General features: G+C 31.2%; 7 protein-coding genes across 15 annotated transcripts; 6 read left to right on the top strand and 1 right to left on the bottom strand.

Moving 5' to 3' along the window:
• The first annotated feature begins 397 nt into the window (after nucleotides 1-397).
• LOC113860899 (ABC transporter G family member 39-like) lies at nucleotides 398-11,283 on the top strand. The gene is made up of 20 exons (XM_027493450.1): nucleotides 398-759; nucleotides 868-988; nucleotides 1,507-1,595; nucleotides 1,984-2,068; nucleotides 4,443-4,736; nucleotides 4,835-4,925; nucleotides 5,022-5,922; nucleotides 6,394-6,554; nucleotides 6,758-6,861; nucleotides 6,996-7,161; nucleotides 7,249-7,332; nucleotides 7,622-7,728; nucleotides 8,252-8,584; nucleotides 8,696-8,986; nucleotides 9,369-9,452; nucleotides 9,592-9,725; nucleotides 9,826-10,053; nucleotides 10,209-10,380; nucleotides 10,653-10,907; nucleotides 11,014-11,283. Exons 1-20 carry the CDS (start codon nucleotides 398-400, stop codon nucleotides 11,281-11,283), a joined length of 4,332 nt encoding a protein of 1,443 aa, XP_027349251.1.
• A 3,908-nt stretch (nucleotides 11,284-15,191) lies between these two features.
• On the top strand, nucleotides 15,192-23,495 carry LOC113860898 (ABC transporter G family member 34-like). The gene is made up of 20 exons (XM_027493449.1): nucleotides 15,192-15,565; nucleotides 15,836-15,956; nucleotides 16,161-16,249; nucleotides 16,673-16,757; nucleotides 16,887-17,177; nucleotides 17,358-17,448; nucleotides 18,204-19,104; nucleotides 19,265-19,425; nucleotides 19,549-19,652; nucleotides 19,788-19,953; nucleotides 20,041-20,127; nucleotides 20,327-20,469; nucleotides 20,554-20,886; nucleotides 20,985-21,275; nucleotides 21,391-21,474; nucleotides 21,576-21,709; nucleotides 21,802-22,029; nucleotides 22,207-22,378; nucleotides 22,593-22,847; nucleotides 23,226-23,495. The coding sequence occupies exons 1-20, from the start codon at nucleotides 15,192-15,194 to the stop codon at nucleotides 23,493-23,495; spliced, it is 4,380 nt and encodes a 1,459-aa protein (XP_027349250.1).
• A 3,371-nt stretch (nucleotides 23,496-26,866) lies between these two features.
• LOC113860894 (ABC transporter G family member 39-like) lies at nucleotides 26,867-35,779 on the top strand. Its single transcript, XM_027493444.1, has 20 exons — nucleotides 26,867-27,207; nucleotides 27,298-27,418; nucleotides 27,547-27,635; nucleotides 27,789-27,873; nucleotides 27,999-28,289; nucleotides 28,384-28,474; nucleotides 29,310-30,210; nucleotides 30,451-30,611; nucleotides 30,775-30,878; nucleotides 31,019-31,184; nucleotides 31,282-31,362; nucleotides 31,643-31,788; nucleotides 32,714-33,046; nucleotides 33,162-33,452; nucleotides 33,724-33,807; nucleotides 33,922-34,055; nucleotides 34,173-34,400; nucleotides 34,557-34,728; nucleotides 35,149-35,403; nucleotides 35,510-35,779. The coding sequence occupies exons 1-20, from the start codon at nucleotides 26,867-26,869 to the stop codon at nucleotides 35,777-35,779; spliced, it is 4,344 nt and encodes a 1,447-aa protein (XP_027349245.1).
• A 2,980-nt stretch (nucleotides 35,780-38,759) lies between these two features.
• On the top strand, nucleotides 38,760-46,510 carry LOC113860893 (ABC transporter G family member 34-like). Its single transcript, XM_027493443.1, has 20 exons — nucleotides 38,760-39,124; nucleotides 39,367-39,487; nucleotides 39,674-39,762; nucleotides 40,101-40,185; nucleotides 40,304-40,594; nucleotides 41,087-41,177; nucleotides 41,274-42,174; nucleotides 42,339-42,499; nucleotides 42,637-42,740; nucleotides 42,876-43,041; nucleotides 43,129-43,212; nucleotides 43,314-43,480; nucleotides 43,820-44,152; nucleotides 44,276-44,566; nucleotides 44,681-44,764; nucleotides 44,912-45,045; nucleotides 45,161-45,388; nucleotides 45,494-45,665; nucleotides 45,878-46,132; nucleotides 46,241-46,510. The coding sequence occupies exons 1-20, from the start codon at nucleotides 38,760-38,762 to the stop codon at nucleotides 46,508-46,510; spliced, it is 4,392 nt and encodes a 1,463-aa protein (XP_027349244.1).
• Nucleotides 46,511-54,176: 7,666 nt separating this feature from the next.
• LOC113863975 (1,4-alpha-glucan-branching enzyme 1, chloroplastic/amyloplastic) lies at nucleotides 54,177-85,171 on the top strand. 7 transcript variants are annotated; one of them, XM_027497790.1, is made up of 23 exons: nucleotides 54,200-54,426; nucleotides 54,512-54,745; nucleotides 55,656-55,810; nucleotides 64,342-64,601; nucleotides 65,635-65,733; nucleotides 66,781-66,823; nucleotides 67,701-67,760; nucleotides 73,423-73,503; nucleotides 74,864-74,980; nucleotides 75,538-75,621; nucleotides 77,911-78,032; nucleotides 78,205-78,324; nucleotides 78,499-78,628; nucleotides 78,707-78,817; nucleotides 79,091-79,219; nucleotides 79,432-79,535; nucleotides 80,600-80,744; nucleotides 81,055-81,202; nucleotides 81,314-81,414; nucleotides 82,194-82,271; nucleotides 82,547-82,702; nucleotides 83,468-83,542; nucleotides 83,726-85,171. In XM_027497790.1, exons 2-23 carry the CDS (start codon nucleotides 54,625-54,627, stop codon nucleotides 83,837-83,839), a joined length of 2,553 nt encoding a protein of 850 aa, XP_027353591.1. In that variant the 5' UTR covers nucleotides 54,200-54,426; nucleotides 54,512-54,624; the 3' UTR covers nucleotides 83,840-85,171. The 7 variants fall into 7 exon arrangements, 5 of the variants coding, with proteins under 5 accessions (XP_027353593.1, XP_027353591.1, XP_027353590.1 ...); XM_027497792.1 differs by lacking the exon at nucleotides 54,512-54,745 and having other exon boundaries at nucleotides 54,177-54,426; XM_027497789.1 differs by having other exon boundaries at nucleotides 54,371-54,745.
• Nucleotides 85,172-85,374: 203 nt separating this feature from the next.
• Nucleotides 85,375-87,751, bottom strand: LOC113863978 (growth-regulating factor 3). Its single transcript, XM_027497794.1, has 4 exons — nucleotides 87,553-87,751; nucleotides 87,167-87,346; nucleotides 86,596-86,890; nucleotides 85,375-85,837 (listed from the first exon to the last, which is right to left on the bottom strand). Exons 1-4 carry the CDS (start codon nucleotides 87,749-87,751, stop codon nucleotides 85,375-85,377), a joined length of 1,137 nt encoding a protein of 378 aa, XP_027353595.1.
• Nucleotides 87,752-107,695: 19,944 nt separating this feature from the next.
• Nucleotides 107,696-110,965, top strand: LOC113861186 (structural maintenance of chromosomes protein 1A-like). 3 transcript variants are annotated; one of them, XM_027493839.1, is made up of 4 exons: nucleotides 107,696-108,190; nucleotides 109,042-109,152; nucleotides 109,268-109,348; nucleotides 109,436-110,965. In XM_027493839.1, exons 1-4 carry the CDS (start codon nucleotides 107,957-107,959, stop codon nucleotides 109,508-109,510), a joined length of 501 nt encoding a protein of 166 aa, XP_027349640.1. In that variant the 5' UTR covers nucleotides 107,696-107,956; the 3' UTR covers nucleotides 109,511-110,965. The 3 variants fall into 3 exon arrangements, with proteins under 3 accessions (XP_027349640.1, XP_027349642.1, XP_027349641.1); XM_027493841.1 differs by having other exon boundaries at nucleotides 107,709-108,190; nucleotides 109,033-109,152; nucleotides 109,436-109,928; XM_027493840.1 differs by having other exon boundaries at nucleotides 107,709-108,190; nucleotides 109,268-109,352; nucleotides 109,431-109,926.
• The last annotated feature ends 10,931 nt before the right edge of the window (nucleotides 110,966-121,896 follow it).

The following is a 121,896-nucleotide window of genomic DNA, read 5'->3' as shown; positions in this document are numbered from 1 at the left end:
AAAACTCTTAAAAACTATAAGAATTACCAAAGATTACACGTACAGAAAATTCTTATAAATTAATATTTTTTTAACTTACGTAATATTATTAAAATAAATAAAAATTTACGGTATACAACTTTTTATCATATTTATTATAAAATACATTTTTTATTTATATTGCACGAGTGTAAGAAAAATAGTTTATAAATTAATAGCTGTCTTAGCCAAATATCAGGTTTTAGTCTCACATCTCCTTTACTCCTTCCTCCAACACCGACTTTCCTGCCCCTTCTCTGCAACGACAGAAGAGTGTGGTGAGTGTGAAAGAGCTTGAGTAAGACAAAAACATAACTAATATCCATTGTTACTTCATCTAATTACAGTAGTTAATTATTTGAGAATATAAATAAACCCAATGGAATCGTCATTAGTGGAAAATGCTCCACCCATTTCCACAAGCAGTGGTGACCGGAGCTTGAGTTTCAGGGAGACGTTTATGGCTGCGGCACTGGGCGTGTTCAGCGCGAGTAGTCGCCACTCGCACAACGATGACGAAGACGAACTCAAATGGGCTGCTATTGAGCGTTTGCCAACTTATGACCGCATAAGAAAAGGGTTGCTGAAGCAAGTCCTTGATGATGGAAAAGTTGTGTCTCATGAAATTGATGTTACCAAGCTTGGTTTCCATGACAAGAAGACTCTAATGGATACCGTGTTCAAGGTTGTGGAGGAAGACAACGAGAAGTTCTTACGTAGAGTCAGAGACAGAGTTGATAGGTCTTTAATATTAATCTGTTTTAATTTTTACTGTCTCTTTTCTTTTTAAAATTATTTTTTATATCTATTTTTCCTGTGACGGTTTGGTTTGGTACGAACACAACACAGTGTGGGGATTGATGTTCCAAAGATTGAAGTGCGGTACGAGAATTTGACGGTGGAGGGAAATGTGCATGTTGGGAGCCGAGCCCTTCCTACCCTCCGTAATACTGCTCTCAACTTTTTGGAGGTCCGTAACCAGAGACATGTTTTTTTGTCATGGTTTTTATATTTTTAAATCAATTAGTCTTAATGAAATCAATAGAGATTCAAGAACCTTATTTTCTGATGTAAAATAAGAATGCTTTCACACCGGATTTATGTTGGTCGTTATGGAGATAACTGCCTCCATAATAGTCGATTATTATTATAAGATTTCATGCATGACATTTTTATTATGTATATTTATATTTTTAACGTTGACGTTACATGTTTATGTGTATGTATTACTCTCGTAATTAAAAAAAAAAAGGGGTTTGTTGCTACTTTCACAACATAGTGTTTTATATGTTGAGGGTGTTGATCCCGTGCGTGGGGTTTTGGGATTTGTCATAGATTTGGAACCGCGTAAAATGACCTAAAAACGTAAGTTTACTTGGATGCTATATAGCTTTCGTGTTACGTGATTATTTGACGGAGAATTAAACACGCTGTTGCAGATTTAGATATTTGTTTCTGAATCTCTGATTCATGTGTTGTGCACTACAGAGTATTATGGGAATGTTTCACTTTGCACCCTCCAAGAAGAAAGAAATTCAGATTCTTAGAAACATCAGTGGAATCATCAAACCCTCAAGGTACGTAGCTTATCAAACTGCACGAAAAATCACAATAGAATATCTTAATAGAAAGAAAAATGCTGAAGAGCGTAATTTGTTTTCCATTTTTCCAAACAGAAATCAGAATAACTTAAAGGACTTGAAAGATGGATGAATAGGACAGGTGTTTCCTGACGTGTAATTTCTGACAGCTTATAATTTTAATAGCGAAAGGAAAAATAACTTAGGTTGATAATGGACAATCATTTTATTTATTTTGCACGTAACTTCAAAGTTGGCAGCACTCATGCATCCCATGAGATCCTCCAGAAAAATTTTCAAATCCACTGAATTGGTGGGTTCTCTCTTTTCAAACAAAAAATTATGAACTTTTTAACTAAAATTTAATGTGACGTGAACATTTCAGGATGACATTACTTTTGGGTCCTCCAGGGGCAGGAAAAACAACGTTGCTTTTGGCACTTGCAGAAAAACTTGACCAGGAGTTGAAGGTTTCTTTCTGTTTTTTCAATTTGTTTTGCTAATTTTTTGGGTAACGTGACTAATGTCTATTAATTTCTCAATTAATTATTTATTTGTTGTCTTTCTTATTTGGAAGATAGTAGTAGTTAATTTGATAAGACCCAGCAGGAAATTAACTGAGTACAATAATTAGACGACAAACAAAAAAAAAGGTGTGCAACTTAGTTATCCACTTTTTCAAAAAAGTTACAGAAAGGATTCTCTCGTTACATGAGGGTTATGTTAGAATATTTTTACACTTTCGTTTAAGCGAATAAAATTTTACTTAAGCAAAAATATTAAAATATATTAACATAATCCTCGTATTTGTGCCTAAACATGAAAGAATTCGAATCCAAACAGTTATATCATGATTTAGACTGTGATACTCAGCCCATAAATGAGAGAAGTAAAGCTAGCTAGGTATGCTTATTCTGCTTTGTTGATAATCCTTTCTTTCGTGCCATTTGCAATCTCTTTTTCATTTTTTAAATAAATTATCTTCTTAAAAATTGAGACTTTTAATAATAAAATTATGAAAAATATATGTAATATAGTTAGTTATTATTCAATTTTTTAAAATAATTTGTTTATATATAATTATTACAAAAAATGTATTGCTCAAATAAACCTTTACTTCCTTGAAAATTCATATTTTTTATTTGATCTTTTATTTGATTATTTTTTAGACCATTCTCTCAAAAAGTATTTTCCTTTATAACATAGTATGATTCGTTACTTTTTTCTAATATCTGCTAATGTAATATTTATTTTAACTAATATAATTAGACATAAAATTAATATAGATAAGGATTTGACATCAGCATTTTTATTATTTGTAAATCTTAATTTAAAAATATTTAACTGTACAATTTAAAATTTCAATTGAAAATACCAAAGACATCCCCTTGCAGTGAAATATCTTGTTAATTTATTTCTTAATCAAGTTATATGAACCAATTTAAATGTTATGTAAATATATTAATAACAAAATAAGTGAGTAAATTACTAATAAAGAGATAAAATGAAAAAATTATATAAAAATTATATTATATAAAATTTTAAAAAAATTATAAAATTTTAAAAGACTAAAATTTTATTTAAATAAAAAATTAATTTTACATATAATTATCATGATAAAATTTTCCTTTTATTTATAAAAGTGAAGCAATTTTATCTTTACTTATTTATACATTCATATGAAAGTTAACTTCTACCTATGTTTGCTAGTACGACTTGGCATCGTAATTTAATTTTATTAGTTTATTTTTAACCTTTTATACAATTAGAGCAACTATTGTTTCGTAGTGTTCTTACACCATGTAGTATTTATTTGTGATTTTTTTTAACTTTAGCTCTCTATTAAATTTTTTTTTTATCTTTACTTATTTATAAATAAATATTTTAAGAATATTTTATGTCTAATTTTTTCTTAAAATTTTCTTATTACTATTTTAAACGCTATCAATTTAAAAATTTATATATTATAAATATAAATTTTATATTAAATATTGCAAAAGTAAATAACTTTGTTAATTGAAAAAGTGAATAATTTTTCCCATTAAAACTAGACATCTGTAAGAAAAATCTTTATAATCTCAATATAATTTAATTAAATTATTGTGAAAAAACATAAAATATTCCTTACACCAAACGTCGCTTAAAATAATATTTTCTTCGGAACAGTAGCTATTTCTTTCTCAAATCATATAAAACAGAGTTCTACTGGAACGACTATATTTAGTTAATAGTCTTTCCCTGCATTTATCAATCGAATAGCCAATCGTTCACAACAAAAATATATATATCCATAATTTAGGTACCAGCTATGGAATTTTAGCATAAAGCCTTTTTGAAAAAAAAAAATACAAACATATAAAAAATCATCATTTCACTTTTTAAAGTTATTTTATAACTAAATATTATTCAACATATTCAAAATAATAAAATCATCTCAAATCATAGACATAATATATTATTGTATAAAAAATCATAACACGATACTCTTGAAACAATCATATTTGTATGAAAAGTTTTTTTTTTCTCATTGTCGTAGTAGTAGTAATAATAATAATAATATGAATATGAATATGTCCTAAAATACCTTTTTTTTTTATATCCTCAAAGTACCTAATTTGATTCCTTGATCCAAAAAAAATTATAAATGACGTGTAAATTTTTGTATTCAAATTAATAAAAAAAATATTCAAAATATTCAAATGAAACCAGGTAAAAAATTATGTTCCCTGATTCTTGTTTTTGGATAACGAATTTACATGAAAGAGTGAAACATACAAATTTTAGAAAATAGGTAATTAACGTTCTCTTTCCTTTACAACAAAATGAACTTAATATTATGAGCAGGTTTCTGGGAGAATTACATATTGTGGGCATGAACTAGATGAATTTGTTCCTCAAAAAACAAGTGCCTACATTAGCCAAGAAGACCTTCATCAAGGACAAATGACGGTTAGAGAGACATTAGATTTTTCAAGACGTTGTTTAGGTGTTGGATCAAGGTATCAAATGTTGGCAGAAATTTCAAAAAGAGAAAAAGAAGCAGGAATTATGCCAGATCCTGAGATTGATGTGTTCATGAAGGCTATAACATTAGCTGCAGGCAACAAAACTAGTTTGATCACAGAATATGTTCTCAAGGTTTTTATTTAATTTGTTTTCGTAATCTTTGTTAAGTGAATACTGTTTGATAGATGATTTCAATGTATATATATAAACTTTTTATCATATTCTAACAGATACTTGGATTGGATATTTGCGCTGATGTTGTGGTTGGCTGTGAAATGACAAGGGGCGTTTCTGGTGGACAAAAGAAGCGCGTCACCACAGGTTGACTTCTTTGTTAGAAACTAATAATTTATATATATATATATATATATATATATGGATTTACGCTAATTGGTTTTGTGGGAACTTGCAATGTAGGGGAGCTGTTGGTAGGACCAGCAAATGTACTCTTAATGGATGAAATATCAACAGGATTGGACAGTTCCACCACTTTTCAGATATGCAAGTTCCTGAGGCAAATGGTTCATATCATGGATATAACCACCGCCATTTCTCTTCTACAGCCAGCACCAGAGACATTTGAACTGTTCGATGACATTATCCTACTTTCAGAAGGTCAAATTGTGTACCAAGGTCCACGTGAGAATGTGCTCGAGTTCTTCGAATGCATGGGTTTCAAGTGTCCTGAAAGAAAAGGAGTAGCTGATTTTTTACAAGAAGTAACATCAAAGAAAGACCAAGAACAATATTGGTATAGAAAAGATGAACCATACAGCTATATTCCAGTTGCTGAGTTTGTGCAATCCTTTAACTCGTTTCCCACAGGAGAGCAACTTAAGAGAGAACTTGGGGTACCCTATGATAAGAGTAGAACACATCCTGCAGCCATAGTGAAACAAAAATATGGTGTACCAAACTGGGAACTATTGAAGGCATGTTTTTCAAGAGAATGGTTGCTTATGAAGCGTAATTCTTTTGTTTACATATTTAAGACAACACAGATAACAATCATGTCTATTTTGGCTTTCACTGTGTTCTTTAGAACAAAAATGCCAGTGGGCAACGTTGAAGATGGGAGAAAATTCTATGGAGCACTATTTTATGGCCTATTTAATATGATGTTTAATGGGATGCCAGAACTAGCCATGACTGTTTTCAGGCTTCCTGTCTTTTTCAAACAGAGAGATCTCATGTTCTATCCTGCATGGGCATTTGGGTTGCCTATGTCGATTCTTCGGATCCCTCTCTCCTTGATGGAATCAGCCATATGGACTATCCTTACATACTATACAATTGGATTTGCCCCTGCAGCTCACAGGTACCTATTATGAGTTTACCTTATCTGTTTGGTAGTCTTAAGTAACTAAAATCATTTTTTTTTTTCACTTAAATATATATTTACTTCATAGATTTTTACCATTTTTTTTTATAGTTTCTCTAATTATTTTTGGAACTCTGGTTTTTTTAAACGTAGGACTTTGATTTCTCGTGATTGTTAAATAAAGATGTGACTAATTAAAAAATTGTTGTCAATTTCTTGTGATGTCACATTAATGGGAGGGACAAAATCAAAAGTTAAAAAATGTATGAATCAAAACAAAAAGTTTGTAAGGGACACAAAATTAAAACATGTAAAATTATAAGGATAAAAAATGTCTAATTTTTTTTTTTTTTATCATTGAGATGTTAGTTTTTGTTCTATCTTTAAAGGTTGTGATATATTTTTTATACTGTATTGATTGAAAAGAATATTAATTCTTGCTTCACATGTGTCACTATATTTCGTTAGATTCTTTAGACAATTCTTGGCATTCTTCGCTGTTCATCAGATGGGTATCTCTCTTTTTCGGTTCATGGCTGCAGTTGGTAGAACACAAGTTATGGCTAATATACTAGCATACTTAACCTTGCAACTGGTATTCGTGCTAGGAGGCTATGTTATTGCTAAAGGTAATTTCACTGAACACTTAATTTTGTAGGAGCAATGTAATTTAAGAAATTCTTTTTATGCAAATCAGCATTTTTTTCATTTTGAAGTTTAAGAAAAAAATAATTTTAATATTTTCTTAAGTATTTTATTTTCAGCAAAATTCTCTAGTTTGAGGTTTTGAACATAGTTAGTTCGACTTTTTTTTTTTTTTTTGTGCTTACAGATGATATTGAGTCATGGATAAGATGGGCTTATTACGTTTCTCCTATGACTTATGGTCAGAATGCCATAGTAATAAATGAATTTTTAGATGGAAGATGGAGTAAGGTAAGAACTCAATTTTCTCATTCTTGTTTCCTAATGTCTACGCTATGTATAAACACAAAAACAAATTAGCGTTGAGCTTAATTATATTGCTCCCATTAACTCCAAGTATTGTCAAATGCTTAAACATTTTGCAGCCAAATACAGACCCTAGACATGATGCACCTACAGTTGGAAAATTACTTCTCAAGTCTAGAAGCTTTTACTCAGAAGATTATTGGTTTTGGATATGCATTGGAGCATTGTTTGGGTTTGCTCTTGTTTTCAATCTTATGTTCATTGCTGCGTTGACTTATTTGAATCGTAGGTTACATCTATTTTCTAAATAGTCATTAATTTAATGAGTTTTCAGTATTGGTAAACCTTTTTAAAATCAAACTAAAATTTCAGCTCTCGAAAACGCAAAAGCATTCATCATGGATGAAGGTGACAAGAATGATAAAAAGTCAACCTCTATTCCGCAAACTGTAGCAGGTTTTAATATCTTATTCCTTTACCCTTGTTTCTTACTGATTTGAAGAACATTTCATTGCTATTTATAGAATTATATGGTATAACTAACCAATAACTTCAATTTTGGTTTTAAAAAACAACTTTTAAGTTATTTAATTGCACCAACTGTACTGAATGAATTTGAGTTTTTGTAAGTACAAATTTTATTCATGTTGTTGCAACCTTTTTAGTGAAGTATAGTTGCAAAATGTTCTTATGGAATTCAATGAGGCTATTTCACTCAATACTCCACCTTTCCAACCAATTACAGATGAAGGAGAATCATCTAATCAGAAACCAAGAACAGGAATGGTTTTGCCATTTCGACCTCTTTCGCTTTCATTCAATCACATGAACTACTATGTAGATATGCCTGCTGTAAGTCAATCAATTATGAAAAGCTCATATCTCAGTGTTTATTTACCTTACATTGTTTATGATTGAGAAATATCTAGCTTCGTGTGAATGTCCCTACCCTGTTTTCTGTAACATCACTTTCACACAAGCAACTATCTACTGTATTTACTAGATTCTTTTGATGCATTGAATATACCAAAATCTTGTTATATGTTTCCCACATTTTCAGTTTTCTTCTGTTTTTTTCCTGCTTAATTTCCAAAACAAGCGACATAAAATGCCCTTCACGCTTTTGTTCTGGACAGTACTTTTTGCTTGTTATTCCTAAGTTTTCAACTTACGTGGATAGATTTGCCTTCATTATACTTCATATTGACTAGAAAATCAGCCACCTTTGTTGCATGACATTATATACCATTTTCAACTTACGTGGAGTCATAAGTTCTTACAGAAATAATGTCTTTGTATGTTTATCACACCATTGGAGTTTAGTAGAAAAATTTAACTTCAAAATCTCTGATGCTTAGATATTTTATTACATCAGGAAATGAAAAAGCAAGGAATCCCTGAAGATCGACTTCAACTACTACATAATGTTAGCGGTTCTTTTAGACCAGGCATATTGACAGCACTTGTGGGTGTTAGTGGTGCTGGGAAGACAACCCTCATGGATGTATTGGCTGGAAGGAAAACAGGAGGGTACATTGAAGGAAGTATTAGCATCTCTGGTTACCCAAAGAAACAAGAAACATTTGCTCGTGTTAGCGGTTATTGCGAACAGAATGACATTCATTCTCCTTATGTTACTGTATATGAATCGCTATTATTTTCAGCATGGCTTCGACTTCCTTCAGATGTAAATATCCAAACACGAAAGGTGTGTAAGAATAGTCTTTATCATCTTAGTCATTTAACAACTAATTAAGTTTTTAATGCAGCTATTTTCAACATAATTTTAATGTAGTTCTATTTGTGTTTGGTGATGTAGGTGTTTGTTGAGGAAGTTATGGAGTTGGTTGAGCTTAAATCGATTAGAGGTGCTATAGTAGGCCTTCCAGGCATAGATGGTCTTTCAACTGAACAAAGGAAAAGGCTTACTATTGCTGTAGAATTGGTTGCTAACCCTTCAATTATCTTCATGGATGAACCAACATCTGGGCTTGATGCTAGAGCTGCTGCAATTGTTATGCGAACTGTAAGAAACACAGTAGACACTGGGAGGACAGTTGTGTGCACAATTCACCAGCCAAGCATAGATATCTTTGAAGCTTTTGATGAGGCAAGTTTTAATTCCAAAGATCTTAAGTTCATGTGTAATGTGTCATTTCATCTTTTGTTTTTATTTTTATTTTTCCGAATATTACATATTGTTATATATAAAATCATTCATATGACTTCAACAAACATCTTAGTGTGTGTTTTTGTGCTTGCTCTCAAGCACTCAAAGGTCATTTTCCCCACATTAGCACATCGTTTCTTCTCTGAAAGCATTGCAATATGTGCTAATGTCAAAACAGGCACATGCTAAAGCTTTTGGAACAGTAATTGGTTCATAACATATAAAACCATTGGTGTAGTTTCACCTAATCGCTTAAGATTTTGAGAGAGTTAGTATGAGAAAAGTATCATGAAATTTAGTTTGTTTGATATTTTCTTTACAGCTATTGTTGATGAAAAGAGGAGGACGAGTCATCTATGCTGGACCTCTTGGTCATCAATCAAAAAAGCTGGTAGAATATTTTGAAGTAAGTATTGAAGCTTTCTTTAATTTTGCTATCATCTAAAGTGTTCATAACTTTCTTCATGTTGAGCACTGCAGACTTGTTATAATTAATTCCAACGGTGAAAATTTCATTAAGTTCTAATACACATACTTTGCTTCAGGCTATTGCAGGGGTTCCAAAAATTAAGGATGGTTATAATCCTGCAACATGGATGCTTGAGATCAGCGCTTCTACAATGGAGGCTCAACTTAATGTAGATTTTGCTGAGGTTTATGCTAACTCCACCCTTTACCAGTAAGTCATTTCCTTGTGCTTTGTGCTACCACTACGTGAGATCTATGTTGCACGAATAATATTAGCTTTTAAATCATCATTTTCTGTGTAATATCTATAGGAGGAACCAGGAAATTATCGAAGAGCTCAGTATTCCAGCACCAGGTTCCGAAGACTTGTTCTTCCCAACAAAATATTCTCAACCGTTTCTTGTACAGTGCAAAGCTTGTTTCTGGAAACAAAACTGGTCCTACTGGAGAAATCCTCAGTATAATGGCACACGATTCTTCATGACATCAATCATGGGAGTAATGTTTGGTTTAATATTTTGGCATGAAGCCAAAAAGACGTAAGTCATTATTAACACTTGACTCGTATATTCTTGAAAATACATAAATCCACTATTGTGTCTTGTTAATCGTATTTGGTATTCTTATATTATAACCACGCCGGCACATTTAAGCTTGCATTTGAATTTAGTATTGACTATTATTAAATTGACAGCCACACACAACAAGATTTAATGAATATTTTGGGAGCCATATACGCTTCTGTGATTTTCCTTGGAAACATGAACGCTTCCGGAGTGCAACCAGTTGTTGACATAGAAAGAACTGTCTTGTATCGTGAAAAAGCAGCAGGGATGTATTCTCCATTGTCCTATACATTTGGCCAGGTATACTTTTAAACATTGTAGAGATATATGAAGTTAATTTGTCTTATGTATAAGGGTATGTACTACTTTACGATGTTTCCATAATATTTATATTTATTAAAAATACTTCGTTTCAATTATAGATGCATAGACCCAGTTTGAATAAACTTTTATAAAAATATAAAAAATGAATAAAATATTTCTTTAAGTTGAAAACTACCCAAATTTGGAGATTATGACAAATGGAAAAGAAAGCATGCTTAAAACTAAATGTGGTTCACTGATTATACCAGGTTGCAATAGAGGCAATTTACAACGTAATTCAAGCGGCTATTTACTCTCTTGTCCTTTTTTCTATGATTGGGTTTGAATGGAAGGCAGGGAAATTCTTTTGGTTCTACTACTATGTAGCAATGTGTTTTATCTACTTCACGTTGTATGGGATGATGGTTGTTGCACTAACCCCAAGCCACCAAATTGCGGCCATTTGTATGTCCTTCTTCATTAGTTTGTGGAACTTGTTCTCTGGCTTCATCATTCCAAGAACGGTAAGTGACTATATAAATCATATTTTGAGTGTGGGATTAGGCTCTTTCTTTGCTTTTGGATATCTAAACTTTTGTGTGTGTATTTGGTTTTCACTAAATGTTTCAGCAAATTCCTATTTGGTGGAGATGGTACTATTGGGCTTCTCCAATTGCATGGACTGTGTATGGCCTTGTTACCTCTCAATTGGGTAACAAAGATGGAGAACTGGTGATCCCAGGAGCACCAAATATGGGCCTTAAGGAATATCTTAAACAGAGCTTGGGTTATCACCATGACTTCCTTCCTGCGGTTGCTGCTGCTCATGTGGGCTGGGCGCTCCTCTTCATGTTCATTTTTGCTTATAGCATCAAATTCTTGAACTTCCAAAAACGATGATAACTACGTACTCAGACTTTTACTATAAAAGATAAATTTGGTTCGTCTATGAAAATAATTGTCTGTAAAACATATATTTTTAAGAAAAGTTGTGTTGGAATAAGATAATTTATTTGATGGAGATATCAAGAAGACTGAACAGTTCTTGGAATGAATCATGACATGATTAAAGTGAAGAGCGGTTAACTCATTAGGGAGGAGCTACTCCTAGGGGAGATAAGCAAGCCTTCAAGTTTGTTTCTGTTATGCATGACTCGTGTAATATTAAAATTCCTGTATTTATAATATTTTAACAGATTTTTATTTAATTTTATTACTTGGATATTTTATTATAATAGTTCTGGATTGAAAAAAAAATCATAATACGAAAAATCTTTGACTTAATTTATATTTAAACTTTTTTGAAATGTAAGTAAAACTAATAATTTTTATGGAATTAACATGTTATAATTAAGTTATATAAATAGATTCATCTGTGCATTTATTTTTTATTCATTATGCATATTATATTCTCGCAATGTCCATAAAAAAGGGGATAAAAAAAGAGAAAATCGTAAAAAGATGAATGCTTATAATCTTGAAAAGAATATAAAAAAACAATGCTTATTCAACGTTGATGTAAGAATAGTTGTGCAGTTACTCATCTAGTCCACAGGATTGTAGAGATGGGCAATGGAGTAATTGTCAGCATGGGAAACAGTGGTAGCACTTTGGATTGTAATTTAAATTATTTTTAGCTCTACCCATATGGAACTAACGCTGTCTTTTATTTTCGATTTTCATCCATGATCTTTTGATATGTAAAATTAAAATTACTAAGTTAATCTTATTTTGGGCAAGAAAAAAAATAATCCTAAACTACCTTAATTTTAATTATAAGATGTGCATGCCTTTATCTTAAAATCATATATAAAAAAGATTAATAGATTTTTTATTACAAGGATTTGTAGAAATTAAATGTTAGGGAATCTAGACTTATTCCATTTTTATTTATTATTTATAAATTTAAGGTAATATCCATTATTTTTTTAAAAATAAAATATTAATACTAATCCTGAAGAATCTTTGACCATTCAAAAGCGGTTAAGAATTTATTACATAAAAAATATTAGTATAATACTTTATTTCTTTTAATAAAAAATTTATTACATTTTTTACGTAATATAAAGACTATTCTTCAAAAATTGACAGATGGAATTCTTTTAAAATTTTTATTTGCTATAATTTATTGAATTTATCACTTCCATAAACTTGTAATTTTTTATAACATGAAAAAAGTAAAAGATAATATAATTTACAAATAAATGACAAGCAATATTTAAATGATCTTTTATGATATACTTTTTTTCTATATTTAGTATTAATATATGATAAAATAATAATTTGAATAATTTAATAAACCTAATGTATTATTAATTGTTATTTATTTAAAAAATAGAAACAAATATATAAATGGAAATTTAATAGGTTGAAAACATAAAAAGTCATGCAAAATAAATTAAAAACTAAATTTAATTTAAATGAAGTAATTAATTTAGAATAATTTCAAATATATAAATTTAGAAAATGATCATGTGGCAACTCAGTAAAATATTTTTCATTATATGGAAAAGAAGAAAACAAAAAATTGAATGATTAAAAACATAAAAAGTCAAATAATATATACACATATACATACATATACATGCATATATATATATATATATATATATATATATATATAACACAATAAATGAAGAATTTAATAATTTAATAAATTAATTGAATAAAAAATTTTAAAAAAATATCATGTGAAAATTTATTTTTAAGATATGAAAATGAAATGAAAATAACTTAAAATAAAAATATTGAAAACGTGAAAATTCAAAAAAAAAATACTTCATATAAATAAAAAATTAATGAATTAAATACTTTGAAATAATTTAATAAAATATAAATGAAATAATTTAATAAAATATAAATTAAAAAATTAAATTGTTAACCTTGATAAAAAAAAATAATATATAGATTTTTGAAACAAATCCATTATAATAATTTTTGCGTACAACATTGAACATTTATTTATGTTGATATTTTGATTTCCAATTAGTCAACCTTTCATGAATGAAACGTCCTTTTTTCATTTTCAGTTAGTCAAACTCAAATTGGTCTCCGAAGAGGTGTAATTATTCAATTTTCTCTTTAAAACATATTTTTAAATCTATAATTTGTTATCCAAATTTATTTTTTATTATAATTTATTAGTTAATGACATGTTAAATGTAATATAGCATTTTAACCTCGATCTAACTATGCTAATTAATAATGTTATAAGCGATTAAATTTTTTTGTGCATATTTTTAATGATAAAATGAAAAACAAAATATGTTTTTAACAACATTATTTTGTAAATTTTTTAATTGACATTGTTAAAAAATATTAAATGTCACAAATCACTAAGACATTACATCATCGATGAGAGATAATTAATAAATTTTAATTAAGAGATTAAAATAATAACAAATTACACGTTAAAAACTTTTATATTAAAAAAATCAATCATATTTTTTATATTTTAAAAATCAATTTAAAATTTTAGTCTACGTAAATATTTTGATCTCCATTTTCTCAAACATTCAAACTGAGTGAAATGAAACAATTTTTCTTCACACACATACATAAATAATACTTTTGAAAGTGAACTTATTTATTAAACCCTGAACACTAAGCTTATTAAATAAAAAAACATCTACTATTGTCTAATTTAAAATTTATATTAACTTTAACTTACTAAATTTTTTTAATGTTTTTTCTTATAATTAATTTTTGTATCCATACGATGCACATAAAATATATGGTATAAATTATGTTTTTAATTTAATATTTTAAATTTATGTTTTATTTTTATAAATTATCAGAACTCTCTTACTAAAGTTTCATATAAGTTTGTTTAGAATTTTTTTTGTTTAAAATTTTTTCTAATTTATGAATTTTTATGACGTAGAAAAGTTTAAAAAAGGAATTTAATTATTATATGTAAAAAATTAAAAGATAATAAAAGGTAAGAATAAGTGACAAGGAATATTTAAAGAGTATTATATAGATATTTTTTTTCTCCATTTAAGATTATTGTATATAATATTAAGAATTTTTATAATAAATTAAATTGATTATTTTTCAATACGACTTATTTGAAAATTTAGGAAAATAACTATAAAAAATTTAAAATTTGAAAAATTAAAAGCATGAAATGTCAAGAAACATATACATGAAAGAAATTAAAATTTAACAAACAAATAAATAAATGAAGTACTTAAAATATAAATTTGTAAAAATGCCATGTCGCTATTTATTATAACCTTAAAGTAAAAAAAAATTGAAAAATCAGAGGCATGAATAGTCAACAAAAAAAAAAAAAAAAAAAAAAAAATATATATATATATATATATATATATATATATATATATATATAATAAAGGAAAAGTTAATACAATCAAACCTAATAAAGAAATCAAATTTAAAGTTGTTTTAAAAGCCTACTAATTTAGAAAAAAAAATATTCCATGCAATAACTTTAGAGAAAGACTTTAATATTACATATAAACGGATTTAGAAATAAAATAATTAGTGATTTATTTTTATACCAAATGCACATACATATTTATATTGGTATTTTTTTTGGCCTTAATTTAGTCAAACTTTCAACCTGAGTTGAATGAAACCGCCTTTCTTCATAACTATCTCTTAGACACTTATATATGACACACACATGCCAACAAATGTTCATTCACATTTCTACATTCGTATCCCTTTCCTTCCAAACTTATGCAAAGTGTCTACTATATTAATTTGAGAAATATATACATCACCATGCTATTCAATTGAAATTATCAATTCACAGATCTGAGGTTTGTTTAGTTAGAAATTAAATGGCGTTGACAATCACAGAGAATGATCTTGTAAGAAGAACAAGAAATCACCGAAGCTGGCCGTCTACGAGTTTCAGATCGGCATGGACAGAATCTCCAACTTCAGATGTGTTCAACTTCCGGCGGGGTGAACACACACACGAGGATAATGAAGAAGATCTCAAATGGGCTGCCATTGAGCGCTTGCCCACATTTGATCGCATGAGAAAAGGGATGCTGAGGGTAATGCTTGATAATGGGAAGGTTGTGCATTGCCCAGTTGATGTCACCAATCTTGGGTTGCAAGATAAGAAGTTGTTACTTGAGAGTGTGCTAAAGTTTGTGGAAGATGATAATGAAAATTTCCTACGCAGACTCAGAGATAGGATTAATCGGTATCTATCTGTCTGTAAAATTGATTATTTGGATTCAGGGTGTTAAATAGGTGGAAGAAAGAAAGAGAAAAAGAAATGATAAGTGATTTGATAGAAAAAGAAGAGATCGATTAAAAAAAGAGAGAAAGGATAGAAAATGGATATAAGAAAAAATGAGTGTGAAAATTTTATTTATTTATTATTATTATTATTATTATTATTATTATTATCATCAAGAATCAATATTTTTTGTCACTAATATTGACTGTGTGTAAATTTATAATAATACAGGGTGGGGATTGAAATTCCAAAAATTGAAATCCGATACGAGAACTTATCGGTGGAAGGAGATGTGTACGTTGGAAAAAGAGCACTCCCTTCTTTACTTAACGTTGCTCTCAACACTTTTGAGGTCAATTTTTATTTTGTTTTTCTATAATATGAACCCGTGATCGAGGAAATTTTTTCTTTTGATATAAAGCAAGAACTTCCTACGTAAACTTTAACTGCATGCTTTATACTTCATTGATAACGTCTTTATGATCTTCGTTAAATTTGAAACTATTGATGTTATTTCAAATAACTCTTTCTAATTCATCTATTGTGTGCTTGATAGAGTATTATGGGATTGTTTCACCTTGTACCTTCCAAGAAGAGAAATATTCAAATTCTCAAAGATGTCAGTGGAATCGTAAGACCATCAAGGTAACTTTTGAAAAAAGGGGAGAACAATACACGCTTGTAACTTAAGATTCGAGTCATACAACTTCGTTTTTAAATCTTGACGTTTGAATTATGTGTGATTTAAAATTTACTCGAAATTTAGGGCTAAATGACACATGATTTTCATAGATGTATTAATTTGTATATATACATTAAAAACCTTAAGAGTTAAATTATACTTTTTAAAAGTTTAGAGATTAAGGAGCATGAGTAATAATAATAAAAATTATTAACAGTTTCAAAGATGGTCGAATTTTTCGTGTCTTGTATTACAATAGTTTCTAGAAGAAAATTACAATAGTTAATTGAGAAATTAGTTGCTGATTTATATTTAATCATTCTATTATTTACTTAATGGTATTTAAGAATTAACCTTATTTGAATTATTTAACATTGTAATCTCAGGATGACCCTACTCTTAGGTCCTCCAGGTGCAGGAAAAACAACATTGCTTCTAACACTTGCAGGGAAGCTTGACCGGGACTTAAAGGTTCAATCACAATTCTTTTCATATTTTTCTTTGCTTAGAGCAAATCAAAATACTTAAACAACATGTAATTAATTTATATAATCTTATGCGTAATTCTAAATAACTGATGAAAATTGATGTTATGACCAGGCTTCTGGGAGAATCACTTACTGTGGCCATAAATTAAATGAATTTGTTGCTAGAAAAACTTGTGCCTATATTAGTCAGCATGATCTTCACAGTGGACAAATGACAGTGAGAGAGACATTAGATTTTTCAGGACGTTGTTTAGGTGTAGGCACAAGGTATGCAATGTTGGAAGAACTTTCAAGAAGGGAAAGAGAAGCAGGAATTAAGCCTCACCCTGAAATTGATGCATTCATGAAGGCTATAGCCATATCTGGCCAAAAAACTAGTTTGGCAACTGATTATGTTCTCAAGGTTAGTAACCACACCGACATAAATTCTCTCTCTTTTATATAGCTTTTATCATCACTCATGTTTTCTTTTCTTTGCACAGAAATTCATTGCTACTAAAAAGACATTGATGTATTATAAGTATTACCTCTCCATACTTCTATATAATTTACGTTTTATTTACATTGTCTTGAATTCTTATAGATACTTGGATTGGATATTTGCGCTGACATTATGGTTGGTGATAACATGGCAAGGGGTATATCTGGCGGACAAAAGAAACGTGTCACAACAGGTTAATTACTGCTCTTTTTAATGCTTAACTAACAAACTTAATGAGTTATTAAATAATGAAAATTATTAATTTTAATTCTTAAAATTAAATTTAGACAAGTAATTATAGTAAAATTTTATTAGGAAAAATATTGATTATATTTTATATTTTATATTTTTAATATAATAAATATTGTAAATGTTTAAACTAAAAGACTGAGAGATTAACAACAAATTTAAATAATTAATCCATACATATTGAATTAACCATGTTAAAATTCAAATCTATGGTAAGCTAATTATTCGCAATCAAAATCCTAGTATTAAACTCTAGTGGTAAAGAAGGCAAGAAGGCAACAATTTTATTTTTTATTTTTTTACATTTTAATTTTTCTTTATTATCAGGTGATCTAATTTCATCCTACTTGTAACCTATATTTACTATCTTTAATGACACTAACGTGGAGATTTGTCAGATAACAAAAAAGTTTTGAAATGAAAGTGTCGCGATAGAAGTAATTTTCTTTCTTCTTTTACAATTTTACCTTAATTTTTGGGTTAAGTTTAACAATTAATAATAAAAAACTTTTATTAAAAAAGAAAATATTTATTATAATAGAGATAAAAAAATGTAAAAATATTTCCTTTTTCAATAAAATCTTGCTATTATTACTTATTTAAACTAGCATTTCAAGTTGACCGTTTTTCTTATCATCTGGAAAGATTTATAGTTATCTATTAATCTCTACTAACTGCTTCAATTGTAACTATATGTAGGGGAAATGCTTGTAGGACCGGCAAAGGCACTTTTTATGGATGAAATATCAACAGGATTAGATAGTTCCACCACTTTTCAAATATGCAAGTTCATGAAGCAAATGGTTCATATAATGGATGAAACCATGGTGATATCTCTTCTACAACCAGCACCAGAGACATTTGAACTATTTGATGACATTATCCTACTTTCAGAAGGTCAAATTGTGTACCAAGGTCCACGTGAGAATGTGCTTGAGTTCTTTGAAAACATGGGTTTCAAATGTCCTCCAAGAAAAGGAGTTGCTGACTTTTTACAAGAAGTAACCTCCAAGAAAGATCAAGAACAATATTGGTTTAGAAGAGATGAACCTTATAGATATATTGCAGCACTTGAATTTGCTGAGTCTTTCAATTCATTTCACATAGGAGAGAAACTTGCACAAGAGTTAAAGGTTCCATATGATAAGAGCAGAACCCACCGAGCTGCATTAGTGAAAGAAAAGTACGGTATATCAAACTGGGAACTATTGAAGGCATGCTTCGCAAGAGAATGGTTGCTTATGAAACGTGACATGTTTGTTTACATATTTAGGATGACACAGATTACGGTATTATCTATTTTAGTCTTCACTGTATTTCTTAGAACTGAAATGCCAGTGGGTACTGTACAAGATGGACAAAAATTCTTAGGGGCATTATTTTTTTCTCTAATGAATATGATGTTTAATGGGTCATCAGAACGAGCCATAATTGTTTCTAGGCTTCCTGTCTTTTACAAACAAAGGGACTTCATGTTCTTCCCTGCATGGGCATTTGGATTACCTGTATCAGTTCTTAAGATTCCTATATCCCTTGTGGAATCAGGGTTATGGATTGTCCTCACATACTATACCATTGGATTTGCTCCTTCAGCTTACAGGTATTATGACTTTGCTTTATCTATATGTAGTTCTTAATTTTCTATGTTCAACTTGTTGTAGTAGGCAACTAAAATTACTTTTCAAATTATTTTACTATTTTGGATTTGGTAAGGATTATATGTTTAATAGAAATTAACATTTATGCTTTTGTTTCTTCAGATTTTTTCGACAATTCTTGGTATATTTTAGTGTTCATCAGATGTCTATGTCTCTATATCGGCTCATTGGTGCAGTTGGTAGAACGCAAGTTGTTGCTGGTATAGTGAATGGCTTAGTTTATCATCTAGTATTTGCTTTAGGAGGATTTATTGTCGATAGAAGTAAGACATTAATCTCTTCTCAATCTTTTGATATTAAAATTGAATTTTTTATGTTTGTAACTCTTCTTTTATAGTGGTTATAACAAGTACTTATTTCAACAAATTTTATTTTTATGCTTGCAGATGATATTAAGCCATGGATGATGTGGGGCTATTACATTTCTCCTATGATGTATGGTCAGAATGCCATTGTTATAAATGAATTTTTAGACGAAAGGTGGAGAAAAGTAAGAAATTTTTTTTTTCATTTTTTTTTCTCTGCCTATGCTATGTACATTCAAATACAAAGACAACTTTACATTGAGCCTAAACTACATTTGAAAACTCTAAACATTATAAAATATTTTTTTATAATTTTACAGCCAAATACAGACCCTAGAATAGATGCACCTACAGTTGGAAAAGTAATTCTCAAGTCTAGAGGCTTTTTCACAGAAGAGTATTGGTTTTGGATATGCATTGGAGCCTTGCTTGGCTTTGCTTTTCTTTTCAACCTTCTCTTTATTGCTGCATTGACTTATTTGAATCGTAAGTTATTATTTTTTAAGTCCATAATTGAATTGAATTTGCACCATTAGCAAACCGTATTTTTTTAATATCAAACCAAAATTTCAGCTTTCAGTGATTCAAAGGCATTCATCGTGGATGAAGATGACAAGGAGAATGAAAGGTCAAACTCTAGACAGCATATCATTAGTAGAGGTAACTCTTGTTTGATTTCAAGCGTATTTCATTGTTTCTTTTTTATGGAAATGTAGGGTATAAATAATCAGCTACATTAAATTTGGTTAATGAATAATTTTTAAGATATTCTTCACGGTTTTCTAACATTTCTAGAGAAGTTTAGTTAAACATTATTCTCAATGAATTCAAATTATTTAAACTTTTTGATGAATTGGAGTTCCAGGTAGAGACGTGGAAACGAAAAATTCATCAGAAATAGCTAGTTCTTCTCATCAAGAACAAAGAACAAGAATAGCCCTGCCATTTCAACCTCTTTCACTTGCATTCGATCATATGAACTACTATGTTGATATGCCAGCCGTAAGTCACTAAATTTAACATTATTCACTAGGACCTAGCCATATTTCACACGCTAAAGCTTTTGGTTTTGTTTCGATATATTAGGAAATGAAGAGCCAAGGAATCAATGAAGATAAACTTCAACTCCTACATGATGTTAGTGGTGCTTTTAGACCAGGCATATTGACAGCACTTATGGGTGTTAGTGGGGCTGGGAAGACAACCCTTATGGATGTTTTAGCTGGAAGAAAAACAGGTGGATACATTGAAGGAAGTATTACCATCTCTGGTTACCCAAAGAACCAAGCAACATTTGCTCGTGTTAGCGGTTACTGCGAACAGAATGACATTCATTCTCCATATGTTACTGTGTATGAATCACTATTATTTTCAGCATGGCTTCGACTTCCTTCAGATGTAAATACCCAAACACGAAAGGTGTGTTAGAATTAGAATAGTCTTTCTCATCTTCGCCGAGTAACAATTGAGTTTTCAATGCAAATATTTTCAATTTAACTCTGTGTTTGGTGATGTAGATGTTTGTTGAGGAAGTTATGGAGTTGGTTGAGCTTAAATCGATTAAAGATGCTATAGTGGGTCTTCCAGGCATAAATGGTTTATCAACAGAACAAAGGAAAAGGCTTACTATTGCTGTAGAATTGGTTGCCAACCCTTCAATTATCTTCATGGATGAACCAACATCTGGGCTTGATGCTAGAGCTGCTGCTATTGTTATGAGAACTGTGAGAAATACTGTAGACACTGGGAGAACCGTTGTGTGCACAATTCACCAACCAAGCATAGACATTTTTGAAGCTTTTGATGAAGTATGTTTAGAATCGAAAATATCTAGAGTACTGTGTGTAATCTGTTATTTCTTTTTGTAGATTATTAGATATTGAATAATTTATCTTAGAATTTTGTTTTCATTGATTTTTGTAGCTATTGTTGATGAAAAGAGGAGGACAAATTATCTATGCTGGATCTCTTGGTTATCATTCACATAAGCTCATAGAATATTTTGAGGTGAATAGGGGACGTTTTCTTCATTTATCACCTTCTCAACCTCATTTTTTATCATTTTGGTAGAAATTTCTTTTAGATTTGACATACATGCTCTGCTTCAGGTCATTGCAGGCGTTCCAAAGATCAAAGATGGCTATAATCCGGCAACATGGATGCTTGATATCAGCACTCCTTCAATGGAGGCGCAACTTGGCATAGATTTTGCAGAGATCTACACTGACTCTACACTTTACCAGTAATGTGATTTGTGTCACTACTATGCATAGTTATATGATGCCAGAATTCTAGCTTTATGACTTAACTATATTTTCTTTGTCCTTTCTTCAGAAGGAATCAAGAGCTTATCAAAGAGCTCAGTACTCCACAACCAGGTTCCCAAGACCTATGCTTCCCAACTGAATATTCTCAATCATTCTTTGTGCAGTGGAAAGCTTGTTTTTGGAAACAATATTGGTCATATTGGAGAAATCCTGCCTATAATGGCGTTCGACTCCTCTTCACATTAGCCATTGGAATATTGTTTGGTCTAATCTTCTTGAATAAAGCCAAGAAAATGTAAGTCAATGAATAATTTATATATTTGATCCAACTTGTCTATAATCTTGAAATTAGAAGATAGCTTTGCTCTTAAGTCTTATCAATGTATTTGGTGCTCTTACAATCCTACACATTTAAATTGCATTTGAAGTTACTAATAAATATTGATGTTTGATGAACTAAACTTGTTGGCAGCCAAACACAACAAGATTTATCAAATGTTTTGGGAGCCATGTTCGCTGCTGTGATGTTTCTTGGAAGCTTGAATGCAATGGGAGTGCAGCCAATTGTTGACATAGAAAGAACTATTTTGTATCGTGAAAGAGCTGCAGGGATGTATTCAGCAATTCCCTATGCACTTGGCCAGGTATAAATGTATAACACAAGAAATCTTAATCAATTTGTCCTATTTATAGTTATGCACAAGGTTATGTACCACAGAATTAAAGAAAAAAACTGACAAATTCAATTATTTCTTCAATGAAACTGATCATATATAACTTTATTAGATAGATTTCCTTGTTAGATTAATATAATAATATATGATTGTCTAACTAAAACGCACTTCTTTGATTTTGCAGGTGGCAATAGAGGCAGTTTATAATTTAATTCAAACAGTCATTTACACTGTTGTCGTTTACTCTATGATTGGATTTGAATGGAAGGCTAGGAAATTGTTTTCATTCTATTACTTCAATGTGATGTGTTTTATCTGCTTCACGCTGTATGGGATGATGGTCGTTGCATTAACCCCAAGTTACCAAATTGCTACCATTTGTAGTACCTTCTTCTTGGGCTTATGGAATTTGTTCTCTGGCTTTGTCATTCCAAGAACGGTATGTTATTTGCATTTTGACATATGTATTGTTCACTGTAAAAGTTACATAATTTAAGCATAGTTCTGTTAAGATATAGTTCTTATTTTTTATAAATTATTGTTTTTAGTCCATGTAGTCAAACCAAAAATTGATATTTAACAATATTTTAATAAATCATGTCATTTATATGAACTAAAAATAATAATATGTAAAAAATATAAAAATTATATCTTAATAAAAAAATTTATAGAGACTAAGTATAAATTGTGTATATTATTTGTAGAGACCAAAATACTTAATTAAGTCTTCTGATATATAATTCATGTTTGATGTTAGAAATTAAATAAAGCTCTTTATTTTAAAAATTGGAACTTATAATTCTCCTAAATGTTACAGCAAATTCCTAAATGGTGGAGATGGTACTATTGGGCTTCTCCTAATGCTTGGACAATCTATGGGCTTGTTACCTCTCAACTTGGAGATGAAGTTGCACAAATAGAAATTCCAGGAGCTGAAAGCATGAGTCTGAAGGAACTCCTCAAGAAAGGCTTGGGTTTTGACTATGATTTCCTACCGGTGGTTGCTGTTGTCCATGTAGTGTGGGTTCTCATTTTCATGTTTGTTTATGCCTATGGCATTAAATTCCTCAACTTCCAAAAAAGATAGCTAGGGCCCTCTTGTTTATTTTTCCATTTTGTTTCAAAAGCATCTTTTCATTTGTCTTCTAAACAATGGCAAGCCCATGAAATTTTTGGATGATTTTCAAATGACATGTTTTCATTTCTCTTTTAAACAAGAACAAACCCATTATATGCACATGTTTTTAGAAATACCACCACTGAATCAGAATTTGACAGCAGACGTGACAAGATATTACCACAAATAAAACTAAATTGGAATGACTAGCCTCTATATTTTTGTGTTTATAACACATAATATCAAAATAGTAAATATATTAACTTAAAAAAAACTATTAAATAACTTTTGAGTTTAAATCTTAAATATATGGTTGTATTAAATATTTCAAGAGAGATTTTCTTTTTATAATAATTTTATTTGATTTGAAGGAAATTATTTTTTATAAAAATATATAATTTCAAACATAAATATATTTTATTTTATTTTTATATGACTTACACACATCTATACCAATCTTATTCCCCCCCCCCCCCCTCTCTCTCTGAATAATAAGATAATGATCGATTCAAAGGCCGATTAAATTTATGATATATTTTGCTAAATTTAAATTTGACTTAACGTTTGAATTAGTAATTAAAATTTTGGTCTTTAAATGTGTCTCATTCATTGATGATTAAATTACTGATTTTTTAAAAAATGATTATTAATAATTTAGTTGCTAATGATACCTAAATGATAGATAATTAAATTAAAAATAAAATAAAAATACTATAGAATTAGTTTTTTTAGTGACTAATTCAATGATTGATTCTCTAAAAAAAAGTTACTGACTAATATTGATTGATAATTAAAAGAATATAAAAAATTAAAATAATATTTATAATGTTGATTAACATATAATGTTAAATTTTAGAAATTAAATTTAAATTAATATTAATTAAAATTATAACATTTTTTAAAAATCATTTTATCTAAAAAGTATCTTTAATTTTATATAATATATCAAGATTTAAAATTTTATTATTTAAAACTTTTTTATTAAAAATAAAAATATTAATAAGTATTTTTAAGGCATTTATTAAAGAATTCAAAATATTTTTTATTAAAAATATAAAATTTATTATATATTTTTTAAAAATTATTATTTTTTGATCGGTGTAAAAAAAAAAACAATCTCCTGAGCACATCAATTAAAAAGACCTAAAAAATTATTTATTATATAAAAATATAACGAATACTTTTTAATTAATAAATTTGTATTATTGTAAATTATTTAAACTAAATTTTTAAAAATAAAGTTCGCAATTTTGTTATTATTATAACAGCTAACATTTAGTTGAAGCGGTGAAATTATTACAAAAGTTAGCACATCGATCATAAAAGTTTCGGAAATATATATATATATATATATATATATATATACACTGAATTTATTGTATATTTAATTGATGAATTGCAGTAATGAAAAAATAAAAGTCCATTTATTGAATAGATTTAAAAACCCTGAAACTGAACCTGAAAACCAGAGAAGGTAAACGTTACATATTTGCAACCTTAATTGTTGTTTTGACTGCAAGCATAGTCAATGTACCAACCACACTGACAACCTTTACACTTAAACACACACACTCTATATAATAATAATTTTTATTAAAAATACAATTTATTAATCTAACGATTAATTCTTATAATATTATTATAAAAATTAGGTATTTAAAACTTTATATATTATTATAGATATAAAATTGACAAAGAATTTTTTAAATTTCAAATAATATATTATATATTAAAATATAGTGAAATAATAAACTTATTAATACTTATATAAATATTATTATTAAATATATCATTTTTTATTTAATCTTGATTTGATATAAAGGGGGTGAAAGAAAGTATTATAGTAGTGACTGACTTATCGATCCAGCGAGCAATGTTAAACTAATGTTATTTAATAACATTTAGAGATAATTTTTTTTATCAATTCAAATATTAAATTAAGAAATTAAGTTTGTAAAGTATTATATAATGTAAAAATTAATTAATACTTAATTAATAAAATTTATTTTATAAAAATTATATTTTTAATATATAAAAATATTAATTATAAAATAATATATTTGAAAATAATTAATTTATTAAAAATTTAATAAACACCTTTAAAATAATATTATATAATTCAATTATCAATTTTTATTTAAAAATAATTAAATAAAATAAATATATTTCAAAAACGTCCACACACCGACAGCACGTCTCTTATTTTTTTTTTTTTTTTTTTTTTGGGAAGTAAGACAGACGTCAATAACTTTGAAGTATGATAAACTATAAAACAAGACAGAATTTTACTATAGCATATAAATTTAATATAAAAAACATTTTTTAAATAAAAAAATTAATGCTTTAAAAGTTAGCATTAATATTCATTACAAATATAATAAAATACTGTCTTCATAAATATAATAAGTGTTTTTATTGGATGAATGTAAAAAGAGTTTTAGTAACTTTTTTTTTTGTTTTATCATTGAACGACCTTTGTATTAGTTTTCTGTGGGTATATTATTTGGTGAGTCTTATATAAAATATATTAATAATAAAAATAATGTTGAAAAGGGAGTACTTGTAATTTCCTTTTATTTAATTATTATGATATTCGTATATGCATGCATTAGTATACAAGTAAAAGAAAATGTGAAATATAGTTAAAGAATCCAAAATATTTGTTATTATATTTGATAAGGGTATCACGTCTGTGACTATTATCAAGTGTTTGTGTTCCCTTAAATGTATCTATTGATTTAATTAAAAAAATGTATCGCAATAAAAACTTACTAAAATCTGAATATTTTTATTTACTCCCTTTAGAAATGTCTCAATGAGACTTTTTAAAAAATATATTAATGACATATTTTTAGTATAATTTTTTAAACACACTCTTATTATTAGTTAAAGTTAATTAAAAATTACAAGAATTATATAGATCTCACTATTAATTTAATAATTTTTATTTATGTTTTGTAATTTTTAATCAATAACTAAAAATATAATAAAGAAGTATGAAAAATTGTTCTTAATAATTTTTTCTTTTAATTAATACAAGATATACATGTAGATGGAGATATAGATATATATGTACTTTGACCAAGATGTAGTCAAATTATCTGTGTCAAATGGTTGAATGAAAGGAAGGTTCTATAGAATTACCTATGAGACACATGCATATATACTACACAGAGTCACACCCTCCTACACAATTTCATCATCTTCTCCTCATTTTCCTCTCTCTAGTCCTATACTTTTAAATTTGGACTGATAGTGTCATATTTGAGATATAAAAACTCTTGCTCTTGCTATTCATTTGATGCTCAGGTCATTATCAGTGAGCTGATTTTAGAAATTACATGGCCTCTTCAACAAAAAAGAAATTGGTCACAGGAAAAAGAAATAATAGGAGTTGGCCATCCGCGAGCTTTAGGGCAACATCTCCATCTATAGTAGACATGTTAAACATAACCCAAGAGGATAATGAACATGATCTTCAATGGGTTTCTATGCAACGCTTGCCAACATTTGATCGCATGAGAAAAGGGATTCTGAGACAATTGCTTGATGATGGAAAAATCATGCATCACCAAGTGGATGTCACCAATCTTGGGTTGCAAGACAAGAAGTTGCTACTAGAGAGTGTAATAGAGAATGACAATGAGAAATTCCTACTTAAATTTAGAGAAAGAGTTGACAGGTGTTAATATATTTATTTATTTATCTATATATCTATCATTATTATATTAAGACATTAATACTTTCTATTGATCTGAATTTTTAAATACAGGGTGGGGATTGAAATTCCAAAAATTGAAGTTCGATATGAGAATTTATCAGTGGAAGCAGATGTGCATGTTGGAAGCCGAGCACTTCCTACCCTACTTAATGTTACTCTCAACACTTTTGAGGTATACCCGATTTGATTGTTTCTTTTAAAAATCCAGTAAGTGAAGGAATAATTTCTTTTTCTTGATATCAAATGAATGCTTCCTACACCAACTTTAACCATTTTTTATTCATTTGTTGTGCATGATAGAGGATTCAGGGGATTTTTCACTTCACACCTTTCAAGAAGAGAAAAATTCATATTCTCAAAGATCTCAGTGGAATTGTCAAACCATCGAGGTAGCTAATAAAAGTTGCATAAGAATATATTTATTAAAAAAGTATTATCATCACTTTTAAGGACGGTTGAAATATGCTTTTATTTAATTATTTTATTACATATTTAATGCACTTTAGGATTTAATCTTATTTCATTTAATATGGTGATATCAGGATGACCCTACTTTTAGGTCCTCCAGGTGCAGGAAAAACAACACTGCTTCTGGCTCTTGCAGGAATGCTTGATAACAATTTAAGGGTTTGTTTGCATTTTTTTTTTTCATATTTTTATTTAGTTTCAGTCAATTTACTTAAATAAATTCATGTTAGTTCTTATCATCTCAAGCATATTTTTTAATCACGAAAAATTTATGTTATGATCAGGCTTCTGGAAGAATCACTTATTGTGGACATTCAATGAATGAATTTGTTGCCAAAAAAACTTGTGCATATATTGGTCAACATGACCTTCATTGTGGAGAATTGACAGTGAGAGAGACATTAGATTTTTCAGGACGTTATCTGGGTGTTGGCACAAGGTATGATATGTTAGAGGAAATCTTAAGAAGGGAGAAACAAGCTGGAATTAAGCCAGACCCTGAGATTGATGTATTCATGAAGGCTATAGCCATTTCGGGGCAAAAAACCAATTTGATAACAGATTATTTTCTCAAGGTTTGTGATTATATGCGTTGGCTTATCTCCAAGTAATTAGTATTACCTATATATTTATCTCTTAATTAGATTGATTTATTTCTCATTCTTATAGGTACTTGGATTGGATATTTGTGCCGACATTAAGATTGGTGATAACATGAGAAGGGGGATCTCTGGAGGAGAAAAGAAACGTGTCACAACAGGTTAATCAATTAATTAATTTATAAAATAGTTTATCTAGCATCTCCTAAAATTGCTGTGTTTGAAGATTAAATTCTCTTCTAGCCATTTTTTTTAAAAACAACAACATCAATAATAATAATAATAATAATACAAAAATATCATAAAAATACCTTAATTTTTAGCAAGCTATTGGCCGAAAAAGAAATAGTGGTAGATCTTACATATTTTTATAGATTTGATATTTTTTATATTTTTTTACACTGTATTCATGTCAGTTTTTGTTTCTCTTTATTTAATTTGTTTTTATCGTATCATTTATTATATTTATCACTTTTTCTTTCTTTCCTTTCTGTCGGTCTTTTTCCTGTGGGTATATGTACCATCTGAGTGCATCTAAAATGATTATTTTCTTTTATCTTTCTTTCTTTGTCATCATATTACTTGTTAAATTTATCACATTTTTTCTTCCCATCTCTCTTTTCCCTACGGGTGCACTTACCATCTTGAGTGTAAAATACTTATTTTTAATAGTTTTGTTTGATGGCTGTGGTAAAACTTGAAATCTTACATAGTTATAAATAAGGGATGTAACAAATTTTTTACTTTTATATTTTAATTATTTTATTATTACGCAAAATATTTTATTGGCTCATTAAAGAACTCGTACTTTTTATCAATGAGAGGCTAATAAAAGAATAAAAATGTTTAAAAAGATAGTATTTTGATACTAAATTTTTTCTTTCTGGTGTTTTCTTCTAATAATTAATTAATGGCCTCCAACTATAACTTGTATCTAAACATCTGTAGTTATCTATTCAGATATATACTTACGATTTCAATTTAATTTTGGTGAAGGGGAGATGCTAGTAGGACCAGCAAAGACACTTTTCATGGACGAAATATCAACAGGATTGGACAGTTCCACCACTTTTCAGATATGCAAGTTCATGAGGCAATTAGTTCATACAATGGATGAAACTGTGGTGATATCTCTTCTACAACCAGCACCAGAGACATTTGAACTATTTGATGACATTATCCTACTTTCAGAAGGTCAAATTGTGTACCAAGGTCCACGTGAGAATGTTCTTGAGTTCTTTGAAAAAATGGGTTTCAAATGTCCTCCAAGAAAAGGAGTTGCTGACTTTTTACAAGAAGTAACCTCTGAGAAAGATCAACAACAATATTGGTTTAGAAGAGATGAACCTTACAGATATATTTCAGTGCCTGAATTTGCTGAGTCTTTCTATGCATTTCACATAGGAGAGAAACTTGCACAAGAGTTGAAGGTTCCTTTTGATAAGAGCAGAACCCACCGAGCTGCCATAGTGAAAGAAAAGTGTGGTATATCAAATTGGGAACTACTGAAGGCATGTTTCTCAAGAGAATGGTTGTTTATGAAACGTGACACATTTGTTTACATATATAGGATAATACAGTTATCTGTCTTAGCTATTTTAGGCTTCACTTTGTTCCTTAGAACTGAAATGCCCAGTGACACTGTTCAAGATGGACAAAAGTTTTTTGGAGCATTATTTTTTGCTATGGTAAATATGATGTTTAATGGGGGGTCAGAACAAGGCATGATTGTTTCTAGGCTTCCTGTCTTTTACAAACAAAGGGATTCCATGTTCTATCCTGCATGGGCATTTGGGTTACCTATATGGCTTCTCAGGATTCCCGTCTCATTTGTGGAATCAGCAATATGGATTGCACTCACATACTATACAATTGGATTTGCTCCTTCAGCAGGCAGGTAATAATTGTTTGTTCGCATTTTCTAAAATATAATATCCTTAGTTTTCCTTGTCAATTCAATTCCTAAAAAATGTCATATACTGACAAAAAAAAATGTTAGGCGTTAATTGATTGGTATAGGCTTCATTTAATGAAAATTAAAAAGTTATTCTAAGTATTGTGGCGATAGTAGTTTTTTTAGACTAGAATGAAAAAAAAAACATTTTCTAAATTCGCATTTATCCTTCCATTTCATCAGGCTTTTTCGACACTTCTTGGCATTATTTGGTATTCATCAGATGGCTATCTCTCTATACCGGCTCATTGGTGCAATTGGCAGAATACAAGTTGTTGCTAACATGCTGAGTGGCTTGATTTGCCAAATTATATTTGTGCTAGGAGGATTTATTGTCTCCAAAAGTGAGATATCAATTAATTGCTTCTTAATCTTTTAGATCGTGTAGTTCAAGGATACTTTAAAATTTTTCTAATGTTCAGATTTTTTTTATTGTTTCCTACTCTTGTTTTATAGTTATGGTACACTTATTTAAGTTATTTATTTTTTATTTTTTTATGCCTGCAGATGATAGTAAGCCATGGATGATATGGGGCTATTACGTTTCTCCTATGATGTATGGTCAGAATGCCATAGTTATGAATGAATTTTTGGATGAAAGATGGAGTAAAGTAAGAAATATGTTTTCTCATTCTTCTCAATTCCTCATTGCGTATGTTACCTAAATTTCATTACAAAAAAACAAATTTGCATGTCTAAATTACTTCCATTAACTCCAATTATTGTCAAACATGTTTTATATATTTTGCAGCCAAATACAGACCCTACAATTGATGCACCTACAATTGGACAAGCACTTCTCAAGTCTAGGGGCTTTTTCACTGAAGATTATTGGTTTTGGATATGCATTGGGGCGTTGTTTGCGTTCGCTCTTCTTTTCAACCTTCTCTTCATTGTGGCTCTGACTTATTTGAATCGTAAGTTGTCAAGCTATTTGATTTTAATAATTCATATTCCTTAATTGAATGGAATTTTCAACATTAGTAAACCTTCTTAATCAAATCAAAATTTCAGCATTTGGTGATTCAAAAGCATTCATCATAGATGAAAGTTACAAGAAGAATGAAAAGTCAACCCGTGAACACCATGTCGAAGGTTTTAATATCTAACTCTCTTTCCTTATTTTCTTGCTGATTTCAAGAGCATTTCATTGCTGTTTCTGAAATTGTTGTGTATAACTAACCAACAATATTAGTTTTGGTTAAGAAACAATTTTTAAGTAATTCTACTATATGAATTTTATTTTTTCATACAGGTTATATTCTCTTCACGACTTTGCGACAGTTTTTAAAGAAGTATAGTTGCACATTATTCTCACATAATTCAATTTATTTTATGACGCTATTATTTAATACTCTGTCTTTCTGACAAATAGGAGTTCCATGTATGGACATGACAAAGAAAAATTCTTCAGAAATTGCTGGTTCTTTTAATCAAGAACGAAGAACAAGAATGGCCCTGTCATTTCAACCTCTTGCACTTTCATTCAATCATGTGAACTATTATGTAGATATGCCTGCTGTAAGTCACTAATTTCTACAATCCATGATATGCATCTTTATTGAGATTAAGAAATATCTCTTTCTTTGCAATTAACTACCCATTTCCTTTTTGTACTAAAATATCACTTTATTATGTTTTTTTTTCTCATGAAAAAAATCTCTAATTACTAAACAGTCTAACAAGAGAGAAGACATGGATTTTACGAGACCTATCATGGTCTTACAAACCCTACATGTATTTCTTACTTTTATTGCATCATATAATTGAAGGAGCAGGTTCACTAAATATTTCTAAATTTTCAACATACATAATAAGATAAACATGGAGTACCACTTTGAATTTACAAGGATCTTAGATTTCTTAAATGCAAATATAATGCATTATTTCTTACTTTTTACTGAGAATAATATAAAGGTATAATCAATCCCTTTATATGAAAATTCTATTAATCCCAATCTTAAATTTAAATATTTAAAAAGTAATACTTTTTTATGATAAAAGGAATGATTATTAAATTAAAGATATATAGTATTATAAATATTTTTAATAAAAAATTAGTACTTTGAAATGTTAAATCTTAATTTTATCTTTAATTAAAAATAATTATTATTTTTAATGTTTAAATTTAGTCTAAAAATCAAAAGTTAATAAAAATATTTTTCTCATTTTGTTAACTGTGATCTGTGGAACTGAATTCATGCATTTGAAAATAAGAAACTTTTATTAAAAATTAAAATATTTATTATATTGAAAATACAAAAGTATAATACATACTTTTTACGATTAAACACAGTCTTTAAAACTACCTTAAGTATAACCCAAACTGAAAAGTTTTCATAGAAACGTCAACTTGAAGTCTCCTTTGAAAATTAATTGGTCTTATTCATTTTTATAGTGTATATATATATATATATATAACTCTTGAATTTTTTTATGGTATCAGGAAATGAAAAATCAAGAAATGAACGAAGATAGGCTTCAACTGCTACATGATGTAAGTGGTGCTTTTAGACCAGGCGTATTGACAGCACTTATGGGTGTTAGTGGTGCTGGGAAGACAACCCTTATGGATGTATTAGTTGGAAGAAAAACAGGAGGGTACATTCAAGGAACTATTAACATTTCAGGTTACCCAAAGAACCAAGCAACATTTGCTCGTGTTAGCGGTTACTGCGAACAGAATGATATTCATTCACCCTATGTTACTGTATATGAATCACTATTATTTTCAGCGTGGCTTCGCCTTCCTTCAGATGTAAATGCACAAACGCGAAAGGTATATGTTTGAGCAAATTTTGTGATATTTTGTTAGTCATGATGAATTAATTAAATCTTTAATGCTAATATTTTATTTGAATTCTGATTTTGTTTTACTTCGGTTGGGGTTGCAGATGTTTGTTGAAGAAGTTATGGAATGGGTTGAGCTTAAACCAATCAAAGATGCACTTGTGGGCCTTCCAGGAGTGGATGGTTTATCAACAGAACAAAGGAAAAGGCTTACTATTGCTGTAGAATTGGTTGCCAACCCTTCAATTATCTTCATGGATGAACCAACATCTGGGCTTGATGCTAGAGCTGCTGCTATTGTCATGCGAACTGTGAGAAACACTGTAGACACTGGGAGAACCGTTGTGTGCACAATTCACCAACCAAGCGTAGACATTTTCGAAGCTTTTGATGAGGCAAGATTGAAATATGAAATCATTAACGTGTATTTGACTAATATGCTATATATTTCTTTATTATTATGTTATATTTTGCATAGTACATCGTCACATAAGATAATAAAATATTACGATAATGTGTTAACAAATAAAATAATACATAAATAAGAGGATTATTAGTTTAAATTATTTAAGATATTTTATATAAATAAGATAGTTCACCCCCATTCAAAATCTTAATACACAATTAATTAATTTATAATGCAAAAAAAATTATTTATTGTTGCAGCTATTGTTGTTGAAAAGAGGAGGACAAGTTATCTTTGCTGGACCTCTTGGTCACAACTCACATAAGCTCATAGACTATTTTGAAGTGAGTACCGAAGCTTCTATTTGATTAAGATCTCGAGTTTTTGATACCTCTGCTTTACAACATAATGTGCTAGTTATTAGTGGTAAAAATTTCTTTGTCTAATATATACTTCAGGCTATTGCAGGGGTTCCGAAAATCAAGGATGGTTATAATCCTGCCACATGGATGCTTGAGATCAGCACTCCTTCAATTGAGGCTCAACTTGGCAAAGATTTTGCGGATATTTATGCTAACTCCACACTTTACCAGTAAGTATTTTTCCTTTGGCGATTTGTCACTTTCTACTATGCATGGTTATATCGTACTAGCTAGAATTCTAGCTTTCTAAATAATAATTAAAATTTCTTTGTACATTAATTCTTCAGAACGAATCAAGAGTTTATTAAAGAGCTCAGTACTCCAGCATCAGGTTCCAAGGACTTATTCTTCCCAACCAAATATTCCCAATCATTCTTGGTGCAATGGAAAGCTTGTGCTTGGAAACAATATTGGTCATATTGGAGAAATCCTCCGTACAATGCTGTGCGATTCTTCCTCACATTAGTCTTTGCTGTGATGTTTGGTGTAATTTTCTTGAATAAAGCGAAAAATGTGTAAGTTGTCTATAATATTGAAATGGCATTGCACTCAAGTTTTATCAGTGCATCGATATTCTGAATTATGATCTTGCACATTTAAATTGCATTGCATGTTAATATATCGACTATATATTAATTAATATTAATTTGCTAAACTAATTTGGTTTGTAGCCAAAAAGAACAAGATTTATTTGATCTTTTGGGAGCCATGTACTCTACCGTGATGTTCCTTGGAACCATGAACGCTGTGGGAGTGCAGCCAGTTGTGGATATAGAAAGAACGGTATTGTATCGTGAAAGAGCCGCAGGAATGTATTCAACATTGCCCTACGCGCTTGGTCAGGTATAATTTAAGTAATGGAAGAGATAAGTAAATCAAATTTACCTATGCATACGATGGTTTACAAGGTTATATTATGGGCATACTTTTGCTAAGAGCTTAATTTTTAGACGGTTTATTAATTAAAAAATATTGTAAATATAAATTTTTAAGTAATTATCATAAAAGTTAATAATTTTTAATAATATAGTAATTTATTTGTTAGATGGCTGTGTAAATATTTTTTTATGATACAGTATTTTAATTAAAAGTTTTGCTAAATTCAACGAGACTAATAAATTGATTGTTAATTTGTTCAACGAAATTAAGTTTATAATGTTTTAAAAAATAACGTATCTTTATTGGATAGAGACCATGTCCCAATGGAAAACATTGTATATATAGTAGTTAAATTAACTAAAATACACTTTGATTGTTTTGTAGGTCGTTATAGAGACAATGTACAGCTCAATTCAAACGGTCGTTTATACTATGGTCATTCATTCCATGATGGGATTTAAATGGACGGCAGGAAAATTCTTTTCGTTCTACTATTACATGCTAATGTGTTTCATTTACTTCACCATGTATGGGATGATGATTGTTGCCCTAACCCCAAGTTACCAAATTGCTTGCATTTGTATTTCCTTCTTCTTGTGCATCTGGAACTTGTTCTCCGGCTTTTTCATTCCTAGGATGGTATGTTAATATGCCATTTTGATATTTAATTCATAATTTTATCCCGAAAATAATGTTAGTTTTTTGGACATATATCAGAAACTTATATTTCTCCTAAATGTTACAGCAAATTCCTGTGTGGTGGAGATGGTACTATTGGGCTACTCCTAATGCTTGGACGATCTATGGCCTTGTTACCTCTCAATTGGGTGATGAAATTGCACAAATAGATGTCGCAGGAGCTAAGAGTATGGGGCTGAAGGAATTCCTTAAGGAAAACTTGGGTTATGAATATGATTTCTTGCCAGTGGTTGCTGTTGTTCATGTAGGCTGGGTTATCATTTTCTTATTTGTGTTTGCCTATGCCATAAAATTCCTGAACTTCCAAAAGAGATAAGCAGGGATCGATACTTTTATATTTTCCATATTGTTTCAGCAGTATAATTTATATCATCTGAACAATGGTGCAGCCTGAAGTTCTTGGATATTTTCGCATGACATACATAAACTATATTTTGTAGTGTATATATATAGCGTTGAAGTTCTTGCCTATGCCATAAAGTTTTGTTTCGTAAATCATTATTTCTTAAATTTTGGTAAATCATGAATTTGTCAAATGTTATTATGTTAGAATTATTGAAATGTTATCTACTAATTTGTGTCACGTGATGAAGATTAAAGTAAAAAAATACAGAAAGTAAATTATATTTTACGTGCCTCATAATATACTTTCATTTCATGCTATCTAAATTTATTTTTTATATTTTTTATGTCATTATTTTTTTTTTTATTATTTAACTCCTGTATGATACTACTTTTCTATTACGTGCCTCATATCAAATTATTAATTTAAATTCATAATATTTATACAAATAAATTTATTGTTATAAGAATATCAGAATAGAAGAGACTAAGTCAATGTTAAATTATCAGTAAGTATTACTTTTTTTATAGGATCTTAAAAGCCCCTAGATCCTAAAATCTAATGACTGGAGGGTTTTTATTTTTTATTTTTTTCAACTAACGATGTGCATGAGGTCATCGCATCATTGAAGTATTCTTTAGTCTTTCATTTTTAACATTTTCTCTTTTTACTTTTTTCTACACAATTAAATATGGTCAAATCAACAAAAAAAATATTTAAAGCTCTTATCAATTAAACAAAATATGTATTTTTTCAATTGAATTCCCAGTATTTAATTAAGGTAATAATTTAGCATTAGAAAAAGACAATTTTAAAGTTCATACAAAAATGGAAATCCCCTGTACAGATAGTCAAAGTGTCAAACATTTTCAATAAAAGAGTGATACTGTTGTTAAGGACAACATTTTACAGACGTACAGTACAGATAACAATAATAATTAATCATTTGACATGGCGTACAGTAAAGGAAGAGAGAAAATAATAAAGACCATAGATAACATATAAATTTAAAATATATATATATATAAACAAAGTGAAAAAATCGTAGTTATATAAATAAACTGCAAACCCTAAAGTATTTCTTCATTCTTCTTCTCCTCTTTCCATGCCTGAGTTAGCTGACGCGTGCTCTATGTCAGGTATAAGCAACTCTTGTTATTCTGATCAACGGCAAGCATATTAATGTTTCAATATTTGAATGAAATCGACCATCGTTATAATTACCAACTTCCTCTTTCTCTCTCTATGCATGCGTCTACAGAGGGGAAAAAAAGGATAAAACGAATTTCGAATAAAGATATAAAAATATAAATCTTAAATAAAAAGAAAATATTTTAAAAAAAAGTTAATGTATGTCATCATTTAATTAAGAGAATGTAAATAATATACTTATTATTAATAATTTATGCAAGTCTTACTAAATAAAAAGAGTGTAACATATAATTTAATAATTTTTTCGTAAATTTCACCGAATAATAATCCAAGGCGTGGTTAAAAAATGTGTGTCACTGTCATTTTTCTTTAATTGTTTACTGTGATACTCTTGATTATTGTGTAATATATAAAGTAATAAAAAAATTTAAAGAAAGGCATTGATTAAAAATAAAAAAATATTAAAAATGTTATTGCATACGCATTTATTGTAATTTTTAATGTATGATCTTAATATATTTTGTAATAATTTATTATTTTAAAAAAATTTAGAACACTAATTAACAAGAATTTAGAAAAATTAGAATATAATTAAGAATATCTAGAATATACATGAAGTGTTTGGTTTGAATTAATATGTATCTAACAACAATGGGTACAAGTAAACAAGTTCTACTTAAGAATAAATATAAAATTAATTATATATTATTTATTTTTATTATCCTATTAATGTGAAGCGTCCTACTTCAACCTATATCTAACAATATTAGCTACGATTTAAAAGTATTTCTTTTAAAGTGCATTCAATTTGATGTAAATTATTAAAAATTGAATTAAAAATAAAAAACAGAATTAACTAAAAATAAACAAATCTAACATTATTAAACTAATTTTTTATTATATTGAATTTTTAATCTCATTTTAAAACTCGATCTAATTTAATTCAAATCAAATCTATATGACTGTGTATAATTTTATTTATAAAATTAACATCTCACACATGTTTATAATAATTACTTTTTATAATTATTTTTGTTTAAGTTACATCTTTTTATTATTTTTAGGAATACATTTGATTATTTTAATGATTTTATAAATATATTTTAGATTAATTTAAAATTATTCTAGTATATAGTTTTTTATATTTTATTTAAAAATAATATAGAAGAAATAATAAATTTATTTATAATATTTTAAATAAACTTATAAACTAAATCATCCAATTCAATCCAAACCACTATAATTTTACGATCAAATTGATACAATGTACAAATACCCTAGTTCTTTTTTTAGTATATCTATCATCCATTTAGTGTAAAATCTACTGTAATCTAAGCTTAATAAAATTTCAAGATCCTCATTTACTTATTTGCAAATAAACTTATTAGATAGTTTTTCCCTTGTAAAATATGAATAATTTTTTAAAAAAACTTGTTTTAAAAAAATGCTTTTAATTATTAAATAAAAGATTACACTTTTCATTTTAAAATAGCAAGTTTATATATTTAATAAATACTTTATAAAATAGTTAAAAAAAATTATTAAAAGAACATCTTGGTATTTTGACCAAGTCAGTCAAACTTTCACTTTTGTCAAGCAATTGAATGAATCTGTCAAACATTATTTTTCATAATACCTCTCTGACACATAGCATATATACATATGACAAACCCACAAATTTTCATCATCTTCTTCAAACTTGGAGTGTTAGTGTGTATGTTACATTAGAGACATACACAGCACTTAATTAGCATCCATTTGAAGTTTAGGTAATTACTGGTGAATTTGTGTTAAAAATCAAATGGCGTCAGCATCAGTAAGAAATGATTTGCTCAAAGGAACAAGAAATCACCGAAGCTGGCCATCGAGGAGTTTCAGGGCAACATGGACGACATCTAATGATATCTTCAATGTAAGAAGTGAACACAGCCACAAAGATAATGAAGAGGATCTCAAATGGGCTGCCATAGAACGCTTACCAACGATGGATCGCATGAGAAGAGGGGTTCTACGGCTTGTTCTTGATAATGGAAAGGTTGTGTATTGCCCAGTTGATGTCACGAACCTTGGGTTACAGGATAAGAGGCAGCTATTGGAGAGTGTACTGAAATTTGTGGAGAATGACAATGAAAAATTCATACGTAAACTTAGAGACAGAATAAATAGGTGTGTTGTTTTTTTAAAAAAATTATTATTATTGATTTTCATAGTTAGTAAAATTTTTATTAAAAATTAAAATAGTTAATAATATCAATATAATATTAGATCTTATGATACCATGTGGTTTTTAATAAAAATTTATCATATATAAATTTTTATTGTATGTTCATAATTATTAGAAAAATTATATACTAAGCAATCACTATTGTTTATTGCCACTAATTATTTTCTAACGTTTTTACAATCAGGGTGGGGATTGAAATTCCAACTATTGAAGTTCGATTTGAGAATTTATCAGTGGAGGGAAATGTGCATGTTGGAAGTAGGGCACTTCCCACCCTACTTAATGTTACTCTCAACACTTTTGAGGTACTTGTTCCATTTGTTTGTCTATACTATAAAGCAGCGATGTTAAGAAGAAAATTTTCTTATTTGCACTAGCTTTAACCGTACTTGTATTCGTTGGTAACATATCTATGATTTTTGTTAAACTTAAGGGGTATATTAATTTTGTTTTACATAACTGTTTTTTATTTATTTTGTTTTGCTTGATAGAGGATTCTGGTATTGTTTCACCTTGCACCTTCCAAGAAGAGAAAACTTCATATTCTTAAAGATGTTAGTGGAATCATCAAACCATCAAGGTAGCTTGCTTATTTAAAATTTCACAAGAATATTTTAATTGAGAATATTAGTAGCAGATTTTAAAGATCATGAATTTTGCTTTAAAAAATATATATTTATTGATAAACAAAATATGATTTTTTTATTATTTATTTTTTGTTGTGTTTAATCTTAGGTTGAGTTTAAGTATCTAAAAATAATGCATTTATTTAAAAAAATAGTTATTAATTACACATGTAATTATTTGTTTACAAAATTTTACTATATTTAAATGTCTAAACGTAAGCCTAAAAATTAAGATTAACAAAATATATTTATTTAAAGCCTAATAATATTTTATTTAACATGGTAATATCAGGATGACCCTACTGTTAGGACCTCCAGGTGCAGGGAAAACAACATTGCTTCTAGCACTTGCAGGGAAGCTTGACAGAGATTTAAAGGTTTATTTCTTCTTCTTCTTCTTCTTCTTCTTCTTTTTTTGTTCTAATCAATTTACTCAAAGTAATTTTTTCTTAGTTCTCATCATCTATGTGTAATTCTTTTTCATGACAAGACCAGGTTTCTGGGGGAATCACTTATTGTGGCCATGAGCTAAATGAATTTGTTGCTAAGAAAACGTGTGCCTATATTAGTCAACAGGACCTACACTATGGAGAAATGACAGTCAGAGAGACCTTAGATTTTTCAGGACGTTGTCTAGGTATTGGCACAAGATATGAAATGTTGGAAGAACTTTTAAGGAGGGAAAAAGGAGCAGGAATTAAGCCGGACACTGAGATTGATGCATTCATGAAGGCTACAGCCATATCAGGCCAAAAAACCACGTTGGTAACAGATTATTTTCTCAAGGTTTGTAATTGCATGTTGGCTCAACTCCATGTTAATTAGTTTTACGCCTTTGCTGCTATCTATTTACGTTTCAGACGTACATATGTTTTTTATACTTAGAAAATATTATCGCTTTTGCTTTACTTATATATAAAAAATAATTCTTAATCCTCTTATCCTTTATTTCCACAAATCCCCCGGCCTAATTATTAAATAAAAAAGTATTTAATATATTTTATGTTTTCAACATAATAATACATAAACATTTTTATTTAATACTTACTTTATAAAGTCTTTTAGGAAGATTATTATAAGGATACAGTAAAGCTTATAAAAAAATTATTTTTCAGTCATTACATATACAAAAATGATACAGTTGGACTTAAAAACATATGATTTGGAATGCAAAAAATAAAAACATATGCTTTTTCTTATTTTTAGAGATAACAAATAATTATTTTTTTATAAAAATTAAAATAAAAGTCATAAGATATAGGCTTTTTTTTCCGACAGATACTTGGATTAGATATTTGTGCTGACGTTATGGTAGGTGACGACATGAGACGCGGTATTTCTGGTGGACAAAGGAAACGTGTCACAACAGGTCAATTATATCTTATCTCCTTGATGCTTAACTAATGAATTAAGGTAAATATGTATATTAATGTGTACTTACCCCTCTAGTTATAACGTGGTGCAGGCGAGATGCTAGTAGGACCGGCAAAGGCACTTTTTATGGACGAAATATCAACAGGATTGGATAGTTCCACCACTTTTCAAATATGCAAGTTCATGAGGCAAATGGTTCATATCATGGATGAAACCATGGTGATATCTCTTCTACAACCAGCACCAGAGACATTTGAACTATTTGATGACATTATCCTACTTTCAGAAGGTCAAATTGTGTACCAAGGTCCACGTGAGAATGTGCTAGAGTTCTTCGAAAACATGGGTTTCAAATGTCCTCCAAGAAAAGGAGTTGCTGATTTTTTACAAGAAGTAACGTCTAAGAAAGATCAACAACAATATTGGTTTAGAAGAGATGAACCTTATAGATATGTTTCAGTTCCTGAATTTGCCGAGTCTTTCCATTCGCTTTACATAGGAGAACAACTTGCAACACAGCTTAAGGTTCCTTATAATAAGAGCCAAACCCATCGTGCTGCCTTAGTTAGAGACAAGTATGGTATATCCAATCGGGAACTATTGAAGGCATGTTTCTCAAGAGAATGGTTGCTTATGAAACGTGACATATTTGTTTACATATATAGGATAATACAGTTAACTGTCTTAGCTGTTTTTAGCTTCACTTTGTTCCTTAGAACTGAAATGCCAGTAGGCACTGTTCAAGATGGACAGAAGTTCTTTGGAGCGCTATTTTTTTCACTGATAAATATGATGTTTAATGGGTCATCAGAACAAGCCATGATTGTTTCTAGGCTTCCTGTCTTTTACAAGCAAAGGGATTCCATGTTCTATCCTGCATGGGCATTTGGGTTACCGATATGGGTTCTCAGGATCCCCGTCTCATTTGTGGAATCAGCAATATGGATTTTACTCACGTACTATACAATTGGGTTTGCTCCTTCAGCTAACAGGTACTATGGGTTTGTTTTTTTCTTAGTGTTGTCCTATGTTTTCCTACTTAACTTGATTGTTATTTTTAAAGCATTTTTTTCTATTTTGGCTTCAGAGCAACAATGGTTCTTTTCAGACTAGAATGAAAATTCGTAAATTCACATTTATCCTTGTATTTCGCCAGATTTTTCCGACTATTCTTGGCATTATTTGGCGTTCATCAAATGGCTATATCTCTTTTCCGGCTTGTTGGTGCAATTGGTAGAACACGAGTTGTTTCTAATATATTGAGTGGCTTGATTTATCAACTAGTGTTTGTGCTTGGAGGATTTATTGTCGCCAAAAGTGAGACAACATTCAATTCTTAATCTTTGAGATGTTGTAATGTTTGTGGAGACTTCTAAGCTACCTACTCGTTTTATTGTTATATTTTATGGTTTTAATGAGTACTTATTTCTACAAATGTTCTTTTATTATTTCAGATGATATTAAGCCATGGATGATATGGGGTTATTACGTTTCTCCTATGATGTATGGTCAGAATGCCATAGTGATAAATGAATTTTTAGATGAAAGATGGAGCAAAGTAAGATTTTTTTTTTTCTCACTCTTATTTCTCATTATCAATGTTATGCATGTTCAAATACAAAACGAAATTTACATTAAGTCGAAATTATTTCCATCAACTCAAAGCATTGTAAATATGGTTAATATTTTGCAGCCAAATACAGACTCAAGAATTGATGCACCTACCATCGGAAAATTACTGCTCAAGTCTAGAGGCTTTTATACTGAAGATTATTGGTTTTGGATATGCATTGGAGCCTTGTTCGGGTTTTCTCTTCTTTTCAATTTTCTCAGCATAGCTGCATTGACTTATTTGAATAGTAAGTTATATCTATTGATTTTAATAGTCTGTAAATGAATGGAATTTTCAACACTATTAAACCTTCTTAATCAAACCAAATTTTCAGCGCCCGGTGATTCAAAAGCATTCGTCACAGAAGAAGATGAAAAGAAGAATGAAAAGGCAATCCCAAGACAACATGAGATTGAAGGTAATTCAAGTGTATTTCATTGTTATTTGTAGAAAGGTGGGGTATTACTGACGAACAATATTAGTTTGGGTTAAGAAAAAAAAAGCTTTTAGCTGCACTAGATATTATATTTCTCATGCAATTCCAATTATTGATTGACGGTATTGTGGAAAACTTATTCGGAATTGCAGGTTCTTCTCATCAAGGACAAAGAACAAGAATGGTCCTGCCGTTTCAACCTCTTTCACTTGCATTCAATCACGTGGACTACTACGTTGATATGCCTGCTGTAAGTCACTCTGAACCCTAGACAGTGCACTCTTTTATGATCAAGAAATATACAACTCTCATACTTCTCAAAACATGTAGATTGAAAAGGTGGTGTGTACTTCTATATTATATGATTTTCAACGTACTTTCACCTACCACTTTGAGTTCACTAGGATCTTTGCTTTCTTAAATTCGTATACACATTTCTCTCTTTTTCACTTGGAATTATGTAAACATATATTCTAATTGAAATCAAAATAGTTTTTTCTTAGAAACGTTGAATTTTAAGCTTCCTGTAAAAATTATTGGGACATTTATTTTCACAATAAAAAGGTTTTAATTTGGTTTATGGTAACAGGAAATGAAAAGTCAAGGAATCAATGAAGATAGACTTCAACTACTACATGATGCAAGTGGTGCTTTTAGACCAGGCGTATTAACAGCACTTATGGGTGTTAGTGGTGCTGGGAAGACAACCCTTATGGATGTATTAGCTGGAAGAAAAACAGGAGGGTACATTCAAGGAAGTATTAGCATCTCAGGTTACCCAAAGAACCAAGCAACATTTGCTCGTGTTAGTGGCTACTGTGAACAGAATGATATTCATTCTCCATATGTTACTGTATATGAATCATTATTATTTTCAGCATGGCTTCGCCTTCCTTCAAATGTGAATAGACAAATGAGAAAGGTGTGTGGGAGTGTGTGAGCAAATTTTGTCAAACTTTCTTGGCCATTATAAATTGATTAAGTTTTTTAATAAACATTTTTTATTTTAATTATGATTTGGTTCTATTTTTGTTTGGTGATTTAGATGTTTGTTGAAGAAGTTATGGAATTGGTTGAGCTTAAACCAATCAAAGATGCACTTGTGGGCCTTCCAGGAGTGGATGGTTTATCAACAGAACAAAGGAAAAGGCTTACAATTGCTGTAGAATTGGTTGCCAACCCTTCAATTATCTTCATGGATGAACCAACATCTGGGCTTGATGCTAGAGCTGCTGCTATTGTCATGCGAACTGTGAGAAACACTGTAGACACTGGGAGGACCGTTGTGTGCACAATTCACCAACCAAGCATAGACGTTTTTGAAGCTTTTGATGAGGCAAGTTTGGGATATGAGATCATTAGAGTTTGTATGCATTATGTGTTGTTTATTTAGTTGAATATTTCGCTATATTGCATAACATTTTCAAATTTGATTTCTTTGTTATTACAGTTATTATTGATGAGAAGAGGAGGACAAGTTATCTATGCAGGACCTCTTGGTCGTCATTCACAAGAGCTCGTAGAATATTTTGAAGTGAGTATTGAAGCTTTTTTGTGTCTATCATCTCGAGAGTTCTTGATACCTCTGCTTTATACTTTGAGCATTGTGAACAGCTTATAATTTCAGTGGCATGCAAAAGCTTTTTTCTTCTGTAGATTTAATATTGATATTTTACTCCAGACTATTCCAGGGGTTCCAAAAATCAAGGATGGCTATAATCCTGCCACATGGATGCTTGAGGTCAGCACTCCTTCAATTGAGGTTCAACTTGGCATAGATTTTGCTGAGATTTATGCTAATTCTACACTTTACCAGTAAGTTTTTTACTTTGTGACTTGTCACTACTACTTATGGACTTATGGTTATATTATATGATACAAGAATTATAGTTTATGAATTATAACTACATGTTCTTCATACTTTCTTCAGGAGGAATCAAGAGCTTATCAAAGAGCTTAGTACTCCAGCACCAGGTTCCAATGACCTAACCTTCCCAACAAAATATTCCCAATCATTCTTTGTGCAGTGCAAAGCATGTTTTTGGAAACAATACTGGTCATATTGGAGAAATCCTCCGTACAATGCCGTTCGACTCCTCTTCACATTAGCCATTGGGTTAATGTTTGGTCTAATATTTTGGAATAAAGCCAAAAATATGTAAGTTATTTAATAATTTGCAATTCTTATGATCTTGCAAATTTAAATTGAATATTTGAAGCTAATATTGACCATTGATGTTTGCTTAATTAAATTGGTTGGCAGCCAAAAGCAACAAGATTTAATGAATCTTTTAGGAGCCATGTACTCTGCTGTGATGTTCCTTGGAACCATGAACGCTATGGGAGTGCAACCAATCATTGACATAGAAAGAACTGTATTGTATCGTGAAAGAGCAGCAGGAATGTATTCAGCATTGCCCTATGCAATTAGTCAGGTATAAATGTAAAGCAAGAGAGATTTATCTAAATCAATTGTTCCTGTTAATATAATCCTAATTTAAAGGGCAAGACTTTGTTGAATTGAATAAGAAAGCTAATAAAATCAATTGCTGCAATTTGTTCAATTAAAATAAGTTTATGACGTTGATGTATCTTTATTGGATAGATTCCTTATACTAACTCCGAATGCACTTCATTGGTTCTGTAGGTGGTAATTGAAACACTTTATAATGCCGTTCAAACGGGCATTTACATTATCATCATCTACTCCATGATGGGGTTTGAATGGAAGGCGGGAAAATTATTTTTATTCTACTATTTCATGCTAATGTGCTTTATCTACTTCACATTATATGGTATGATGATTGTTGCTCTAACTCCAAGTTACCAAATTGCTTCCATTTGTAATTCATTCTTCTTGAGCGTTTGGAACTTGTTTTCTGGCTTTGTCATTCCTAGGACGGTACGTTTATCTACCATTTTGATATATATTTTTTTATTCAAAAATTTGATATTGGAAAACATATGTATTTATATATTAAAAAACTTATATTTCTCTTAAATGTTATAGCAAATTCCTATATGGTGGAGATGGTACTATTGGGCTTCTCCTAATGCATGGACGATCTATGGCCTTGTTACCTCTCAATTGGGTGACGAAATTGCTCAAGTGCAAATTCCAGAAGCTGGACACATGGGGCTGAAGGAACTTCTGAAGGAAAACTTGGGTTATGACTATCACTTCCTCCCAGTGGTTGCTGTTGTTCACATAGGCTGGGTTCTCCTTTTCTTGTTTGTTTTTGCTTATAGCATTAAATTGTTCAACTTCCAAAAAAGATGATCAGTTCGGATCCTCTTATTCCCCAACATCACTTCAAATATATAGTATGGAAGTTGTGGAAATAGTGGCATTCAAGTAATATTTCTTTTTCTGAATGAATAATACTGTATTGTATTTATTAGTTATTATTAAGAATAAAAGCATAAAAACCAGGTTCATTTTCTGTCACACCCTCGATTTTATAGCTTTCGATGTAGTATTAGTGTATTTAAATTTATATTTACATATACATAAATTCACATTTGTTTTAACATTACCCTTCATTAAACTTATGTTTATAAAGTTTTTAATGAATTTTTAAATATGCGTTATAGCTTTTATTTCACCTTGATTTGATCGATAGCTTCAAAAGCAATTGTCATCTGTCCTGCGACGGATTCTTGTTTTTTTTTTTTTCCCTCCTGTGGAAAGGACGACAATTTAAGTATTGGATACCGCAATAAAATCGTTGTTCTTTGTTTCTTTTTCACTATTTTTTTTGTTTTTTTATTCTTTTTATTTTTTAAATGATTATTAGTGAGGTTTCAATTTACTTTGAATATTCTAAAAACACAATTGTATTATTTTTTTAAAGTGGGGTGATATTAAAAAAGACAAGTTAGTTAAAATCATTACATCTACCATGAAAAAAAAGGAGGTAACATAAGAGGAGTTTCCTCAATCCAAATAAAATCATGACATGTAAAAAAAATGTTAAATAATCAGCCACTAAATTTGTATTTTTTTCTGACATGTACTACTGAATAAGTAGTAAAATTGTCTCCTTAAAAAATTATAATTCTAAACAATAACACTAAAATAAAAGCGTGTTAACTGTATCAGAACTGCTTCTGATAAAATAGAAAATTTGATAGAGTATACTTATGTTCCTGAAGATGTTCAGATTCAGGAATCTATAACTCCTCTTTTAAGCCCTTACAATGTTTTTAGAAGACATAAATCCTGGACCAACAAAGTCAATACTTTGATCCTTAGAAAACAATCTCCCATAAAGGAATATGTCCAATCCACCAGAATGGACCAGTGTGAAATTCCTGCTACAAAGAAAGAAAGGTACATCAACCTAGAAATTCCTAAAACTTTCATAGACCATTGGAAGGTTGAGGGATACACTGCCCTTCATTTTGGAGCAATAAGATTAGTCCTATCTCTTCATGGTAGGAAAAATCTTTCAGTTACTGCTAGAATCACTCTCCTTGATTCTACTTATATTCACTATGAACATGCTGTCATAGCAACTCTATTGACCACCCTTTATGCTGGAAGTGCGGTCCTCACGATTTTTTCAAATTATAATGTCTCACTAAGGGACAAAACTCTGCCAGCTAGACTGAAAGTTCAGATCCAGCTCACTGGAGCAGAGCAAATTGAAGAAGCCATCTCTGCTACACTTCATCACCAGATGATTTACAGATTACAAAATCATGCTCATGACCTTCCTTTACCAGGAATGGTAAATGATAATCTGTTTGTCATAGCTAACAGAAGTGAAGATGATGTTCCATCCATTATCCAAGTTCCCAGACAAATTCCTCGAGAAGAACTTCTCAAACTGATTCCACTTGAATGGACAACTGATTATGAAAAGATCAGGCAAAACAACAAACCAATTCAGTCTTTTGAAGCCACTTTCAGAAGAACTGTTGATGGTGGTGTTAAAACCATTTTTAAGAAGCCTGATGATGAAATCAGTTCTTCTACTGATTGTTTCCAGTCACTTATGGTGATACCTGTTGGAAAAGAACATAGAATCCCAGTATACAGCTTTAAGCCTAATGGATCCTCCATCTATTCTGACAAATTTGATGGACACTTCATGTGGGATGTTGATCCTTCTATGTGTGATCCTGACTGTGACTGCTGGATGCATACTGGTGATACATCTGATGAAGAATCAAATGATGATGAAGATAATCAAAAAGAAGAAAGAAGAAGCCTTGCAAACCTCCTCCTCAGCCTAGGAGAAGAGACCCTGGATTCACTCCATGGGTAGGAATAAGGAATGAAAGAAAACCATTGCCCATCTATGAGTAAACTCTAGAAATCCTGAGAAAAGAAAACCTATTGTCCAAACCCCCTTGTGATCCAGATCTGATCACATGGCCTCCTCCTCCAGGATTATGCAATTCTTTCAGCACACCTCTAGAAAAGGTTACAACACATATTTCCTGTATGATGATCACTGACTATGATAAAGATTTTCCTTCATTAGACAAAAAGGTAGATCCTATTACTAAGGTCAACACTAGACCTTTAGTAATCCCTACAGAAGTACAACTAGACGGAACTCTCAAAGCTCCTTCCCAAGCTAAAGAAGTTCTCAACTGGCAAACTGAAAACTTTTTAGCTCAAAACAAGATCTTGAAAAAGGTGGATAAAAAGGTAGATCAGATTGCTGAAACCGTTCTCAAGAATAAAGAAAGACTCCAATACCTTTCTGATAAACTCAGAAAGTGTTACAAAGAATCCCAGAAACAGATTGCTAAATTGGAGATAGACATCTCAAAACTGACAGAAGAAAAGACTGTTTTCACGGGAGAATATCACAAAAAAGATAGAGAAATCAGGAGGCTTAAAGAGCAAATTAAAGAGATGGATGAATTGATTGCTGCAAAACAACAGAATAGGGAAGCTGAAATTAATCCCTTTCTTGTTCCATTAAAATGGCAAGTGCAGAGCATACTTCTTTCTAGTCAGGGACTAGAGGATAGTCATTATAAACAAAGCTTTCAGAGAGAGAAAATTAGAAACAACTCATGATTTTATTTCGATTTTTGTCTGCCTCCAAATGGCAAGAGACTTCCCCTTATATAGAGGATGGACAGCAACCATAATAATTACATCTGATAAGGTTGGATAAGATTCCAAACCTTTTTCTAAAGTAGCTTTTAGCAAACTTGCAAAACCGAGACTTTTAGTACATGTGACTCATACTAAAAACAAAATATAAAAGACATTTTATTACATAAAGATACTTTTTCAGAGATTCTTTAGTCCTTGAGGATAGGCTCGTGACTTGGTGACATGTTGGGATCGTCACTTGAACAGAGGCTGATTGAATCATAAGGATCTTGAGGATCTTGAGAATCCATTATTGGATCAATACGTGTCGAGCTTTCATCTCTGATTATGACATGACTGTCCATTTCTCAATTTCCAAAAGTAATAGAGGAACAAATTACTGATGGATCTATTGGTTGGATCTTGTCCCACATTGTTGGATTATCATTATCAGGAGGACAAATTATATCCATTGCTTTTAACTTTGAACAAGTGGACTTTACTTTGAACATTTCCTCACGGGCTCCATTTTCAGTATGGAGGTGAACATTTAGATCTGCTTGGTTGTGAGGTAGTCTGTCTGGTTCAGATATCTCTAGGAGACTTGTGAATGTGTTCCAGATTTTGACTTGATTCTGGGTATAAAGTAATTTTGAAACTGGATGTTCAAAATAAGGTCTATGAATTATGACCACTGTTACATGTTTTGGAGTTTCAGTTGGAGGTAACTCCATTTCTTTCCAAATACTGAGTCTTTGTAATTCAAGTTGAACATCTTTCTTCCAGTTTGGGATAGGTTGATACCAAGCCAAAAATTTCCATAACAGAGTGGATTGATTGCGGAGGTCATTGAGGAATTCAAACATAATAAAAGTGGGAAAAACTATGGGATAGTGGTATAAAAGGGTGGCACACCAAAGATACCATATATCTTCTTCAATTAAAGGAAAATCCATTAATAATGCAAAGATGTTTAGGTATGGTGCATCAGGTTGAAACCAGGTAGGTTTAGGTTTAACACTACGGTGGTAGAGTGAAAGAGACAAATAATGAAACATGTGATTTTTTGCAAAATCTTTGATATATTCTACGGTGATAACATCATGTCTCATTTCTGGAGGAAACATTGGAAGAAGAGTTGGTCCAGAGCTAGTACTGGCTTCAGCAATATTGAGAGGGAAAATTAAAGGATATGAGTTTAGTGAGGTTACAATGGCAATTGGCTTTTTTGGTCTTGATAAGAGGTCAGGGACAACATTTTTTTCTCCTTTGATGTGTTTAACAGTAAAATCATATCTGGAGAACCAATTTTTCAGTCTAAGAACTTGAGGATCTGGTGGCATCTTATTTTTGAAATCAAGCAGTGCAGGAAAAGCTGAATTATCCATTTGAACTTCAAAGTTATGACCTCTAAGATAGAAATCAAATTTTTGGATACCATTCTTTACTGCAAGGGCTTCTTTATATGTTGTATGATAATGCTTTTCAGATTCCTTAAATTGTCCACTGGCATGTCCACAATAAGCCTTTTTCCCATTATTTTCTTCAAGTAAAATAGCTCCCCAATAATGATCACTAGCATCTGTCTGTAGAATTCTTTTCCCATCTCCAGGGATCTTTAATGGTGGAGGATTCTGAGCTATTTTTTTCATATGACGAACAGCTTCAGTCTGTTCATTGCTCCATGGAGGAGAGTTTTTCCTTAGCAGTCTTGACAGAAGACTTGTATATTTGGCAGCATTAGGAATAAAGTCCCTAATGTAATTTAATACTCCAAGGAATTGTTGAATTTGTTTGACAGTGAAATTTTCATCAGAAAAATTCAAGAGTTCTTCTGCAATGTGCAGTTGAGGTTGATAATTTCCCTGAAAAAAATGCATTCCCAGAAAGTCTATCTGAGTTTGTGCTAATTGAATCTTTTTTTCCGACAACATAATCCCATATTTGTTGGAGAGATCAAAGAATTTGCTTAAGAGGGTTTTATGAGATTTTGTGTCTTTTGAGAAAAGTAATACATCATCTATGTAGATGAGTATACTATCAAGGATTGGTTCAAAAATTCTGGTCATGGCTTTCTGGAAAAGAGAAGGTGCTACTTTTAGGCCAAATGGAAGAACTTTCCATTGGTATTGAGCATTTGGGATACAGAAAGCAGTTTTGTATCGATCAGAGGGATCAACACCAAATTGCCAAAATCCTAACTTTAAATCAAACTTTGAAAAGATCATGGCATCTTTGATAAGAGTGTGTAAAGAGGAGGTTTTTGGGATGGGAAACTTGTCATCTTTAAGAAAATGATTGAGAGGTTTATAATCAATTACTAACCTCTTCTTTCCTCTGATTCTTTCAGATCTTTTCTCTACATAAAATGTCTGGCATGCCCATTCAGATTTGGTTGGTTCGATCAGTCCTTGTCGAAGAAGTTCAGCACATTCTTGTCGAGCCATCTGGAGATCACTTGGACTCATTCCAGGATGTGTGGCTTTGGTAGGATTGATATCTTCATTGAGCTTGAAAGGGAGTTTTATAAAAAAACTCTGGGTTGTTCCAAATCGGATTGGGATGAGAAAAATTCTCATGTCCATCTGCACATAAGGTCTTCAACTTTTCTTTAAGTTCAAAATATTCTATTGGGCTTTCTTCCAGAGAATAAAGTTTCAAGACATCTGTATAAGGCTTGAAATTTCTTTTAAACTTAATTCCTCTTGGAAGTATCTGAAGCTTGTCAGTTAAGCAATAAGCATCCATGCCAAGCAGAATATCTTTATTAGGCAGATGAGTACCTATGGGTTTGATCCAAATGATGCAATCTGGAAATAAATTGATTCCAATAGGCATTTTGGAAATTAAATGAGTGTTGAAAATCTTCCCATCAGCTGCTACAAAACTGGTAGTGTATTGGGTCCAGCATTCTTTTGGAAGAACCTCTGGATTCATCATAGTTTTTTGAGCTCCAGTGTCCATGTAGGCTATGGCCTTGATTGGAGTAGCATATTTGTTAATGAGAACTTGGACCTCCACACAAGGTTGTGATGGAGTTTGAAGAACACTATTTACTTCTTGAGTAAAATAAAGAGGAATATATTCTTCTTCTTTGCTTGAAGATTCTGAAGAATCATCAGACGATTCTTGGATAGCAAAGACAGTATCTTGATCTGCTTCTCCTTGTTCAGAGTATTCAGATTCAATATCTCCTTCAATAGGATCCAAAGAATTAACTAAGTTTTGGGCTTTGGCCTCCTTGTTTGGACATTTCTTAGCAAAGTGTCCTTTTTTCCCGCAGATAAAACATCTGGTTCCTTTGCTTTTTCCTCTTTTTTCTTTCTTCTTCTTCAGAGGAATCTAAGCTTTTTGGTTTTGATAGTTTCTGAATAGGAGATACTCATCTTGCCTTTACCCTTTGAATCACGGGTCGAAGTCCTAGGATTGGGTCTATAGGCAGAGGGTAAGGAGTATGAAATTATTTGAAAAATTAATTGTGTGTAGAATTAATTATGTATAGAATCTATTGAGTATATTTGCTGAAAAATAATTATTAAAAAAATTTATTTTGTTCCAACAGTTTAAAAAAAAAATGCTTAATTTTACAGTTCTATTCTATAGAAAATAATAATCTGTAATTTTTAATTTTTTTATTTAAACATAATTTAATTAGCACTAATAATCTTTTGAAAAAGCTGTTGAAAAACTATACTAAACATGCTCTAAGTAAATTCCTTTGCTCTTAATTTTTATATCCGGAGAAAAATCTCAAAAATAAAATTTAAAAGCACAAATCAATAGCCATAAACATAGTATATATACGAAAAGTAAGTCCATCTGCAATTGGGCCCACATATTTTGTACTAGCAATCAATATACTTTCATAATGTCTCTATAAATGACGTCAACCTGCATAGTTTAGGGATGCATCACAATTTGCTTTGACTATATTCGAAACATTTGAAGAGCAAATTGAAATGTGTTACCAATTAGACTTACAAAAATTAATTAAATTACATAATTTTCAACTTTTTATTGAAATTTATGAGAATAAGATAAAAATAATAAAATTTGTAAACAAATAAAGGAACAATACTTTAACAAAATTTTATTTATGTTTATTTTTTTATTTGTTTGAGATTAAAATGTATATAATAAAATATATTTTTAATCTATTAAAACTTGACACTCCGTTCTTATATATTTTAGAGAAAATTAGAAAGTACTGTTAAAAAAGTTAGATTTAAAGTTTAAAAGGTTAAAAAATATGAAAATGTAAGAAAACTAAAAGAGATAGAAATTAAAAAAGTTAGATAACAAAAATAATTCAACAACTTTAGTAAAAGAACTTTTCATATCATACAAATAGATTCAAAGTTTGCTTCTAAAGTTCTAACCTTTAAAATTAAGTTACCCCGTATATACGTTGTGATAAAACTTTATAACTTAAAATAAAAACATTTTGATTTTATGTTTAACATTTTACAACAACCAAGCACTCAATAATTCTGACCTCAAGCTTAATTACAAACGGTCAGTATCATACCAACATGGGAATATTAGAGATATTTTTTTTTCCTTTCAACATCTGTGATAGGAAGGGGATGTCGAAGCAAGAAATCATTATTATTTTTTAGAATAAGCATATCTTGTCCTTTTCCTTTGTTGGAATGTCAATAATTAGTTGAGTCACATATATTATTATATTTTGACAACTTAGATAAGATCATTCCTTATAATATATTAAGAAGTAAGTACCCAAAAAATGATATGTATATATCGAATAATATTTAAATGAGGCAGTGAAGAATTTTGATAAAGAGGAGGCAAGGCATATATAGTCGTGAAAACGCAAAAGATCTTTTAATTACCTTTCCCCGGTTCTTTTTCCTTACGTTACACACGACACAAGGCAACAGACAAAAGCGGAACAGAGGAAAAAATGAGGAGTTGTGTCCATAGCCAGACATTTCGTATCCAAAGGGGCCATAGTTTTTTGATTGGGGAAACAATGAACGATCAGAATTAAAGAAGAGAGAAGGGCAGTGGGGCCCGTAATCACTCAGAGCATGGTATTCGGGAGTCTGAACACACGTAGCAGCATCACCTGCACTCTCGTTGTCACCTCCAGCCAGATAGCTCGACCCTTAACCGTACATTTTCTCTTCTTTGTTATTTAATTAAATTCGTTTATTGCTTCGAGAAAATGATACCACTCATTTATATCATGATCGCCAGTGTCACACTTCTCTCGCCACTTTGAACACTCTCTCATAACTCCGGATCTGTTCTCCTTCTCCTTCTTCCTGAATCTCAGTCTCTCTCAGACAAAACCCTAAGCGCAGACGAAGATGGTTTACACCATCTCTGGAATTCGATTTCCTGTTGTTCCCTCGCTGTACAAGTCCAGCTTCCGTTGTGATCGCAGGACTGCATCGCTTCCTCTTTTCCTCCGGAACAACTCTTCCTCCCGTAATAAACATTTCTCATTATTCATTTTTTAATTTTACAGTTCCGTTACGTTTGTTTTAATAGTGTTTGCTATTTCTCGACTTGCTTGGTTGTTGTTATTTTATTATAATAATTGTTTTTTACTTTCTTAATCGTTAAACCATGCATCGGCGGAAGCTTGTTGAGTTGGTTTTCATTCCGTGTTTGAAGCCAATGGTAACTTAGTGAAGTTGAAAATTAGATTCCGGTGATACTGTTCACTTCCGTAGACCGGACTTCGATTATACGTTCAATTTCAGGGCATTTTGAGGTTAACGACTATGGCGTAGCTCTGGTTATTGTTATTTTATGGTCACTGTGTGTGACTCTGATTGGCGAATTATAAGATTTATTCTGCTTTTTTGGAACTCATTAGTCATGCAGAGGAGATAAAGAATATAAAAACACCGTCACTATCAATCAGAGCCCTAGGGTGCACAACGTTTGCTACCCTGTGACATTCCGAGTGGGGTCATTCTCATAATTATATCCATTAGAGTTGGATCATGCATTAATGTCTGAATTTCTTTTCTTTTTTTTGGGTCACCGTATGATGTATTCGTTTATATGCATTATTTAATTTTATAATAATTGTATGATGATGAAAGGGAAATGGTCTGCAATCCGAATGGTAATATTTGAACTAACCATTATAACAATGTAAAATTGGCAATTGGCATCATCTTACTCGTGTAATTGGCTATCAATATTTATTGATTGATAAGTTTAAATTACTAATACATCAACATGATAACAATGAAATAGAAAAATAAAAGAATGTGATATATCTTTTATTTTGGATGAAAGTTCAATCTAGTTTGTGTGTGGCACTAGTAATTCTATGTGATAAGCTTTAAAACACTTCACTGATATAATTTATGGCTTCTTTCAGGGAAAACCCTTGCTGTAAAATTTTCCCATGATTCTGATTCCACTTCTTCCATGATTGCTGAATCTGATAAGGTACTTATTCCTCAGGATCAAGATAACTCTGCATCCTTGACAGAGCAACTTGAAACTCCTGATATAACCTCAGAGGATGAACAGGTTTTTTTCTCCTCCTCCATATGGAATATGTTTATATAATTAATTTTGCATTCTTGTTGTCACACACCTTTCTTCATACTGGAATTGTGGTTTTCTTGCCAAATGCATCTGGAGAATGTATGAAACTTTGTTGCATTTTTATTGCAATATTGATGCAGCCTAAGTGAGTTTTTAGCATAGTGTGCATTAGCTGACTGTAACAACGGGCAAGAAAGAATCTGGAGGATGGAGGGGAAAAGATCTGGAAACTTGATTGCTATGTATTAAAAAAGTAACACACAAGAACTGCTGTAGATCCTTGGGGCAAACCCAATATTCACCAAAGACACCAACAGGTTGTACCAGAGAAGGGAAACTGCTGAGTAATGCAAAAACAAATGATAGCTAGTCTCAGAATTCAATCTCCACATTTCACAATAATCAGGAAACAAAACAGTTAGAAATCTTGAAATTTTTAGTAAATTGTTGGTATTAATCTTGTTTAGAACTGGAGTCCATACATAGGATTCGATCTTTAGAGGGAGCAATTTATTTCCAAATGGACCTACATAAAAGGAAAGAATCAAAACTAGGAGATGAAGTGACAAAATTAAAACTGGATTTTACTGGAAAATAAACTCAAGTGTGTGAGACTATTCTCCAAATGAACTTATGTAGATTATAAGAGAGATGGATTGAATCTAACAGCATCATTGGGGACTGGAAATTTCAGGAAAAACTTGAAAGAGGTGAAGAGTAAAACTGTATTACAGGAACTTTGTGCAAAATAGAGAGATGAAAGAGTCTTGGAAAAGCATCATAAAGTGGAATATAACCCACCCAAAGGTCCTCCTGAAATTTAAAACTGGAGCAATCGTCCAAACCCAAAGACATAAAGATGTAAAAGAAGCATTACCTTGAGATATGAATTTCCAAGGGCTAGGATGTGTAACTTTAACTCCTGAATTGGCATCCCACCTTTTAAAATGCAAACTATACTTACTTCAGATAAGTTGATGCCATAAAGAAGTAATCTTTAGAGGAAAAAGTCAAAGCCAAATAGTAGTCAAATCAATGTTTTAGGAGACTAGAGGATGTTTGATTTTTCTTTTAAAAATAGTTTTCTGTTTTTAAAATAAAACACAGTACAAATTTGTACTATATTTTACTTTTTAAAATCAGAAAACTGTTTTTAAAAGGGAAATTAAACATCTCTAAATTTCCACGACTCAAAACTCCTTTTTTTGTCAGGTTTAAAACAATTCTTCCTACGGACAAGATAATCTCTGGTCATCCCATTAGTCATTTATCAAAGAAATATCCCATAAATTTCTGAATACTCTGAGCAACAGCTACTATAATGTGATAAAGAGAGAGTGTTGAGTCATGTCCTCACAAGGTGTTTCATGTCCTCACAAATCAAATCAAAAACAATGACAGAAAACAGAAAATGCAGAAAACTTAAAAGAGAGAGGGAGAAGAAGAAAAGCACTAGATCTTTAATGTGGTTCAGCCAATGTGGCCTACATCTACAAGACAGGCAACCAAACTTGTTTATCATGAACTGATTACAAAAGAATTCACCTAATGTCTCTCTTGTAATAAGACTAGAAACAAGCTTTATAAAGGGAACTAAAAGTCTAACTGAATTGGAAACTAACATTTCTAACGGCAAGTTTATTATTCTGTTTTTGACTTGTTTTTGAGTCATAACATCATCACAAATCTCCACCTTGACTCTAAAACACTAGACATAACTTGTTTCCTTGAGTTGCTCTCCCACTTATCTTCAATCATTTTGTGAAATTAATTAAATCCAAGGAATGCTTGAACTTCACTCTAGGAAGGGGCTTTGTCAACATATCTACAGAATTTTCCTTAGTCACAATTTTCAGCACTTGAATCTCCTTTGAATCAATCACTTCTCTAATGAAAAGAAACTTCACATCAATATGTTTAGTCTTTTCATGGTAAGTTTGATGGTTTGCCAAACGAATAGCACTTTGGCTATCACAAAAGATATTAATCTTAGCTTGACTTATGCCTAGATCATCAATCAAACTCCTTAACCATAATCCTTCCTTTACTCCTTCTGTAAGAGCAATATATTCAGCCTTAGTAGTTGATAAAGCTACCACTGATTGCAAATTTGCTTTCCAAGTGTCTGCTGTTCCAAACAAAGTAATAACATAACTAGAAATAGACTTTCTGGTATCAATACAGTCTGCAAAATCTGCATCCACGTACCCTGTTATAGCATCACTTCTAGCCAGACTCCTCTTGAATCTCAAACCACAATCCAATGTATCATTAAGATATTTAAGCACCTACTTAAGAGTATTCCAATGAGCTGTACTAGAATTTGCCATAAATCTGCTTATAAGACTAATAGCATAAGCTAAGTTTGGTCTACTGCACATCATTCCATACATGATACTGCCAACACCACTTGCATAAGGGATGAACTTCATCTCTTTCCTTTCTTCTTCAGTTTTAGGAGCCTAAGAAACTAAAAGTTTAATAAGAGAACCCAAAGGTGCATGGACAGACTTAGATTGATGTATTCTAAATCTTTCAACCACTTTCCTTAGGTAATTTTGCTGAGATAAAAACAGTTCTCCATCAGTCCTGTTCCTTACAATGTCCATGCCTAAGATCCTTCTAGCTGGTGGTCCTTCATTTCAAACATAGAACTAAGTCTGTCCTTGAAAGCCTTTATCTTCTCTATGCTAGGATTGGCTAGCAATATATCATCCACATATAGCAGTAAATACAGCACACACTCCTCATTTCTCTTATGTTGAAGCCAGACTTTACAAGAAAAGCATCAAACTTCTTGTTCCACATCCTTTAACTCTGTTTTAGACCATATAGAGACTTCTTTAACAAACAAACTTTATTATGTTTTGTTGGAAAACCTTCTGGCTGCTACATAAAGATAGTTTCCTCCAATTCTTCATGTAAAAATGTTGTTTTCACATCTATTTGTTCCAATTCCAGGTCCAACTGATTCACCAAACTCAGTAAAATTCCTATAGAACAGTGTTTCACAGCAGGTGAAGAAATTTCATTGTAATACTTGAGTAAAACCCCTTGCTACAAGCCTTGCTTTGAATCTTGGTGACTCCACTCCTGGTGTGCCTTCTTTTATCCTGAAGATCCACTTATAACCCACAACTCTCTTGTCTTTTGGAAAAATCTACGAGTTTCCAGGTCTGGTTCTTCATAAGAGATTCCATTTCTTCATGTATGGTCTTCATCCATTTTTGTGATTCACAACTTTTCATGGCTTTCTTAAAGGTTCTTGGTTCCAAATTTTGAATTTCTTTTGTTACACTAAAAGCATAACAAATCATATCTGCATACCCAAATCTGTTTGGTAGCTTATGATTCTTCTTAATTCTGTCTCTGACCAGCTATCAATCAGAATCATTATGCAAGTTTGTAGCTACACATGCATCAGAACTAGATGTTTTTACTGGTTCTGTTTCTGGGTTTGTAACTTCAAAAAAATTTCCTTTTGGGTCTGAAACTTGAATAAGAGACTCCACCTCAAACTGAGTATGCCTCCTGTTTGAAGTACTTTCCTGCTGTTCCTCCATCAACATACCCATTTTAGTTTCATCAAAGGTTGACTCTGCTTATAATGCACCTTCCTCCTCTTACTTCAAGTCTCCACAACTTGTAACTTTTTATACCTTCACGATATTCAAGAAAAACACACTTGACAGTTCTTAGTTCCAGTTTTCATTCCTTCATATGAACATAAGCAAGTGATCCAAATACTCTTAGACTTGAGTAGTTTGCTGGTTGCCCATTCCATGCTTCCATAGGAGTTTTAAAATTTAAAGCTGATGAAGGACACATATTTATCAAGTATACTGCAATAGTGGCAACTTCTCTCCAAAAACTCTTTGGCATTCCTACTCTAAGAAGTATGCATCTTACTCTTTCCAAAATAATTTTGTTCATCCTCTCAATCAGACCATTTTGTTGAAGTGTATTAAGTACTGTTTTATGCCTTTTAATACCTCGATTCCTGCAAAACTCAGCAAACTGTTTTGAAAGAAACTTTAAGTCATTGTCAGTTCTCAAAACCTTAAGTTTATGTCCTGTTTAGTTTTAAATCAAAGTGTGTCATTCCTTAAACCTTTTAAAAGTTTTAGTTTTATCCTTTAACACATACAACCAAACTTTCCTAATAAAGTCATCAATTATGGTAAGGAAATAGGAGCCTCCACTTAGAGTTTTAACCCTTGAAGGTCCCCACAAATCAGAATGCACATACTCAAAAGTTCTACTTGAAACATGCATGCCAAACCCAAATTTAATTCTATGAGATTTTTCTAGCACACAATTTTTGCAGAAATTCAACTTATTCAATTTTTCACCCTTAAGTAGATTCTATTTTTCCAATTCAATTAATCTTTTTTTACTAACATGCCCAAGTTTAAGATGCCACAATTTTGCTTTATCAACTAAACAATTACTAACCACATCAACATGTGCAATAACAGTAGAACCATCCAAGATAAATAAGCCATTACTTTTATTCTTGTTACCTTTAGCAATGATTAAAGATCCATTTGAAATCTTAAGAATACCATGCTGAATTTTAGTTGAGTATCCTAAAACATCAAACATGTTTAAGGAAAATATTTCTTTTCAGTTCAGGCACATACCTCACATCCTTTAGGAGATATTTCTTATTATCAAACATCTTCAATCCGATGATTCCTAGTCCTTGCACTTTGCAGTGATGATTATCCCCCAACAAGACTATTACTTCTTCTTTCAGCTCGAAGGTTTCAAAATAATCCTTCTTTGGACACATATGAAAGGAGCAGCCTGAGTTTACGACCCAATCTTTTGAGGTCTGTGATGTAGACACAACCAGAACCTCTGCAATTTCATACCCATCTGCAACAGTTGCTAAGTCTGCTACATTAGTAGAGAGTCTTGCATTGTTGTTGCCTTTTTCAAGACAGTGTATCTTGAAACGACTTATCTTGTGACAGTTGAAGCATTTGTATTTAGTCTTTTCTCTATTTTTGGACTCAGACTTAGACCTCTTTCCCTTCTGCCCTTGCATTTTCTTCTCATTTCTCCCTCTTGACCCATTCAAGCCTTTTCCATTACTGTCAAACTTAATTTCCTGTTGCCTCTGCAATTCCTTAGTCCTGATAGAGGTTTAGACCTCTTTCAACGTAATGGTCTGCTCCTTGCCAAAAAGAAGGGGATCCTTGAAATGTTCATAATTCTTGGATAGAGAATTCAGCAGCAAAAAGGCCTTATCTTCATCATCAAGATTCACTTCAATGTTCTCTAAGTTATTTAGAATTTTATTAAATTCTGCCAATTGTTCAATAATTTCTTTTGTTTCATCCATCTTGAAAGAGTACAGCTGCTGCTTCAAACAAAGTCTGTGAGTCAAGGATTTTGTCATGTACAAAGATTCTAGCTTGACCCACATTGCTGCAGCGGTTTTCTCCTTTGCAACCTCTCTCAAAGCTTTGTCTCCAAGACATATGATTATAGCACTTCTTGCCTTCTCACTCAGATCAGTTTTTTCTTTGGAGTTAAGGAGTTTGACATATTCTTTTCTCCCTTAATAGCTCGTGCACATCCTTGTTAAGATAGCGTCCATCTTGATCCTCCACAAGCCAAAGTCATTGTCTCCTGACAATTTTTCTATGTCATACTTGGTAGTTCCCATTCTTGAAGTTTCTAGCTTGAATCTTCCTACAGACAGCACTACTTGTTAAGTGATGTCCTCACAAGGTGTTTTGTGTCCTTACAAATCAAATCAGAAACAATAACAAAAAACAGAAAATATAGAAAATTTAGAAGAGATAGAGAGAAGAAGAAAAGCACAAGATCTTTAATGTGGTTGAGCCAATGTAGCCTACATCCACAGGAGAGAGCAATCAAACGCGTTCACTAGTTTATCATGAACTGATTACAAAAGAATTCACTTAATGCCACTCTTGCAAGAAAACTAGAAACTAGCTTTATAAAGGGAACTAAGAGTCTAACTGAATTGGAAACTAACAGTCTTTAACAACAAGTTTGTTATTCTGTTTTTAACTTATTTTTGAGTCATAACATCATCACAAAGAGATAGCTGAGTGCAATACAAGATAGAGATGACTGAATGAGAGATATAGAATAGAACTACCTAAAGAAAATAATATACCTTCTAGCTGTCTAACCACTTGGAAATCTTTCTAATGACAAGCTCCCAAATGTAATGGGCCTGGGGATTGCCACCCAATGGAAGTCCTAAATAAGTAAGTGGCCTTGGGAGAATTTGACTGGAAGATAGGTAAAAGTGGTTAAGATATCATCCATGTTGAAACCAGCCAAACCACTTTTAGAAAGATTAATCTTTAACCCCAAGATAATTTCAAATAACCGAAGAGCCAAAATGAATTAATTAAGGAATCAGCATGCAAGACAGTATCATCTGCAAATTGAAGGTAGGAAATCAAAACATCCTCAGAGTCCACTTTGATTCATTAGCAAAGTCCTCTTTCAATGGCCCAAGAAATCAAACATCTAAGAACATCCACCAGTATAGTAAACAAAGAACGAGAGTAGGGATTTCCTTGCCTTTGAACCCTCTGACCTTGAAACCGAGATTTTTGTTTTTCATTCACTACAATAGCATAAGAAACCGAGAATAAACAGTCTGAAAGCCTACTCTTCCATTTGGAACTAAATCCTTTTTTATATGAACATTCTCTGAAAAACCCTCTCTGCTTCTTTCTACTTCTAATATCTCCCACCATGAGAGAGCACTTTCAAGATTTGAACCTATGATCACCTCATTAGCAATAAGTGCTGCATCAAAAATCTGTCCTCTTGGCTGGAATAAATGCACTTTGATTCACAGAATTGGTATATGAGAGAACTTCACTTTATCTAGAAGAAAGGAACTTGGTGATTATATTATAAACACTAGAGAAGAACTAATTGGGCAAATATCCTTGACTTTGATCAATCTATCCTTTGGCACTAAAGTAATAAAAGTAAAGTTCATACAGTGACACCAATTTATACACTTTAACAAAATATTGCTTAGTGTTCTCCCAACTACTTCAATTTATCTTTTTTGAACTCCAAAGTCCAACCCACTCTTTCCATGAATGTCTGAAAGAACAATCCTCTACAAATAGCTCCCTGAAAAAACTAGTAATTTCAAAAGCTCTTATCCTAGGATCCCTAGCAAAACTTCCATCCTCCAACTCCAATTCCTTAAATTTGTTTTCTGAACGAGAACTCTATAGAAAAACTTAGAATTAGCATTACTGTCACTCACCCATTGAAATCTTGATTCTTGCATCCAACAAACATCCTCTTTAAGCTGTATTTCTTCAAGATCATTCTGCAATATTTTTCTTCCTGCACTGAGAACTAGATAAGTTACCCTATATCTCATTCTGTCCAGGGAATCAATCTCTTGCTAAATACTCTTTTCCTAGTCCTAATGATCCAAGAACATCTTGATTCCATCTTTTCAACTTTTGCATGGGTTTAAACTTCTTAATAAATTTGAGAACTTCTAGCCTTCAAAAACATCAGAATTCCATACCTCCTTGACAACAGGCTCAAACTTGTGATGATCCATCCACATTTTTATGAACCAAAAAGGTGCGGGACCACTTAAGCTTGCCTGACTCCATCACAATATGGAAGTTCAGAAACTGATTTAGGTATAGTCTTATGCATAAGATAAGGAAAAGCATATTCCCAATTATTAATGAATAGAAATCCTATCGAGAATAGACCACATGATGTAGAATAACAGACCAGGTAAAGCATACATTTGACAGCAGTAAATCTCTCAAACCATATTCTTGAATAAAGTTATCAAAGGCTCTTATAGAAGAAGTAATGTGACCACCTCCAATTTTTTATCAGGAGATCTAGTATCATTAAAATCACCCCCAAGCTCCAATTAGACCCACAAAACCTAAGCATATAACTATGCTTGTTCCAAAAGAAAGAATGCAAATTTGGAGAATTTGTCCCATAAATTGGAGTAAACCATCAACTACCTCTTCCTCTAACATCCAACAACAAAGACCAAAATGCTACTAAGAATTTAATTGATTTAAAAAACACGTTTGGCATCCCAAACAACTACACCCTCAGAGGCACCTTAAAAAGGCAAACAAACCAAATATTTAAATCTGGGGTTCTAAATATCACAAGCAAAATAGCCAATTCTTTGGATTATTCATTTGTATGTGTATTATTATTAATCATTAGAAAGATTATGTACTATAGAGATCATTGAAATAATTTACCATAATTTGGCCAGTCATCATGTCTAATTTTCTTTTAAGCCATTGAGGGTGGCTGCTTCTGGGTTTCTGTATCTATTTTACTATTTTCTGTATCAATTTTACTATTTTCATGGGTAGCATGGCTGCAAATACATTTGATTTGTTATTTTGTTTGCATTTTCTGTTTATTTGTCATTATTAATCTCAGAATTGGCTTTCATGGGAATGTTCTTAGCTGAATGTATGTCTAAATCTGTTCAGAACTTAGAGGAATTAACCATGGAAGATGAGGATAAATACAGCTTTGAAGAGATTGAGGACGGCCAAGGTTCTGTTGTTTCATCACTTGCAGATGTTAACACCAATGCTCAAGCCAAGAAGACATCAGTATCTGTTCACAGGAAAGTGAAAATAAAAACTGATAAAGCTAAACCTAAGATCATTCCCCCACCTGGCACTGGGCAGAGAATATACGAGATTGATCCATCTTTGCTAAATCACCGTGAGCATCTTGATTTCCGGTAAGCTAACCCCAACATAGGTGAAGCTTGTTCTGGAATTTCTAAATGGAAACAACAATCACTAAGTCTTGGATGCTCAATTAACTGTGGAAGGTTATTTTGGGGCTATCATTGCCATTTAATTGATAATTTCATATTTCATACTACTAGATGAAAAGAATAAAGAATGATAATTAGCTGCTTGTATGTGTTGTTGGTGGCTAGCTATTATGTAGGAATGGGACAACACATTCAATTAACTTTCCTGCTTCTAAAGGTGACTTGTTAAATGGGATTATTTCAACTCATTACATTGTGCTATTGTTTCATATAGAAGTGATTTGACACCATAAGGTAACTGTCTTTTTTCTACAATATGTGTTTGCATTGTTTCCTTTGTGTTATGTAGTTCCACTCGTCAACAACATAATGACAATGTTCCTTTCAATCATATTTTCAAAAAATTAATTGTTATTCATGGAATGAGTTATGTAATTTGATAGAGTTCAATGACATTAGTAATTCATGTAGCTGACTTTACTTAATGGGATAATTCTTAAATCTTAATTGCTTTACTTAATGGGATAATTCTTAAATCTTAATTGCTTTTGTTGTTGTTGTTGTTGTTGTTGTGTGAGCTATGTGATTGATGCTGACCAGAATAGTCAGTCAAAGAAATGGTTTATAGTAATTAACTGGCCATGGGAACTTGGAATCCATAAGAATATGATGAATAAAAGGGCAACATTGCCCAGGCTTTGGTCTTGTTTATCTACCCAAAAAAATGGGCGATGTGTCTTGTTTATTGGAAATTTGGAATTGCTTTTACAAGCCAGAGGTATAAATATTTGAATTACTGCCATTACTCAATTATGTTAAAATAATTAAATGTGTTTACCTTGCTAATTGTGAATCCAGGAAACAAAGTATTTATTCAATTTTCTGTTTATGTTAGCAATGTCACTTTTTGTTTTTCCAAACTATATTTGATACTTAATATGCGGTTACTAAAATGAAAACCAGATTTTTTTAAAATGCGTGTTTTAAATCACAGTTTTGGACAATACAAAAGATTGCGTTACGAAATTGACAAGCATGAAGGTGGTCTGGATGCATTTTCTCGAGGTTATGAAAATTTTGGCTTCACGCGCAGGTATTATGTTATCCTTATTTTTTAGAGCTTTATTTGAAACTAAGAAATATAAGCCTGTTTGCCATTCACACCAGAATAAATTAAGTTTTCCAAAAAAACCTGCTAGTGGAGGAAGATCTCCTAAGGATAAGAGACATAGGGCTAAAGAGAGAGCCAAAAAAGGATCTTTCGTGTATAATCCTGCATAATCTCGAATGTTATCAATTTCAGTACATAGACCAAATGGTACAATGCAAGCAAAAGTTTCTAGATTCATGGAGATATAAAACGTATGCACGAACACATGTAACCTTCTGTGTTTCATGCTTTATTGATAAAACATTCTTAAGATGATAAATGGCTAAATCAATCTAACTTATCTAGTACTGATGGATAAACAATATCAATAAACACTTACCAGATTGAACACCCTGAGAGACTAAGCCTTGTATAATTGATGAATGCTGCAACTCAAATAACCCTGATCTGACTACAATAAGAGATCCTGCAAGTGGACACTAGAGTTAAGCCTTAATAGACAATAAGTTACAATTCAACTAATATAATAACTGAAAATTGTATGACTCTAACAACCTAACAACTACACTACAGGGAAAAAGGGGGGGGGGGGGGGGGGCTAGGTCCAACCAGAGATGACTAGGGAAGAGGATTAGAAACAGTGGTGGCCAGCAAAAAGGCAGGGTGTGGTCCCCTGCAAGCACACAAGGAACCTGAACACAGGAGTGGTCTCTGTGATCCGATAGCAGCGAGCTATCAGCAAGTAGCCATATTGAGCATGATGAACAAGGTGGTGAGAGTAGTTGGTGGAGAAACCACTTCAGATCTTCAAAGCTGAGAGATTTCAGCCATATGAGGAGAGACGAAGTGAATGAATCAGTGAACTACACTTCTAGCATTCAATTTTTGACACTAAAGTAATGCGAGAACAATGTAAGGACAATAGTACAACAATAAATGTACATAAAAAGGGAAAAAGAAAATTATGCACATATCTTCATGTTGTGTTGACCAATGTGGTCTTCAATGATTTTAAGCTTTTGTTTGCAGTACCACCGGCATTACCTACAGAGAGTGGGCACCTGGAGCGAAGGTATATATCATCTTAATTGTTGGTAGTTTTGTATTAGCACTGTATCTAATTTTTGGGTTCAAACTATTTTGTAGTGTCCTAGAAAGCATGTGGATGTCACAGATTTGAGGATGACAAATTTTTAAATATTAATACACAGCTTGGCTACAATACAACATATAAAATTAGTATAATATTAGCATAAAAATAAAAATCTAGTTAGAAAAAAAAATGATGTTTTAAAAGGAATGAATCACTGTAAACATAATAAAATGCTATACTTGATCTAGTTATTGTGTTTATCCTATGCATATTAATACAAAAGTTCAATGAATAAAAAAAAATTATAAATTGCAGCTCAAAGTATCTAAAGTGTCTGACTTGTTTATGGCTAGTGTTTTGGAGCATCTGCTTCCTCAGCAGCGTCACTTGGATTCTAAATTTTAATATAGCTCTCTGCTGTGATACTGTAATGACTTTCAGCCCACTCATATATCTTTAGTTAATTTAGGCTTTAATGGGGTTCTCTAAATTGCCTGAATGCTCATACAGTGATTAAATTTATGCCTTTAGGTGAGTTACAGACTGTATTTATGGTAACTGGCCAACTTTCAATATCACGATAAGCACAAATTATCTGAAGATGTAATTGTATTCATTTAAGTTGATTGGAAAGATCAAATTTAGAATCTTCCTTAGGGGACACAGTATATGTTCTAAGCAGGGGTCTTTATCTCTTTCCTTCCCTTTTCCCATTCTATATCATTCTATGTTTTCTAGTAAAGTTTTGAGAAAATCTGGTGTCTTTAAACTTGAATACAATTACTTAATCAGTCTCGGTATAGCTGTTTTTCAGTTCCTCTGCCAACCATATGGATCTTATTGATTGCTTTTTCAGTCAGCAGCATTAATTGGAGACTTCAACAATTGGAATCCAAATGCAGATGTTATGACCCGGGTATGTTGTCCTTAATTGGTCTTTAAAGTTCATACATGTGAAATTTAAGATAATTTTTTCATTAATGAGCACCAATATGCAAATTAAAAGCTGAACAGATTGTGATTTCATCTTTATTCTATTTTTTCCTGTCTATTTGACTTGGAATCTTATCATTATTATTAATAAACAAAGTTGTAATTAATACCAATGTTATCAATGGCGGATGGCGGCTCATGGCGGAAACCAAAAAAACTGCCATAAAGTTATGGCAGCCGTCATGGCAAGTTATGGCAGATATAATAAAATATATAAAAAAATACTATAGGTCACAAAAAATGATAAAAAATAATTAACTCAAAATATATGTGGCATAACCTACAATTCAAAGTATAATTCAATACAAAATATGCAATTATCAAATATTTGAGTTAACAATAAAAATAAAGATTATCAATTTAGTCCTCTTCTTCAACTACAACATAATCATCCTCTTTCTCATCTATCAAGGCATATCCCTCCTCTTCTCCCTCAGATTGTGGAAGATTAATTTCTAATTCATCTTCTATTTCTTCCAACATCTCTTTGTCTTCTAATTCTTCATCATCATCTTCAAAAATTATTTTCTCTTTTCCTTTTGCTGTTGAACATGCCTTAATTTTAGAAACTTTTGCAGCTTTGATAATGACCACTTGATGGACTCTTTCTTTTCTTAGAATGATGCCTAATATATGTTGTAGGCTCTCCAATTTCAAAAGCTTCATAAACTGTTGCCCAATTTAAAGTATTATTACCATAAAAAACTAAGTTATTTCCAGCATCCTCATCATGAACATCATCATCCATTTCTCCAACCAACTACTCATTACACTCATTAATGTCATTGAGTGTAATTAGATCAATTACATATTTAAGATTATAACGTTCTTTGAGTTGTTGGTTATATTTCACATAAACCAAGTCATGTAATTTTTTGTAATCAAGCTTATTCCTCTTCTTTGAATGAATCTGCAATATGATTTTAATTAAAAGAATATTAATTAGTTTCTTTCTAATTTTAAAAAAAAAGTTGTAAGCTTAAGAGATTAGAAATTACTTGCTCAAAAACACTTCAGTTGCGTTCATATCCGGATACACTAAATGTCAAGCTCAAAATTTTAATAGTTAGTTTCTGCAAATGTGGAGCTGAATGTCCATACATTCTCCACCATGGAGCTATAAACTGAAAGATAAATTATAACTCTAAAGATGAATTATAACCTTAAAATTAAAATATTGAAGACTTTGATGAATTACCAGGAGCAATATTTTTTCTTTGTGATTTTGCAAAGTCGGACCCAAAGAGACCGCCACCACTCTTATAAATTGGTAATTCAAGTAGTATGCTTTATTGCACATCTCGACTTGGCACTAACCTCTTGATACAATCATACAATCCATTTGTAACTTTCAAATCAAATTCTATTTGAGGATTATTATAAAAGACCTCCGGGTTTAAAATGTGACCAGCTGCATATAATGAACGATGAAGCTGACAAGTCCATCTATTATCAATGATTTCAAACACATCTTTGTATTTGTTTTCATTATTTTTGAATGACTTCATAATAGCTTCTTTACCTTTCTCCATTGCTTCGTAAATATATCCCATGGCTGGTCTTTTTTTCCCATCAACTAAATGTAACACCCGAACAAGAGGAGCCATGATTTTTAAAGTATATACCACATTATTCCAAAATACAGATTTAATAGAATTTTGGTTGTTTACTTCCTTTTAACTTCCTTTGACAATTTGTTTTTACACCACTCCTCAGAAATAAATATCTTTCTATGATTTGCTTTTTCTTGATGAAACCTTTCTAATGATAAAAAAGAAGTTGCAAATCTAGTTACTGCATGTCTCACCAATTCCTTTTTGTTTGTAAAATTTTTCAACAAACTTAAGCTACTTGAATGACTGTAGATAAAGTTAACAACAGATATTCCCTGTTGAATTGTCTTCTTTATCAAGGAAAGCTTTCCAATATCTTCAAGCATAAGATTTATGCAATAAGCTGCACAGGGAGTCCAATAAAGATGTCTTTTTGCTTCCTAATATCTTACTAGCTAAAATATAATTGCTTCCATTATCTGTTATCACTTGCACCTCCAATCTCCTCCACAAGAGCATCAAGTATCTCAAATAATTTTTCACTAGTCTTCACAAAATTAGATCCATCAATAGACCTCATAAACATAGTCCCAGCAGAAGAATTGACCAAGAATTAATCAAATATCTTTGCTTTCGATTTGTCCATGCATCTGACATGATAGAACAATCATGTTTGCTCCATTACTCCTTATGATCTTTCATCAAAGAATTAGTATATTCTAACTCTTTCTTAAGAAGTAGAACTCGAATATCATGATAACTTGGAGCTGGTAAATTTGGACTAAAGGCACCAACAGCTGTGAGTATTTCTTCAAAGCTCTTCAGTTTAACAAGGTTAAAGAAAAGGCCAACTTGATATCAAAATCAAGCTATGTATTGATGGACCCTTGCCTTGGCTTCTTTGTCACATCTTTCTCTTATATTTGTTTGTCTCAATTTTTTCTTTTTTTTTTCTTAATGGCACTTTTTGGCTTTCTACAAAACAAGTCCATTGGCCCTTTCTGATTTCCAATGGCAACGCTACGAGTTTGGGTATCTTCTTCATCCTCACTTACATTATAGCTTATATCTTCAAAGCTTCTCACATTTGGCATCTCAAAAGTCTTTTTTTCCTTTTGATACGTCTCAATCTCTTTTCGCACTTCTTCTGGACACTTGGGACAAGCTTTCACGTTACCCTTCTTTCCAATTAAATGTTGTTTCACTCTAGTGATTCCAGCATTCATAACTTTTTCACAAAAGTTACATACAATGTTGTTTGTATCTCCATCTTTCAACGAATGAGCATATTTCCATCCCGGGTCAGAATGATTAGAAGTTCTTGAACAATTTGATGAAGACTCGTGTTGAGCCATGTTAAGAGTAACTGAAATAAATAGAATTTTTTTTTTTTTAGGAAAATCAGAGAAAAAAATAGAGATGTGAGAGAGGTAGAAATTGAAAGATGGAAAGGGTAAAACTTAAATGAGGGAAATAAAGAAAAAATTGAAAGAAAAAATAAAAAAAATAGCTACCAGAAAAAATGGAGTCACCGGAGAAGGAGGTGCAGTCACCGAAAATGGAGGTTGGAGTCGCCAGAAATGGTGCAGTCGCCGGAAATGGAGACCGAAATGCACCAAAACAAAAATCCAAGGAGCCCAAGACAAAAGGAGATCTCAGCAAAGAGATCTCTCAAAGAAAGCAGAGAGAGATGTTGCAGAGAGAGAGAGAGAGTGAAATCTTGATGGAGGGCAAAGAGAAAAGAGATGAGCAGAGAGGAGAGTAAGATCGCAAAGAGAGGGAGAGTGAGATTGTAAGGAGAAGAAAGGGAAAAACTTGGATTTAGGGTTGGGTTCTGAGTTGGGTCGAGTCAGGTTTGGCCCAAAAGTGCAGAGAAACCTTATTTTCAAAAAAAAAAAACACCATTTCCGCCATGGCCAGCCATTACTGCTATGCTCGTAACGGCCGCCATGGCACGAACATATCATTCCGCCACACCACGCCATCTTCGTAACGGGCTCAGTCATTTCCGCCACGCCATTCTGCCATAGCGCCGCCATAACCGACATTTAACAACATTGATTAATACCAAGTTTATAATCACTAAATTGTCCTATAAAAGCCCTTAATCAGAACTTAAGATCTATTTAAACAAGTTGATGTAATGGGTAGTACATATTGATGGTACTTGGATATTCAGTTTTGACATTTAAGGAATGTGTTACAAACCTTGCAGCATAGTGGTCAATAACTAGCACGATCTCAGAAGAGTGGCTCTATGCTGCCATTTTGGGGTTGTTGTGGTGCGGTTCTGTGCAGCTGTCGCATTGCAATTTCCAGCTGTGAAAGGTGACAATTGCAGTCATCATGGCCCCTATATCAAACAGGGTTGAAAGGGAAAGTTTGTGCTCCCTTTCTAAAATTTAGAATTCTTTTTAAAGGGGACAATCTTGGTATTTTTCCCATCTTTTACATCAAGATGCTCTATGTTTGTCTTATGTCTTCACAAGTCAGGATCAAACCTACCTCCATCTGTGGTACTCGTTCTCTTGCTTCGTCCTCCATATGCGGCATCACTTTCTGTTAGAAATTAAACTTGAAGTCAAATCCAAATTAAACTCTCCATCATTAAGAAGACAAATCTAAATTGAACTCTTCTTCATCATAAAAGAAGACAAATCCAAGTTGAACTCTTCTTCATCATAAAAGAAGACAAGTCCAAATTGAACTCTTCAACATCATAAAGGAAGACAAATTCAATTTGAAGTTGTTTGCTTAATTATTAAACAATATGGCCTCCTTCAAACTCTAAATATGGGATGATATGGAATATGAAGATTAGTTATCAAATAGTTCATTACTTAGCTTTTATTGTGAGAGATTTGTGTTTGAGAGAAACTCTAGCGAGTTTTCTTGTAGTTGTTTGATTGTGTAATTGGTTATTAGCAAAGCCAAAGTTCTATTGAGTGTATTGATTTTCTAATAGAAAAATTATTCCTTGAGTATTCATCTTTGTCACAGCAACGATATTTCAACTAGGCAATTTATTTTAATTGCCAACACTTTCTAGTATGAGTCACCATTTATGGCCAAGTCCCTATCTTCTTCAAAACCCTTATTTCTGATGTGACTAAAGACATTTTCTAGTTGTCTTCTTCATCTTTGGCGAAACACAAGCTATTTTCAATAAGATGTAGACATTTTTTGATAATAGTGAGACGTTTTTTGACAAGACCATCTACATTAAAGCTTTTTATAGTGACTGACCACTCTTTGTTCTATTTTCATTCTCTATTTTGATTCTCTTTAGAATGGCAGTCATCCTGACATACACTATCTTGCTATAGTGTTTTTTGGGGTCAGCCGCTCTAGGATTGACTACTATGTCTTGGAGGATTAAAAATATTTTAAAAGAAAAATGGATTGTGAAGGAAAAAAGTGGTTCAAGGCTCATTATATCTCATGCTTAAATAAGCAACATCTTGGGTGATACTTCAAAGGTCTAGTCTTGCACAGTTGTAATGAGGAAAAGAGCAAAATGATAGATGAGGGATATTAGGTCTCTTTTTGCTGTTGAGCAGGAGGAAAAGAGAGAAATGGGGCTCTTACTAATACCATATTAGATTGATTTGGTGTTCAATGCAGAGTTTCAAGGTCCTCCCATCCCATTACCCATCTCAATGATATCTCCATCACCTTGCATCCTCTACCTCTGCTTCAGCACTAGTGGTCATTTTCTGTGTATTAAATTGCAAATGTGAGCAACTCAATATGCAAACAAATTACAATTTGACATGCGTAAACCAATATGCAGTTCTTAGAGGAATCAAACGAATTTGGTAACAACAGGTTGCCACACAAAAATGATAACGCTAAAGTGATGGAGTTTCTCATTTTAATTGGAAATTCCCTGTACTGATGAATGTGAATGTAATTGTTCCAAATTTTACATGATTCTGGTCCTGGACAGTGGATATCCTTACTTGAATTTAATTGACACATGTAATGCTATTGGCAGTCTTTGAATGTTTTAGTTGTCACTTGTCTTAACAGAATGAATTTGGTGTGTGGGAGATCTTCTTGCCAAACAATGTGGATGGTTCACCACCAATTCCTCATGGTTCTCGGGTCAAGGTAATTCTTTTGAACTAAATATTACGTTGATGCGCTTTGATAATGTTCATGCAATCATTGATTATTGCCTTTATTTTTATTCTTTCGTCAAATAACTGTCTTGTGTTTCATTTTTGGTTGGCATCTTTGAGCATTTGTATTGGTAATAAATCTTATATTACAAATAATGAAGATCTTGCCAATAGTATGTTATGGTTCCACATAATCACTGCTCATACATTTTCCTGTTATTTTTTACTTTTTATGAAGAATTACAAGAAGACAAATTCCCTTGCACGTATAAAGAATAATGCTCTGTTTTCATCACAAGCAAGTAACAAAGGATATCTGAAAAATTGCCCTCTATAATTGCCAACCTTGCAGATATTTTCTGCTATTCTATGCATTGCTAGTGTTTGTGAAACATTGAACTGCTCATATACAATGGAGTGATATATTGAGTGTGTTTCAAGATTGATAATATCCTATATGGATGAATATACACAGTAAGTTGTATGAAGACATTAGTAGAGAATATTATTGAAGAGTTTGATTGTCATCTGAAACCATTCACCTGTATGTTCCATGATTTTTCTTCTGTGACGATCTTTTTTGGGGATTTGTGTTTTGATAAATAAGAAACTTCATTGCAGAAGATTTACACTTTGGTTTGTGTAAAAAAATAGTAAGAAAGAATATGAATGGAAAGAAGTTGATGGGAATATGAGTAAATTTTTCAGTAGTTTGGTGTGAAAGAAAGTGAAGAAAAATAAAAGTGATATTTTTTATACATTTAAGTCCTTAGGTAAAAGTAAAAATTTATTGTATGAAATAGGGGTAAAAAGGGAAAAGCAATTTATTCCATCCTCTCTCCCAATTATCGTCACTTTAGACAAGAAAATTTGTGACTTAATCAATTATCCTCTCTCCCTATTATCCCATATACTATTTCTCTTCCAATTTCATGCCATTCCAAGCCAAGCCAAGCCAAGCGAAAGACATGTAAATTTGTGATTTCTTTCTTGGCTATGTCTTCCACATCAATTTCTCATATTCCAAACAAAGCATTAAGGTATTTATCTTGTTGATGTGCACCGAGATTGGAGGGGTTTTTGAGTAGGAATTTTTTTTTTTTCTATATTACAGTATTTCTTATTCATAAAATTCTTTTTTGTACAATTAAATAAACTTATACCTTTAGGAATTATACATAGATACTCCTCTAACCTGGAGGGAAGCCCAATTATAGAAATTCATAAAAGATGATGCTTTAAATCTTGTGTAACTTTTCCTTCCTGTGCCTTTCTAGATGTCCTGAACTAAGCCCGTGGGTATTCTCTGTGAAGTGTTAACTAAATATCTTTTAAAAATATACTTGTAGATTCGCATGGACACTCTCTCTGGAATCAAGGACTCAATTCCTGCTTGGATCAAGTTCGCTGTACAGGCTCCTGGTGAAATTCCATACAACGGAATATACTATGACCCACCCGAAGAGGTAAGATTCTAGATATCTTCAATTTAGATTACACTTAGAAAAAGAGATTACAAATCTAAATGTCCCTCTCCCTTCACGTTTGTTATAGGATAGAATTTTATCGATGGCCTCTCTTTGTGGTCTACTCATGGAGGTTTCAAGAGAACCTATATTATTGATATGCAATGATGTTGACAGCTTTATAGTATTTTTAACCCACTGGAACACTGGCATTTTTCTTATGTTAAGACAATTTATCCTCCCATCCGATTCCCAAAAAGATAGTAAAAGATATATGCAGTTTATCTCCTTCAAATTTTAACAAAAAATAAAGCTAGACAATCCTGCAATATTTAACTAGGTTTCATAACTGGCAGAATGCAGATTATAGAGGAAGTTTTGTTAAAATATTAGTGCATCAAACAAAAAAAATTATTTGTTGATATCATAATAATAATTTCCAGTCATCTGTACAAACCTTGGGTAAAATTCAATATAACATCTGATGGTTACTTACATGTTTGAATTTTCTGTCATGCACTACTGTGTTAAATGTTTTTATTTATCTCTTTTTACAGGAGAAATATGTCTTTGAACATCCTCAGCCGAAGAGACCAAAATCACTTAGAATATACGAATCACACATTGGAATGAGTAGTCCAGTGAGCACATTTATCTTTCTTTATGTGATGTCAATATGTGTTCATTTTACTTTTCCCTTTCCTCATTGCGTTATTTTAAAGTCAATGATCTATTATGTAGTAAAGTTTGGTTATTGTTTATCATGAATGGCCAAATGTTAAAGGACTAAACTGGTCTTCAATTACATATTTATGATAACAAGCTCTTCAAATTATAGAAACTAAGAATCAAACCCAAGTTACAGGGAACTTGAATCGAAATAACAGTCACAGAAGAAGAAGGTAATGCAGGTTCCTTGCTGTCTCTCTCTCTCTTCCTCCTTCACCCTCTTTATTCTTTCGTTTCCCTTCTACTTAACTTTGGGAAATTATGGGATGGGTGACCTTCTAAGAAGTTTCCAGGAAATGTATGAGTAAGGATAAAGCATGCTGAAAAGTCTTGTGTTGGTTTGTGGGAACAGTTATCAGTCCTGAATAAGTTGTCGGGCTGCCTCCTAACTAATTCATTCTTTTTCCTCATAACCCTACTCCCATGTAGACAGGTAGTTAAAGTTCGAGCCCCCTCACAAACTGAGTCATTAATTCCAAGCTATGCCTTTCTTTTTACTCTGCACCCAAGTAGTGGGTGAATATCTATCATATTATTTAGAGATGGCAATGTAGATCTTAACCTGCCATTTTGCAGCAGGTTGGGTTATTTTATATTTCCTAGTTCTTAGTTTTCAAACACTCTTAGCCCAATTCTTATTTTACTAACATTCATACTCTTATCAATATTTTCAATCACTTTTTTAAAAAATATTTTTTATTCTTTCCAATTCACTTTTATTATTATTATTATTATTTAGGTGGTTAATCTGTCAACCCTCATAAAATAGTGAGAGTTGGCTTTTTAAATTCTCTTTCAAAAGCAGGTCAACTTGCCTTGCCCTGTTTTTGAGTAGGTTGGAGGTAGAGTAAGGTGGGTTGATCCAGGAAAATTCAATTACTCTTAGTAGCCACAGCAGTTAACTTCTAAAACAGCAAGATAATGGGTTATCTTTGCTTGGGTTGCTTTGAGGAAGTTAAGTTCAAGATTATGCCAAAAAAAATCAAATTGACTTGCACTATTATGTAGAGACCAGCCAAAACTGATTTTGATGGTGTTAGGAGTTAGGAGAGAAGGAAGGGAAAATTAGTTAGCACTTAGCAATAGTGAGTGACGTTAGTTAAATAGATATAAACAGGGGGGGAAAAGTGGAAGGATTCATTTAGAATTTTAGATATTAGAAGATTTGTAAGAAAGGAGAAACCCTTGGAAGGGAATTCCTTCTCCTACTATCAGTCAGCTTTTGAACTGTGGTCACTGCCAATCTACCAACTGGGGTCAGCTTTTGAACTAATGCAGCAAGTCCAAATGGGCAAATAAATAGCCATTGGAGAATAGGACAAGATCTTTATTTGGTCCTCATGCATGGAGGCACTTGCCATCCACATCACATTTCAAAACAGGCCCACCTTTATGCTATGGTGCTTTTTAAGGGAATAGGAAAAACTAGGATTGAATTTAAGAATTTCAACCTTGATGACAAGGTGGGGATGGGGGGCATTGTTAGGAGTTTGGACAAAAAGAAAATTAGTTAGCAACAGTTAGAGAAGTTAATTAGATAGTTGGAGGGGTTAATTGGATATAAATAGGGGGGGAAGAAGGGTGGAAGGATTCATGAGAGATTTAGAAGATTTGTTAGAAAGAGGAAACCCCAGGTGGGGAATTCTTTCTCCTATTATCAGTCATTAAAATTAAATAAAATTGTTCAGTTTCTTTATTGGTTTCTATCAATTTCTCATATTCTTTCTTGGGTTCATAACATATATACTTGGGCAAGTGTGACCCTGCAGACCTAATGACATTTACAGGACCGTTTGTGATTCTGTGATTTTCAAAAGCAAAAAATGATCTTTTCAAACTGCAGATGGATACTTCTTCTGAAATTCTTTCTTTAATCTCTGCCATAAAGTGAAATTATCTTACCATTCCACATAAGCAACACTATTAGATGCCAACTCCTTGTCCAATAAATGCTAAGCAAAAGCTAATAGTTGTTACTTGAAAATATACTTTAAATTTTGTAAAGGAAAACTTAATTCTTTATTGAATGATTTATTTGCATTGAAGACATTGTCGTTTTTCACACCATAATGTCAATTGCATTTAAAAAAATAGAATATTTTGCATAGAATTAGAGATTAAATATATGACATTCATGAAAGTGCTTATTTAAAGCCCTGATTCTTTTTCTACTATTAACAATGTTATGAAACGTGGTTCAGGAGCCAAAAATCAACACATATGTCAATTTTAGAGATGATGTACTACCTCGTATTAAAAGGCTTGGCTATAATGCTGTCCAGATTATGGCTATCCAAGAACATTCTTATTATGCCAGCTTTGGGTAACTCTTCTGTTGTCATTATTTTTTCCCCTCAGAAATTGCTGATGGTTTCTATGTGATTCCAACATTAACTGCCAGTTTTATGTGCTATATTTCTTGTTTCTCAGTGCATTAGCGTTTTCCTTTTAAATTTAATGGCCTGATTTTCAAAATATTATTCTGCATGACACAGGTACCATGTTACAAATTTCTTTGCACCTAGCAGCCGGTTTGGAACTCCAGAGGAACTTAAGTCTCTGATAGACAGAGCCCATGAACTAGGTCTGCTTGTTCTGATGGATATTGTACACAGGTAATGAGTATACTTAATATGTTATTATTATTCATTATTTTGGCAATGTCTCTAGTTCTTATTTTTCAACCTTGTACACAATTAACATTACATGAATGATATTACATGCAAGATATTTTCCATGGTACTTAAAGTTGCTGCTTAGACCTGATTACCAATATCTCATGAATGTAGCCATGCATCAAATAATACACTGGATGGCCTGAACATGTTTGATGGAACTGATGGTCATTACTTCCATCCTGGGTCACGAGGTTATCATTGGATGTGGGATTCTCGCCTTTTTAACTATGGAAGCTGGGAAGTTAGTTCTGGCACTATATTCCATTGTGACTCTTCTATACTTTTTGGTCACTAGTGACTTACTTTAGTTCTGATTTAGGTACTGAGGTATCTACTTTCAAATGCAAGATGGTGGCTGGATGAATACAAGTTTGATGGATTTCGATTTGATGGCGTTACATCAATGATGTACACACATCATGGATTGCAGGTACATTCTAATTGGTTTTTAATTTCTTGGTATTTTGGCATAACGTGGATACCTTTGTTCTTAGTGAGTGATCAAGGATTATTGGATTGCCAATTGAAGTTGAAAGGGGTGGAATTTTAAATACCATTATGTATTTTCTCCGAATATTAGAGTATTAGACAACAGAACTAATGTCTGATTCAGATAATGCAGAAAAGGATTCTCTTTCTCTCATAGATAGGATTCTTTCTCAATCATGTACTTCTTTTCTTTAATTATTCAATCTTGCTGCAGGTCGGATTTACTGGAAATTACAACGAGTATTTTGGTTATGCAACTGATGTTGACGCTGTGGTTTACCTGATGCTGGCTAATGATGTCATTCGTGGGCTCTTCCCCGAGGCTGTTATAATTGGTGAAGATGTATGTTGTTCTCTTGAAAGTTTTAAATTATTACACCTCATTGAAACTGTTCTAGAAATTGAGTGGTTGTCATCTCTCTAGTTTGATTTGATTCTCCGTGGTCAAGTATATTGATGATCCAGTAACTGTTGTAACGACAATTTGTTGCTTGAACCCTCTATTTGATGCAATAAAAACTGGCAGTGACTATTCAATTTTCTTTCCGTTTCCAGGTTAGTGGAATGCCAACATTCTGCCTTCCTACCCAAGATGGTGGGGTTGGCTTTGATTATCGCCTGCATATGGCTGTTGCTGACAAGTGGATTGAGATTCTCAAGTAACCTTCTGTTTTTATTCTGGAGCACAAATACAGCATATTATGTTTCCTTTTAAATAGTCATAATTATGGATATACATAATATAATATAAGGCATGTGCAAGCAAAAGTATATGATCTTGTTATGTAATTTTGACCCCATATATCACATCCTGAAAGTGGCAGCATGGTGCTGCAGAATGATAAAATTAACAGATTAATGACCCAAAAGAAAGACTATAATTGGACTATAGGTATTCAATCCCTTGTATGGTATTGGGATAAATATTCATTTAGGTTAAACCCAATGAGAGTGGTTGACGTAGAATGGAGAACCATATTATTAGGATTTCATGTTTAATTAGAATTATGTGATATTTTTTATATTTGATTGAACTATCATTTATCTTAGATTTTTGTAATCTTTGGGTTATAAATACCCTTTAGGTTCCGTATCTTATTCATGCATTTTGGGAACAGTATTTAGATTGTTTCTCCTGAGAGGATCTGAAACCAACTTAGGGGAGAACTCTGTCCTAGAAGAGAGTTCTAATAAATCGTAATATGCTAGATATGCTTCTTCATTCTGCATCAATGCGCCCAAAAAAATAGTATCAAACTAATGTTCAATAATATTGGCAAATTAATATGACATGGTTTTTCTTCACAACAGTAATTAGCATGCTTATAGAATATGCTAGTCCTTTGGAAAGTAGGGGCTTTGAGGTGCTAGTTTCAAAGGGATGCTAAATTGTTATTCTTAATTCGCTTCACCTCCAAATATAAAAATCTAGGTGTGAATCAAGAATAATTCTTTATTAGAATATACTACGTGTAAGTTAGTCCTTCACTCTTATGAAGCTTGTTAGAGTGTTAGCTAATTCTTTGCAACTCAAAATGATGCAACATTTTTTGTGCCTCATCATTGCAAGTGTCAATTAAAGTGTGTGTCCCTTTGGTACAACTTCAAACCCTAAAACCCTTTGTTTCACCTCCATAGGCCACTGTCATTCATTCTTACTGTTTGCTAGTAGTTTGAAAGTAAAAAAACGTGTGTGATTTCAACCATGTCCTTTTTTGTGCAGGAAAAAAGATGAAGACTGGAAAATGGGTGATATAGTCCACACACTTACAAACAGAAGGTGGCTGGAAAAATGCGTGGCTTATGCTGAAAGTCATGACCAGGCCTTGGTTGGTGACAAGACAATTGCATTTTGGTTGATGGACAAGGTGTTTTGCTCTCGAATATGTTTTGTTTATCATTTGAAACTTCCCGTTGCAATGAATTTCTTATATACAGCATATAAATAAACAAAGAATTGCTTGACTATTATAAATCCTGTGGTAAATTCTTATATGCATTTGCAATCAGCTTCTGATTATGAAGTTGAGATTTGCATCTTAGAAAGAACCCCTAATATGGCAACCCTCATTTCTCTTTGCTTCTGTTAAATCATTTAAAGACACTTGTTTTTGTTTTGTAAGCGTATATTTCTCCATTGGTATTTACATTTTTCTTATGATCTGTTGGCTGCTTCAGGATATGTATGATTTCATGGCTTTAGACAGACCATCTACTCCTCGTATAGATCGTGGTATAGCATTACACAAAATGATTAGGCTTATTACCATGGGCCTTGGTGGTGAAGGGTATTTGAATTTCATGGGGAATGAATTTGGCCATCCTGGTAAGCATGTGTGACCTTGTCATTATTTATGTAGAGATTCTTTGACCAGGTTTTGGATTTTGATTTTATCAAGTTATTTCAAGGTTGCCCGTTCATTGTTGTTTTGTTCAGAGTGGATTGATTTTCCAAGGGGTGATCAACATCTTCCTAATGGTGCAGTAATTCCTGGGAATAACAACAGTTTTGATAAATGTAGGCGTAGATTTGACTTGGTAAGTTCCTCGTTCCTTTATTTACAATCTGTGCAATTGTTAGTCTATATCCCTCTGTTTATGTTTATAAGATATTGAGATTTCGGTTAGTTGAGCACTGCACTCTGGTAAAACGTGTTCATCTTATTACTGATGAATTTTAAGCATAATGATCATTTGTACACGTTTGAAGGAAAATTAGAAGAATGAGTGTGATGTAATGCTTGAAGAAGGTTAAAATAATGAGTGTGATTTAACATTTTCTTTCTTCATCCTTATTCTTACGTGTGGATATAAGGATAAAATCATGAGGAACTATAGAATGTGTAATAAGTTTCCCCATTTTTTCTGCTACAGAATAGGTATTGTTCTGAGCCTGGTTGTTTAACATGCACATGCGTGATTGATTTTGTGATTAGGACCCCAAACCCTTCTTATTAGAAACTTTTTTTTTTCCAAAATAACTTTTCTCCTGCAAATATTATTTACTCAATCCAGTCCGTCCTGCAGTCCTTTGCCTTTATGATTGAACTAATTTAATTGATGATATTTCCTTTTTGTGGGGTTCTAATTCAATCTCAGGGCCATGTCGAAGCGATCATATAACATTAAGAAAACAAACTACATATTTGAACAGGGCTTAGCCTTTCTGTTTAGAATTATTTTGCATTTAAATCCATGATATTGAGTCTCAATATGTTGTCGGACATTTGAATATGATGAACTAAAGAGAAAAAGAATAATTTACAAAGGCTATGGTTCAAAAGTTACAAAAATCATCTTCTGTTTTGCTTAATCAGGGTGATGCAGAGTATCTAAGATATCGAGGGATGCAAGAGTTTGATCAAGCCATGCAGCATCTAGAAGAAAAGTTTGGTGTAAGTCTTCCTTTTTTTTGTCTGCCTCTGTCAATGAAATGCTCTGATGTATTGGAAGGTTATCTAACTGTTTTATGGCTGTTGCTCATCATTGGAGTTTTTGTACATGATCATCGTCATAATAACAATAATAGCGCTAAGCAGATTTTTTTTATTTTCTTTTTCTTCCAAGACAGGTTCTTCTACCTGCACGGTTATTGAAACTTCACTTTCATGTATACTTGTTCGAATACTGAACAGTTAAGGGAAAATAACTGTGTTTACCTTTGATACAGTTCATGACTTCTGAGCACCAATATATTTCACGGAAAAATGAAGGTGATAGAGTTATAGTCTTTGAAAGGGGAAACCTAGTCTTTGTCTTCAATTTTCATTGGACCAACAGCTATTCAGATTACAGAATTGGCTGCTCATCCCCGGGGAAATATAAGGTATTTCTGTGTATCCTTATTATGGCTAGACTATTATGGTAATATTAGAAGTCCTTAATAACAAAGCAAAGCTATACCATCTGTTATTTCATCTAAAGAAACAGGGTTTTCATCATTTATCTGGTTAACCTCCTAACTAAAATCCCAATTCAGAAAAGCACATGTGGATTAAGTAAAATTTCAAATCATAAAACCCTAAAGAGCACCGAGTTATCATTTTTCTCAATATGAAAGTGAAATGCATTTTTATTTTTATTTTTTGCCACGAATGCATATTACTGTTGAAATCATTTTCTCTACCTCAAATTCACTTCTTTAACTATGGGTCTGTACGATAGTAAAACCAATTGCTATTTCTTACTTTACATTCCACTGAGTGTTATTTGGGTAAAAGTGCTTCCCTGTCCGCAAAGTTCAAATCATCAGTGAATTGTAATTAGCTGAACTGATAGCTATTTGATGCTTGTTTTAGCGAAGTTTAGTCAAGAAATATGAGCCAAAGGTCCCCAAAATAAATGTAGTCAAGTCTTCCACTCTTTTTCTCCAATTCCATCTTATAAATGTCCCAGGGTCACTGCCATCCCATTTGTTAGTTAAATCAGAAATGACGGTGTACTTGTTCATGAGAGCATATCTACTTTTGATACAAGAGCACTACTGACAGGGGATGCTACGCTTGCAACATGACCAATGCTAATTTTCTTTTTCAGAGTTTTGCAAATATGTTTAATCTTGTATAACGGGTTATGCTTCTCTTTTTTCCAGATTGTCTTGGATTCAGATGATGCCTTGTTTGGTGGCTTCAGTAGGCTCAACCACGCTTCTGAGTACTTCACCACTGTACGGGACTTCCTTGTACTTGTGTCTGCGTGTGCACACACTCTAGAATGGACACAAGCGTGTCATTGTGTCTTGTTTGTGTTTTTCAATACTTCTTTTTACATTCTTGCAGACATGATTTTACCATTCTTACTATCCCAATGAAATAAACAAACTCTTGAACTCTCCTGGGTGATTTTACAGGAAGGATGGTACGATGACCGACCTCGATCCTTTCTTATCTATGCCCCTTGCAGAACAGCAGCGGTTTATGCCCTTGCAGATGAAGCAGAGGAAGAAGAGCCAGTTGAACCCTGATGACATGTTTCTGAGATAAACGTCAAGTACACAATGGCATGGATGCAGTAACTCCCTAATCAAACGTGCCACACAACGTTGGTGGCCCGACACTTGATTAAGAAGCAGAAATAAAGTGAAATAAGTGGAGAGCTAGTTAATTCTTAAGTGTGGCAGGAGATTATCGTCAAAATCTTGTACAAGTGCCTTGCTAGGTATGTTATGTATATAACACACACACCAAGCCTTCTGTTTTACGTTTTAGAGTTTAGCGTCTTGACATGTTCAAGTTGCATCGCGATTGCGAAATGTGAATCAACAAAGCTACGGTCCGCGAACCTGAGACTCAACGTACCTATGCACATATCAATCTTCATAAGTGCATGCGCTATTTAAGATTTAGAAGCTTCCAAGGGGCTCGTATACCCTGAGAAATTTTGCTGGAGGCTTCTATATATGTCTCCTTTTAGACTTAAATTTTGAGTTGTAGCAATATATAGTATTCTGTGCCGTGTTAATAAAGTAATTATACAGGAAAACAAGAAAACAAGGGTTGCACCTTCACTTCCTTTTCCTGTTTTTTGGAAAATAATTACAATAACCTGTCTATATTCGTCATCTGTAAATGCTTGTTCTTTTTTATGCCGTGACCAAGTGGCAAAAATGATGATAATTACCTGTGAGAAGAAAATGGTGCTGACTTCACGGCAATGCTGGGTGAGAGTTCAGTAGGCGCTTCCATTAGTTTTCGGCTCTTGGATTTTGGATATAAATATTCATTAAGTAACGTTTATAACATAAATTTAATTATTGAAAACAAGTTATTTTGATAAATTATAGTAAAATATCCGTATCTTGCTTCTTTAGATCACAATAGTTTTTCCTTATTTTCTGTCTCTATTCTCTTTTCCTTCCTTAAAACAATGACTTGACTTAATTGGAGGTTGAGAGCAAGAAAAACTTTTTTTCTTTTTCATTAGCAAAGGTGCTTTCAGCCATCAACTTTTAAAACGAGAAAAGGAAATGGACCTACCTATACTCGTCTCTCAGACGATTTCGCGTGTAAGTGTTCTAATATCCCTGTACTCGTGAATACCCGCCTTGAAACCATCTTTTCGTTTTCTGTTTTCGTCGTTGAGAAATTTGCCCTCTCATGAAAGGATGTTCTATTCACATACTGGGAATTATCGAGTATTTTGGGAGATCAGATGTGATCTTTTTTCACTTACAGTAGAGGGTGGGGGCCGAATCAGACAAGTAATGTGTCCATACTTTTAGGAACCGAGGTAATCTGACTAGACTTAGGTAATGCCTCCAAGAAAAGGCAACGTTAATGGGCAATCCACCATCAATTGAAAAAAAAAAAACACGAATCAACCGCACGCACCAATTTGGTTACCGGGTGTCCCTTTCCTTGCCCACGTAGAAACAAGAGTTGTGCATACGATTGATACAAACATAACCGTCGTCCAAGAATGCTCCAAAAAGTGGAACGTAAACCCAAAACCCCAAAAAAAAAAAAAGAGAGAATTAATTAGGGCACCAACTAACTAAATTTAGGTGCTAATGAAACTGGTCTCAGATACAGAACCACGAGGCAACTGATGCAAAACACTAGTGGGAGACGAAGTTGAAGTGGAAGATCTGAGTGCCTCAGCAAGTGGCCCTCCCATAGAAGCCACTTGACTAGAAGCAGCCCACCCTCCGGCCCAATTCAGCTGCAATTGTTCTGCCTGAGCCTGAAGGTCCCCCGTCTCATTTGTTGGGCCCGGATCCTCTGCATAGCCAGTGGACAACTTCAATGACACATCCGATGAAGTATTTCCAGGCATTGAAATAGAGAGGCATGTGGCTGAGTTCAACCTTCCAGCATTGTTTTCAGCGTTGTCAGATTCTTGCAGTGATCGTGGCCAATCATCAAAGAAATGCCTCAGCATATGGCCACCTGATCTTCCATCCCCACCCACATGATCTTCATTATCAAACAAGCTCTTATCTTCATTCTTGGTCCCCGACGAACTACATATGGGCCCAGTTACAAGACAGCAAAAATATCAAATACGGCCTTTGTATCAAAACGGAGCCAAAAATTAAATTGTTGCCGTGGAACACAAGGACAGCATGATTTCCATTTTTAGTTTAAAAAGCAACGGTTGGGGATTATTTGTTCCAAATCTAAAGCAGTGTTTCGCATGCATTTTACGGAACATAAACAAGACATTTTTGTTCTTCATTCTTTTAATAAAATCAAAATGCATCACTTTTTTTTCCTCTTATGTCCTAATGCTTTTATATTAATTAAATAGAGAATAGATCCCACTTGTTATCTTATCTTATTTCCCAAGTACAAGACAAAGTGGGCATGCCTCCATTGGGGTCCCTCTCCAAGTTAGGTATCAGTACATTGAGTCACAAGGATGAAGCATGTCTCCTTTGATTATTTGTTCAATTGAGAATACACCAAATTCAAACTTACTTTTTCAACGTCAATGAATTAATCTAAAAAATGACACTGACAGAAAAGGAAACAAATAAATTCGGAAGCAAAGGATGTCCCACCATATTAAGATCAAGCTCAGGTAGAACTAACATTTAGTCACCCTTTTCCAAAACAAAGCTAACTCGCTGATTGCCTTTTATTAGATACACATACACATCATTATTAATAGTTCAAAATAAAATCTTAAAGGAACGCTTAAACTGCTATCATCCTAGTTAACTAAACACAAAAGCACAGACAGGGACAGAGAAACGAGAAAGGAATTAATTATGATTACCGTTCATTAAGATGAAGAAGATCAAAAGGGGATTTGAGTGAAGCAGTAGCCAGTGGCGGTGAAGAAAGGGAAGAAGCACCACCCAAAGATCCACCACCACCACAAGCACTAGCTGGTGTGGGTAGTTCCACAGGCTTTCTTGAACGGTTTCTACCACGATGCATGTGGCGCTCACAGTACTTTTGCCCAGCCACCACGTCCCTCGAGCACCGCCACTTCTTCCCGTCGGTTCTCCGGCAACGACCGGGCTCTGGATCCATGGCTGCTCTACCCCAATACCCAGATGGCAACACTGCTGCAACAACAAAGTTCACAAAAATAAAGCCTTTAACTTCTACACCAATTGGTAACGCTGATGCAACAAACATGGTGTATTGTCCAAAATGTAAACTTTGTTTTTACCTTCAGTTAGAATAAATGAAAAACAAGTTTTGCAGGATGTTGAATGATATCACAAAACACCAAAAGAAAAAAAAATAGTAGTGTTTTTTTTTTTTTGTGTAGTAATATAGAGAACCGTGTGTGAGGGTAAAGAATAACTAGAAGTGGAGAGAGAGAGAGAGAGACTTACAAGGAGGTTGGTAATGTTGGAGAGGGTGATGAAGGAAAAAGGGAGGGGAATGAAGAAGGCTTTTCTTGATTGGTTGAAGGAGCTCAGGAGGAACAGCAGCACCGGCTAACATGTACCTGAATATCAAAGCCTGCAACTCAAGTTCCTGCCACTGAGCCAAGCTGAAATAACTTCCCATCCCTATAGCAGACATGATAAAGAGAAGAGATAGCACCCCAGAAAGGGAAAAAGGAGAGAAAACGTAAGAACCAAAAATGAGTGTGAAGAAAGGTGGGTAAGCAAGCTAGAAGCAAACTTGAAAAGTAAGCAACTAATGCCCGAAGTTAATCAAACATTCTTTCTTTATGTCAAAAGGAAAAGAAAATGGAAAAAAAAAAAAGACTTACTGGGAAATCTGTTAGTAGTAGCTAATGTTGAATCTGACAGGGTGCTGACTTTGCTGTTGGACTCAGGTACAAACAAAGGGAGTGCAGAGGCAGATGATTGTGGGTGTTGATGGGATTCAGGAAGAAGTTTTGGCATCTTTGTAGAATGTTGTTCCTCTGACTCATGCTGGTTTCTCCATTGCTTCAGATGGAAGTCCATGGAGAGAGAGAAACTGTTAAGTTTGCTTGCTTTTGGTTTAGTGTTTGGCTAATTAACTTCGTTAGTTGTGTTGGATGTGTAAAGACCAAGTTTGTAAAAAGCTTTTGCAGAGTGGTCTAGGTGTTCCTTTATATCTTTGGCAGATACTACCTGTGAGAGAGAAAGAAATAGAGGCCTATAGGGTGGTGGAGAGAGATTCTGACAGCAAAGCCTGCAAAGTTTGTTTTGAAGGCAGTGGAGAAGGGTTAGAGCACTTGAGAAAAAGACAGTGAGACAAGACAGTTGAGAGAAAAAAGAAGTGCTCAAAAATAATAAAATAATTCATAAATAAAGAGATGAAAGAAAGAACCTGCGGTCTTTGTCTTTCTGCTTTGCTTTGGAAATACCACTCGAGGGAGAGAGTAGCAGCATAGGGTTTGTAAGTGTGAAAAACAACCTTTTTATATTATACTCATATTTTAATTTCCTCAAGTCTATGACACAGTTGTACACTATACTATTAACGTGAATATTATATGATTGTTTATTTATTTTTCATTGAATTGAATTTTATGTTTGCGTTGGTTTTGGATGCTGAAACAGTGTATGCACATCAATGTTGCAGATACTGAAGACTGACAGATGGAGGTTTGATCAGAGAGTGCAGTTGTGTTGTATGGGAAGTGAGGTGCTAAGAGGATTTTCGTTATTCGGCAATCGGATAATGGGTTTATTGTGTAATGTGTTGTGCATTGGACTTGTTGAGAACGACAAAGAAACACTCATCAAGGTTTTTTGTAAAGGACGCGATTTGCATGTTGCGTCTCGAGGGATTTTCAGTTCTATAGGAATGAGTTTTTTTAATATCTTCTATTGACAGAAATACATATCTATCATTTAAAGAATATTTAATGAATCACAGTAATCTATTAATATTTATAATCATCAATTTTCAATAACTCTTGATAGTTATAAAAAAATGACACAATTCCTATAATTTTATAATAAATTTAAAAAATCTGGAAGTGACAGAATTACTTATTCAACCTGTGTATTCATCTTTATGTCATCATTAGTCTATATATGTTTAAATTTACTTTTGATTAACTGTGACTTCATCTTCATGTCACCGTTGCTAACTGTAAATTTTTGTATTAATATAATTTTAATAAAAGTTAAAATATGATTAAAAATAATTCTCATTACAACTAGAACCCAAGATTATGTAATTGATGTCCCAATTAGACTACATGGTAATACTAAGTGAATGCTTATCAAATTTACATAACTGCACCACTATTTCCCTCTTCTTAACTTAGAAATTTGAAAACTTAATCATATCACTGAACAACAAATATTCTGCCCCTAGATTTCACCTCTAAAAGCATCAATATTTTGAATTTCCATTATCCCTAGTCATGCGCAGCTGCACTAATTGTAATGCTCTTATTTTATTATTTGAATTTTTAAATAATTTATAACGAAGAAAAGAAAATCAAGCAAATTTCTTTATATTTTCAGTGGGAAAATTTATGAAAGCTTTTAAACTTTTATTCTTATTATTTAATAAAAAAGCAACTTTGATGATATACACAATGGTAAACAAAAAAATGAGTAAATAAAATATTTATTAAAATTTTCATTATTGAAGTAATTTTTTATTGTTTTATCATTAAATGTTATAATTTAAAATACAAAATAACTTTGAGATCATAATTCTTTTATAAAAGAAAAAATTTATTTTGTATTCAAAGTAAAACGTGGAAACAGTAAAGAAGAAAGCAGTAGATACAAAGGGAATAAGATCGTCTGCAGTCTTAGAAAACTGCTCAATTGCTGTCGTAAAACACGTTTGGTTATTTAGCAAAAAATATTGTAAATGAAGATTAATGTATATAAAAGGTGAGATTCTGAACTACACCTGTTGCTCTTAGTTTTAAAACTCAAGAGGATCCTCAATCTTTATTCCACACAGAGATTTGGGTCTACTAGAAACATTATTTTTATTTTCTATCACATTCAGCCGTATTTTTTAAGGAGTTATTTGGCAGAAAGTTTTGAAAGAAAAAAATATATATCATTCTGCCAGTATCAGAGAGGCTTTGGTATGATCACTATTCTCACTTCCTTATTTTCAAAATAATCATTTTATTTATGTTAATCTTTAAAGCTAAGTTTAAATAATTGTGAATAGTGAATCGTATCATGAAAAAAATATTATTATATTTTGAATACAACGAATACTTTATTTTATTAAAGCATTATTTATTGGAGAAGAGGTTGAAGGGATCAATTAAAATTCAAATGTATTGAATACTCACATAATCGGAAGAAAAATAATCAGTATTTGGTCGATTCATGCTATTATTTTGCGAAATATTAGCAGTCCTGCATTTGCTTTTGAGTGTCCAACTTTTTCATTCAACAAAAAACAGCGAATGCAAGACCGTAATTAAAAGAAATCAAGCTTCATGACATTTGGACTAAAAGCATTAATTGATTTCTTATCAACTCTAGTATTTAGTAAGAATGTTAGCATGTTATGTTAAATCAATATTAAAAAAAAATTATCATTTGGCCTTTATAAAATTTTGAAAATCTTTTATTTTTACATTTTCAGCTTTTCACCGATAAATGAAGTTGCTGTAAATATCCTGAATGAATTTGCATATAGCGACAAGAAACATAACTTAAAAGGGTGTGAATGAAAAAGAAATGATGCAAAGGACTTGGGGTCCTACTTCGTACGGTTGTTTGATCAGTTCCATCCTCATTCAATTTAGTCAAAAGGCCTATTTGCTTTCCAGAAACCCATTCATCGCCTTCAGAGAAAAGATAAATGTTAAATGTGTGATATATAATTCATATCAGTTTTATTTAATCTTTATCTGTTTCGTAAATTTATACAAATTAAAATATTTCATTACCTTGACTTAATTAAATAATGTAAATATTTTTAAATGGATAAAAATAATAATAAGAGCAATTAATATTATCTTAATTTTTTTTACATCAACATACAAATAAGAACAAAAAATTACTCTCTCCACAAATAAATGAGAATGAATAAGTCTATTCTCACTTTAAAATATTTATTATCTTTTTCTTTAAATAAAATTTATTTTTATTAATTAATTATATTATAACATGGCAGTATCATTGCTACTTGAATAAAAATAAATAAATGAAGAGTGACATATGAAAGTGTAATTCACATCTCCGAAAAATAGAGGTGGTATTATGTAGTAAGTTAAGAGAGATAAATAAAAATTGTTAAAAGAATGATGATAATATTATTAAGATGTTTACACATCATAATTTTATAACATTTTATAAGAAGAAGCAAAAGAGAAGTGAGAAAAATGTAAATACTGTGAAAATTTGTATTTCATACATTTATAACTCATATTTCACAATTTAATTGAATCAGAACAAATCATTTTATTAAAAATTGTTAAATTATCCCCTTTAAAATAATTGAATAAGATTATAACATACTTTAGTTTAAAATTATAATAAATGCATTTTTTTTCCATTTTATGTTTTTGCTATTTTAAATTCACATAAAAAAAAAAGTTGAGATTTTCTGCTATTAAATAGTAACTACATTTCACCATACGTGGGACTGCCATCTACCTTATATCTACCAAAAGTTTATTAATAATGATAGTTATCAAAAAATAATGTTTGCCAATTATGTGCATGTAAATTAATTTAAAAAACTATATTTAGGAATAAAAAAACTATATTTAGTGATTAATTATGTTTTGAGTTTTCTTTTTCACAAAAATACATAAATTAATTTTAAATTGAATTAACTCAAACAGACGCCAAATCCAGAAGATATACACGTATGGGATAATGTCCAGAAGATATACACCCTTTTATTCAACATAATTCATACACTTGCCAAGTACAACTGAATTTTTTTTATCAAAAATAAAAATAGAAATAAACTAATTAAACTCCTAAAAAAGTTGATTTAACAACACAAGTTAAGATATAACTTTAAAAAATTAATTTACCAATTCAATTATTTACATATACTTATATAACTAATCAAAAGTTATAGCATTTACCGAACGTTTTAAATATTAAATAATAAAATAGATTATCCTTATGGAGAATAATACAGCTCACCAACTAAGAAAATTAAACATATGGTCTATTTTAAATTTTATATGCGATATAAATTTATAATGTATTTTGAAAATCAGTTTAAACGTTAAGGTTTTATAAAAATGTCAAGTGGAGTCAAATAAATTAAAAAAACAACGATACACATAACTATAATCAATATAGCATGCACTTTACCAAACATATCTTTACTTATTTAAGTCAAACCTTACATAGCATATTTTCACTTATAATTTTAGTCATTAAGATACCCATACTTGGGTTTAGATTCGCATAAAAGCTTAATTTTGCGTACAATGGTATTCACAACTTTATGAGCTCCAAGCTACTTTTGTTTCAATGGTATTTATCGTTACATTTCTTTTAATGATAGAGAATCCAATGAAGGACCCAATCTGCATTCTATTTCTGCCATTTACTAACTCTTGTGTACAAAGTGCCACTTATACCTCTAACTCTCTCTGTATCTCTTTCATAGTCCAATAGCACTCAAATATTTTGCATTAAATATACAAACTGAAAGAAGGTCAAGTTGAAGAGCGAATGAGACTCATGAGAGAGCACTCTAAAATCAATAAGTGAAAAGCGGAACAGTGTGGAACATTTTATAGAAAAACAAACTTCATTTATTTCCTACATCTTTAGTTTATAACTTCTTTACTATTTGTCTATGAAAAAAACAACTTTGCATTTTATTTGATATCATATTATTTTCTGCATAATAAGCACAATCACATAATATTCTATCATTTCTTTTCAACAACGTTTTATTTGCATTCCTAAAATTACCATAATTGAAAAGGTATGCTAAACTTATATCCTATTGCTACTTCTACATCCTTATTTTCTCGTTAAAAATTACACCAATTAATATCAAATATAAAGGCTGATGTAATAAAGGAGAGAAGGAAAGAGAAAGCAACCATGGGGCAAACCACCGAAGGCATATTAGTTCTATGCACAAAAGTAACTTTTCTATGTAAGAATATTAGATTTCCAAACAAAATCAAGATTCTCTTAATTAGATTTTTTAAAATTAGCTAAGAGGAATTGATTATTCCTTTTCAAATGATCTAACAACTTCTCCACAACTTATTTGCAGTAGAATTTTCCTTTTAGACTAATATCTTGGTTTGTAAGAAAGTCACAGAGGGACAACATGTCATTAGAGGAACATGAGTTCTCTATTGCTCAGGATCACAGCAAATTACGTAAATGGAATTGGCACTATCTTTATAGAGAAAGTGATAAATGCTCAATCAACACACCTCTCTCTCATGCTGCTGCGCCGGAATAGACAAGATAGAGCTACGTTTTATAATTGTTTTAAGTACAAATATCTTTAAATTAGGCAAGATCATTATGATTTTTATTTTAGTTACAAATTATATAACACTGTAAAGATTTTCATAAAAAAATTAACTTTAGTTTTGCTTAACTGCTAAAGAATGCATGTAAAATCACGTTTTAAGTTACTATAACTATTTGAAAGTAACACGTAGCACTCAAAGGAAGAATTTTCTACCACTCTTTCTCCTCTTTGCGCTCTCTGACACCTTTGAGCCAAAGTTTCATTTCATTTTAGTTCCTTTTTGCTTAGAGGTCAAAGATTGCGTGTAAAACTCATCTTTGGCTGCTAAAATTTTTTGAAAGTTACTCTTATAACTCAAAAGAAAGGTTTTTTCACTACTCTCTCCTCCTTGGTGCTTTCTGGTACCTTTGCGTCAAATTTTTTATTTTAGTCTATTTTTAAAAAAATAGAAAGTCATCAGAAAGTGAAAAATATATACATAGTAAGAAAGAATTGAAATGTAATTATTAAATTTAACTTGGTCACAATCTAAATCTTCCCTCACATCTCTCTCCATCTCATACTCATACTCTAAAGTGCCATCTTTTCTTTTCTTGAACCATATCCATAATTATATAACACAAGAGCTAGTCCATCTACACCAACATGGACACTAAAACACTTATTACATTCATGCTGGAAGCTAAGGAAAAAAACAGCAAAACAAATGCATGCTCAATGACCACACACACGTTAACAAACCAATTTAAAATGCATTTCCATTCAGGTACCACCACATACACTGAACAATAAACTGTCCAACCAAAAGTTTTCAATTTTCCAAAATTTCCCCCTTCACTGTTCCAAAAATTCAAACTTTTTTGGCCATATAAAAAACACCAAATTAAAGGGGGACTACAAAGCACACTAATCCTAACAGTAAAATACAAATGAGTGTTTCTAGTGCAAATTCCTCGATATGTAATTTCAAGTCAAACTCCAAATTTCACCTATATATCATCATAAAACGCTTATTGAATGTTTCATGTGCAATACTAACCAAATCATTATGATGAGCGAACTTTATTTTTATGAAATCTATACGAAATGATGTGGCAACTGCTAAATTCAGATGAAGAAAAAAAAGAGGTGAAACTAAGATTAAAAAAACCACGAAGGGAATTATAAATAGCAACAAAAATTAAGACGCCTTGTCGGTACCAATTATGTAAGGTGCAGTGAGAGCTCAACAACGTGTAATGTGTGGTTGGTTGAGGTCGCCATCATCTGACCTTGGTCTGGTGCAAAACAGAGAGACGGGAGATGAAAAAGTGTAAATTGTATGTATGATTACGTTTGGAATTGAACTACATAATCTATATGACCACCATTTATATACCGCTCACTGATTCACATACTAACCATTCAGATCGACGAACCCCTATAACACAAGAAGCTGTTTTAGTTAAGCATTCGGTACCTTGTTACAATTTTGTGAAATAGCACCGCATTCAAATCTCGGGAACCATTAATTTATCAGTCAATATCTTTCAAAAGACTAATTCATTCCCAAAGTGATGTTTCAACATTCAGCTCACAAGAAAATTTAAGGCTAATATAATTGAAGACTTTTTATAACACAAATATTGTTCGATCATTTAACGAAACCCAATGTACTAACCCAATTATTTTATTTTATTTATATAAATTGCTTTGAAAAAAATCCCACGTACCCTAGTATTTCTCTAGGTCTAAGCCCATATACGCAGTGACTAATTAGTGACTGTCCCTTGTGAGAGCATCAACTTAGCCCTGGAAAGTGGAAACTTTACTGCAAAAGAATATGCATTCTATCACCGAATCATAGGGGCCTATAATGCCATGTGCAGTTTTCGAAATCGCAGCAACAATTTATGTGCTTAATGAGATTTATTTTTCAGTGTCATTTGACTAACTTTTAATAACAAAAATTACATACTTTATATAGAAAAAACTATAACAGTAATACAATATAATATTATTCTAATAATTTTACATCAATGGAAAGATATTTATTTGTAATAATATCTTGTGTTTTGAATCCGTTATTATTGTTTGTAAAAATACTATGTTGAATCTGGAGTATGAAGATTTAATAGGCAATGATGGAAGTAAATAATAATATAAGAAAAGATTGGATGAAATAGGTACGGATCTAGATAGGGTCCAGGAACAGTGTCCACGTAACCTAATTCGTCTGTATGTGGGAGACAGTGGTGAATAAGAATAAAAAAACAAAGAAAAGAAAAGAAAAAGTGATCACATTCACATGTCTCTAAACTGACCACTGAAACATGTCACTCACACTGACACATATGTCAGTAGATGAGCCTTCTGCAAATGTGGGTCCCATCTTACTCTTAACTCACTCGCCCTTTTTTAATATTTTTTGTTGGATAAAGCGAGGCACGCCGGCACGCGAGCCCTTTACGATCATCTCACGTGACTTCTCTTCTCGAGGGTTCTCTTTTCTCCTTCACTCTTTTTTTTTTTGGAGACGCAAGTTTTGGGCTAAATTTCTTTTTGGGCCCTACTTCTGTGCCTCACATTCATCATTCCCCTCATCACGTTTGACCCAAAATAAAAGGAATACAATAGTCATTCACTTAAATCACATTTCATATTTTCCACTTTACATATTCGTTATGTTAAGATTTCCATATTAGAACATCAGAATCCCAACTCCATAAAAAATTGTACTTTGTGTCTGAGAACCTTTCTACACTATATGTCAATACACATTTGGATGGATGTGCACGATTACAAGAAAGTAAAGGCTTGAAAAATCAAATTATTCCAGTAAGATCTTCAAATCAGGCTAATAAGAGGATACACTTTTTTTTTTCCTTATTTAATTCAGGAATCTCTTACAAAATACTTAAAATTCCAAAATAATCTATTTTTTTCAACTTTCTTTCTGATCATTCTATAATTTAGAAACATATTCTGTGTTTTATAAACACTTTCTGCAGCCTGGTCGGCCAAAAATATATTCATGAGATTACCACGGTGTTGCTCCTTTTCTAAGTATCAAACATCTGTGTGGACAGAGAAATTCGATTGGGGGAGTTGAGTTTTATGGAACATTTGTCTGGACAAAGCCGCCATCTACCATCATGATTTTGCTTTGAAGTTTTAAGAACAGGTAATGCCATTTGAATTTTTTTATATATATAACTGTAAATATTTTAATTGTACTTTTCATTTCTGTGAAAATAAAAGAATATCCGTACAATACACAAAATAGTTGCTACATTTAATCATAATTATTCACTTTTCTTCATCATACTTAATCCGAGAGACTTACATCAGTGCATGTTAAAGTAGCAAGAACTAAATAATGAAACAAAAATTCACAAATATGACCAATAAAAAAGGCTGAAGCGAATGAACTTGTGATTAGTGTGTATTTAATTCAGTTTATCTTTATCAATTTTCTATAGATTTGTGGTTAGATTTACCTGTAGTCTGACCAAGAAGCCCATTTGCCATAGTCCATTGGGCTTATTTCGTTTAATGGGTTGGATTGTGCAGCCGATAAATGTATGTATTTTAATACTAAATATATGATCGCGAGCTTACTATTTTTTCTTTGGGCACTTTTCAGTGGGACAATTTTCTGATATTTTTCAAAGAATGTCTTAAATTTCTTCGACATCATAGAAAACCTTGTGGGGTTTCTCGTAGCAAAGACAAATTTCAAATATTTCGTAAATATCCTAAGGCCGTTTCATTAGTGCTTGTTGGATCCAGTTAATTTGGGAAGGGAACAATGTTGTAGGGTCTGATTGTTTTCTCCTTAGTAAAATCTGAAATTGTTTCCACACAATAGAAATTAACCACTGTCATTCAACCTCTTTTTCTTGATGCATTGAAATTCGAGTAAATTAATTTTTAACTGTTAAATGACAGCGTTTAAATATTAAGCCTTATTCTTTAACCACTGTCATTCAACCAGAGGCACGTAAGGTTCTGTCATTGATGGGATTAAAAAGTATAGGTTCAAAATATACAAATAAAAAATTATAATTTTTATTTTTGTCTGAAAAAACTTTTCTCTTTAAATCTTGTTGGTCAATACACTTTGTTTAACACGCGCATCTACTTTTGATACTGCACGTCTAAATCCATAAAAAGCCCATTCAGGATTTAGAGTTGGGCTGGGCTGGGCTTGGCTGAGAAGAGTCGAACCAAGAATTACAAAGCATCGGTACCATAAGGACTGATAGCTCCAAACATAGGTCAAAGTGATGTTTGTTTGGTTTAAAGTTAAAAAATAACTATCATATTTTTAATCAAAAATATGTTTTAATTGTTAAGATACCTTGTATAATTAATAATATAGTTAAAATAATTTTTATAAAACATGGATAATATTTTTTTATATAATTTTGTTTTTGTGAGTTAACTAGGCTCGAGTTTTTAATACACTGCCGTAATCTATTGAGTTTGTTCTAAATCTATTAGAAATTGAGTAGGTCATAATTTTAAAATATTAATAAAATTGTGTAATTCGGATTAATTTATACGTATATCTCAGTTATATTTAATGAGTCAATTAATTTTATCAATTATATTTAACTTTTGAGTTTGTTCAACACGCTAGGGCTCCATTTGCTTCTCCTTTCAGAATTTTGTTTTTATATAGATATGTTTTAATATTCATCTTTTATTTTTTGAAAATTTGATTTAATAAGTTTAAAAAATATTATAATTATAATTTATATTTTTAAATATAATCATTTTATAACATCAAATTTAAAATTTACCATAAACATTTAAAACAACAAATTTTATAGAAAATTAAATATTTTTAAATATACATTTAATCATATAATTAATTTACAAATTACCATCTTTATTAATTTTTAAAAATTTTAAAATGAGCGTTTCATTATGCTGTGATTTATGTTGTTTTCGTATTGTTAACAAATGTTGACATGGCTCAATAATACAACAACTTAATGAATACTAGTGTTTTTAATGGTGTCAAAATATTAGAAATCAAAGTATAATAAAATATTTAAAATTAAATTTTGTAGGCATAAAAATAAATAAATAAATGAACATTAAATATACAAAATAAATAAATATTTTAACCTATATTCTGTATTTTTGTAAAATAGTTCTTTTAATTACTTAAAGTTAATCTTATAAATTGATGTTATTATTCTTCTAAATTAAAATAATGTCGCGTGTATATGGGTGACATTTAATTTCTAAACAATAGTAGTTGGGAAAACACGCCGTTGAAATTTGGAACTGACGTAGTGTTGTGTCTAGCTTTCCGCCAGGTGGAACGATATTTAATGCTACTATTATAACTTTCTTCACAATAATACACCCAATGCACGGCTGAACAAAATCCAAAAAAATTATAAATTAGTGGTTTATTTAGAAAAAATTTAAGTATTTTTTAATATTTTAATATAATTTAAAGAGGATGTTTAATTTACCTTCAAGTTTAAGAGCACCATAATAAGCACTAACAATAAAATGACTATTCTTAATTATAATCTTTAACATGTTAATTATTAATTAATAAATAAAAATTCATAAAATTATGTTAAAAATTAGGGTAAAAATATATTTGTAATAATATTTAAAGATACATATTAATATTTGTCTAACAAAATTAATAATGTATCCATGGATAATTATTGAATTTGACTTTAGAATTATTTAGTCTCCCGTTGTATACCTTATAGATATATATTAGAGCTGTATTTATCCCCAGTTAATGGTCCCTAGCCAAATCGTCTACTTTCAAGACTGTGATGGTAACAAGCAATAACTATTTTTTTTTTTCCCACACATTCTATTATTATCTGAAAACTTCTAATCAATATCTTCATGAGTCTGGTTAAAACAGAAAAAAATACCAACATATAATTTGTTGATTTTTAATATGTTTTGACATAATTTTTAAAAAGTTTTATTTATTGTTTTCAAATTAATATCATTAAAGTGCCAGTTAACAACAACCTTACATAAATTACATGTAAGTTTTGTTAAGAATATAAAGTTACTTTTTATATAGTGAAACTTGCATAAAATAAAGTTTAACAAAAAAAAAATAGTTAAAGAGAATATTTTAAAAAATACACTTTTAAAGCATGTTTGTTTCTCTTTTTAATTTTTTTTTTAAATTAGTAAAAACTTGTTTGTCAATGAAATTTTTAAACATAAATTTTCATTTTCAGTTTTCAAAACCAAAAAACAAAATAGTCTTTGAATTGTCTTGGTTTAAGCTTTTTTATTTTCTCATCTTAAAAACAGTTTTAAAAACTAAACAAATAAACGAGTTTTATTTTCATTTTCATTTAAAAAATAGTCTTTAATTTTTTTAAATTTACTTTAATGTAATTAATGATAACAATAATAAGATAACTGTTATTGTTATTGTATTATTAAACTTTTAATTAGATATTTTGAGATAGTATATTTGTTAGTTTATTTGAAGACCTAAGATTGTTAGCTTTTTATATGTAAGTTTGTGATGTATTTCAAAGATTTTAACATCAAGCAAACTTTTAAAATATGAAAACAAGTAGACCTTCAAATCATGTTAAACTTTTAAAAAAGTTAAAACATAATTAAAAGATTAATGTGGAATAAATAAGCTAAGGCATGAACACACACATACATGTTTTTTCCACACAATATTTTAACAATTTAAAACTTCGCTATCATATAAAATCGCTATCTTTGATAGGAAAAAAAATCGTATTCATACAATCCAAATGTAATATAGTAGATGCAGATAACGTTGCATAAAGAGTTTGAGCGCTGATGAATTTTGAAAAGAGAACAATAAAGAGAGTAAACCGACGAAAATGTTTCAAAAGCCGTTGTCACGGTTGCAACTTAATGGGCACCTCCAAAACCCAACGGCCACGAAACACAACGGTCTTGTGAGTGCTGAATGGGTATAAATGTGGTATACGACGCTAGACACAGTCAAACATGTCTTCCACACTTCTGTGCCTACTATCCAAATGTGCCAAAATTGAGTGCTACTTCAAAATATAGATAAAATAAATTAATAATTTAACATGACAGAAAAAAAAAGAAACAGATAAAAATGCAAAAAATATATAAATATAAGGTCCGAGTTTTACTTTGGATTCTCATATGTTTTCCCTTTATTGATCCATTTGTTTTAAAGTTAAATAAAGATAATTTAAATTATTAAATATAATTAGAATGTATAATTTCAGTCGTGAATTTATATAAGGTGTAATTTTTTAAAAATATAAAAATGATTTTCCAACATAAAAAAGGACATAAACTCTTTTATGGTTTCGTTGGTTTCCAACATTAAAGTCATCCTTGCTTCACTCTTTAATTGTGGAAGCAAAACCTGGAATAGACTTGCTCATCATTACCTTTGAAATAGACATAAACTGCCAAGTCGATTTATAATTTTGAAAACTCTCAGGCGCATCATATTACTCAATTTAAAACATGTCTTGGTGATATTCGTTAATAAATAAATAAAATAATTTAAAACTGGATTAAGGGGGTATTAAAACTGACGAGAAGATATATCATTATAATTTTGATTTCAAGTTTTATTTTTTATTCCTTTGTCACACTTTTTACAATAATTGTATGATGGCGTTTTTTTAGAAATATTAACCTTAATTTTAAGGATTGATATTAAATAATTAAAATAATTTTTTTAATTAAAATTTATATATGTATTATATTTAAAATGTAAAATATAATTATTACATTTAAATAATTTATAATTAGCACAGAGATTTAAGTTAACAAGTTTTTTGAATTTTTTAATACTTTTAATTATAAACGGATATTTTAACACGAATGAATACATGTAAACGTGTCTTTTAATGATATTTCATCCTTTTAACGACTATTGTGCCATTAAAAACTGATTTTAAATATTATTTTATTAATTTTAGCATTTTAAAAGATATAATGAAATTATGAATACCTTGATTATTAATTTAATAACCTTTTACTGCTAATTTTTCTAAAACTAGAGTTTTTTTTCAACTAGAAAATGCATACGATAAAAATCCAATTAATTTGGAGACAAATTAACGCGGTCATTTTTTATGAAAATCGAAATAGCTTACGTTGGCATTAGGTAAAGCACTTCCTTTATCGATGTTTAAGAGCCTCCAAATGTGCTTTCTTGGATATTTGGTGGGTAGGTGCTGATTTATTTTCTACTTTGGTAGCTAATTACAAATTAGTTTAGCTGAAAAATTCGCATGCCGCAAGCGAGAGATGCTTTATTTGGGCATCCACCATGAGAAGTGGCCCCCACTTGAAGATTCCTTGCTCTATGGCCATCACTGATTCCATGTCTTCACCCATCATCACCACCGTTCAATTCAAACCCTCTCTGCTTTTCTTTCCCATTTAAGAATTTCATGTTGGACAACGGTCCCCCACAACGACCGTGAGAGAGAGACACAAATTTAAGACTCTGATCAATAGCGTGTAAAGTTCTATCTATCCAAATTTTTAAAACATATTTTTAAGATTTTATTAACTTTTTCTTTTTAAATTAAAATTAAAAATTATAAAAGTATAATAGAATTTTTAAAAAACTATTATTAATTATTAAGAACTAAGATCATTTAAATCTGTAAAGTAGACTGGAATTCAATCGTAGCAACTAAAGAAAACAAAAACTAGAAATAAAACAAGAAAAAATGTTTTAAAACACATAGAAAAAGGTGTAGCGATTGTGTCTTTAAAGGCAATGTGTATGATACAAGAATTGGAAGGAAGAAAGAAGGTAATATTTGTCAAAAGGTTAGATAAGGTGGCGCCACAACTACTCCAACTTTGCCTTACACCTTACGTCTTCCTTTTGATTCTTGTTGAGGAATACTCACAGATATTCTAAAACACTGATACATACTCTAAATACTTAAGCTGTGTTCTGTCTCTGCATCCATTCCAGCCTCCTTCATCAAAGCGTTTACCTCAAGCATGGCCTCGCTTATTCATTTACCCATGAACCGTCACTCTGTTCCCTTCTGTTTTAACCCTTCAAACACAACGTTAAAAGTTACTAACGCGTTTGTGATGTTGCTTTTGGCTTTATATGATTTTGTCTTTGATGGTATACTTTCTTCCCTTAATGTTAAAGTATTGCAATGAAAACAAATTTGCCTTCAATTATCAAACCTAACATTTATTTTAACCATTCCACGTTATGTTTACACAATATCTGAAAAAACGCAAAACAAATATTACTTGAAGTATCACACGATAAATAGCTATCAATGTCGATAATCAGTTTATATATGATATCGGTAGAAATTGATTTTGAAAAAGTTTCAAAATGTTGATATTGAGTGCAACATTTTTTTTATAATAATAATAAGTTGTCCCATTGTCTTCGCGTGTCACGAGTCAAAACATTTGTTCGTATTAATAAATCTTCTCCGTTATCATTTTTTTTTATTTGTAAACTTTGTGGAATTAATGTGTCAATATTTTATACTACTAAAATTATTTGTTAATGTATCATATTCTGAGTACAAAGTCAAAATATTTATGATAAAAAAATATTTTTAAAAATTATACTAATATTATAAATTTAACTTTAATAACATTGTATGATTGATGTACCTGCTTTTAGACAGTGAGATGAAGTTTTATTGTTGTTTTTTTTTAAGACTCAATTTATATTAAAGGTGATATGCCTAACGGCATTACTATATTTTTGTCCTGCTTAAATATAACTTAGTCGCTAAATTTATTTTTTTAAAGGAATTACTATTATGCTTGATTAAAAAACAATTTTTTTCTAAAAAAAATATTATATATATATATATTTATAGTTTTAAAAAAATTTAATTCATATCATGTGATTTTACATTTAAAGAAAATTAATTCTACACATTCCACTGACAATTTTACAATTTATCTCAAATATAATTTTAAAATTTTTCTTCCATTTATAGGTATACGTTCAATATAGAATATATTTCATATAAAAGAAAACAACGGCTAAACCCAAGGATCAAAATAAAAGAAAGAAAAAATTGATGTATTATTATAATACTGATTTGACTACCATGCATCTTTCTCACTAACATGCAAGAAACGTGCAAGTTAATTTCAGATAATCGATGTCCTTTGTGCTCAGAGTTCAACAATTTTAATCTATCAAACTATACATAATACATATTGGCTCTTTATAGAGTTTTTTTGTTTTCAGCTGCACACTGCATTAACTTTCGACATCACTGTATGATTTGATAAATTTAATTAATAAGGTAGACCTTTGAGTTTTAAATCACGTTTTTGCGAAAATCTGATATATAGTTGAGTTTCATCGAAAGAAATTAATGCTTTTATTTTAATCCATTTATCGTAGCATTTTAAAGAATATAATACAAAAATAAAGTTATAGTGATATACAGTGGTTTTGATAATTCCCTGACATTACCATGGCTCCACCAAAAGACAAAAGAACATTGTGATGACAATATCAGCACGATATGATGGGAGGACTAAGAAATTAATTAGATGGTGAAGACAGTAATTATAGTCATGATGGATGTCAATATAGGCGACGATATTGCACAATTTTAGGTTAATAATGCATTTTTTTTATTAAATATTTTTGAAAAGGTTAAAATAAATTTTAAAATTATTAACATACAAGGTAAAAATTTCGATTTTATATAAAATCAATAAATAATGACGAGTATAATAAAAATGTGTTTGGATGAGCATAATATTGTGATTTTTTTAATATAAATTAGGGATGGAATAATTTAAAGTTAAATGAAATTAATTTTAATTCATTGAAAATAATTAAAATATATATTTAAACTATATTTAGTAATAAATTTTACATCAAAATATATAATGTTAAAAATAGTTAATTATAAAAATAAAATAAATAAGTATTAATTTAAAAAAAATTATTTATATTGCTGATAAAATAAAATTAAAAATAAACGTAATTAAGCATTCACTTTGTAAGCATTTTTCTGCGCATTTATAGCTTGGAAATAACATTGGAACGTTGTGTAGTACAGAGTGGTTTATTGGCAATAAGCTACGCAGAAATTATTTCATACCAAGTAACGTTTTAGTATTCAGAAAATTTAATGGTATTTTTAATTGCAAACACAAAAAAACTTCCAATGCAAATATGGTCATTGATATTAAAACATAAGAGGATGTTAACAAGTATTCCAGAATTTGGAGCATTTATTATATTATGAAATGTCGTTATTTTAATTAATTTAGTAGAGTGATTAACAAGATCCTGGTCATGCAATTTGCAACCATAAAAGTTAGGTAACGAAATGGATGTTACGTAGAGGAAAATTGCATGGTGAAGGTACCTGCGAGATTGCTTGGTATTTTTCTAAGATATAGACGTGCTTATCCAACACATCCTTTTAAAATTCTGCTGTGGAGAAGATGACATGCGAATGAGTTATGAAAGAACAAGAACATAGTTGAAAATTTCAGTCTACCAACTTGAACCGAATAACGATATAAGCCTCAAGGATCTTATCTGTGAAAGCAGGTCCTTCTCTTTCACATGCATGCTATGATATGCACACATCAAAGCATAAGACTCGAAAGCAACCTCGCCGGCTGTATTAGAATTCACGAAGGTGGTTACTGCATCGTAAAACAAAAATACTATATACAAACACAAGTTGCATTTTCTCAATCTGTTTGAATAATTTAGTTTTAGTTACGTTCATCGACGGATATATACAAGAAAATGTCAGAGGGTAAAACAAAGATGAGCTATTCATTTCTTTACAGGATTCTGTCAATCAAATCATTTTTATTAGAAATATTGGGAACATTGTAATGTTATATTTTTAATAAAGATTTTCACTTACTTTTTAATTTAATATTTGCCTTTCTTTCTTTAAAATAAAAATAAATTTTTTACATGCATATAATTTTTATTCAAATTTTGAGGGGTGGCTGAAGCCCACTCTTATCCTTTCAAAGGGGATTACCTTTTCTATCGTCTGATTTTGCTAATTGTACTTTTTTTTTTTTCAATTTATTTTTTTATTGTGTTTTATTCTAAAAATTCAATTTTAGTAAATGTTTATAATTGTTTAAAATTTAATTTTCAAAATGTATAGATTTAAATTAAATCAATAAATAACAATTTAATGAAAACTTTAACAAAAACCACAAAAAAAAAAATTAAATGATCAATAAAAAAAATCACACGACTTATTTAACACGAGAATGATTCGTCAAACGCTTTCTTAAAAGATAATTTACATTTCGAATCTTGTGGCAGATATGTGATTTTTAAATTGAAAATTAACTGCTATTTTCAATCAAGGTCTATAAATTGAGCCGATTGTTTTATATTTTTATTTAAAATAAGAAATTATTTTTAAAAAATGTATTTATTTATTTTCAAATCTGAATATTTTTTAAATTGCAATCAAATTTTTATTTTGAGTAGTATTTAAAAATATAATTGTAACAATCTTTTAAATTTTTTTTTTTATAAATATAACTAAAAATACTCTTATTTTACAAAGAAAAAAGTTAAAAGAATAAATTGCTTTTTGTATACACTATTAAAAATCACATCTCTCGTCTCTCATGGAAGGAAATTAAAAACTGAAGTTTGAATTCCCTTTTACTCTAAATGTTCATTTTAAATAAAAAAAATAGAAACAGAAATTTTTGTTTTGGTCAAAGACAGAGAGTTAAATTGACTCATTATGTAGCAGCTTATCATTTGGGCTCAGTTGACTAAGACCTGACCTAAAAAATAATAGTGCTCTCTTTGACAGGCTATTTTTTTATATAGTTTTTTAATTCAAAAAATATGGAATTTTTTTGTAAAATTATAGAAATATGAAGCTCAAAATTATAAGAATATAGAGTGACGATTTTTTATGCAATACAAAAATTCAGAGATAAAAAAATAAAAAGTGATAAAGTTTTAAAAATTGTCAATGGGTGATTTTTAAAAATAATATTAAAAAATAAAAGTCACTAATGATAATTTTTTAAAAAATTAAATATTTAAAAATGTACATAAAAAATTGTCAGTCCAGTTTTTGACAAAAAGTCACCATTGGTGATTTTTAAAAAAATGTATTTTTATAATTTTACAAAAAATCTCATATTTTGAAATTTGAAAAAGAAAATCATATATAAAAAAATGTTCCCTCTTTGACAAAGATATTGAGTATGCTAAAGATGATTTAACAAACATTATATATATGCATTATTATTATTACTATAATTATAATAATTATTATAAATATTTTTATTGATATAAAATTGTGTTTATTAAACGAGATTACACAACCGTTTGTGAATATTTAAAGGAGAAACTTTTCAATTCCAATACATATTCTGATTAACATATTAATAATTTAACGGTTAATAGATAATTATTATTTTAGCTGATATGTCTATTTTCGATCAAACAGAACCTACAGTTTAATACATAAAATAATTATTGAAAGGGTTTAAATTCAAGGGATGACTTTGAGAGAGAGAGAAAGTAGAATATGAAACAAACACTGTTTTAGTATTCTATTTCTTGAAAAATAAATTGCCTACGCTGCATGATACTTGATTAATAGAATTTAAACTGTGTATTATATAATATAACTGATAATTTTTCTTTATCAAACTATTTGTCCCTAATAATCATGCATACTAATGCTGTATGAAATTTTTAGAGTTGTTTTATGTTTGTTTACTACAAATGAATTGATGAAAAATGAATGTGCAGCAAATTATTAATAGGAAGTGACTGCAGCGGCAAGAAAGACAAGTGTAGCTATGTTTTGAGGACAAGAACTTGGGTAGCAATGTTGAGGTAGAAATTTGAATGGTTTTAGAATGAATTGGTGGGTGGTCAAATTCCAAAGTTGTTGTTGGGTTGTATTTCTATGGAGCTGGAGGCTACAGGGATTCATATAAACCAAAGGCAACAATCTTTGTTTCAGTAAAGTTGAATTCCACTTCCTCTTTATCATCAGTGTGATTGTCTGGCAGTTGGGCCGGATCAGCTTGTGCTTTTGTAATCTTTGTCTTTTTTTATTTTTATATTTTCTTTATCATTTTTATTTGGGGCTTAAAAGGGTATAAGCCAAGCTGGGAAGAAAAGGGGGTAAGTTGGAACAGGTCACCCACACATCGTTCCACAATAATTTATTATCTCTCTTTGTTTTGGAAGCAATTTGACAGCTATTCCTAATTTCTTAACCCTTGCCCCCTCCTACCTACACCCTGGGATTTTTATCCCTTTTCTTTTAACATGCCACATTTTCTATTAAATAAATTTATTTTATTTTAATCTTTCTGATTTTAGTCCTCAATTTTTATCTAGTCATTAAAGTATTTAGATTATAAAATCAAAATACTTAAGTTATACAGATATAAACATTAAAATGATAAGAAATATATTGAAGTAAAAAAAAAAAGTGACTTAAAAAATAATTGAATAATATATAAGTGGTAGTTTTTGTTTGGTCCATAAAGGCAAAGGGGTAAGGTAAGCCGGCTCTTGACGGTAGAAAGGGCTTAAACAAAGGGGAACACAGATAACATAAGAAGCGCACTTGCAACAGGGGAAGCAGAGCACTGCAGCCTCATCATTTCAAGCCTAAACAAAGCAGAAAAATCAAAAAAGAGAAAGCAGAAAAGAAAAAGAGGAGGCAAAGAAAGTGAGAGAGAGGAAAATAAAGAGAGAAATTGAAGGAAGAAGAAAGAGGTTGTGTGAGAGAAAGGGGTTGGAAATGATGCAGACGGAGCAACAACAGAACAACCAGTTGGTAGTTCAGAATTCGGGAAGCCTCAGCTTCAGCAGCCATTTGTCCAAGGAAGATGAGGAGATGTCAAGGTCTGCTCTTTCAACCTTCAGAGCCAAGGAAGAAGAGATTGAGAGGAAGAAGATGGAGGTAAGAGAGAAGGTTCAGCTTCAGTTGGGTCGCGTTGAAGAAGAAACCAAGCGTCTTGCTACCATTCGTGAGGTAATTTCAGTTTCACTTAACTGGAAAAAGTTTAAAAAATATTAACTCTATTTCACTCGTCTCCATCTCTATTTTCCTTTCTCTGTTTTCATTTTTGTTTTTAAATTCCCTGTTTTGAAAAACTGAATTCACCGAGGAAAAGTACAATAAATTAATCAAGGGCTTGAAATAAAAAACGTATATGTGGTCTTTTAATGGGGTGAACTAGAATTTGTTAAGGCCTTGCATGAAAAAACAAAGTTCTTTTTTTTTTTTTGGCTTAAGGAAATTATGATCTGTTTTAATGCCGAAGTGTTATTTTTTAGGATTTTTACCAAAGCTGTGTTGGTTTTTTCATGGCAAGAAGGGCTTTTTCAGTTGTTATTGTACCATTTTCTATATAAATCGGCTTTTCTTGTTACTAGGGAGAATACCTGAGGTCTGCAGAACATCTAGACCACTTGGATATGTCCGATCTGTGGTTTTGTTCTCCAGACAAAGTGAATTTTCAGCCCCAAAACGTTATCCTTCTCTTTCCGTTGTGTTTTATGAGGAAAATAATTCAAAATTTGAACTTTCTTATTCCTCTGGACATGTTTTTGTCAGAAGACAGTGTGTGGCTATGAACCAAATAATTCATATTTTTCCTTTCTAGAATTTCTTTATCCCCTAAATTTTTGAATTTCTGTTGTTTGAAAACAGTGTACCAAATTTCAACTGCGTTTGTAATTTTTTAATATATATGTTTTCTATAAACAACTGACCATAAGGCTGAAAGGATACGGTGTGTTTGTCTTAAATGTTGTTACTTATACGGGATATTGATATGTAATTGAATACTCCCAAACTTTCTTGTATTTGAGGAATATCAGGAGCTAGAAGCCCTGGCAGATCCAATGAGGAAGGAAGTTGCACTTGTTAGAAAAAGGATTGATTCTGTAAACAAAGAATTAAAGCCACTGGGTCATACCTGCCAGAAGAAGGTGAAGTTAATTGAAGTTCATAAAAACTATTAATACAAGTCATGCCTGCCGTATTATTGGGACTTTGACATGTTATTGGGGACATCATTGAAATTGGATTTTTGATGCCTTACAGGAGAAAGAATACAAAGAAGCTCTTGAAGCTTTTAATGAAAAGAACAAGGAAAAAGTACAGTTAATCACCAGGTTAATGGAGGTCAGTCTCACTCTAAACATTCTTGTTGTGAATGCTTTGAATACTTAACTTTCCTTATTCTAATATTGTTATGCATAATATGATCAGCTTGTTAGTGAAAGTGAAAGATTGAGGATGAAGAAGCTGGAGGAGCTGAGTAAGAATATAGACTCCCTGCAATGATTTAGCCAACTGCTAATGACTCTGATTAGGCTTGTGTGGTATATTAAAGATGACATAGTATATTTTCATATGTATGGGTGTCTGGTGCGTGTGTAATTTTGTGGTGTTTATGTTTGTTTAACTAGCATTTGATGGGACATTAGCTAATTTAGGAGGGATATACCCTACAAACAGGCTTGTAACTAAATACTTGCATTTTGTTGTCATTTTTTTCCCCTTCAACTCACTTTTCTTTGCTTTGTTCTCCTTATTTAATTTATTGATGTAATTTGAATTTTGTTGCCACAAAAGATAGTTGTTCCAAGGTGTGTTTTGTTAGTAGTTATATGACATTATACACTTCCCATGGTGAAGTTGCGTAGGTAGCTCTCGAACCAGTATGATAATGGAATTGCAGACGACATTATTTATTGCTTTACGAATTACGACCCAATTATCCGTGTGATTTATCATGGGAAACACTTGCGATTTATGATGATTCAGAGGTTCTCATTAGTCATTTACACTTTATGAAGGTTTTTTTCTTTTCCATGATCCATTGTCTTCAAAATATGGGCCGAACATTTTCTGATTTGGAACATCAATTCCTAATCTCCAATTTTGCATTTCATGCAAGTCCTTATTTTCGTGCGTAGCTATGATAATATAAAGGGCCGAGCATGCGTAATGAAGTGGATAATTATTATACATTCTTTTTGGGATGTTGGGGGTGGTTGAACAATTATTAACATACAAAAAACAAAATTATAATTTTTTTTATTGTAAAATGTGATTTGGCAATGGGGTACATTCATCATCAATTCTGGGCACTGTATAGTGTTTTTGGCAGCTTATGATTTTGATATTCATGGAGGTTTCATGAGGATTGGGTACAGTCATAGTATAACTGTTAAAGCATGCCCAAATAATTGTGTTTTACCACAAATGAAAAGACCACGCGCACTGGCGCACTTGTCATGTACCTTGCTTGCTTTTTTGTCTTGTTAAGAGCATCCTAAGTAACTGAAGACGTGCTTTGTGGGTATGGGAATTCGTACAAATTATCTTCCTATCCGTAATCCTTGGCTATGGTGGCAGCTGAGCCTCACACTCGCACAGTGTCTTTGGTTACGGTAAAATTATATTAACCATGATAAGCAAATAACGTTCTAAAGGGCCCAAAACTTGAGGCAGAGGTTATAAGTAGCATGTGACAAATCAACGCCTTAGCCACTTGAAGAAATCGACAAACCAGGAGGAATAATAATGGTCCAACGAACCCAAAAGAAAGTATGGAAGTTGCTTTATTATGACTTGTAATTTGTAATCAAAATTAAATCTTGAGGATTCCAAAAAATGGAAAGAACGAGTTATTAATGGCACTTATTTTTCTCCCAATTCACTGCACCAGCAAGAGATAAGGATTGGACATTGTATTGTGATTAATGATGTAATTAAATTTGAAATGATTGATTTTGAAATGATTGTATCGCTAGCGTCCCGTTACATCTGTTAAGGCGTCAATCTGGTCATTTCCTCAAAGGTAGAATAGAAAGTCTACCGAACCGATTTTGAAACCTTAACACAACAATTTACAATCCGTTTAGTACGAAGCGTGAAGCATCAAGGTGGAAGATAGGGATTGCACTTTTTTGTTTGCTAGTGATTAAAACTTTGTCCCAATTAAACACAATGTTTGAACAAATTTGAATCGTGGAAGGTTTTATACAGTGAAAACACTATTTGCAAATAATTTAACTACGTCATAACCATTTATGGCAAACAACCTCACAAATACTCTGTTTAGATAACCACCCTCCATTTGGTTCTGTAAAAAGAATAAGAAGGGAAAAATAAAATGAGTCGTAAAGTAAATAAGAGGTGAAACAATTTTTTTCTTCTTAAAGTTAAAACTATATAGAAAATTATGAAATGAAATAAAAACATTTTTTTATATCGTTTGAAACACAGGAGTAAAAGAATTGTACGTAAATTTTTAGAGTGGGTCCTGATCCTAAAAGTTTCCTCGAACCTACAAAGAAACACTTTTAAAATTCTATTCGTCAATCGTTAGTTTGTTTATTTTACTAAAAATTTGAATATAAAAAATTAATATTTCTAATTATTTTGATAAGATAATTTCAGTAACTTCGTAAAAAACTAAAATTGCAACTACAGTTTAAAAAAAGTATTTGATATATGATATAACTAAACAAAAAACAATTTCTTCTTTACATAAATTCTCTGAATAAATAAAAAAAATTTATATACTACTTAAAAAAAAAAAAAAAAATCCTAAACAATCAATCTATGAATCAGAGAATAGACTTCATTCTATTTCAAAAAAATTAAACAAAGAAACCTTGTGTCCTTTCTTTCTATCCCACTTATTTCACATTTCCAATAAATTCAACCATAAAGTACATTTGTTCTCTATTTTAAGAACTAAATAAATGCACGTTTGACCTTTTTCTAAATATTTTTTAGTTTTCTTTGTCATGTTCTACTCAATTCGAAAGCGTGAAAGAAACCGAAAACAGCAAGTTCTTAAATTTTAACTGTCCTCTCCCTAACCTGTATAATTTTCGGCCCATTATTTGAGGACATGGGCTTTGGATATGATGTGGCATACCATTCTATAATGGACCTCGATTTGACAATTCCATGGCTTTTTACTTTTCACACGCACTTCCACCTCAACTCAAATTTTGTCATTACTACAGAGGATCACACATATTATTAATATGAGGAGCAACTACATCTTGAATCAAATTTTCATTTTCAATTAGAACATTTTGAATCTCAGCCTCATTTGGAACAATTGTTGAGATGCCAATTGTAGAAACAGGCAGTGACAAGGCAATAGTCTTAGGTAACAAAACATTAGTCTCTTTGAATATTTCAACATGATCAGTTACATCAAGCTCCAAGAACTTGACATTTGGAGACTCTATTATTTTTCTCTCTTTACCAGAACAGAAGAACTTGTATCATTTATCGCAATCCGGATATCCAATGAAAAAGCAACGACTTGTCTTGGGGTCTGTTTTTCTCTGCAAGGGATTATAAATTTTTACTTCAGCTAGACACCCCCATACTCGAAGATGATTCAAACATGGCTTTCTTCCTGTCCACAGTTCAAAGGGTGGTTTGGGAACAGATTTAATAGGAACTTTATTAAGGATATAAAGGGCTGTTTTTAAGGCTTCACCCCACAAAAATTCTAGCAAGTTACATTCATTCATCATACTTCTCATCATATCTTTAAGTGTTCTATTACGTCTTTCAACTACACCATTTTGTTCAGGACTCCCAAGCATGGTGTATTGTGGAACTATTCCACATTCTTGCAGGTATAAGGCAAACGGTCCCATATGTTGTCCTGTAATACCATACTTACCAAAATACTCTCCACCACGATCAGATCTTACAATTTTAATCATTTTTCCTAATTGTTTTTCTACTTCAGTCTTAAATATTTTAAAATTTTCAAGTGCTTCAGACTTTTCTTTAATAAAATAAAGATATCCATATCGGGAAAAATCATCAATAAATGTAATGAAACAAGTTTTACCACAAATTGTAAGAATTAGAGGCTCACTTATGTCAGTGTGAATGATCTCTAAGAGGTTTGTACTCCTAATTGCACCTTTCTTTTTCGTCTTAGTTTTTCTCCTAATGCAACTTACACAAGTTCTTAAATCATCAAAATTCAATGAGGGTAGTATATTTGTCTTTGTCAACCTTTCAACTCTTTCCTTAGAAATATGACCTAGACGTTTGTGCCACAACATTAAGGATTTTTTCTCAACCTTAGATCTTTTAGCAACACAATTTTCAACAACTAAAGATAAAGAAGTATCATCAGAAGCTAAAGACAATTTATATAAACCATCAACTAAAAGTCCATAACCAACAATTTGGGAGTTTAATGTCAAATTTATCTTTCTATCTCCAAAAATAAAATTAAAATCAAGTTCATCCAAACGAGAAACAGAAATCAAATTTCTCCTAAAAGAGGGTACATAAAATGTATTATTCAAAATCAACTCAAATCCACAACTTAAAACTAAACTGACATCTCTCACTTTCTCCATTAAGACTTTAAGATCATTTCCTACCCTGAACTTGTTTTCCCTCAAATTGGGCTCCCTCAGATTTTTGAACCCATGTAAAGACACAACAATATGAGTTGTGGAACCACTATCAATCCACCAAGAGTCTATAGGAACATCAACTAGATTAGATTCATAACAGATAAGAGCTAGACAATTACCTTCAGATTTGTTATTATTCTTTAGCCAAGCCTTGAACTTTTTACAATCAAATTTCTTATGTCCTTTTTTTTACACCAAAAACACCAAATATTTTTCTTAAAGACTGTTGGTTTAGGTCCTCCTACATTGTGGCATTGACTCTTACTTGGTTTTCCTGAACCTCGATATTGATGAGAAGTATTAGAAGACTTATTTGCATTTTTCCAATTTCCCTTGCCAAAAGTGGATTTACTATGGACAGATAAAATGGCTATGTCATTCTTTTCTTTCTTAAGTTTCTCTTTCTTAGCAACACACTTGGTAATGAGGTTGTTCACACTCCAATTTGCACCAATAGTACTATGGGCAGTTTTGATTTGGGTAAAATCAGCAGGTAGACAATTTAAGGCATGTTCAACAATAAATTTTTTATTAAGGTCAATTTGGTGAGATTTCAGCTTGGTTTGAATGTGAACCATCTTCATAATTAACTCCCTTACTCCCCCAAAATTGATATTCTAAATTTATGTAATTAGATCCCATTAAATTTGTGCTTATATTTGGTATCAAAGCCTGAATTACATGATTTGGAATTTAGATATGACAATGTTGGGGGAGTAAGGGAGTTCATTATGAAGATGGTTCACATTCAAACCAAGCTGAAATCTCACCAAATTGACCTTAATGAAAAATTTATTGTTGAACATGCCTTAAATTGCCTACCTGCTGATTTTACTCAAATCAAAACTGCCCATAATACCATTGCTGTAAATTAGAGTGTGAACAACCTCATTACCAAGTGTGTTGTTAAGAAAGAGAAACTTAAGAAAGAAAAGAGTGACATAGCCCTTTTATCTGTCCATAGTAAACCCACTTCTGGCAAGGGAAATTGGAAAAATGTAAATAAGTTTTCTAATACTTCTCATCAATATTGAGGTTCAGGAAAACTAAGTAAGAGTCAATGCCACAATGTAGGAGGACCTAAACCAACAGTCTTTAAGAAGAATATTTGGTGTTTTTGGTGTAAAAAGAAAGAACATAAGAAATTTGATTGTGAAAAGTTCAAGACTTGACTAAAGAATAATAACATATCTGATGGTAATTGTCTAGCTCTTGTCTGTTATGAATCTAATCTAGTTGATGTTCCAGACTCTTGGTGGATTGATAGTGGTTCCACAACTCATATTGCTGTGTCTTTAGAGGGGTTTAAAAATCTGAGGAAGCCCAATTTGAGGGAAAACAAGCTCAGGGTAGGAAATGATCTTGAAGTCTTAGTGGAGAAAGTGGGAGATGTCAGTTTATTTTAAGTTGTGGATTTGAGTTGATTTTGAATAATACATTTTATGTACTCTCTTTTAGGAGAAATTTGATTTCTGTTTCTCGTTTGGATGAACTTAGTTTTAATTTTATTTTTGGAGATAGAAAGATATCAGTCAAATCCTGGAAGTGATCACTGGATAGCTGCTAAGAAAGTAATGAGATACTTGAAGAAGATAAAAAAGTATATGCTTGTATATAACAGAGTAGACAACCTTGAGATTGTGGGATACACAAATTCAGATCTTGACGGGTGCCCTCATGACAGAAAATCGACTTCAGGATATCTTTTATGATGGCTAGAGGTGCAATATCTTGGAGGAGTAAGAAACAAACTCTCGTTGCCTCTTCTACCATGCAGGTAGCATTCATTGCTTGCTATGAAGCTGCTACTCATGCTATTTGGTTGAGAAATCTAGTAACAGGACTTCGTATTGTGGATACCATTGTTGCACTAGTAAAGATTTTTTGTGACAACAGAGCTGCAGTATTTTATACAAAGAATAACAAGATTTCTAGTGGATCTAAGCATTTGGAGTTGAAGTACTTGACTATCAGAGATCTTGTGAAGGATGGTTCCATTGTAATAGAGCACATTGACACATATTCCATGTTAACTGACCCCTTGACCAAGGGACTTAGGCCTATTATTTTCAAAAGACATGTTGAAAAAATGGACATTGTGAGTTCTTTTGATGTGTTTGGTTAAGTGGGAGTTTTTTTTTTAGTTTTATGTCATTTTACGTTTATTGAATTCTTGTTTTAGACTTTCGTAAACGTTGTGTTGATGACATTTCACATTTGATTTGATGAATGAGTAATGAGATTTTATATATATATATATAAAATGTGAATTATTAAGCTCGGCGTCGTTGGGACCACTATACCGGTGGTTGATGCTAGTTGGAGTTGAGGCATAATAGTTCGTAATGAAATATATAATTTTTTTGGCTTTTAAGCATTTGAGAGAAATTAGGGACTGATGTAGAAAATGATAGTACGACTGTTAGATTGCATTCGCATATCATTTTCGCACCACACTCCACACAGATGACTAGTCGATGAAGTCAGTAGTATTTGTAACTATGGAAGAAATTACATCAATAAAGGATGCAATTGTCGTCATGATTCGATATTGCATGATTTTGTTGGATGGAGTCTCAATTAAGTGTTATATCTTGAGATCATATGTTTGTGGTCACAACATGTTATTGGCTAGATAGTCATATTTTTTTATTTTTATTTTTTTTGAACTGCACAATTGATTTTGTCTAAGTAAGAGAATGTTAGAATTTCTTATAAGATTTATTATGGGCTATAATCAATTGTGATTTTTATTTTGTCAAAAACAGGCTAATATTGTGATCCATTTGATGATATTTAAGCCCGCTAATAATGTGATCAATTAGTTGGACCTTAGACACTTAATGTTGATCTAGAGTGAAATTCAGTGTGGGCTTAATCTCTAGGCTCATGATAGAAAGTGCCTAGAATTAATAAATATAGTGACTAAGTCCTCTTTGCCGTCATGGTAACACATTCTATTACTCTCTAGGTTTGCCCCATTGAGAATCTAGGATTAGGAGAGCGTGATTAGGTAAAGAAAGTTCTTAACTTCTCGTTATAAAGAGATCACATTCCACGTAAGTCCACATACAATCAACGATATTTACAACAAATAAGTAACTCTTCAAATTATTTTTCAATTGATATTCTAAATTCATGTAATTAGATACTATTAAATTTGTATTTACAGTCTTCCCTTTCTCTTTTCTCCAAAATCACATCTTCAGATGTACCCTTAATTATTTTATGAGAGAAAGTTCAAAGAATGGCAGATGGCAGATGCTTACGGTTTTGCTAGAAAGTGATCAATTTTATTCATTTCTTTACTTTTCTTTTCTGATGTGCCAGAAAAAAAACCTCAACATCAAAGTGATCAATTGTAAAAAAATTAGGTATAACTTTTCAATGTAAAATTCCCCCCTTAACTGAAATAAACAACGAACCCTTTATTATATTCCAATGATAATGACATAATTAATTAAGACAGTATATTTTAAACTTTATGATAATAAAATTTGATGATATTTTCTTGTACATATGCAATTTTATGACAGTAAGTTTTGTTTTTTTTCGTAAATATTAAATTAATTTATATTTTATTTATTAAATAATAAAGCAGCACACATAGATTATTAGCATGCTATTTGTCATAATTCTATTAGAGCAAAACGTCACAAAATAAATGAGCCACTCGATAAGAAGGGAATCTACACGATGGAAAGTCAAGTCATATCATATTAGATTGTGAAAATTTTTCTCCATCTTCAATGCATACAACGAAAGAACTGATATAAAAACTGGTGAAATTCGGCTCAAATTTGGTAAAAAAACTAAAATTATTGGTGTTGAATCTTTTCATTTTTTGACTATAAATAATTTTTAATCATATAAGAATTAAAAAAAATCAAATCAAGGTTCAATTTTAAATTATGAAAATACGAAATTGTGTTTCGAATCGATATTTAAGATTCAAAACTTAAAACTATTGATTAAATTAAAACAATTCTTATTAATTAATTCAGGTGCTTAGTATAATATTTTATTTTAATTTTAAACTGAATGAATTTGATTTTTTAAATATAATTTTGAGAAAATGCGTCACTTATAATATTATATAATATTAAAGTGTACGATTTATTATAATTACTTATGAAATTAATAAATTATGGGCCATGATTTTATCAATTTGATGATATCCGAAGATTGACATTACTCAAAATAAAAAGAAAGTCTATAATTAAAGAAAAACAAATAAATGATTCTTCCTTTTAAATACAACAATCAGACCCACCGCCACCGGTTACCAGTTACAGAAAAGAGGAAATGAGTGACGATGGAATGTGACCCACCGCTCAGCCATTTTCAAAAGAGTAATATTTTATTTTAATTTTATATTCTAACAGTAATTTTTTAATATTTTTTTATTACATCATATGTTTTATATTATACTTTTTTATTCTTTTGCTATTTTAATTTCTATGTCATAAAAATAATTATAAAAAAGAATAGGATAAGAATAACATAACTCTTTCTGGAAAGGATATCACGACAGTTGTAATTGAAACTGTGGTGCAAGTGTGGGACTTAACAATAAACTATAAAAGTATATACCGATTCATCGAACCACAGAGAATTATAAAGAATGAGAAAGACAAATCGAAAATAATAATACAACAGCATTGATGATCATTGTTGGGAGGACCTCGCAATATGCAGGAAGAAGTCTCCACGACTTTACTACCATTCTACAAAGATTCGTAACACAAATACTAACATAGGATTCGACCATATACAAATACAACAAATTTTATAATCATAATGTACAGAAAATTAAAAAATGAGCAGATGAAGCCAAAGAAGGTTTTATTTTTTATCCTCCGCAAGAACGAAGCAGACGACGGTGTTGCCGTATATAGTCACAGTAATGCATCCAATTGCAGTATGGAGGAACATTCCTAAATCCTAAGCGACATGCTTCATTATTGGTTTCAATCCCATCCATTACTCACTCTAGCTAGCAAATAGGACCAAATACATACATTCTAACCTAAATCACTTATCAAATATGTAGGTAAATAAATAAAGAAAACCATATAGCCATTAATTTGCGTATCTTATATTTGATACATGAACCTCAAATTTGAGTGAGAGGAGATATTGATGTTGTTGGGCGTCGTTTTCCCAAATTAAAGGCTACGAAGACGGTTTTACGCGCGTCTTCAGTCTCCGTAAAAGATTTTTAAAAAGTGGAAAAGATTTTCATGTCTGCTCTGCGAGGGACCTATGTCAATATTATAATACCACTGTTTCATACGCATCTTTCGTACCATTCGGAGTCCAACTATATTATATTGTATAGAGTTGAATTTGACCAGAAATTAGTAGAAATAAAGAATAATGTCTATCACATGTCACCTTCTTCCACGTTTCTTCACCCCTACCGTAAGTAACAGCTACCAAAATGCTAAAAGTGTGTTTAACTTTATTGAAAAAAAGTAAAAAACAAAGATTATCCCATTGCATAGGAATAGAGAAATAGTTCAAGTTACCAGCTATTGATAAACAGCATGTGCCACACATTTTTTCGTGTTTCTTCATAAAGACTCGTGCGTCGCTCTTTTCATCGGAAATAAGATATTCATCAAATCTCATTGACTTTATGAACCTATTCATTTAAACTTAACTAGTTTAAACTAAATTCAGATTTGTTTCGTTAATTGATTTGTTTCATTTTAAAGTCAAACTAAATTAAATGCAATTAGAATGGTTTTCAGAATTGTCCTTTTAACAAACCTGAATAAACTTTATAACCCAATCATTTTTGTTTACTTGTTTAGTATTGGTAAATATCTTTGCCTGTCTTTACTATGCATCTTTCTTTTTTTATGATATTTTAGGTAAAAATAAAAATATTATACCATTTAAAATTAGCATGTATTTATATTTTGGATCAATTATCATGTTATTGCAGTTTTAATATTTTTTAAGAGTGAGGGGACAAATATCAGAAGCGGTCTGATTCGTGAAATGCGGTCCATACGTTAAATGCCAACGTCCAAATTTCCACTCTCCGCAGCGGTTCGCACTTCGCAGCGGCGTTACGAGCCACTGCACAATGCACTTCTTTCTTTTGTCGTTTACTTAAACCTTTTTAAACTATTTTTATAATAATATTCATTTTTATTTTTTCTTGAGATGAAACTTTACATTATTATTTAAAATTTTTGGCAGAATTAATTGATTTAAATAGCTAGCAAATTTATACAAGTTGAATATGAAAAATTAATCAATAGCTAACAAATATTCGAATACTGCACGGATATTCGTAAATATAAATAAACATACAAAATTTAAAAATCATATATATTAAAAAATTGACTTAAATAATGAAAAAATATTTATTTGGTAATCAAAATATATCTGCCTTAAATAATTTAATGGATGAAATAAAATTAAATATTAATTTATGAATATATTATTATATTTAATATCAGGGAAAGAAAAGTCTTCATTAGTTAAGGATTTAAAAAATACTTTTAATTAAAAAGACACAACGATTTTAAAACATTTTTTTATGACAAAGTTTATCATAAAATGTATTTTTTGATTCGAAGTTTGCGATGAACCCAGTCAAGTTGTTTAATGAAGGAAGTGGACACAAAGTATTTAAGTCGGAGAACTGCATTATACAGACATACACTGAGATCGAACCACGACAAGAAATCCTTTTGTGAACAACAAATCTCCTGTTGGAGACTTTATTTCTAACCAAATCAGTCAGCAAAAATCACACATTAAATCTTTGATCAAGGCATGATCACTAAATACTTTTATTATTATTTTTCTTGTTTAACTATTAAAGGTTAGGTAGATCATTATCTTAGATTTTGAATTACAATAAAATAATAAATACTATACAAACAAAATATCTATATGTAATTTGTCTAATTTTCTAAAACTTTTTTTTAAACATTTTATAATAAAAAGTTTAATGCCTATACGCATATTTATATAATAACTTGAGCATATATTAAAATATTATTTTAGAAATATAATTTATGGAGACATGATTTCTTGGAGGTGGCTTCGCTGCAGGAAAACGCCGGCAATGAAAGTAACCAAGAAATTTTCACGATCGTGAGTATACCAACTCAGACATTCACACCTTAAAAAAAAAACTCTGAAATTAATTAGGGAATGGGCAATCATCTGGTTTTCAAAATGATAACTATGTCCCTTTCTGGTTTCTATTTAATTTATTTTTTTGTATTTTCATTTTTTGTACTCCCCCCCCCCCCCCCCCTTTTATTTAGAATGATCACTAGAATCTTTGCATCATTGCATGTATAATATTCTACTAATATAAATGACATCACGTTTAATTAAGACAATATTTTATGCATAAAATATATTAATTCATGCAGACTTGCCAACTACAATAATGATTGATAATTCTTTTGAATGATTTCAATATCGAGAAAATAAAATCTTTTGATGATAATCTTGAGGGTGTTACATTTTTCAACTTTAGAAAGAACAAAGAGACAGTGGTATGATTAAATATGTGAGTAATATTGCGATGAAACAAAAAAAGAAGATAGAAAAAGAGACGTATGGTGAGCATAAAGAATAGGATATTAAAAAAAATTAGGATTATATTGAAACCTATATTCCTTACGGTGAAAATTTATTTCACAATAGTCACTTATGAAATTATATTTCTAACCATATTTTTCGGCACTAGTTGCTTTTATTTTTTCAATACAGTTCACAAATAACTTTTTCTTTGATCCAATGAAATCAAAATTCTTTCATTTACAGTAGGTTTTAAAATCAGGTTCACAATTTCACAGCGAGTTTCGGAAGTTGGAATAATAAATAAATGAGAGCACTAGCTCCCTTCCCTAACTTTGAGATTTTTTTTTTAGTTTTTAGAAAAATATACGTTTTAATTTTTATAAATATTACTTAATATCATGTCGCCCTTTTACAAATTTTGAATATTTTAATCCTTGTAAAACTTTTAAAATTTTTTAAAATAGGTGATTAATATAATCTATATAGTCATGATTATTCACCAAAATTAAACAATCTATGTAGTGATGATTGACATAACACGGAAGTCATTTTGGTTTGACATGTATTATACTTTAATGAGTAAACAATTAAACTCCAACATTTAAAATTTATTTTTAATAAAAGCAATTTTATCACAAAATAAAACAAACATGTATGCATGCTTAGAAACTAGCTAGCTACATGAAAGTT

This window comes from Abrus precatorius, unplaced genomic scaffold (genome assembly GCF_003935025.1).
Source record: "Abrus precatorius isolate BTA unplaced genomic scaffold, Abrus_2018 Scaffold3, whole genome shotgun sequence".
NCBI classification, from domain to species: Eukaryota; Viridiplantae; Streptophyta; class Magnoliopsida; order Fabales; family Fabaceae; genus Abrus; species Abrus precatorius.
This window is presented reverse-complemented; position numbering and strand designations above follow the sequence as displayed.

Bases quoted from the DNA above. Each gene is read 5' to 3' on its own strand.
- LOC113860899 (XM_027493450.1), top strand. From the start codon at position 398: ATGGAATCGTCATTAGTGGAAAATGCTCCACCCATTTCCACAAGCAGT. The intron at 5,923-6,393 runs GTACCTATTATG...ATATTTCGTTAG, and splicing joins TTTGCCCCTGCAGCTCACAG to ATTCTTTAGACAATTCTTGG. The intron at 6,555-6,757 runs GTAATTTCACTG...TTGTGCTTACAG, and splicing joins AGGCTATGTTATTGCTAAAG to ATGATATTGAGTCATGGATA.
- LOC113860898 (XM_027493449.1), top strand. From the start codon at position 15,192: ATGGCGTTGACAATCACAGAGAATGATCTTGTAAGAAGAACAAGAAAT. The intron at 19,653-19,787 runs GTAAGAAATTTT...ATAATTTTACAG, and splicing joins TAGACGAAAGGTGGAGAAAA to CCAAATACAGACCCTAGAAT. The intron at 20,128-20,326 runs GTAACTCTTGTT...GATGAATTGGAG, and splicing joins ACAGCATATCATTAGTAGAG to TTCCAGGTAGAGACGTGGAA.
- LOC113860894 (XM_027493444.1), top strand. From the start codon at position 26,867: ATGGCCTCTTCAACAAAAAAGAAATTGGTCACAGGAAAAAGAAATAAT. The intron at 28,290-28,383 runs GTTTGTGATTAT...TCATTCTTATAG, and splicing joins TAACAGATTATTTTCTCAAG to GTACTTGGATTGGATATTTG. The intron at 33,453-33,723 runs GCAAGATTGAAA...TTATTGTTGCAG, and splicing joins TTTTCGAAGCTTTTGATGAG to CTATTGTTGTTGAAAAGAGG.
- LOC113860893 (XM_027493443.1), top strand. From the start codon at position 38,760: ATGGCGTCAGCATCAGTAAGAAATGATTTGCTCAAAGGAACAAGAAAT. The intron at 42,175-42,338 runs GTACTATGGGTT...GTATTTCGCCAG, and splicing joins TTTGCTCCTTCAGCTAACAG to ATTTTTCCGACTATTCTTGG. The intron at 46,133-46,240 runs GTACGTTTATCT...TAAATGTTATAG, and splicing joins GCTTTGTCATTCCTAGGACG to CAAATTCCTATATGGTGGAG.
- LOC113863975 (XM_027497788.1), top strand. From the start codon at position 54,625: ATGGTTTACACCATCTCTGGAATTCGATTTCCTGTTGTTCCCTCGCTG. The intron at 55,811-64,341 runs GTTTTTTTCTCC...AAATCTGTTCAG, and splicing joins TAACCTCAGAGGATGAACAG to AACTTAGAGGAATTAACCAT. The intron at 74,981-75,537 runs GTAAGATTCTAG...CTCTTTTTACAG, and splicing joins ACTATGACCCACCCGAAGAG to GAGAAATATGTCTTTGAACA.
- LOC113863978 (XM_027497794.1), bottom strand. From the start codon at position 87,751: ATGGACTTCCATCTGAAGCAATGGAGAAACCAGCATGAGTCAGAGGAA. The intron at 87,347-87,552 runs GTAAGTCTTTTT...TGTCTGCTATAG, and splicing joins TACTACTAACAGATTTCCCA to GGATGGGAAGTTATTTCAGC. The intron at 85,838-86,595 runs GTAATCATAATT...GCCCATATGTAG, and splicing joins CTTCTTCATCTTAATGAACG to TTCGTCGGGGACCAAGAATG.
- LOC113861186 (XM_027493841.1), top strand. From the start codon at position 107,957: ATGATGCAGACGGAGCAACAACAGAACAACCAGTTGGTAGTTCAGAAT. The intron at 108,191-109,032 runs GTAATTTCAGTT...CTTGTATTTGAG, and splicing joins GTCTTGCTACCATTCGTGAG to GAATATCAGGAGCTAGAAGC. The intron at 109,153-109,267 runs GTGAAGTTAATT...GATGCCTTACAG, and splicing joins GTCATACCTGCCAGAAGAAG to GAGAAAGAATACAAAGAAGC.